The sequence below is a fragment of the Salvelinus alpinus genome, chromosome 7, assembly GCF_045679555.1.
Source record: "Salvelinus alpinus chromosome 7, SLU_Salpinus.1, whole genome shotgun sequence".
Lineage (NCBI taxonomy): Eukaryota > Metazoa > Chordata > Actinopteri > Salmoniformes > Salmonidae > Salvelinus > Salvelinus alpinus.
The window spans coordinates 7,317,748-7,461,926 of record NC_092092.1 but is presented as its reverse complement, the minus strand read 5'-3'; the positions used below and the strand labels follow the sequence as shown (position 1 = coordinate 7,461,926).

Sequence of the window (144,179 nt, the reverse complement as noted above, 5' to 3'; positions counted from 1 at the left end):
TTTAGAAGCAGTATTGTTTTGTGTAATTTATATGTATCTGGTGCTATTTAGAAGCAGTATTGTTTTGTGTAATGTAAATGTATCTGGTGCTATTTAGAAGCAGTATTGTTTTGTGTAATGTAAATGTATCTGGTGCTATTTAGAAGCAGTATTGTTTTGTGTAATGTAAATGTATCTGGTGCTATTTAAAAGCAGTATTGTTTTGTGTAATTTATATGTATCTGGTACTATTTAGAAGCAGTATTGTTTTGTGTAATGTAAATGTATCTGGTGCTATTTAGAAGCAGTATTGTTTTGTGTAATGTAAATGTATCTGGTGCTATTTAGAAGCAGTATTGTTTTGTGTAATGTAAATGTATCTGGTGCTATTTAGAAGCAGTATTGTTTTGTGTAATGTAAATGTATCTGGTGCTATTTAGAAGCAGTATTGTTTTGTGTAATGTAAATGTATCTGGTGCTATTTAGAAGCAGTATTGTTTTGTGTAATGTAAATGTATCTGGTGCTATTTAGAAGCAGTATTGTTTTGTGTAATGTAAATGTATCTGGTGCTATTTAGAAGCAGTATTGTTTTGTGTAATGTAAATGTATCTGGTGCTATTTAGAAGCAGTATTGTTTTGTGTAATGTATATGTATCTGGTGCTATTTAGAAGCAGTATTGTTTTGTGTAATGTATATGGATCTGGTATTATTTAGAAGCAGTATTGTTTTGTGTAATGTATATGTATCTGGTACTATTTAGAAGCAGTATTGTTTTGTGTAATTTATATGTATCTGGTGCTATTTAGAAGCAGTATTGTTTTGTGTAATGTAAATGTATCTGGTGCTATTTAGAAGCAGTATTGTTTTGTGTAATGTAAATGTATCTGGTGCTATTTAGAAGCAGTATTGTTTTGTGTAATGTAAATGTATCTGGTGCTATTTAAAAGCAGTATTGTTTTGTGTAATTTATATGTATCTGGTACTATTTAGAAGCAGTATTGTTTTGTGTAATGTAAATGTATCTGGTGCTATTTAGAAGCAGTATTGTTTTGTGTAATGTAAATGTATCTGGTGCTATTTAGAAGCAGTATTGTTTTGTGTAATGTAAATGTATCTGGTGCTATTTAGAAGCAGTATTGTTTTGTGTAATGTAAATGTATCTGGTGCTATTTAGAAGCAGTATTGTTTTGTGTAATGTAAATGTATCTGGTGCTATTTAGAAGCAGTATTGTTTTGTGTAATGTAAATGTATCTGGTGCTATTTAGAAGCAGTATTGTTTTGTGTAATGTAAATGTATCTGGTGCTATTTAGAAGCAGTATTGTTTTGTGTAATGTAAATGTATCTGGTGCTATTTAGAAGCAGTATTGTTTTGTGTAATGTATATGTATCTGGTGCTATTTAGAAGCAGTATTGTTTTGTGTAATGTATATGGATCTGGTATTATTTAGAAGCAGTATTGTTTTGTGTAATGTATATGTATCTGGTGCTATTTAGAAGCAGTATTGTTTTGTGTAATGTTTATGTATCTGCTCTTTCTCTTACACATCCTCTAACTAAATCCCTGTTATTCCATGTACCCCTTCTCAGCCTTCTCTCTCCCAATTATCCCACTCTTTCCTTCCATCACTCCCTCCCTCCGACAATAAAACTGGTGAGATTGTTGATCTGGACGACATTACAAGCTGAGGGTTCATGTACACTGCATCATGCAGACAGAGATGCAGTCCTTTCTGCAGTATGGCATTACACACAAATACATATGGTGAAGACACAGTATAGGGAAAATATCCCTCTAAAATCCATCCATTCTCACTAATGTTAAAGCGATATACATCTGGAGGGAGTATGTGATAAGAGTCAGAGTCTGCATCCCAAATGGCACCCTTTTCACTACTTAGTGCACTACATTTGTCTATGTCCCCTATATAGGAAATAGAGTGTAATTCGGGACAAAGCCAATGAGACTGACAGCCAGTGAGATACACACGAATGACCAGTCACAAGGTGCCAGTTTCTTCTACTGTATATATGTCATTTGGCAGACACTTTTATCCAAAGCGACTTGTACAGTCACACGCGCATTTCTTTTTGGAACCCACTATCCTGGGGTTTCAAGCGCTATGCTTTAGCAACTGAGGATCTTGTCTGTTTTTTATTTTATTTTTATTTAGCTAAAGTATGAAAACTTATTGAAGGGGAGAAATTACTATGAAAGTAATTTTACCTATAGGACAGTACCAGTGATGACAAGACAAATGAAGAGAGGGAATGAAGAGATGGAATGGAGAGAGAGAGAGAATGGAGAGAAAGAAAATGGAGAGAGAGAGAGAATGGAGAGAGAGAGAATGGAGAGAGAGAGAATGGAGAGAGAGAGAATGGAGAGAGAGAATGGAGAGAAAGAAAATGGAGAGAGAGAGAGAATGGAGAGAGAGAAAATGGAGAGAAAGAAAATGGAGAGAGAAAATGGAGAGAAAATGGAGATAGAGAATGAGAGAGAGAATGGAGAGAGAGAGAATGAGAGAGAAAATGGAGAGAAAGAAAATGGAGAGAGAAAATGGAGAGAAAATTGAGATAGAGAATGAGAGAGAGAATGGAGAGAGAGAAAATGGAGAGAAAATGGAGATAGAGAATGAGAGAGAAAGAATGGAGAAAGAGAAAATGGAGAAAGAGAAAATGGAGAGAGAGAATGGAGAGAGAAAATAGAGAGCGAGAATGGAGAGAATGGAGAGAGAATGGAGAGAGAATGGAGAGAGAGAATGGAGAGAGAATGAGAGACAGAGAATGGAGAGAGAGAGAATGAGAGAGAGAAAATTGAGAGAGAAAATGGAGAGAGAAATGGAGAGAGAGAATGGAGAGAGAATGAGAGAGAGAGAATGAGAGAGAGAGAGAGAGAGAGGAAATGGAGAGAGAGAATGGAGAGAGAATGAGAGAGAGAGAATGAGAGAGAGAGAGAGAGAGAATAGAGAGAGAGAATGGAGAGAGAATGAGAGACAGAGAATGGAGAGAGAGAGAATGAGAGAGATAAAATTGAGAGAGAAAATGGAGAGAGAAATGGAGAGAGAGAATGGAGAGAGAATGAGAGAGAGAATGAGAGAGAGAGAGAGAGAGAGGAAATGGAGAGAGAGAATGGAGAGAGAATGAGAGAGAGAGAATGAGAGAGAGAGAGAGAGAGAGAGAAAACGGAGAGAGAGAATGGAGAGAATGGAGAGAGAATGGAGAGAGAATGGAGAGAGAATGGAGAGAGAAAATGGAGAGAGAATGAGAGAGAGAGAATGGAGAGAGAGAGAATGAGAGGGAGAAAATGGAGAGAAAATGGAGAGAGAAATGGAGAGAGAGAATGGAGAGAGAATGAGAGAGAGAGAGGGAGAGAGAGAGAGAGAGAGAGAGAGAGAGAGAGAGAGAGAGAGAGAGAGAGAGAGAGAGAGAGAGAGAGAGAGAGAGAGAGAAAATGGATAGAGAGAATGGAGAGAAAAAGGAGGTAGAATGAAGCACATGTTCATTCATTAGTCTTCAGGAAGTGCCAGACAGGGAAGGAAGGGAAGGGGCTGAACGACAAGGGAGATTTACGCAATTCAATTAACACACTTTGATTTAGTTATGAATTGAGAGGCAATATGGAGGAGGAGAGGATCAAATAATGTGAAAAACAACTCAACTTATTTTCACTGTGTCATTCAATTCACATCTCCAGAGAGAGATGGCCAATATAGGCCATACTGCACATCTCCTGCTAACATTGCTAAGCACAGCTGAACATCCATGGACCAAATCAATTCACATGCCATCAACACAGCCACAACCACTTGGAATTGTGAGCTCCAAGAGGAAGCAAGGTTTCTTGAGAAGACTCCATTCTTGTTATTGTTGCGTTAGAGTTATTGTGCCCTTGGTCTTGTCATGTCGCAGGTGCCAGGAGGAAGGGGAGGCCTGGTCACCATGGGAACAACTTGAAGGCAATGCTAAAGACAGGAAATGATCTGGGACGAAACTCACTTGAGTTTAACAACAACAGCACTTCCTTCATTGAATAAAACCTTTTCTACTGTAATGCAGGCACCAACAATTCACAAGTCTCTCTCCCGTGACAGTGTTAACATTATAATGTTAAATGGAGTAAATCTAAATCGAGTAGCTGATTTGGTTCTGGGAGGCGAGATAAGGTATTCATTTAAAATATTTGCTTGAACTTCAATACACTTACAGGTGATTTAGTATAAGACGTTTTCATGTAGAATATCACAAATAATCTTAGCTGCTGGTCATTCATTTATTAATTAAATCTCCTGCTTTTACTCTGCCTGATCTGATAACTCTACTACAGACAATACATCCTCCAATAAGCTTCCTCCAGAAAATCCCCTGTAGGCTACCTTCATCTCATACCACTAACCCTTAACCCAGCAGGGTAGGGTTATCTCCTACCTCAGTCTAACCCTTAACCCAGCAGGGTAGGGTTATCTCCTACCTCAGTCTAACCCTTAACCCAGCAGGGTAGGGTTATCTCCTACCTCAGTCTAACCCTTAACCCAGCAGGGTAGGGTTATCTCCTACCTCAGTCTAACCCTTAACCTAGCAGGGTAGGGTTATCTCCTACCTCAGTCTAACCCTTAACCTAGCAGGGTAGGGTTATCTCCTACCTCAGTCTAACCCTTAACCTAGCAGGGTAGGGTTATCTCCTACCTCAGTCTAACCCTTAACCTACCAGGGTAGGGTTATTTCCTACCTCAGTCTACCCATCAACCTAGCAGGGTAGGGTTATATCCTACCTCAGTCTAACCCTTAACCTAGCAGGGTAGGGTTATCTCCTACCTCAGTCTAACCCTTAACCTACCAGGGTAGGGTTATCTCCTACCTCAGTCTAACCCTTAACATACCAGGGTAGGGTTATCTCCTACCTCAGTCTAACCCATCAACCTAGCAGGGTAGGGTTATCTCCTACCTCAGTCTAACCCTTAACCTACCAGGGTAGGGTTACCTCCTACCTCAGTCTAACCCTTAACCTACCAGGGTAGGGTTATCTCCTACCTCAGCCTAACCCTTAACCTACCAGGGTAGAGTTATATCCTACCTCAGTCTAACCCTTAACCTACCAGGGTAGGGTTATCTCCTACCTCAGCCTAACCCTTAACCTACCAGGGTAGGGTTATCCCCTACCTCAGTCTAACCCTTAACCTACCAGGGTAGGGTTATCTCCTACCTCAGTCTAACCCTTAACCAAGCAGGCTAGGGTTATCTCCTACCTCAGTCTTACCCTTAACCTAGCAGGGTAGGGTTATCTCCTACCTCAGTCTAACCCATCAACCTAGCAGGGTAGGGTTATCTCCTACCTCAGTCTAACCCTTAACCTACCAGGGTAGAGTTACCTCCTACCTCAGTCTAACCCTTAACCTACCAGGGTAGGGTTATCTCCTACCTCAGCCTAACCCTTAACCTACCAGGGTAGGGTTATATCCTACCTCAGTCTAACCCTTAACCTACCAGGGTAGGGTTATCTCCTACCTCAGCCTAACCCTTAACCTACCAGGGTAGGGTTATCCCCTACCTCAGTCTAACCCTTAACCTACCAGGGTAGGGTTATCTCCTACCTCAGTCTAACCCTTAACCAAGCAGGCTAGGGTTATCTCCTACCTCAGTCTTACCCTTAACCTAGCAGGGTAGGGTTATCTCCTACCTCAGTCTAACCCTTAACGTAGCAGGGTAGGGTTATCTCCTACCTCAGTCTAACCCTTAACCTAGCAGGGTAGGGTTATCTCCTACCTCAGTCTAACCCTTAACCTAGCAGGGTAGGGTTATCTCCTACCTCAGCCTAACCCTTAACCTAGCAGGGTAGGGTTATCTCCTACCTCAGTCTAACCCTTAACCTAGCAGGCTAGCCACCTAGCTAGCCACACAAGGGTTGACCTGGTTAAATCAAATAGAATTCCCTCAAGATTGCTCTGATGTCCAAAAAGATTTCAAATGAAAATGTATTGATTTTAAGTTGCATGTATTTTTTGTTTAAATCTACATTGGTCAGTCGGTGAATTGTGAAAAGCTATCCAAGGATTGTTCCATAAGAGTTGTGTTTTTAGGGAGTGATGTTGGTTCTTGTAGAATAGGTTTCATTTTTTTCCATGTTGTTATAGTGTTCGTAACTACAAAGTTGTTAATGTTCTTAGCTTTATCCTTTGAAAATAGACACGTGAAAAGACTCTGGGGATGAGCATGCACATCTTCACTATGTTCCCATTGTTCCTCTTTAGTGGATTTAACTAAATCTGGCAAGTAAAAGTCCTGGGTTGATACAATTCCAAGTCCGGAAGGTTAAAACCAACCTCAGACTTAGGAAGAAGTAAAACGTTCCTTTTAAATCTATAAATTTTATTTGCCCACATAAAGTCTGTTATGACCGAGTATACTTAAAATAATGACTACGGTAGGAAATAATATATAAAAACTTTGGCAGCCATGCCATTCTGAAGAGGTTTATTCTACCTGTAAGATTTATGGGAACGAATGTTCCATTTAATTAGATCTGCTTTCATATTGTTGAGTAATGGAATAGAGTTATCTTTATGTATTTGTTGTTTGTTGTCACTTATTAAGCATCCTAAGTACTTCATATTTTGTTGTGGTCCATTTGAAGGATTGTTGTAGATCATGAGTTATTTTCACACCCTGATCAGTTTCACCTGTCCTCGTTATTGTCTCCACCCCCTCCAGATGTCACTTGTTTTCCCCAGTGTATTTATCCCTGTGTTTCCTGTCTCTCTGTGCCAGTGTATTTATCCCTGTGTTTCCTGTCTCTCTGTACCAGTGTATTTATCCCTGTGTTTCCTGTCTCTCTGTGCCAGTGTATTTATCCCTGTGTTTCCTGTCTCTCTGTACCAGTGTATTTATCCCTGTGTTTCCTGTCTCTCTGTACGAGTGTATTTATCCCTGTGTTTCCTGTCTCTCTGTACCAGTGTATTTATCCCTGTGTTCCCTGTTTCTCTGTGCCAGTGTATTTATCCCTGTGTTTCCTGTCTCTCTGTACCAGTGTATTTATCCCTGTGTTCCCTGTTTCTCTGTGCCAGTGTATTTATCCCTGTGTTTCCTGTCTCTCTGTACCAGTGTATTTTTCCCTGTGTTTCCTGTCTCTCTGTGCCAGTTCATCTTGTTTTCCACATCTTAAACTCCAACCATCTGCCTCCTGTGTCTGCATTTGAGTCTCGCCTAGTGCCATGATAGTTATTATATGTATGTTTCTTCCTATAGCCATTATTACGTTTATTATTTTCACGTTATATCCTAAGATTTGAGTATTCTGAAAACATTTTAAGCAAAAGGGGCATTGAGCTTTCAATATTGGTCAGGTATGTCAGGAGAACTTCTGCAAAAGAGAGAAAAAATAATACAACAAATGTTATGGATAAATTCAAATATTCTGATGAATAAAAAAACATTCTTTATTTAAGGAAAAAATGTTTAAAAATTGTATTATATTTGTTAATAATATTATGAATAGAAGAGACAGAATCAACAGATCATTTATTCTGGTATTGCCCCTAGGTACTTTGTTTCTGGTCACAGGTTCAGGAATGGTTAAAAAATCACAACATGCACTTAACATGGACCTTCCAAATAGCAGTGTTGGACGATCTGGAAAAACGTAGGAAAGGTTTTCATCTTTAGCTCACAGTCTGTTTATAATATATGAGTGGAAAGGTTCAAACATTTTGTAAAACATCACAGCACAATTGAAAAATATATGGCACATGGAATCCAAATGAGGGTGGTCTATGGTGACAGGTGGGATGGGCTGAGAGTGGCTGAGGGTTGGGATTAAAGAGTTTATAATTGGTAATGTATTATTGGTAATGTGATTGCTTTATATAAAAGTACCACGTATGTAAAATGTGTATGTAACATGTATGTATATGTAGCAAAAAAGCTGACCCCTCTTCGGAGGACAAGATATTTGTCCTCCGAAGAGGGGTGGTGGTGGAAGGGTTAATAAAAAAATATAAAATAATAAAACATTTTAAAAAGTGAATCAATCAATGTGCATGATGAAACATAAATATTCAAACAAACTATTCTACAAATCAACCAGCAACAAAGCATGCTGTGAAATATGATAATGAGGCCCCTCCCACATCTTTTTCACTCAGATAGTTACCGGTAATGAACTTAAACATAGTTGAGTAACAACAAACGACTGAAAATACTTCTTGAAACAAATGTCCTGTTCAGTTGTGCTGAAATGTAGGTAAGGTGACAGACATTCCTAAGATTGATCTGAATAAAAAGGCATGGAAAGTTACATAGATTTCTAATAACGAAATGCGTTTTAAAACAAGGATGATGGGAAAGTGAACATTTGTGTTTAAAATCTGAACACTTAGGAGATATTCAGTGCCTTCAGAAAGTAATCATACCCCTCGACGTATGTCACATTTTGTTGTGATACAGCCTGAATTCAAAATGGATTAAATTGATGGTTTTTCTCACTCATCTACACACAATACACCATAATGAAAAAGTGAACATCTTTTTTGACATTTTTGCACATTTATGAAAAATGAATATCTAATTTACTTAAGTATTCACACTCCTGAGTCAATACTTTGTAGATGCATGTTTGGCAGCAATTACAGCTGTGAGTCTTTCTGGGTAAGTCTCTAAGAGCGTTCCACACCTGGATTGTGCAACATTTGCCCATTATTATTTTCAAAATTCTTCAAGCTCTGTCAAATTGGTTGTTGATCATTGCTAGACAACCATTTTCAGGTCTTTGCCATAGATTTTGTAAGTAGATTTAAGTTAAAACTGTTACCCAGCCACTCAGGAACATTCAATGTATTCTTGGTAACCAATTCCAGTGTATATTTGGCCTTGCGCTTGAGGTTATTGTCTTGCTGAAAGGTGAATTCATCGCCCAGAATCTGGTGGAAAGCAGACTGAACCAGATTTTCCTCTAGGATTTTGCCTGTGCTTAGCTCCATTCAATTTATTTTTTAACATAAAGAACTCCCCAGTCCTTAACAATTACAAGCATACCCATAACATGATGCAGCAACCACTATGCTTGAAATTATGGAGAGTGGTACTGAGTAATGTGTTGTATTGGATTTGTCCCAAACATAATTCAGGACAAAAAGTTAATTGCTTTGCCACATTTTTTGCAGTATTACTTTAATACAAAACAGCCTGCCTGTTTTGGAGTATTTGTATTCTGTACAGGCGTTCTTCTTTTCACTCTGTCAATTACGTTAGTATTGTGGAGTAACTACAATGTTGTTGATACATCCTTAGTTTTCTCCTATCACTGCCATTAAACTCTGTAACTGTTTTAAAGTCACCATTGGCCTCCTAGTGAAATCCCTGAGAGGTTTCCTTACTCTCCGGCAACTGAGTTAGAAAGGACACCTAAAAGGACATATTTTAAGTGACTGGGTGTATTGATACACCATTCAAAGTGTAATTAATAACTTCACCATGCTCAAAGGGATATTCAATGTCTGCTTTTTATTTTATTTTTACCCATCTACTAATAGGTGCCTTTCTATGCGAGGCAGTGGAAAACCTCCCTGCTCTTTCTGGTAGAATTTGTGTTTCGAATTCACTGCTTAACTGAGGGACCATACAGCTAATTGAATGTGTGGGGTACAGAGATGAGATAGTCATTTAAAAATCATGTTACACACTATTATTGCACACAGAGTGAGTCCATGCAACTTATTATGTGACTTGTTAAGCATCATTTTTTCTTTTGAAATTATTTAGGCAAAGCCATAACAAAGGGGTTGAATACTTATTGACTCAATACATTGTAGCTTTTCATTTTTTTATTCATTTGTAAACATTTTGAAAAACATTATTCCACTTTGATATTATGGGCTATAAGGCACTGCATCTCAGTGCTAGAGGTCTCTCTACAGACCCTGGTTCCATTCTATGCTGTGTCACAACAGGCTGTGATTGGGAGTCCCATAGGGTGGCGCACAATTGGCCCAGCGTTGTCCAGGTCAGGGTTTGGCCGGGGTAGGCCCGTCATTGTAAATAGGAATTTGTTATTAACTGACCTGTCTAGTTAAATAAAAACCTGTGTTTAGGATGGGAACACTTATTGGCAAAACTAAATGCCTAATGTTTAAGTTTTAAACACTGACGTTTAGGTTATAAATATGTTACGTTTCATGGTTTTAGTGTACACACACAAAGAGGATTCCTCAAGGGTTCTTTGGGAAGGGTGAAGGTTCTATGTGGAACCATAGTGACTCAAAGAACCCTTTGAGCTCTTCGATGGTTCACAAACGGGTTCTTTCCTCTTTAAGAGATAATTCAAATGTAGAGTCGTGTGTTTGGACCATGGTAGTTCGTTGGTGATGTGGACAGGAAGAAACTTGAAACTCTCGACCCCGCTCCACTAGAAAACTATTTTCATCTCAAAGTCATCTGTCCGACTGCGCAGCAATGATCTCTGTCCGACCCCCAGGTCCCTCAGGCATCCCGCGGGAATGCAGCCCTCTAGTGCAGTCAGTACACAACACCGTGCTCATCATGTCTTATCAGGATCAGATAGTGACAGGGGTCCCAGCAGGGTCAGACAGCCAGGGAAGACATGTCTACGGAGCTCAGGTGAATTTTGCAGTATGTTAACAATATCTTGAATTGATGGGTAGACCTACAGTATCTACAGGACAGCAGTTTAAAGCTACAGTCTGGGATCTGGGAATAACGGTCATTTCAATTATTGAACTATTGATACTATTCTTGGATAATATAATGTATAAATGTATACCATGGTAATTCTTTGTCATGACTCATTTTAGGAGGATCAGATGGTGACAGGGGTCTCAGCAGGGTCAGGTAGCCAGGGAAGACATCTGTGACGGAGGAGAGTTTTTAAAATGTTTTATTCTCTCTGTGCAGCAAAGACTGAACAAGCCGGATGCTACTTTAAGGCAAGTCTGACAAACCACCAAAGTTGATTTCCAAACTGTATCGAGGGTTGATCGAGGCTTTTTCAAAAACAAATGTGAGGAAGACCTGGTAGAAGCTATTTATGATGATGGATGGATACAGATATGTTTGACTACCCAGTCATGTTCATATCATCTCAGACATAAATGACTGTAGTTCAATACCATCCATGGAATATACTAGATGTCAGTGAAACTGAATTAGATGCACTCTGAAATGTCATTCCTCTGCTTGAGGTGTAAAACACAAAAGGGACATATTGGCATAATTATGGTCGTGAAGTCTGGCTGAATTATGGCAAAATATGTTTGTTTTTCTTATCTCAGCAGGTCTACAGATTCTCCCTTCTTGTTTTTGTTTGCTTGGAGATACTGGAGACTGTTATCTGAAGAAACTGTGTAACCAAGCATTTATAGAGGCTAAGAAATGCATTGCCATTAATTGGAAGGTTGGTTATCCTCCCACAATGTCAAGTTCTGTATTACTAGACTAAGGGTATACTTGGCAACTTTCATACGGTCTGGATGGCTTTTATGGAATTAAGTACGGCTGAGTGGAGTCTGTATTGAAAACATGCCCATGTTAGGTTAGATACCGGGTTTCAGTAATCCCTAGCTGCCGGGCTGCTCAGTCCTGGCCCTGGGGGTCTGCCGTCCTGTGGCTTGTCACTCTGGCCTTGGCCTAACTCACCCCAAACCAATAAGGAATGTTTCACTAAGATCCTAAAGCTGACTGGGGTGTGTTGGGGCGCTGCAGGGTGGTGGACCACTAGGGGCAGGACGAGGTGAGACAGCTATATTGCGTGCAAGTAAAAAAAAGCTCTACAGTACTTTTAGTCTTATAAAATGAACTACGTGAAGGATTTTCTGTTTCTGTGTATTCATGTATATTTGAGGGGGGAGGGTTCATATAGAGGATTTCTTAATTATTATTATTTTTACATTTTACCTTTATTTAACTAGGCAAGTCAGTTAAGAACACATTTTTATTTTCAATGACGGCCTAGGAACATTGGGTTAACTGCCTTGTTCAGGGGCAGAATGACAGATTTTTACCTTGTCAGCTCAGGGATTCGATCTTGCAACTTTTCAGTTACAAGTCCAATGCTCTAACCACTAGGCTCTAACCACTAGGCTCTAACCACTAGGCTCTAACCACTAGGCTCTAACCACTAGGCTCTAACCACTAGGCTCTAACCACTAGGCTCTAACCACTAGGCTCTAACCACTAGGCTACCTGCACCCTCTACACTCTACACTCTATCCACTAGGCTACCTGCCAATCAAATTACTTTGTATCTTTTCAAGACTTGTTCATTTGTTAAGCTATTGGTTAAAATATTTATTATTGAATTACCTTTGATCAAGTTCAGTCTTATTAACCACTTAAACATATGTAATAATGATCTCTTACCTAGCTGGACGACTGTGGGCATTTCAGCTAACATTTTGTTCTAAATAGGGATGGCATAATGGATTGTGTAAAAATGTAGGAAATGCGCTTTAGACCAACAATCTGGGGGAGGACCCCAAAAACCCCAGCCAGGTTATGCCCCCCCACTTCTAAAACCAAAGTGGCGCCCCTGAATGCACTAATCAAGTTCACCCACAGGTGCAAGGAAAGGCTCTCTCCGTCTCTCTCACGCAGGCACACATAAACACTCTGCAACTACACACACAAATGACTGTCAGCTCCTATGTATTTTAGCCTACTAATGCACGCATTGATGGCCCTGGTGAAAATATACATAACGACAAGATTCTCTTTCTGAGCAAGACAAACATTATATACAAAGGCACTTGGTATTCTGATTCCATCACGTGATATTTTCCTTAGCACTTACCTAAATCGAAGTGGGAACTGAGGGCAAACCCGGGGACGAAGAATGATGAAGACATTATGACCATCAGCAGAGCCGCCAACATCTTCCTCGCCATGTGGGGTTAATGATGTTGCAGAGACACTAGCCCACTGCAGCTTCTAATCAAATAAATGGGCCAGTTGTAGAGAGAAACACTGCATTTTTTTTTGCACATTTAAGCCCGGTTTTTGCGTTTCAAAGCGCTCCTTCATCTTTTGACAGGCAAAAAATAACATTCGGATTGAAAGGCAGATGTTGACAGAATGTTAGAGTGTCCTTTTGTTGGCTTGTATTTGATGGTATTATTGCTTGTCGCTTCATAACAACACAACCACCAGAGTCTCACGTGCAATTGACCGTTTCCTATGCAGTCCAATTGTGGAAAATGTGCTGTGATTGTCGCTGCAAAAGTGTCCCTGGTAAGTGCCGTTACCCGTAGCAATCAACCGGATACCACACAGTATTTAAATTTCTGCTATTCTCTTCGATCTCTGCTGCACCAAACGGCGGACAGGTCTGATGTAGGCTATCATACCCCTCACATATTAACTCAGATGAATGCTCAATTCTTTGATGATGATATCACCAACAATAGCCTAATAGCACAATTCACTATCAATAACGTAATCTCACTCTCATTATTGGCAGGTTCTCATAGCTGTTGCGTTAATAGCGCAAGCAAAGAGCGGCAGCTGTCCGCTTGCGGGTGCTGACAGCGAGAGCGCCATCTTGCCTGCTAATGTTCCATTCCCAAAAATAATTTCTGACTGAGCTGAGGTTCAGCTCTGCTCCTGAGACTGCGGGGGAGGGGGTGATGCGCTATAGCTGGCGGATGTAGCCTATTTGAGGTGAGCAGTTAAGCATGACCAGTTTATGCCGATGAACCAGTTGTATGCTTATCTCACAAATCAAAATGTGTTTTTGGTCATAGAGTTAGGGTTTAGAATAGTCTATAACTGTCATCATTCACATTGTTGATGTCAAGTCATGATGTGACTTATTTCGTGTTTCAAATGTCATGTTTCCCTTTCCTGAGATATTATAATTATAAGGATGGACTCTCTCTCTCTCTCCCTGTTCTTATGTGTCAGCCAAGACCCTTCCATCCATCCATCTATCTTTTACCCCCCTTTCCTTTCCTCCAGTCCTCCTTGGCTCCCATTCCCGCTTCCTGACACACACCCTCTCTCTCTCTCCCGCTCTCTCGTTCTCTCCCATGAATTTAATTAAGATTTCCCCCGTCTCCTCGCGTGCCACGGTCCGTATGTCACTATCAACGCGACCCTTCCTTTTAACACAGAGAGACGGATAAACATGTCACAGGGCTGTCAAGGAACGTCTGTTTCTCTTTCCATTGATGGAATTCCCTTTTTGTCACATTCTTCCCTTACAGAAAAACCAGATGAATTTCACATGTAATCACGTGTTTCACATGTGATCTAATGTGATCATGTGATCTTATGTGAAGTTTAATGTGACAACATGAAACTACACATGTGAAAACGTGATCTCATGTGAAATAAATGTGACAACATGGGGATGCAAAATTTCAACATGTGATACCATGAAACGACACGTGACAACATTTGAATGTTTTTCACATGTAAAACTGCTAATTCAATCTTTACATTTGAATGTTTTCCACATGTGAAAATGCGATTCTATATGTGAGAGTTTTATTTTCAATTAGCAAGTTTTTCACATGTGATAGTGCAAATTCAATTTTCACATGTGACTGCAATTCACATGTGAGGTGAAAACATGGTATTCTCCTCTCGTGAAAATGTGGTGGAAATACGTATGATTTCACATGTGAACAACTGACCTCACAAGTATCTCTTTGATTTTCATGTGGGAAAATTGCCACTCAATATGAATTTTCATGTGAAAATACAATTTCACATGTTTTCTGTTGTTGTATTCTCTCTCATCATTGATTTCATTTATTTCAGCAGTTTGAGGGTTTTCTGTTTAGTTGTCTAATGTTGGTGAGGAATATTATTCTGGTTTAATGTTACTCCTCAATCAGTATGATAAATATACACATTTTTATTGAGTGTATTTTTAACAAAGCCGAGATTTACTTTGAAGTCCATAGTGTATGAATACAGGTGAAATCAGTTACTGACAGAGACATGGTGGAGTAGCAGGAAGATCGGAATGCCGTGAACACACTTAACCAACAAGGTATTTTACCAAATAGGGATATCTTCTCTATACCACCCCTACTTTGTCACAACACAACTGGTTGTCTCAAATGCATTAAAAAGGAAAGAAATTCCGCAAATGTAATTTTAACGAGGCACACCTGTTAATTGAAATGCATTCCAGGTGACTACCTCATGAAGCTGGTTGAGAGAATGCCAACAGTGTGCAAAGCTGTCATCAAGCCAAAGGGTGGCCACTTTGAAGAATCTAAAATCTTTGTTTAACACTTTTTTGGTTACTGCATGTTTCCATTTGTGTTATTTCATAGCTTTGATGTCTTCACTATTATTCTACAATGTAAAACATAGTAAAAATAAAGAAAAATCCTGGAATGAGTAGGTGTATCCAAAGAGAATAGGGGGCCATTTTTATTTGTAATAGAAAAGGCATTTGAGCTTTTATAATAAGCGCATGCCTTTACAGGGGTACATATTAGTTGCTAGGACACAATATTTGTAGTTTTATCTGTCTAGTTACTTCATATTCTGATCCCTGAATGATACACTGTGTTGCTTATGTATTGTTTCCCTGGTAACCGCATGGCTGGAGGGGCGATGGAGCGATGATTTCTGAGGTGAAAAGCTAACAGAAGTGGTTCTCTACTCACACGTCTCAACCCTTAACACAGATCATGTTCAAATGTTGTGCATATAGGCTACTGTTTATATATCTGCATCGAGGAGGCTGCTGGGAGGAGCTTTAGGACGACGGGCTCATTGTAATGACTGGAGTGGAATGAATGGAACGGAGCTAGAGTAAACATGCATGTTTGAAACCGTTCCATTTATTCCATTCCAGCCATTACAATGAGCCCGTCGTCCTAAAGCTCCTCCCAGCAGCCGCCTCTGATCTGCATATCAAGTCGTTGGTACTGTATGTTGAAGCATCTACCTTGGTGTTCTCTGACTAACACATTGCAAAGTCAAACACAGACACTTTGTGTTATATTATTTTCCTTTTTCAAATACACAATATCAACACAACGTCCAAAAAGATCCCGTTCAAATACAACGTAGATCGTTCATAGACCCCTCTGCTCTGCTCACAGAGAAAAGCAGTGATGGAAATCAGTGCATTGGTATTAATAAAATAATAACCTCTTCCCTCTTCCTTTCCCCCCTCCTCCTCCTCCTCCTCCTCCTCCTCCTCCTCCCCTTCCCTCTTCCTTTCCCCCCTCCTCCTCCTCCCCTTCCCTCTTCCTTTCCCCCCTCCTCCTCCTCCCCTTCCCTCTTCCTTTCCCCCCTCCTCCTCCTCCTCCCCTTCCCTCTTCCTTTCCCCCTCCTCCTCCTCCCCTTCCCTCTTTCTTTTCCCTGTCACCCTCCTCCTCTAGCCTCTGCCCACCTCCCTCTCTTCACCCTCCTCCTCTTCCATCTTTCTTTTCCCTCTCACCCTCCTCCTCTAGCCTCTGCCCACCTCCCTCTCTTCACCCTCCCCACCGTCCTCCTACCCACTTTCCTCATCCCTCCCTCCCTCCATCCCAGACTCAGATAAGTCCCCTGGGGGTGATGGAGCGAGAGGGCCTGCTGCTGCAGACTTGGAGCCCAGGTTTAACTAGCCCCTCTGGAGCACAGGTCATTCTCCACCTGGGGAGCTGCAGCTGGTTCTGTGGAGCCGATCATTACCACACCCTGGTTTCTCTCCTTCCCTCTCTTTCTCTCTCTCCCTCTCTTTCTCTCCCTCCCTCCCTCTCTTTCTCTCCCTCCCTCTCTTTCTCTCCCTCCCTCTCTTTCTCTCCCCTCTCTCTTTCTCTCCCTCCCTCTCATTCTCCCCCTCCCTCTCTCCATCTTCTCTCCCTCTACCCCTCCCTCTCTTTCTCTCCCTCCCTCTCTTTCTCTCTCTTCCACTCTTTCTCTTTCCCCCTCTCTGTCTGTCTGTCTCTCACTCTCTCTTTCTGTCTGTCTTTCTCTCTCTCCATCGTCTTTCCCCCTCCCTCCCTCCCTCCCTCTCTCATTCTCCCCCTCCCTCTCTCCATCTTCTCTCCATCTACCCCTCCCTCGCTCTCTCCAGTCTCTCCCCCCTCTCACTCTATCCCCTCCCTATCTCTTTTCTCTATATCCCTCTTTCTCTATCTTCTCGAAATCCGTCTTTCTCTCTCTTCTCTATATCCCTCTATCTCTCTTTCTCTATTTCTCTATTTATTTTCTCTCTTTCTTGCTCTTTCTCACCATCTTCTCTCTCGTTCTCTTTTTCTAGCCAGCTGCTCTGGAACAGTCCCAGTGAAGCCGCCACTATGTGGGTGTACAACTTTTCTCAGTAGGAAAACATCTAAAAATATCCCATATATTTAATTAAAGAACACAGACACGAATTCATATCCTCTATGTCTAAAGTTAAACCATTACATCCCAGAAACTGAAATCTGATGCATTGCACCAAATAGCTAAAAAGTGAATGCTCATCTCCAGTCCTTAGGCAGGTGTAGGGCTAATAACATTCTCCATACATACACCAGCTTAGTCATGGGTAGTGGACACGTAGTGGTGTTGTGTACACAGGCAGTAAAGCTGTGCATGTTAACACGTCATTAAGAAGCTGTCATCAGCAGCTCTGTTGTGTTAATCCTCTACTAATGTGCTGTATATAAAAGTATGTCCCAACATTGCACCCTATTCCCTGTGTAGTGTACTACTTTTGATAGGGCTCTCGTCAAAAGTAGTGCACTACATAGGGAAAAGGGTGCCATTTAGGACTCGGACCCTATCTCTCTGTAATGAGATGCTTCACAATGATTTACTAAATGAGTCTTTCACCAAGTGATTTTACCGTAGACCTTCAGGGTAGTAAGAATCAGAAATTCTTACTTTGGAGGAGACATGCAGTGAGTTTAATATAATGGAAATATAAAATGATAATTATTGTAGTTTATTATGAAAAATAATTTGGTTGCACTTCAAATGGGGAATATTAAACCTTGGGTCAATGTTATGTCAAAGGTATTTTGAGTTGAGTGTTGATAGACAGCTCCAGTTAAATGTGTACTCATTTTTGTCAATTTTCTTCCCTCAGTGTATATCTTACCACAGAAGTGACGTCCAAATTGCACCCTAAATACCTTTACGGAGCACTACTTTTTGACCAGGGCCCACAGGGTTCTGGTCAAAAGTAGTGTACTATGTAGGAAATAGGGTTCCATTTGGAACGCAGTCAGAGAGCTCCATCGCCCCTGATCGCTTGAGTTAGAAACCCTTCTTTAAAAAACACACACACAATGGCTAGTGGGCTGCCGTGAGAAACACTCATCGTCACCATTGCATTATATAAAGGCCATTAAACTCCTACTTACACAGTATCGTCTACCACAGCCTGTTTCAATAGGTCTAACAGCATTGAGACCATGATAAACATATACGATTACTTGGTCATGTCGCCTTAATGGACATATTGTGCACTGCAGCTGCTCTTTTCTTGTTTAAGGCACTTAGATCTAATTGCTTAAGTAAATATACAATACCAGCAGTATATGAAATATTTGAAAGGTGCAGTCTGGGATCTAGGAATCTATATCTGTATACCAGAACAAGCAGTAGAGCTGACATTTTGCAACAATAAAAAAAACTCAGATTGTAGCTTTAATAGACATCCTGATAGTTAAACATCCTTCTGGTAAAAGAAAAGACGAGAAAAGGTGAGGTAGTTTCTCTGTGGCTGCACAGATAGATGCAGTGGAGAGAGACCAGAACAGATAGATGCAGTGGAGAGAGACCAGAACAGATAGATGCAGTGGAGAGAGACCAGAACAGATAGATGCAGTTGAGAGAGACCAGCACAGATAGATGCAGTGGAGAGAGACCAGAACAGATAGATGCAGTGGAGAGAGACCAGAACAGATAGATGCAGTGGAGAGAGACCAGAACAGATAGATGCAGTGGAGAGAGACCAGAACAGATAGATGCAGTGGAGAGAGACCAGAACAGATAGATGCAGTGAAGAGAGACCAGAACAGATAGATGCAGTGGAGAGAGACCAGCACAGATAGATGCAGTGGAGAGAGACCAGAACAGATAGATGCAGTGGAGAGAGACCAGAACAGATAGATGCAGTGGAGAGAGACCAGCACAGATAGATGCAGTGGAGAGAGACCAGAACAGATAGATGCAGTGGAGAGAGACCAGAACAGATAGATGCAGTGGAGAGAGACCAGAACAGATAGATGCAGTGGAGAGAGACCAGCACAGATAGATGCAGTGGAGAGAGACCAGCACAGATAGATGCAGTGGAGAGAGACCAGAACAGATAGATGCAGTGGAGAGAGACCAGCACAGATAGATGCAGTGGAGAGAGACCAGAACAGATAGATGCAGTGGAGAGAGACCAGCACAGATAGATGCAGTGGAGAGAGACCAGAACATATAGATGCAGTGGAGAGAGACCAGAACAGATAGATGCAGTGGAGAGAGACCAGAACAGATAGATGCAGTGGAGAGAGACCAGCACAGATAGATGCAGTGGAGAGAGACCAGAACAGATAGATGCAGTGGAGAGAGACCAGAACAGATAGATGCAGTGGAGAGAGACCAGCACAGATAGATGCAGTGGAGAGAGACCAGAACAGATAGATGCAGTGGAGAGAGACCAGAACAGATAGATGCAGTGGAGAGAGACCAGAACAGATAGATGCAGTGGAGAGAGACCAGAACAGATAGATGCAGTGGAGAGAGACCAGAACAGATAGATGCAGTGGAGAGAGACCAGCACAGATAGATGCAGTGGAGAGAGACCAGAACAGATAGATGCAGTGGAGAGAGACCAGAACAGATAGATGCAGTGGAGAGAGACCAGCACAGATAGATGCAGTGGAGAGAGACCAGAACAGATAGATGCAGTGGAGAGAGACCAGAACAGATAGATGCAGTGGAGAGACCAGCACAGATAGATGCAGTGGAGAGAGACCAGAACAGATAGATGCAGTGGAGAGAGACCAGAACAGATAGATGCAGTGGAGAGAGACCAGCACAGATAGATGCAGTGGAGAGAGACCAGAACAGATAGATGCAGTGGAGAGAGACCAGAACATATAGATGCAGTGGAGAGAGACCAGAACAGATAGATGCATTGGAGAGAGACCAGAACAGATAGATGCAGTGGAGAGAGACCAGAACATATAGATGCAGTGGAGAGAGACCAGAACAGATAGATGCATTGGAGAGAGACCAGCACAGATACATGCAGTGGAGAGAGACCAGAACAGATAGATGCAGTGGAGAGAGACCAGAACAGATAGATGCAGTGGAGAGAGACCAGCACAGCTAGATGCAGTGGAGAGAGACCAGAACAGATAGATGCAGTGGAGAGAGACCAGAACAGATAGATGCAGTGGAGAGAGACCAGAACAGATAGATGCAGTGGAGTGAGACCAGAACAGATAGATGCAGTGGAGAGAGACCAGAACAGATAGATGCAGTGGAGAGAGACCAGCACAGATAGATGCAGTGGAGAGAGACCAGCACAGATAGATGCAGTGGAGAGAGACCAGCACAGATAGATGCAGTGGAGAGAGACCAGAACAGATAGATGCAGTGGAGAGAGACCAGAACAGATAGATGCAGTGGAGAGAGACCAGAACAGATAGATGCAGTGGAGAGTGACCAGCATAGATAGATGCAGTGGAGAGAGACCAGAACAGATAGATGCAGTGGAGTGAGACCAGAACAGATAGATGCAGTGGAGAGAGACCAGAACAGATAGATGCAGTGGAGAGAGACCAGAACAGATAGATGCAGTGGAGAGAGACCAGAACAGATAGATGCAGTGGAGAGAGACCAGAACAGATAGATGCAGTGGAGAGAGACCAGAACAGATAGATGCAGTGGAGAGAGACCAGAACAGATAGCTGCAGTGAAGAGAGACCAGAACAGATAGATGCAGTGGAGAGAGACCAGAACAGATAGATGCAGTGGAGAGAGACCAGAACAGATAGATGCAGTGCAGAGAGACCAGAACAGATAGATGCAGTGGAGAGAGACCAGAACAGATAGATGCAGTGGAGAGAGACCAGAACAGATAGATGCAGTGGAGAGAGACCAGCACAGATAGATGCAGTGGAGAGAGACCAGAACAGATAGATGCAGTGGAGAGAGACCAGAACAGATATATGCAGTGGAGAGAGACCAGCACAGATAGATGCAGTGGAGAGAGACCAGAACAGATAGATGCAGTGGAGAGAGACCAGCACAGATAGATGCAGTGGAGAGAGACCAGCACAGATAGATGCAGTGGAGAGAGACCAGAACAGATAGATGCAGTGGAGAGAGACCAGAACAGATAGCTGTAGTGGAGTGAGACCAGAACAGATAGATGCAGTGGAGAGAGACCAGAACAGATAGATGCAGTGGAGAGAGACCAGAACAGATAGATGCAGTGGAGAGAGACCAGAACAGATAGATGCAGTGGAGAGAGACCAGAACAGATAGATGCAGTGGAGAGAGACCAGAACAGATAGCTGCAGTGGAGAGAGACCAGAACAGATAGATGCAGTGGAGAGAGACCAGAACAGATAGATGCAGTGGAGAGAGACCAGAACAGATAGATGCAGTGGAGAGAGACCAGAACAGATAGATGCAGTGGAGAGAGACCAGAACAGATAGATGCAGTGGCGAGAGACCAGAACAGATAGATGCAGTGGAGAGAGACCAGAACAGATAGATGCAGTGGAGAGAGCCCAGAACAGATAGCTGCAGTGGAGAGAGACCAGAACAGATAGATGCAGTGGAGAGAGACCAGAACAGATAGATGCAGTGGAGAGAGACCAGAACAGATAGCTGCAGTGGAGAGAGACCAGAACAGATAGATGCAGTGGAGAGAGACCAGAACAGATAGATGCAGTGGAGAGAGACCAGAACAGATATCTGCAGTGGAGAGAGACCAGAACAGATAGATGCAGTGGAGAGAGACCAGAACAGATAGATGCAGTGGAGAGAGACCAGAACAGATAGATGCAGTGGAGAGAGACCAGAACAAAGGCCACATGGTGTGATCCCTATGGCACCCCCCACCCCCATGGTGCCTGTCTGAGAGGCTGGGGGTGCGTCCCAAACTGCACCCTATTCCCTATATACAGCATTACTTCTGACCTGGGCCCATTTGGAACGCAGCCTGGGGTTGGTCTGTATCTGTGCAGTGGTCCAGATTACACAGCATGCTTTCTGATGGATCTGAGCCTAGTGGGGGGGGGGGGGGGGGGGTCTCTATCTTTGGGATGGGATCTGAGACAGACTGGATCGATACACAGTGGGGAAGAGAACACAGCGATACACGACAGACCTCGACTCTACATGGATACATGAATACATGGATACAAACTGGTATAATCCAATAAGTGTTGGACTCTCTCCCTCTCTCTCTCTGTCTCTCTCTCTCTGTCTCTCTCTCTCTGTCTCTCTCTCTCTCTCTCTCTCTCTCTCTCTCTCTCTCTCTCTCTCTCTCTCTCTCTCTCTCTCTCTCTCTCTCTCTCTCTCTCTCTCTCTCTCTCTCTACAATTTGCATACCTTATCTCACATCTCAAAGTTGTAACATTTGCATAATTACAGCATCTTTGCCCTCTAATTATGCCATGTCCCTAAATACTTTATATTTGGTGCATTTTCTGTCATAACAAGTAGCAATGTATTCGACGATGGACAAACCCATGCAAATTTGTACTTGGTTCTTTGAAAAGCTCTATATAAAATGCAGGTATATTCATGATTATTATATTCATGAATAATGTTATATTCATTACACAGAATAATATCCACAAAATGTAATGTTCTGTAACTGCTTCTGTGCACTTTATTCCCAGCTGAACATGGTTTTCAAAGGCCATTAACAAAGATAGTTCCAAACCTCTCTGCTCGTCTCACAGCATCTTACTGTGTCTGGGCCAGGGAATTTAGACAAGACTGCCCATCTTACAGTGTCTGGACCAGGGAATTTAGACAGGAGTGCCCATCTTACAGTGTCTGGACCAGGGAATTTAGACAGGAGTGCCCATCTTACAGTGTCTGGACCAGGGAATTTAGACAGGAGTGCCCATCTTACAGTGTCTGGGCCAGGGAATTTAGACAGGACTGCCCATCGTACAGTGTCTGGACCAGGGAATTTAGACAGGAGTGCCCATCTTACAGTGTCTGGGCCAGGGAATTTAGACAGGAGTGCCCATCTTACAGTGTCTGGGCCAGGGAACTTAGACAGGAGTGCCCATCTTACAGTGTCAGGGTCAGGGAATTTAGACAGGAGTGCCCATCATACAGTGTCTGGGCCAGGGAATTTAGTCAGGAGTGCCCATCTTACAGTGTCTGGGCCAGGGAATTTAGACAGGAGTGCCCATCGTACAGTGTCTGGGCCAGGGAATTTAGTCAGGAGGTCCCATCTTACAATGTCTAGGCCAGGGAATTTAGTCAGGAGTGCCCATCTTACAATGTCTGGGCCAAGGAATTTAGTCAGGAGTGCCCATCGTACAGTGTCTGGGCCAGGGAATTTAGTCAGGAGTGCCCATCTTACAGTGTCTTGACTGTTTAGGATAGAAAGATCCAAGGCTAATGGTCATTGGGCTCCATGGTGGAGAGAGAGACGGGTACAAGGCCACTGGTGAACACAGCGCTCCATACTACCTTTATATAAGTGATGGAGGAGTCAGAGACAGTGGATGAGACAGAAGGGGTGAGTGTGATGGAGGAGTCAGGGACAGTGGATGAGACAGAAGGGGTGAGTGTGATGGAGGAGTCAGAGACAGTAGATGAGACAGAAGGGGTGAGTGTGATGGAGGAGTCAGAGACAGTAGATGAGACAGAAGGGGTGAGTGTGATGGAGGAGTCAGGGACAGTGGATGAGACAGAAGGGGTGAGTGTGATGGAGGAGTCAGGGACAGTGGATGAGACAGAAGGGGTGAGTGTGATGGAGGAGTCAGGGACAGTGGATGAGACAGAAGGGGTGAGTGTGATGGAGGAGTCAGAGACAGTAGATGAGACAGAAGGGGTGAGTGTGATGGAGGAGTCAGGGACAGTGGATGAGACAGAAGGGGTGAGTGTGATGGAGGAGTCAGGGACATTGGATGAGACAGAAGGGGTGAGTGTGATGGAGGAGTCAGGGACAGTAGATGAGACAGAAGGGGTGAGTGTGGTGGAGGAGTCAGGGACAGTAGATGAGACAGAAGGGGTGAGTGTGATGGAGTAGTCAGGGACAGTGGATGAGACAGTAGATGAGACAGAAGGGGTGAGTGTGATGGAGGAGTCAGGGACAGTGGATGAGACAGAAGGGGTGAGTGTGATGGATGAGTCAGAGACAGTGGATGAGACAGAAGGGGTGAGTGTGATGGAGGAGTCAGGGACAGTGGATGAGACAGAAAGGGTGAGTGTGATGGAGGAGTCAGGGACAGTGGATGAGACAGAAGGGGTGAGTGTGATGGAGGAGTCAGGGACAGTAGATGAGACAGAAGGGGTGAGTGTGATGGAGGAGTCAGGGACAGTGGATGAGACAGAAGGGGTGAGTGTGATGGAGGAGTCAGGGACAGTGGATGAGACAGAAGGGGTGAGTGTGATGGAGGAGTCAGAGACAGTGGATGAGACAGAAGGGGTGAGTGTGATGGAGGAGTCAGAGACAGTGGATGAGACAGAAGGGGTGAGTGTGATGGAGGAGTCAGGGACAGTAGATGAGACAGAAGGGGTGAGTGTGATGGAGGAGTCAGGGACAGTAGATGAGACAGAAGGGGTGAGTGTGATGGAGGAGTCAGAGACAGTGGATAAGACAGAAGGGGTGAGTGTGATGGAGGAGTCAGAGACAGTGGATGAGACAGAAGGGGTGAGTGTGATGGAGGAGTCAGGGACAGTGGATGAGACAGAAAGGGTGAGTGTGATGGAGGAGTCAGGGACAGTGGATGAGACAGAAGGGGTGAGTGTGATGGAGGAGTCAGGGACAGTAGATGAGACAGAAGGGGTGAGTGTGATGGAGGAGTCAGGGACAGTAGATGAGACAGAAGGAGTGAGTGTGATGGAGGAGTCAGGGACAGTAGATGAGACAGAAGGGGTGAGTGTGATGGAGGAGTCAGAGACAGTAGATGAGACAGAAGGGGTGAGTGTGATGGAGGAGTCAGGGACAGTGGATGAGACAGAAGGGGTGAGTGTGATGGAGGAGTCAGGGACAGTAGATGAGACAGAAGGGGTGAGTGTGATGGAGGAGTCAGGGACAGTGGATGAGACAGAAGGAGTGAGTGTGATGGAGGAGTCAGGGACAGTAGATGAGACAGAAGGGGTGAGTGTGATGGAGGAGTCAGGGACAGTGGATGAGACAGAAGGGGTGAGTGTGATGGAGGAGTCAGGGACAGTAGATGAGACAGAAGGGGTGAGTGTGATGGAGGAGTCAGGGACAGTGGATGAGACAGAAGGGGTGAGTGTGATGGAGGAGTCAGGGACATTGGATGAGACAGAAGGGGTGAGTGTGATGGAGGAGTCAGGGACAGTAGATGAGACAGAAGGGGTGAGTGTGGTGGAGGAGTCAGGGACAGTAGATGAGACAGAAGGGGTGAGTGTGATGGAGTAGTCAGGGACAGTGGATGAGACAGTAGATGAGACAGAAGGGGTGAGTGTGATGGAGGAGTCAGGGACAGTGGATGAGACAGAAGGGGTGAGTGTGATGGAGGAGTCAGGGACAGTAGATGAGACAGAAGGGGTGAGTGTGATGGAGGAGTCAGGGACAGTAGATGAGACAGAAGGGGTGAGTGTAATGGAGGAGTCAGGGACAGTAGATGAGACAGAAGGGGTGAGTGTGATGGAGGAGTCAGGGACAATGGATGAGACAGAAGGGGTGATGGTGATGGAGGAGTCAGGGACAGTAGATGAGACAGAAGGGGTGAGTGTGATGGAGGAGTCAGAGACAGTGGATAAGACAGAAGGGGTGAGTGTGATGGAGGAGTCAGAGACAGTGGATGAGACAGAAGGGGTGAGTGTGATGGAGGAGTCAGGGACAGTGGATGAGACAGAAAGGGTGAGTGTGATGGAGGAGTCAGGGACAGTGGATGAGACAGAAGGGGTGAGTGTGATGGAGGAGTCAGGGACAGTGGATGAGACAGAAAGGGTGAGTGTGATGGAGGAGTCAGGGACAGTGGATGAGACAGAAGGGGTGAGTGTGATGGAGGAGTCAGGGACAGTAGATGAGACAGAAGGGGTGAGTGTGATGGAGGAGTCAGGGACAGTAGATGAGACAGAAGGAGTGAGTGTGATGGAGGAGTCAGGGACAGTAGATGAGACAGAAGGGGTGAGTGTGATGGAGGAGTCAGAGACAGTAGATGAGACAGAAGGGGTGAGTGTGATGGAGGAGTCAGGGACAGTGGATGAGACAGAAGGGGTGAGTGTGATGGAGGAGTCAGGGACAGTAGATGAGACAGAAGGGGTGAGTGTGATGGAGGAGTCAGGGACAGTGGATGAGACAGAAGGAGTGAGTGTGATGGAGGAGTCAGGGACAGTAGATGAGACAGAAGGGGTGAGTGTGATGGAGGAGTCAGGGACAGTGGATGAGACAGAAGGGGTGAGTGTGATGGAGGAGTCAGGGACAGTAGATGAGACAGAAGGGGTGAGTGTGATGGAGGAGTCAGGGACAGTGGATGAGACAGAAGGGGTGAGTGTGATGGAGGAGTCAGGGACATTGGATGAGACAGAAGGGGTGAGTGTGATGGAGGAGTCAGGGACAGTAGATGAGACAGAAGGGGTGAGTGTGATGGAGGAGTCAGGGACAGTAGATGAGACAGAAGGGGTGAGTGTGATGGAGTAGTCAGGGACAGTGGATGAGACAGTAGATGAGACAGAAGGGGTGAGTGTGATGGAGGAGTCAGGGACAGTGGATGAGACAGAAGGGGTGAGTGTGATGGAGGAGTCAGGGACAGTAGATGAGACAGAAGGGGTGAGTGTGATGGAGGAGTCAGGGACAGTAGATGAGACAGAAGGGGTGAGTGTGATGGAGGAGTCAGGGACAGTAGATGAGACAGAAGGGGTGAGTGTGATGGAGGAGTCAGGGACAATGGATGAGACAGAAGGGGTGAGTGTGATGGAGGAGTCAGGGACAGTAGATGAGACAGAAGGGGTGAGTGTGATGGAGGAGTCAGGGACAGTAAATGAGACAGAAGGGGTGAGTGTGATGGAGGAGTCAGGGACAGTAGATGAGACAGAAGGGGTGAGTGTGATGGAGGAGTCAGGGACAATGGATGAGACAGAAGGGGTGAGTGTGATGGAGGAGTCAGGGACAGTAGATGAGACAGAAGGTGAGACAGAAGGGGTGAGTGTGATGGAGGAGTCAGGGACAGTAGATGAGACAGAAGGGGTGAGTGTGATGGAGGAGTCAGGGACAGTGGGCAGGGATACTGGTGTTGGAAACATTTGAATGTTTGAGTTGTTTTGTGCTGATAGTACTGAACAGGTCAGTGAATTTGTGTTAGCATGTGAGATGAATGTTGGTTGACTAACTCCAGTGGCACACAATGTCCAAAAGCATGTGGTATGCTCTTCAGAATACATGGAAATCCAATGGGAATGCTCCCTCTCTTTGAAGCCCTGACTGTGTGATAACCCTGGCCTACATACAATATGTTCTGGAGGGAGAAAAACTGCAAAAAAGTGCTTGAAGTGCAAATGATAGAGACTGGGGGAGGAGACGATGAATTTGTGTGAGATGAATGAGGAAACATTCTCTCTCCCTCTCTCTGTGTCTCTGTCCCTGTCTGTCTCTCTGTGTCTCCCTCTTCTGTGTCTCTGTCCCTGTCTGTCTCTCTGTGTCTCCCTCTCTCTGTGTCTCTGTCCCTGCCTCTGTCTGTCTGTCTGTCTGTCTGTCTGTCTGTCTGTCTGTCTGTCTCTGTCTCTCTCTCTCCCGCTCGCTGTGTCTCCCTCTCTCTGTGTCTCTGTGTCTCTGTCTGTCTGTCTGTCTGTCTGTCTGTCTGTCTGTCTGTCTGTCTGTCTGTCTGTCTGTCTCTCTCTCTCTCTCTCTCTCTCTTGGTCCCTATGAGAGAGCAGCTCCTTAAGCAGACCAGACCCAGCTACTAATGTACTGGTCCCTATGGGAGAGCAGCTCCTTAAGCAGACCAGACCCAGCTACTAATGTATTGGTCCCTATGAGAGAGCAGCTCCTTAAGCAGACCAGACCCAGCTACTAATGTATTGGTCCCTGTGGTAGAGCAGCTCCTTAAGCAGACCAGACCCAGCTACTAATGTATTGGTCCCTATGAGGGAGAGCAGCTCCTTAAGCAGACCAGACCCAGCTACTAATGTATTGGTCCCTATGAGAGAGCAGCTCCTTAAGCAGACCAGACCCAGCTACTAATGTATTGGTCTCTATGAGAGAGCAGCTCCTTAAGCAGACCAGACCCAGCTACTAATGTATTGGTCCCTATGAGAGAGCAGCTCCTTAAGCAGACCAGACCCAGCTATTAATGTATTGGTCTCTATGAGAGAGCAGCTCCTTAAGCAGACCAGACCCAGCTACTAATGTATTGGTCCCTGTGGTAGAGCAGCTCCTTAAGCAGACCAGACCCAGCTACTAATGTATTGGTCTCTATGAGAGAGCAGCTCCTTAAGCAGACCAGACCCAGCTACTAATGTGTTGGTCCCTATGGGAGAGCAACTCCTTAAGCAGACCAGACCCAGCTGCTAATGTATTGGTCCCTATGAGAGAGCAGCTCCTTAAGCAGACCAGACCCAGCTACTAATGTATTGGTCTCTATGAGAGAGCAGCTCCTTAAGCAGACCAGACCCAGCTACTAATGTATTGGTCCCTATGAGAGAGCAGCTCCTTAAGCAGACCAGACCCAGCTACTAATGTATTGGTCCATATGAGAGAGCAGCTCCTTAAGCACCAGCTACTAATGTATTGGTCCCTATGAGAGAGCAGCTCCTTAAGCAGACCAGACCCAGCTACTAATGTATTGGTCCCTATGAGGGAGAGCAGCTCCTTAAGCAGACCAGACCCAGCTACTAATGTATTGGTCCCTATGAGAGAGCAGCTCCTTAAGCAGACCAGACCCAGCTACTAATGTATTGGTCCCTATGAGAGAGCAGCTCCTTAAGCACCAGCTACTAATGTATTGGTCCCTATGAGAGAGCAGCTCCTTAAGCAGACCAGAACTGTGACCAATTTCTTTTCGAAGTGGGACACCTTCAATTATACGCTTTGGTGCTACTCTGAGACATCTTTTTTTTTATTCGGGTCCTGGCCTGCCCTGAGATATGGCCACAAGAGGCCAGCAGAGAACAGGTTGTTCACAGGGCCAGTCTGGTACTGTTGCAGTCAACGCAACAAACTAAGCTTTTTACTCATGGACCAACATCTTTAGCAAGTACAGAGGTTACTTCTGGTTTCGTTTTTTGTCACAAAGACATCACTTGATCGCATAGAGACCTTGCATCCCCACAAATGTTGAGCCTGAGATTCAAACAGGGGATTATGGATGTTATGTATTGTAATGAGGAACCACAACATTGGAATGTGAGGAACATTACTGTAGCTGGCTGGTGGGAGTTTAATGATTATTGGATGTTGGCTAGAACATTTATTTATAACTAATATAACCGGATTACTCACGTCGACTCAACAGACCCAGATTGTCTTTCTACCTCCTCCCATCAAACTCCCCCCCCCCCCCAACTCCTACTTCTACCACCTTCTACCAACAACTCCCTCTCATCCTCCTCCTATCATTCTATAACAGGGAGTTTTAGTGGGTTGTTGGGGGGGGGGGGGGAGAGAATCCACGGCATTGACCTTTCCCTAAACTGCATAGACAAGACTGCCTTTACTCATTTGAATACATACTTTTTACAAGTCCGTTCTACTTTGAATACTTCCTGTATTCATTTGAATGGAATGTTCTTTGCTAAATGAATTCCCTTACCACACAGCACGGAGCACTCTCACAGGAACAAGATTACACCGTGGTGTGAAAGGACATGACCTCGCTCACACGACACAACCTCCAACTGCCACACTCAACATTTGGCAGACACTACTGAAGTGGAATACGTGACTCACTGCAAAAGACAGATCCTGTGTTTCAAGTCACCCCTCGTCTACTCTCTCAGACCCAGATGGTCAGTTACAACGTTGTTCTCTCTCCTCCTCCAGAGTTGTCTGACATTGTCATGCTGGAGAAGACATCCAGGAAGTAGAGGTTAGAGAATGGTTAGACGGGTCTTCACCAACGAAGAAGTAGAGGAGGATGTTATGGCAGACTGGAGAGAGAGAAACATTTCTCTGGGTGTGAGCGTTGTTGCTTTGCTGGGGCATTGTTGACTACATGGGTAGTTATTGTCTGGCCTCCAAAAATAATGATGATACTAAGACTTGTGTAATACTTAATTAGGTATGTGATTTTTCCTGTTTGTACTTTGCGTCATGATGTTTGACCTTTTTGCTGTACTTCATGACCTTTTATCTGTACAGAACACCTTTGTTAATGGTGGATTAAAGGGACAGGCTTTTCAAATACACACGTGATCAGGGCGGATATATTCTCACGCGGCAGGTCCCCAAGCCGAAACATAATGTACCACAACCAACCAAGAAGGTGGCCTTCAACTCTAGATTAAATGTTGTGAAAGCCTTAAGGCAAAACTTCTCGATGGTGTTGTTGCCAACCTGCATTTTCTATCCTGTATTGACCTTTCCGCCTACTCAGGAGGCACACAAATTATATTCAACTGACTGACATGAAATCCTGTTCAACTGACTGACATGAAACACCAGACACACAAATGTAATTCTTTATTCATAATAGATGTGTTATTACATCAACGTACATTCAACAACAAAAAGTGAAATGACAAAACGGTAAACATTACGCCCCCTTGTGTTTCAGTACAGTGGATCACTCAGCACAAATTCACATCGGCAGACACTTTGCATGGAGAATAACAATAAGAGTCAGGAAGGTTATCCCATGGGACAAGAGAGCTGTTGAAAATAAAGTACTATATGTTTTCTCACAGTACTCTACTACATTGTGAGTCATCTGTAGAGGAACCATTTAGTGAGTCATCTGTAGAGGAACCATTTAGTGAGTCATCTGTAGAGGAACCATTTAGTGAGTCATCTGTAGAGGAACCATTTAGTGAGTCATCTGTAGAGGAACCATTTAGTGAGTCATCTGTAGAGGAACCATTTAGTGAGTCATCTGTAGAGGAACCATTTAATGTAAAAGTTTAATGATTGGTTTCCTTTCTTTGTCATCTTGCACCACACAGAAGTAGATACAGGCTATATACTGCAATATGTGGACACCCCTTCAAGTTAGTGGATTTGGCTATTTCAGCCACACCTGTTGCTGATCGGTGAATAGAATCGAGCACACAGCCATGCAATTTCCATATACAAACATTGGCAGTAGAATGGCCTTACTGAAGAGTTCAGTGACTTTCAACGTGGCACCATCATAGGATGCTATCTTTCCAACAAGTCAGTTCATCAAATTGCTGTCCTGCTAGAGCTGCCCTGGTCAGCTGTAAGTGCTGTTAATGTGAAGTGGAAACGTCTAGGAAACGGCTCAGCCACAAAGTTGTAGGCCACACAAGCTCACAGAACAGGACCGCCGAGTGCTGAAGCTCGTAGCGCGTAAAAATAGTCTGTCCTCCATTGCAACCCTCACTACCGAGTTCCAAGCTGCCTCTGGAAGCAACGTCAGCACAAGAACTGTTTGTAGGGAGCTTCTTTAAATGGGTTTCCATGGCAGAGCAGCCACATACAAGCCTAAGATCACCATGCGCGATACCAAGGGTTGGCTGGAGTGGTATAAAGCTCGCCGCCATTGGACTCTGGAGCAGTGGGAACGCGTTCTCTGGAGTGATGAATCACGCTACACCATCTAGCAGTCCGACGGACAAATCTGGGTTTGGCGAATGCCAGGAGAACGTTACCTGCTCGACTGCATAGTGCCAACTTTAAAGTTTGGTGGAGGAGGAATAATGGTCCGTGCTAGGCCCCTTAGTTCCAGTGAAGGGAAATCTTAATGCTACATTAAACAATGACATTCTAGACAATTCTGTGCTTCCAACTTTGTGGCAACAGCTTGGGGAACGCCCTTTTATGTTTTAGCATGACACAAAGTGAGGTCCATACAGAAATGGTTTGTCGAGATCAGTGTGGAAGAACTTGACTGGCCTGCACAGAGCCCTGACCTCCACCCATCGAACAACTTTGGGATGAATTGGAATGCCGACTCCGAGCCAGGCCTAATTGCACAACATTAGTGCCCGACCTCACTAATGCTCGTGGCTGAATGGAAGCAAGTCCCCCCAGTAATGTTCCAACATCTAGTGGAATGCCTTCCCAGAAGAGTGGAGGCTGTTATAGCAGCAAAGGGGGGACCAACTCCATATTAATGCACATGATTTTGGAATGAGATGTTCGATGAGAATGTGTCCACATACTTTTGGTCATGTAATACATATACAGTACCAGTCAAAAGTTGACACACCTACTCATTCAAGGGTTTTTCTTAATTTCCTACATTGTAGAATAATAGTGAAAACATCAAATCTATGAAATAACACATATGCAGGTATATTTCACTGGTCATCCCCAAAGCCAACTCCTCTTTTGGCCACCTTTCCTTCCAGTTCTCTGCTGCCAATGACTAACGAATTGCAAAAAAATACAAATAAAAAAATAAAAATCGCTGAAGCTGGAGACATATCTCCCTCTCTAACTTTAAGCATCAGCTGTCAGAGCAGCTTACCGATCATTGCACCTGTACACAGCCCATCTGTAAATAGCCCACCGAACTACCTCATCCCCATATTGTCATTTACTTTTGATCATTTGCACCCCAGTATCTCTACTTGCACATCATCTTCTGCACATCTATCACTCCAGTGTTAATAAATACAATTTAGCATTTTGCCACTACGGCCTATTTATTGCCTTACCTCCCTAATCTTACCTCATCTGCACACACTGTATATATATTTTTCTATTGTGTTATTGACTGTACGTTTGATTATCCTATGTGTAACTGTGTTGTTGTTTGTGTCGCACTGCTTTGCTTTATCTTGGCCAGGTCGCAGGTGTAAATGAGAACTTGTTCTCAACTGGCCTACCTGGTTAAATAAAGGTGAAATAATAATAATAATTTTAAAAACCATCTCAATTGGGTTGAGGTCAGGTGATTGTGGAGGCCAGGTCATCTGATGCAGCACTCACTCTCCTTCTTGGTCAAATAGCCCTTACACAGCCTGGAGTTGTGTTTTGGGTCATTGTCCTGTTGAAAAACAAATGATAGTGGGACTAAGCGCAAACCAGATGGGATGGCGTATCGCTGCAAAATGCTGTGGTAGCCATGCTGGTTAAGTGTGACCTTGAATTCTAAATAAATCACAGACAGTGTCACCAGCAAAGCACCCCCAAACTATCACACCTCCTCCGCCATGCTTCACGGTGGGAACCACACATGCGGAGATCATCCGTTCATCTACTCTGCGTCTCACATGGACACGGCGGTTAGAACCAAAAATCTCAAACTTGGACTCAGACCAAAGGACAGATTTCCACCGGTCTAATGTCCATTGCTCATGTTTCTTGGCCCAAGCAAGTCTCTTCTTATTGGTGTCCTTTAGGGGTGGTTTCTTTGAAGTAATTTGACCATGAAGGCCTGATTCATGCAGTCTTCTCTGAACAGTTGATGTTGAGATGTCTGTTACTTGAACTCTGCTGGTAACTGGTAACTCAAATGAACTTATCCTCTGCAGCAGAGGTAACTCTAGGTCTTCCTTTCCTGTGGCGGTCCTCATGAGAGCCAGTTTCATCATAGTGCTTGATGGTTTTTGCGACTGCATTTGTAGAAACTTTCAAAGTTCTTGACATTTTCCAGATTGACTGACCTTCATGTCTTAAAATAATGATGGACTGTTGTTTCCCTTTGCTGATGAGCTGTTCTTGCCATAATATGGAATTTTACCCAATAGGGCCATCTTCTGTATACCACCCCTACCTTGTAACAACACAACTGATTGGCTCAAACGCATTAAGAAAAAAATCCCACATACTAAATTTGAACAAGGCACACTTGTTAATTGAAATGCATTCCAGGTGACTACCTCATGAAGCTGGTTGAGAGAATGCCAAGATGCAAAGCGGTCATCAAGGCCAAGAGTAGCTACTTTGATTCTCAAAAATTAAATATATTTTTATTTGTTTCACACCGCTTTGGTTACTTCATGATTCCATGTGTGTTATGTCATAGTTATGATGTCTTCACTATTATTCTACATTGTAGAAAATAGTAAAAATAAGGAAAAACACCTGAATGAGTAGGGGTGTCCAAACTTTTTACTGGTACTGTGTGTGTACACACACACAAACACACGTTCAAAAGTTTGGGGTCACTTAGAAATGTCCTTGTTTTTTTTGAAGAAAACGTTAAAAAAAAAATAAAAAAAACTGTCCATTAAAATAGCATCAAATTTATCAGAAATACAGTGTAAACATTGTTAATTTTGTAAATGACTATTGTAGCTGGAAACGGCAGATTTTTATGGAATATCTACATAGGCGTACAGAGGCCCATTATCAGCAATCATCACTCCTGTGTCCCAATGGCACGCTGTGTTAGCTAATCCAAGTTTATCATTTTTAAAAGGCTAATTGATCATTAGAAAACTCTTTTGCAATTATGTTAGCACAGCTGAAAACTGTTGTCCTGATTTAAAGAAGCAATAAACTGGCCTTCTTTAAGACTAGTTGAGTATCTGGAGCATCAGCATTTGTGGGTTCAATTACAGGCTCAAAATGGCCAGAAACAAAGAACTTTCTTCTGAAACTTGTCAGTCTATTCTTGTTCTGCGAAATGAAAGCCATTCTATGTGAGAAACCGCCAAGAAACTGAAGATCTCGTACAACGCTGTGTACTACTCCCTTCACAGAACAGCACAAACTGGCTCTAGCCAGAATAGAAAGAGGAGTGGGAGGCTCCGGTGCACAATTGAGCAAGAGAACAAGTACCTTAGAGTGTCTAATTGGAGAAACAGACGCCTCACAAGTCCTCAACTGGCAGCTTCATTAAATAGTACCCGCAAAACACCAGTCTCAACGTCAACAGTGAAGAGGCGACTCCCGGATGCTGGCCTTCTAGGCAGAGTTGTAAAGATAAGAGCGTCTGCTAAATGACTTAAATGTAAATGTAAATATCTCAGACTGGCCAATAAAAAAAAAAAAGATTAAGATGGGCCAAAGAACACAGATACTGAACAGAGGAAGTCTTCCTAGAAGGCCAAACCTGTCAGGTGGGTGGATTGTCTTCGCAGATGAGAAATGCTCACTAACAGGGATGTAAACAAATTTGTGCACAACATTTGAGAGAAATAAGCTTTTTGTGCATATGGAACATTTCTGGGATGTTTTATTTCAGCTCATAAAACCAATACTTAACATGTTGTGTTTATATTTTTTGTTCAGTAATATATATAAATATACAGTTTATGACTATTTTTTTTATCCTACAGGAGGTGGTCGTTGCCATAGCAACCTTGAGTTAGTTCCTGAGTTCACTGGCGCATGTAGAGAGTGATGAGGCCTGCATGGTGGAGCTGTTGCCACAGTGTCATCTCCATCCTCATGTCATGGTTGATGAAGAAACCCACTGGGTGATATTGGCGGTCGAAGTAGTGGTCAGAGTATTTCACATAGTCTGGAGTCATGAAGCCGTACGCGCTCACCTGTTTTCAAACAGACAGACAGACAGACAGACAGACAGACAGACAGACAGACAGACAGACAGACAGACAGACAGACAGACAGACAGACAGACAGAAACGGGGGGGGGGGTGGCAGAGTTCAGTTGCTGCAGTCACAGCCTTTTGTTGTCAAGTGTTCTATGCCTCAAGAACAATGATTACCATATGGGCCTTTGCTTTAGGCAGTGATCTGAGGAGAATGTAGTATTTCTGTTTTACAAGGCTTTTGAAGACTATCAGGGTCAGAGTAAATGCTGTCCAACTGGAAGGCCAGTGCAGTCGTGTCCAGAGAGTTATTGTTTAATGGCTAGTCCCTGGTGGGTCGTACCGTACCTGGTCACAGGTGTGTATCGCAGCCAGCAGCATCACAGCACCTGTTGATGGACGGTACATGTCCTTGTATTTGGTCTGCATGGCATGGGCCCGGAGGAACCTACGACATAAAATACAAAAGAGCATTTAACAATACAGCTGGTCCACACATTTACTTCAAAACAAAACCATTAAAATGGTGTACAAGAGGATTATCTTCAGGGACAATGAATTTGATCCTTTCCTAAAATGCCCTTGCTGGAGAAAAGGTTGTGGACAGACCAGACCTGGCTGCCACCTTTTCCTTTTTGAGAGGAGAGCTAACCCCACACCACACAGGCCTTATTAGTATGCACCCGAACAGAGTTATGGTATAATAATTACCTTTAAGTGTTAGATGGAGTTCTGGTGACATCACCAGGCGCTAAATGAGTTAATAGACCAATAAGAGAGATCCAAACCTCTCTGCCAATAACAGCTAGTCTTCCGTTTTCCCCCTCCCCACTCAGACCACTCCCAGAGAGTCTTAGCAAAATCCTCGCTTGAGAAATTGTTCTTTGCTAAGAAGCTATTTTTGTTTTCAATGGAGATAAAAATGGGCACTGCCACTCAACCAGGGTTGGGATCAGTTACAATACAATTTTTTTTTTTTATCACAGAACATGTGTCATATATTATTGGAACCTCAACCTCTTCCTCATCAGATGACCTCTAACCATTGTAGGAAGAGTTCTCGATCATAAAGTGGCTCCCAAAACAGTTGGACTTCAAAAAGGGGTTTATTTAATACCTTTGTCCAGGTGTGTGTGTGTGTGTGTGTGTGTGTGTGTGAATATATAAAAATCAGAGCTCAGCTGTGATTCGGATTAGCCACAACAACTCTCCTAAAGACTGTGTTTTGTACTAAGATAACTCACTTCTCCCCCCTTTTTTTTTTACACACCTGTTTCTGATGTAGCGTATGAAATCTGGATGGTACATTTTCAACTTTTCTACAGTCACATTTCCTCCAAAGTATGTGGGAGGTCTAAAAAAAAGAAAAACAGAAAACAGTATAGAACACACATTAGTAAATAAAGAAGGAATACTTGGGGACATTGAGGGTATTCAATTACAATGGAAATCCGCATAGATGCTGTGTGGGGGAATGAAATCAAAACCTCCTCCATGGATATGAAGCCATCCGGTATCTTACGTTTTGCTCCTCTCTGGTCCTCTTTCTACTGGAGTGTGTGTGGCAGCTGCTTTCATCAGAAGATAATCCCTGTCATGGTCTGGCAGGAAGACATAGCGTGTCTCCTACAGGATAAAGACAGAAAACGAGGGGAATACATGATCAGACTATTATTTTTTTTTATTTTTTTTTAAGAGTTTGTCTGTAAATGAATTAAAGAACGGAGGATGAAGTTTATTCCCAGTGAGTAAATGTGATCGTAAACCATCATCATCATCATGGAAGTGTTCACCTCAGAGAGCGGTGGTCCTCTGTAGCCCACTCCGGCATAGCTCCTCATGGAGTTACGGAGTGTGTTGGTGGAGAACGTGTAGAGGGACGTTCTGGAGCCCACATCCTGCTCAAAGCCTTCAATGACAGCTCCGTTGGTCCTGGAGTCACAACAGAAGCATGGAACAGAACTTTGTCAACAACCAATTTTTTAAAATTAAAATTGCTGGTTCGAATATCAGAGCCGACAAGGTGGAGAAAAATAATCTGCCACTGTGCCTTTGAGTAAGGCACTTAACCCAAATTGCTTCAGGGGTGCTGGACAATGGTGACCCTGGCCATGACCTCACATCCTGCGGGTATCTCAGGGGGAGCTGGGATATGGTGACCCTGGCCGTGACCTCACACCCTACTGGTGTCTCAGGGGGAGCTGGGATATGCAAAGAAAATACATTTCTATTACATAGTGCCTTGTGACAGAGCTCTTAAAAGAAAAGGGCGGACAAAAAAAGCGAGAATGGACTCTACCTACGTGTCTTTAGCCTCCTGTTTTACCAAACTACATGTCAATATAAGCACCTCCCAACTGATTATCTTTATACATGAACACTGTCAATGATGAATAATTACAACACAGGACACACAGAAAGGAACACGGTGAACGACAAGCATGAAGGAACATGAACACTGTCAATGACCCCACACTCAGGTAACCACAGAAACCAGATGCATGCTTCATTCAACAGACTCTTGAGGAGCCCTTGAATTGGCTCTCCTGAATGACAAAATGAAACACAGGAGAAAGGCCAACTGTATTAACATAATACACATTCCAAGGAACATCTTCCACTTAAGGAAGGGCCAACCGCCCACGCAGGCTATTGATGAAGTCAAGACTAAACAAGGTCAAAGACGGCGTCTCACCTGAATACGTAGTCATGCTGGTCGATATCCCGGCCTTTCTTTGAATCCTTCAGGATCCCTCCATTGCCCACGACAGCACAGCGGACACACCGTGAGCCGTTGCTACGACGATCCCAGTCATCAAACATGTGCCAGTTGGCTGACGTGTTGAGAACAGATAGGGTCGACACCAGAGCTGCAACAACAAATGCATTCCAATGTAATAAAATAACTTGTGAAGACAGCCAACCAAACAGATGATTTCTGCCAGAAATTTTCCAATGGACGACAGCCACACTCAACTGTCAGTGTCTCGTCTCACTAGCTGGGAGGTGTGGGTAAAGTCCACGGGGTAATAACAGTGGAATGATTCTATCCTTTACTCTTGTAGATGTGAGCTGATAAGAGATTCCCCATGCATCTGTGAAGAAGTGCAGGTGTACTCCATCGACTGACCATAAAGGGTTGTGTGTCACACCTCTGAAGCCATATAACATCTTTACTGAGATGACCATGGATGATAGGGCACTGGAGTTAGACAGTGGCAGTCAATGATGTGGAACTAAATTGTTTGTCGTCGGCACGTGAAGGTGATTTGTCAGCTAATTTCAAACAATATTTGGTATGAAGTAACGCATTGAAACGTTCACGTCAACATGTATTGAAAGTACTTACTGTTAAAGTCGACGTTTGCCCAGCCATGAGTCCCTGGGTACCGTCTGAGGCGCTGGTACTGTTCTGGAGTGGCATGCTTGGCCCACTGGAGCACAGGGATCCTGCCCAGATACCTTACCCCAAAGTCTGTCTGGGGCACCCTGCTACGAATACTGTCTGGACAGTCCTGGATGGAGTAACGTTCAGAAAAGTCAACCTCATTTACTATATTTCAATACAATTTCAGAACTCTAAAATACGATTTGGAGAACAGTGAAAACAAGTAAAAATGACCCCAGCCATTATCACCTTGGCTGCTGTAGCTTCATTCACCTCAGTCCATCTACAAACACATAGCCTATTAGCTATTAGCCGCTACACATTAACTCAGCACTGGGTAGACCATGTGATGACGCTACAACATTCTATGGCGATAACACAAAATAACAGATTCTGGGAAACCTGTGATAGGACTTCATATCCTGTCATCGTAACGGTACATGGGCAAAAAACACCAGCACACCTAATGTCCCTATAGAACAATAAGTGACTCAACATCAGCATTATTAAAACTGAACAAATTGTGTAATTTTACCATGCAGACCTGCAGTTACATAAAGGTCATTGTAAAGTGGGTGATTCAAGCACTGGATGCTGATTGGCTGACAGCCGTATACCACGGGTATGATTTTAAAAAATGTACTGCTCTAATTACATTGGTAACCAGCTTATAATAGCAATAAGTCACCTCGGGGGGTTTGTGGCATATTGCCAATATACAATGGCTAAGGGCTGTGTCCAGGCACTCTGCGTTGCGCCTAAGAACCTCCCTTATCCCTTGGGATTTACTGCTTAAATTATATATAACTGGGCTGATTTCCACACAACATAATATGGACATGGCTTAAGAAGTATTTTATTTTTTATTTAAAAAAGGTTCTGAACCTCGGTGTCTCCTCATAGCTCCGGTCTTGTATCAAACGAGGCCATTTATGTCTTCATCGTCAGGGTAACCACTAACTGTTTCTGAGGAACACTGAATCATAGAAAGTCAACGATGGAGATAAGCAGACAAAGGGTTTGATGGGAGTTGTGCATACCACTCGACTAAACAAAAAAAGGTAGAGATAAAGAGATTGGAGATTGCTTGGAACCGTATGGTATTCCTTTACCACCCACATGTCTGGATCAAATAGGCCTAAACACATATGCTTCACATCTTATCTGTCTTATGAAAGATATCAAGACGAAACAGTCCACATGAGTGAGAAACCACCACATGGAGCAGAGAGTTCTCTGTTGTGGTCGACCGTATTTAGTCTATATTATAGGAGAAATAGGAAGCGGACTTCGTTTAAACTGAAGTGACTGTTTTGCAAATGAACCTCAGCAATTGTTCATATGAAATGTGCAAATGTTCTTTCCTTGTCTTGGTTGACCATGTGATGATGCTAGAACAGTCTTCTATTGTGATGACACAAGGAAGGTAGAACAAGAGAACACAGTCTGGGAAACATGTAATATATTTGCGCCCAAAGAAAACACCAGCCTGTTTTCCCTGGCATTCATTCAACTAGACATCCCACACACACCAGCCAACGTCATTACAAAACATGAAGTCCTTAACATCTGCGTGATTAAAACTGAACTAGTGGTGTAATTTTATCATGCTGACCTGCAGTTAAATAAAAAGGTAATTATAGAACACTGGGCTTATTTACACATAATGTAATATGGAGATTGCTTAAGATGGCCCAGAGCTTATCAAATTGCTGTATGAAATACACTTTGAAGACCTTTTGGGTTGTGTTATCTGGTGGTTAACTAGAGTATCACCCATGTCATCTGACTGAGAGTTAACAGATATCCACTGTCCTTATTTTATAGCAAAGTGGGACATTATTTTAAGTGCTTCCATGCTTCATGTGTCTGAAAGTACAATCAGTCAGCATTGACTGCAAGGAGACCACAGGCCTTCTAAGGTCTCTGAAGTAGACAGCGATCACACAAACAGATCAAGTAGCAGGAACAGCTCAGAAAAAGGAACTTCAACTCACTGTTTGAGGTGGGGCATCTTCACTGTAGTAGCTGTCGCCAATGAAGGGTGGCTCTGTTGGTTTGGCGGACTTAAGGAGAGTAGCTTTAAGATCAGAGCCCTTGGTAGTCCTGGCTCTAGGTTCTGTTGACGGTCTGATTCTGGCAGAGGATGTGGACTGCACCTTTAAACTTAAAGGTGTTGGTGGTGTGATCCTGGTGTGCTGCTCATCACTACTATCTAACAGCGTATTGCCAACAAGAGGGTCATGTAACCTGGCAAGAGACAAAACACACACCTTATAGCTGAAACTGGTGTCACCTTAACTGTCCTGGGTAATGTCAAATGTTGTTGTCTTCAGTTCAGGGTCATAATATCCTGCTTCCCAATTGTGGAAAAACTCACATCTTCCTCTAACACAAACAAAAGTTCCCAAATTGAGCAGAGAAGCTGAACCTAAAATGGCTTTCTAAACATTATCTAGGGTTGAGCCTAGTCATTATAAAGTGTTGTCAGATTTCACCACTATTGAAATTTGTTTTACACAAACCTACAACTTTTCTTCCAGGCTAATTTGTGATCGAGTCTGGATTATGGCTGACTTCAACTGGTCGATAGGCTTTGGTCGACCAATATTTTTGGTTGTTGTCGGGGACAGCCCTAGTCTTGATTTATTCTGAGTAAAACAGTACGGAGAAGTGGTATGCTATTCAATGTGTCAACGGTAAAGCTGCATCGTGTTTGGTAGGTGAAAGACAACAATCGTCTGTCTCATAACCGGACCTGTATCCTCCACATTGATGTTGGCCAAGTGCACTTATATTAAATAAAAAATAAGGCCTGATTGTGTCCGGATGTATTTTCAGTACAACAAAATGCCAAAGATCTCTACAGAGTAATATTGTCCCAATGCATTGAGTCATATCTGGACCTGTATCCTCCAGTCATTTAATGAAAGACAAAGGTCATCAACCCAAAATGGGATTAGGGCGTAACCGATACCTGTGATGATCTGAGATTATAAAAAGTGATTGTCACCACCAGGAAATAGAACTGAAGGACTGATGCATCATGGACTATCCATTCTCTCATAAGAGGCTCTCGAGCAGACAAAAGAAAAACCGATGGATGAGGGCAAAATATTCCCCCCTTTTCCACAGAAATGCTCATGTTTTTGTCATGCAATAGCAGAATTCCCCTTCTCCATAAACTGTTCATTCATCATTCCCCCGGTCTGTCTAAATACAGTGATCTCCATTTGTGTTAATAGATGGTGACTCCAACGCAAAAATGCATTTGGAGAGACAGTTTGGAACAAAAAGGAGTGGCAGAACAGGCCGATTTCGACTAACTGGCATTCAGATAAAAGCACTGCTTAGGTGAAACCCAAGGGCTACGGCAGGCAGGCAGGCAGGCAGGCAGGCAGGCAATCAAAATGACAGACCTGCTGAACCTTGACCCACTCAAACGTATGATTTAGTCTCCAAATTAGACCTCTCGCAGCGAGAGAAAGACAGCCGTTTCCACTACTCTGACATTACTACCAGGCTGACATTTCACATGAACCCCATTCTGTTGTTCTCCATTTGTTTTCATGTTAGCCCAGCTGCTTCCTGTGTGTGGCTACATTGTGGTTTTCACAATGATATGACTTGCAGGAAGACAGTAAGTGTTTGATAAAAAATCCCATGGTTTAAGTCTCCATGATCTCAGGCAGGTGAACCATGTCCCTCTGTACGGCTAGTCATTTGGCAAACTGAGCGTCCAGGAGGATTTTCAATAAATAAAAAAGTAGAAAAAAATAGACGTTGCATACAGTTCATACATTAATTCCACTAGGTCAGCTTTTTAATCAATTAAAATCCCTCCGAATCTTCGCTTTTGAATTACACAATACACTAATCATTTAACATTCCCAGGCAGTAGCTAGGTTTCCATCCAATTGGCGACTGATTTTTATCTAATTATTATTATTTATTTAACTAGGCAGGCCAATTAAGAACAAATTCTTATTTACAATGACAGCCTACTGGGGAACAGTGGGTTAACTGCCTTGTTCAGGGGCAAAACAACAGATTTTTACCTTGTCAGCTCGGGGATTTGATCTAGCAACCTTTCGGTTACTGGCCCAACGCTCTAACCATTAGTCTACCTGCCACCCCATATTCAAGCGAATATTCTATAAAAAAATCTAAAGTTCAATGTGTTTCCATGGCATTTCAACTCTGCCAATAGTTGTCACAAAAACTGTTGGGTTAAATAGCAAATGTGCCTACTCTGGTCTTGACAAGTGTGCTTTGGTCAACAGCTGGCAGGTAGGCTGTGCGAGTAGGCTGTGCGAGTAGGCTGTGTGGGGTATTTGTATTTATTATGGATCCCCATTAGCTGCTGCCAAAGCAGCAGCTACTCTTCTTGGGGTCCAGCAAAAATAAGGCAGTTTATACAATTTTAAAACATTACAATACATTCACAACAAACACACCATGTGCACTCAGGCCTCTAGTCTACATGAGATTATTATGGATAAGTGCGAGACTATTTAAAAATGTGTCAAACGGCAGTCAAGCATTGATCATCATGTCACCAGAAAAAGGCCTTTGATATTAATTGGAAAAGGAGCATCGAGATCGAGTACTTTCACCACCCTGTGAAGCTCATCATAAACTATTGAATCTGTAGCCTACTAAACTGCATGGCTTCCCCAGGTTTACTTCCATATGATGGTTCTTATATTAATATTTGCATATAAAAAGGTGTTTCTGCCGCCATTTCTCACATAATAATTTTTTTTACAGACAAAAAAAAGATCCCACCATGTCAAACGAACAAATGATTTGTCGGCATTTACAAAATTATACCGAAACTTTGCCGTTTCCGTCACAGCTGTCGTGATATTATTTATACGGTTTAACTTTATTCACATAAACTGTGAATGGAAACATTGTTAGAAGTGTTACGTTTTCCACCAGGAGTTTTAGATTGTTGCATCATTGTTTGTTTACCTGTTGGGTTCCTGTGTGTACCAGATGCCAGGGAATTGGGCCAGGTTCAGGTTGTCCATGCGCCAGGTGATCTCAAGGTTCAGACAGATGATGTAGATGACTGGCAGGAAGCTGACACACAGGAAGCACAGCCCTAGCCTCCTCTGGAGCCCCATGCCCATCATCGTGGCCCTGAGCCTGAGCAGCCGGCTGTGTGTGTGCCCTATACCCTCCATGGAGGAGGAATGTGGGGAGTCACCGATGTCCTGAGTTCGGGTTTTCAGGGGAGCAACGAGGAAAGAGACAAGGGCTGAGTTGACTGTAAAATGAGTCCACAGAGGTGCACACTACTCTGGGGACTCTCTTACCACAGTCTGGAGAGAGAGAGAGAGAGAGAGGAGAAACAGGGGAGACGGACAGAGATAAAATGGAGAGAGCAAACTTTACCTCACCATGTCAACAGAGCTGCTCCCAATAATCCCTTTTTAATTAAACCTCTGACCACAAAATACAGGATTTCTGTATTCTTTCAGATCCCTCTATTTTAGGGGCAGATGGGTATTTACTTTGGACTGTTTATTGCCACTGATGGCTCATGGTACAGGAACTCCCTCTGACCAGGTGAAGCCTTCATCCTTCCAGAACAACACAGTGATGGCAGAGTAACTGTCAAATGTACCATCTCTGACAACCCTGCTCACCCCTACGAACCCTGCGCAACCTGTTTAACCCTACTAACCCCGCTCACCCCTGCTCAACCCCGCTCACCCCTGCTCAACCCTACGAACCCTGCTCAACCTGTTTAACCCTGCTCAACCCTACTAACCCCGCTCACCCCTGTTCAACCCTGTTCAACCCTACTAACCCCTCTCACCCCTGTTCAACCCCGCTCACCCCTACTAACCCTGTTCAACCCTACTAACCCCGCTCACCCCTACTAACCCCTCTCACCCCGCTCACCCCTACTAGTGGGTAGTCAAATAAAATGTTATTGGTCACATACAACACATTTACCAGATGTTATTGCAGGTGTAGCGAAATGCTTGTGTTCCTAGCTCCAACAGTACAGTAATATCTAACAGTTCACAAATCTAAAAAGTTAAATAATGGAATATATAAATAATAGGACAAGCAATGTCAGAGTGGCACTGACTAGAATACAGTAGAATACAGTATATACATATGAGATGAGTAAAGCAGTAAGTAAATATTATTAAAGTGACCAGTGTTCTATTATTAAAGTGACCAGTGATTCCATGTCTATGTACATAGGGCAGCAGCCTCTAAGGTGCAGGGTTGAGTAATCGGGTGGTAGCCGGCTGGTGATGGTTATTTAACAGTGATGAACTTTAGATAGAAGCTGTTTTTCAGTGTCACGGTCCCAGCTTTGATGCACCTGTAATGACCTCGCCTTCTGGATGATAACTGGGTGAACAGACCGTGGCTCAGGTGGTTGATGTCCTTGATTATCATTTTAGCCTTCCTATGACATTGGGTGCTGTAGGTGTCCGGGAGGGCAGGCAGTGTGCCCCCGGTGATGAGTTGGGCAGACCGCACCACCCTCGAGAGCCCTGCAGTTGCGGGAGGTACAGTTGCCGTACCAGTCGGTGATAGAGCCGGACAGGATGCTCTCAATTTTACATATTAAAGTTTGTGAGGCTCGTAGGGGCCAGGCCGAATTTCTTCAGCCTCATGTCTGTGTGGGATGACAATTTCAGAATGTCAGTGATGTGTATGCTGAGGAACTTGAAGTTTTCCACCTTCTCCACTGCTGTCCCGTCGATGTGGATAGGGGTGTGCACCATCTGCTGTTTCCTGAAGTCCATGATCAGCACCTTTGTTTTGTTGACGTTGAGGGAGAGGTTATTTTCCTGGCACAAGTAATGGCAACACCAGGAAACCAGAATCACATCACTACTCTGAAGAAATGTCTCTGTCCCAAGTGGCTCTGGTCAAAGGCAGTGGACTATACAGAATAAACATTTTAATTAAAAAAATTAAAAAAAAAGGGCTTTTGGGGTGCAATCAATGTATTCTTCACATGCTCCTCCCCCTGGCTGTGACTATCATTTTAAATGTACTCTACCAGTTCCTCTGGTAGAGTACTCCCATTAGCACCTATATGAGACCACACACTTCTATACCTCATCTGTCACCTCCCTCTGACTACAATGACATGGTAAACACAGTGCTGGGCAGAAGAAAAAAATGGCCTTAGGCACTACATTCTGTTCTGATTGGATTTACATGAGTGAAATGCATACTCTTTAACAACAGATTAAACTTGTCTGTTTACCCTAGCCTTGGATGTGGAGTGGCCAAAGCCACATTCCTGCTTCATGTAGGAGTGCAGCTATTAGCATACCGTAACATTTAGACTAACAAAATAAAGACAGCAATACAAACTATACAGGAGCTTCTCATCTAAAACCATACCGCACATACACACTTGATCAATGCCACGATTCAAAAGGGTGTGGATATTATAAAAGCCTTTACATTTTCAAAAATTGGGCTAACAGAGCAAAAAATAAAATAAATAAAATACTGTCTACTGGTACTAAGGTCATTCTTGCAGGGGCATGTGATGTGGGAGAGCCATTGTCTTTACGCTGTACCACTCAGAGAGGGGTATGTAGGGTACAGTAGATGACTCACACACTACCTCCAGAGTTAGTGTGGCAGCATTGAGAATGATAGAGGACTTTAGTGGTCCAAAGTCTGTATTAGCACGGGCAGCACCATTGAGGGCTTCCCCCATTTTAATGTAGTCAACTGAGTGGGACTTCCAATTCATTGGTGATCCCTCCTGGTGACCCTGTAGGAGTCATGTCCAACCAGGTCACCAGGAGGGATCAGACAATTGTGAAGAAAATTGACTACTTTAAAAATGGAGGTAGCCTCAATGGCACTACCCATTCTGTCACATACCCTAGAATGGCACAGATACAAAAGGTTGAGTCTGTGTTTGGGAGACATCTGTTAAGGTCATTTCTCCATGTTACAGTGCTTGTTTACGGAAATCAGACAGGCGACCACCTCCGGAGGTAGTGTGGGAGACATCTACACCCTGGAGTTAGCCTTCTAGCACGCTCCGGACACCTGTGTACAAGCTTTACTGAGGAAGTGTAGTCTGGTTAGATGGCAGCATCCATGGCTGTATGGCTGTATGGCTGTGTAACTGGTACATTCTCTCTAGCTGATGAAAGATTTTTTTAAAACGGCCATATATTTCCAAGCCCATAATCGCATGCGATGATTATCAACGTTAAAAACACAGCGTCGAGATTGTAGTTCACATGAGCCAGTCGTTGGGCAAGGCTAATGGATGAAAACTGTAGGAAGAAGGAAGAATGCAGAGAGCTATCCTGGACCTAGTTTGTGTTGTCAAAGTAGTGTAGAGTAAATCTTTGAAACATACTAAAAAAGGTAATGAATACATCAGTAAACATTTATCAAAAACTACTGTAAGACAGATGTCATAAAAATGTAACTGATTTACTTTTGCTTCAGTGTTTGTTTGAAGATAGATGACCAGGGGAATGGAAGGAAAACCTAGATCCTCAGATTAGCCCTGTTCAACACATGTGGAAACTTTGACATTTGGTGGAGAATAGAGACAGCAAACATTTTACCTTAAAAGGTCTTAAAATGTATTTTATAATCTTGGCTGTGCCTTTAGTTCCTTTAAGTTTAATAATGATGATGATAATAAAATACTTTCCCTCTTTTGATTTAATTCCTATGTTTTTTTGGTTCTGCTAAAAATCTGAATGAATCCTAAGTAGAAAGCTGTAAACTTTAAGGTATTTGTTAAAGTTTATGTTTTTGCACCGATTACCATGATCACCCTCAGAGAAACAGCAAGTCACTACTCTCAGATCTCTCCTCCCTTCTCACAACACAAAGCTAAACATAGGAAATAAAAAGTTAAAATGTCCCCTTATCCACTTACCTGTGACGAGTCTTCTTTAGTGACAGTAATCTGTCTGCATAGTAGGAGAGTAGCGACAGTAGAAAGTCATCTAAACCAGAAGAACTATTTGACTAATAGACCGGAGCGCCGCACAGCACAGCACGACACGGCATGGGCGGGACTATTGTGAAATGAGCAACAGATGCTGGCAATTGGGAGAGAGGGAACACTTACTACGGGGTGTAATCATTAGTCCAAACAGTTTTGTTTTGCAACGAAAACTAGCGTTTCTATTTGACAAATTCAGCTAGGTCCAGCCCCATTTCGTTCTGTTTAGTTCCTAGTGAATACACCCCAGACTACAATAAAGTCAGACGTGAGACGACAGCGTTAGAGGAATAGCGTTGCTATGGTCACAATGGCTGTGTTCACACAGGCAGACCAATTCTGATATTTTTTCCACAAAAAATAAACTGCCCCCTCAGATTTGTCCATTTAAAAAAAAAATACAAATACAATTTATACCTTTGTTTTTGTTTTTCTGTAGTACTACTAGCCACCGAGTATTTTTGTGGAGTTGGCTTTAGATAGCCCAGATAGGTTCCCATTCTCATAACAAGCTACCAAGAGCCATTTCAGGCTATCAATCAAGTTAGAGTAGCTAGCTTGTCTAAAGCCTTGTTCACATTGACAGTTTGAAGTGACTCAAAGCAATTTGTTTTGCATATCCGATTCATATCTGTTCTCTTTCCTGCAGTCTAACCAGCCAAAATGCACATGGAATCTGATATTTCAAGACAGCTTTGTAGGTTGTTTGACGTCAGATAGAAATGTGATTCCTGGCCATGAGACTTCTCTGAACGGTAAAATCTGATTTATTTGCCCTCAAGTAGTTTTTAGACTGTTATTTGGCATAACTTGTTGCTTGCTAGCTACTCTGTTAACAGTTTGACAAGAACAAGTGGTAGCTAACTAGCGTGTTAATTGTGTTTAAGATGGCGCCGGAGAACATGGCTGACGTTTGACATTCTCCCAAACAATTGTGCTATTTTGTTATTTTTTTGCATTTTGTGTAACTTGTTTTTTAACATATTGTTTACATAATGTTGCTGCTACCGTCTCTTATGACCAAAAATAACTTCTGGACATCAGGACAGCGATTACTCACCGCGGACTGGAAGAAACTTTTTCCTTTAAAGAGTTTGACGAGAAGGATATCCTGCTTTCACTGAAACAGGCCCAGATCCACGCCATTTGCGTGAAGAAAAGACACCGGAAAAGGGGCCGCAGATCGGGCAGCCTTCTGACAATCCAGAGGCTAGCGAGTAAAATCCCACTGCCATCCGTTCTTCTTGCTAACGTGCAATCATTGGAAAATAAAATGGATGACCTACGATTAAGATTATCATACCAACGGGACATTAAAAACTGTAACATCTTATGTTTCACCGAGATGTGGCTGAACGACGAAATGGACAATATAAACCTAGCGGGAAGGCAGCTAAGCAAGGAAGAAGCCACTACTACAAAACCGCCATAAAAAGCCAGAGTACGGTTTGCAACTGTACATGGGGACAAAGATCATACTTTTTGGAGAAATGTCCTCTGGTCTGATGAAACAAAAACAGAACTGTGTGGCCATAATGACCGTTGTTATGTTTGGAGGAAAAAGGGGGATGCTTGCAAGCCGAAGAGCACCATCCCAACCGTGAAGCACGGGGGTGGCAGCATCATGTTGTGGGGGTGCTTTGCTGCAAGAGGGACTGGTGCACTTCACAAAATAGATGGCTTCATGAGGGAGGAAAATTATGTGGATATATTGAAGCAACATCTCAAGACATCAGTCAGGAAGTTAAAGCTTGGTCGCAAATGGGTCTTCCAAATGGACAATGACCCCAAGCATACTTCCAAAGTTGTGGCAAAATGGCTTAAGGATGACAAAGTCAAGGTATTGGAGAGGCCATCACAAAGCCCTGACCTCAATCCTTTTGACAATTTGTGGGCAGAACTGAAAAAGTGTGTGCGAGCAAGGAGGCCTACAAACCTGACTCAGTTACACTAGCTCTGTCGGGAGGATTGGGCCAAAATTCACCCAACCTATTGTGGGAAGCTTGTGGAAGGCTACCCTAAACGTTTAACCCAAGTTAAACAATTTAAAGGCAATGCTACCAAATTCTAATTGGGTGTATGTAAACATCTGACCCACTGGGAATGTGATGAAAGAAATAAAGCTGAAATAAATAATTCTCTCTACTATTATTCTGACATTTCACACACTTAAAATAAAGTGGTGATCCTAACTGCCTTAAGACAGGGAATTTTTACTAAGATTAAATGTCAGGAATTGTGAAAAACTGAGTTTAAATGTATTTGACTAAGGTGTATGTAAACTTCCAACTTCAACTGTACATATCCCAACCAGAAGCCATGGATTACAAGCAAAATCCGCATTGAGCTAAAGGCTAGTGCTGCCGCTTTCAAGGGGTGGGAGACTAATCCGGATGCTTATAAGAAATCCCGCTATGCCCTCAGATGAACCATCAAACAAGCAAAGCGTCAATACAGGATTAAGATTGAATCCTACTACACCGGCTTTGACACTCGGATGTGGCAAGGCTTGAAAACTATTACGGACTACAAAGGGAAACCCAGACACGAGCTGCCCAGTGACGCGAGCATACCAGACGAGCTAAATGCCTTTTATGCTTGCTTCGAGGCAAGCAACACTGAAGCATGCACGAGAGCACCAGCTGTTCTGGATGACTGTGTGATAACACTCTCGGTAGCCGATGTGAACAAAACCTTTAAACAGGTCAACATTCACAAAGCCGCTGGGCCAGACGGATTACCAGGACGTGTACTCAAAGCATGCGCAGGCCAACTGTCAAGTGTCTTCACTGACATTTTCAACCTCACTCTGACCTAGTCTGTAATACCTACATGTTTTAAGCAGACCATCATAGTCCCTGTGCCCAAGGAAGCGAAGGTAACCTGCCTAAATGATTACCGCCCCGTGGCACTCACGTCAGTAGCCATGAAGTGCTTTGAAAGGCTGGTCATGGCTCACATAAACACCATTATCCCAGAAACCCTAGACCCACTCCAATTCACATACCGCCCCAACTGATCCACAGATGACGCAATCTCAATCACACTCCACACTGCCCTTTCTCACCTGGACAAAAGGAACACTTATGTGAGAATGCTGTTCATTGACTACAGCTCAGCATTTAACACCAACACCGTGCTCATGACACTCACCTGGACTCCATCACCTCCTTGATTATCTTCCCTATATCTGTCACTCCCCTTCGTTCTTTCCTCAGCTTTTATTGACTCTGTTTTCATGTCGGTGTGTCTTTTGTGTTTATTGGTTTGTTTGTTTATTTATTAAAACACTCACTCCCTGTACTTGCTTTCCGACTCTCAGTTCACTCGCTACAGCATCCATGTCAGCAAATCACTGCTGCCTAAACACGCAAAATCCGATTTGGTCACTTGTAACTTTCTGTTTATTCATGGATGCCAAGGGAAGCCAGGCTTCCCCAAAAAATATAAGAAATAATATAATTTATCTTTCGTCTCTCTGTTTCTGTCACGACTTCTGCCGAAGTCGATGCCTCTCCTTGTTTGGGCGGTGCTCGGCGATCGACGTCACCGGTCTTCTAGCCATCATTGATCTATGTTTCATTTTCCATTGGTTTTGTCTGGTCTTCTTACACACCTGGTTCCAATCCCATTCATTAATTGTTCTGTATTTAACCCTCTGTTTCCCCTCATGTCCTTGTCAGAGATTGTTTATTGTTAAGTTCATGTTTTATGGATTAGTGTGCGACGGGTTCTTGTATGTCGCCCGGACCTAAATCCGCTACTGATTTGTATTAGTCTACAAATAAATCTCTTTGCCAAAATTCGTCATCTCTCCCATGTCTTATTCGACTAGCATTTTTGAAAGTGTAAGGATAATAATTCAGCCATAGCTGTTCTGAAATGTTTATTGGTTGCCAACATTTTACTCCCTCCTCTATGTTTAATTATAACACACATACATTAATCATTAATTTCGGTTGCTTATCCTGACGTGAAGTTTGTTCTATAGAAAGTACTGGACTCTGATGTGTGCCACAGAAAGTATTTGACTCTAGCCACAAAATGACGGACATTAGAAGGGAATTCTGGCAGAGGGGAGATTTTCGGCACAACACCGGAAATTCAGAATGAGAGGCTCAATTAAAGATGTTGCTGAACCGCTGTTTTCGATGTACTCCTCCCTTCTGCGCAGTTTCCCTGATGTTGCTACGGCAATCAAGCTGTTTTTACCATCCCTGTAATTGCCTGCGGAGAGATCGTTTTCTAAACTAAAACGCATAAAGAACTACCTAAGAAACATTAGGCTGTCGGTCTGATAGGAGCTTTTGAACACCTGAGGAAGCTCCACTCATTACACCGGCGCCGTCGTAGCCTTGACAACTCATTTGTTCACCGACATCCCTTTACTTTCAATTAGTATATACATGTTTTGTTGACATAGTGGAAAAGCAATGCCTTAATGTTGGTTGTCAACGAACATACCATAGAGTAAATCATGATTTTACCATTTTCGGCACCTAATAGCGAAAAAGTATTTACCCCCTTTCTGATTCTCTATGTTTGCACATTTTTTATACTTAACGTTATCATATCTTCAACCAAAACCTAATATTAGATAAAGGGAACCTAAGTTTACAAATAACAGATTTTATTTAACAAAATTATGCAACACCCAATTCCCCTGTGTGAAAAAGTATTAGCTTGGTGCATTCTTTAGCTGCAATGACTGAAACCAAACACTTCCTGTAGTTGTTGATCAGTCTTTCACGTCACTGTGGAGGAATTTTGGCCCACTCTTTCATGCAGAACAGCTGTAACTCAGCCATGTTTGCTTCAAGTCCTGCCACATTTCAATTTGAATTAGGTCTGGACTTTGACTAGGTCAGTCCAAAACTTCACATTTGTTGCTTTTGAGACATTTTCATGTAGTCTTGTGTGTTTTAGATCATTGTCTTGCTGCATGACCCAGCAGCTCTTCGGCTCACAGACGGGTGGCCTGACATTCTCCTGTAGAATTCTCTGATACAGAGCAGAATTCATGGTTCCTTCTATGAAGGCAAGTCGTCCAGGTCCTGAGGCAGCAAAGCATCCCCAAACCATCATACTACCACCACCATGCTGACCCCTAACCATCATACTACCACCACCATGCTGGACCGTTGGTATGAGGTTCTTACTGTAGAATGCACTGTTTGCTTTTTGCCAGGCATGTCATCCAAAAAGTTGACTCAGGTTTACCAAAAGGCACCTGGAAGATCCTGGAAGATCATCAATAATCTTGAAAGCATGTTCTATTGGCAGATGGGTCAGAAGTACAGCCTTTTGGACTACATTATATATATTTTGTTCTTTGTAAACGCAGGTTCCCTTTATCTAAATATTAGGTTTTGGTTGAGGATTTGATAACATTCAGTATCAAAAATATGCAAAAATAGAGAAATTCAGAAAAGAGGGCAAATACTTTTTCATGGATTCATTCACCACAAAATGAATCAAATTCTGAGTAACTAAAAGTCAGCACAATTCCAAAGGTCATTACATAGCATTTGGTGGGTTGGGGAAATGCTTTCTCAATGAGTTATAATCTCGGAGACGGAGAAAGGGGAAGACAAGAGATCAGTAAAGATGAAAGACACTGGGACTATAAAGAGGAGAGATGCTGTGACTCTTCCACTGTGACTATAAAGAGGAGAGATGCTGGGACTCTTCCACTGGGACTATAAAGAGGAGAGATGCTGGGACTCTTCCACTGTGACTATAAAGAGGAGAGATGCTGTGACTCTTCCACTGTGACTATAAAGAGGAGAGATGCTGGGACTCTTCCACTGGGACTATAAAGAGGAGAGATGCTGGGACTCTTCCACTGTGACTATAAAGAGGAGAGATGCTGGGACTCTTCCACTGTGACTATAAAGAGGAGAGATGCTGGGACTCTTCCACTGGGACTATAAAGAGGAGAGATGCTGGGACTCTTCCACTGGGACTATAAAGAGGAGAGACGCTGGGACTCTTCCACTGGGACTATAAAGAGGAGAGATGCTGGGACTCTTCCACTGGGACTATAAAGAGGAGAGATGCTGGGACTCTTCCACTGGGACTATAAAGAGGAGAGATGCTGGGACTCTTCCACTGGGACTATAAAGAGGAGAGATGCTGGGACTCTTCCACTGGGACTATAAAGAGGAGAGATGCTGGGACTCTTCCACTGTGACTATAAAGAGGAGAGACGCTGGGACTCTTCCACTGTGACTATAAAGAGGAGAGATGCTGGGACTCTTCCACTGGGACTATAAAGAGGAGAGATGCTGGGACCATAAAGAGGAGAGATGCTGGGACTCTTCCACTGGGACTATAAAGAGGAGAGATGCTGGGACTCTTCCACTGGGACTATAAAGAGGAGAGATGCTGGGACTCTTCCACTGGGACTATAAAGAGGAGAGACGCTGGGACTCTTCCACTGTGACTATAAAGAGGAGAGATGCTGGGACTCTTCCACTGGGACTATAAAGAGGAGAGATGCTGGGACTCTTCCACTGTGACTATAAAGAGGAGAGATGCTGGGACTCTTCCACTGTGACTATAAAGAGGAGGGATGCTGGGACTATAAAGAAGAGAGACACTGGGACTCTTCCACTGTGACTATAAAGAGGAGAGATGCTGGGACTCTTCCACTGTGACTATAAAGAGGAGAGATGCTGGGACTCTTCCACTGTGACTATAAAGAGGAGAGCTGCTGGGACTCTTCCACTGTGACTATAAAGAGGAGAGCTGCTGGGACTCTTCCACTGTGACTATAAAGAGGAGAGCTGCTGGGACTCTTCCACTGTGACTATAAAGAGGAGAGCTGCTGGGACTCTTCCACTGTGACTATAAAGAGGAGAGATGCTGGGACCATAAAGAGGAGAGCTGCTGGGACTCTTCCACTGTGACTATAAAGAGGAGAGATGCTGGGATTCTTCTACTGTGACTATAAAGAGGAGAGACGCTGGGACTCTTCTACTGTGACTATAAAGAGGAGAGATGCTGTGACTCTTCCACTGGGACTATAAAGAGGAGAGACACTGGGACTCTTCCACTGTGACTATAAAGAGGAGAGATGCTGGGACCATAAAGAGGAGAGATGCTGGGACTCTTCCCCTGTGACTATGAAGAGGAGAGATGCTGGGACTCTTCCACTGTGACTATAAAGAAGAGAGACACTGGGACTCTTCCACTGTGACTATAAAGAGGAGAGATGCTGTGACTCTTCCACTGTGACTATAAAGAGGAGAGACACTGGGACTCTTCCACTGTGACTATAAAGAGGAGAGATGCTGGGACTCTTCCACTGTGACTATAAAGAGGAGAGACACTGGGACTTTTCCACTGTGACTATAAAGAGGAGAGACACTGGGACTCTTCTACTGTGACTATAAAGAGGAGAGACGCTGGGACTATAAAGAAGAGAGACACTGGGACTCTTCCACTGTGACTATAAAGAGGGGAGATGCTGGGACTCTTCCACTGTGACTATAAAGAGGGGAGATGCTGGGACTCTTCCACTGTGACTATAAAGAAGAGAGACACTGGGACTCTTCCACTGTGACTATAAAGAGGAGAGATGCTGGGACTCTTCCACTGGGACCATAAAGACGAGAGATGCTGGGACTCTTCCACTGTGACTATAAAGAGGGGAGACACTGGGACTCTTCCACTGTGACTATAAAGAGGAGAGATGCTGGGACTCTTCCACTGGGACTATAAAGAGGAGAGACACTGGGACTCTTTCACTGTGACTATAAAGAGGAGAGGTGCTGTGACTCTTCCACTGGGACTATAAAGAGGAGAGATGCTGTGACTCTTCCACTGGTTCCACTGGTTACAGTTTCCCACTGAAGCACATTGGGGGTATCCCAAATGGCACGCTATATAGTGCACTACTTTTGACCAGGGCCCAAAGGGCTGTAGCGCCCTACTTTTGACCAGGGCCCATATGGACTTTTGAGGGCCAAAACAAATATATATACATACCAGGTAAAAGAGAGAGACAGTACGGAACATGTACGTTTAAAAATATATATAATAATTGTGATATCCAATTGGTAGTTACAGTCTTGTCCCATCGCTGAAGGGGCCCAGTGTGAGACTAGAGACTAGTTTACTACTTCTGAGTGAAGGGGCCCAGTGTGAGACTAGACTAGTTTACTACTGCTGAGTGAAGGGGCCCAGTGTGAGACTAGAGACTAGTTTACTACTGCTGAGTGAAGGGGCCCAGTGTGAGACTAGAGACTAGTTTACTACTGCTGAGTGAAGGGGCCCAGTGTGAGACCCTTTCAGTGGAATGTACAGTGGGGCAAAAAAGTATTTAGTAAGCCACCAATTGTGCAAGTTCTCCCACTTAAAAAGATGAGAGAGGCCTGTAATTTTCATCATAGGTACACTTCAACTATGACAGACAAAATGAGAAAAAAAAATCCAGAAAATCACATTGTAGGATTTTTAATGAATTTATTTGCAAATTATGGTGGAAAATAAGTATTTGGTCAATAACAAAAGTTTATCTCAATACTTTGTTATATACCCTTTGTTGGCAATGACAGAGGTCAAACGTTTTCTTTAAGTCTTCACAAGGTTTTCACACACTGTTGCTGGTATTTTGGCCCATTCCTCCATGCAGATCTCCTCTAGAGCAGTGATGTTTTGGAGCTGTTGCTCGGCAACACGGACTTTCAACTCCCTCCAAAGATTTTCTATGGGGTTGAGATCTGGAGACTGGCTAGGCCACTCCAGGACCTTGAAATGCTTCTTACGAAGCCACTCCTTCGTTGCCCGGGAGGTGTGTTTGGGATCATTGTCATGCTGAAAGACCCAGCCACGTTTCATCTTCAATGCCCTTGCTGATGGAAGGAGGTTTTCACTCAATCTCACGATACATGGCCCCATTCATTCTTTCCTTTACACGGATCATTCGTCCTGGTCCCTTTGCAGAAAAACAACCCCAAAGCATGATGTTTCCACCCCCGTGCTTCACAGTAAGTATGGTGTTCTTTGGATGCAACTCAGCATTCTTTGTCCTCCAAACACGACGAGTTGTGTTTTTACCAAAAAGTTCTATTTTGGTTTCATCTGACCATATGACATTCTCCCAATCTTCTTCTGGATCATCCAAATGCTCTCTAGCAAACTTCAGACGGGCCTGGACATGTACTGGCTTAAGCAGGGGGACACGTCTGGCACTGCAGGATTTGAGTCCCTGGCGGCATAGTGTGTTACTGATGGTAGACTTTGTTACTTTGGTCCCAGCTCTCTGCAGGTCATTCACTAGGTGTGGTTCTGGGATTTTTGCTCACCGTTCTTGTGATCATTTTGACCCCACGGGGTGAGATCTTGCGTGGAGCCCCAGATCGAGGGAGATTATCAGTGGTCTTGTATGTCTTCCATTTCCTAATAATTGCTCCCACAGTTGATTTCTTCAAACCAAGCTGCTTACCTATTGCAGATTCAGTCTTCCCAGCCTGGTGCAGGTCTACAATTTTGTTTCTGGTGTCCTTTGGAGTGTGACTGTTTGAGGTTGTGGACAGGTGTCTTTTATACTGATAACAAGTTCAAACAGGTGCCATTAATACAGGTAACAAGTGGAGGACAGAGGAGACTCTTAAAGAAGAAGTTACAGGTCTGTGAGAGCCAGAAATCTTGCTTGTTTGTAGGTGACCAAATACTTATTTTCCACCATAATTTGCAAATAAATTCATTAAAAATCAGGCCTCTCTCATCTTTTTAAGTGGGAGAACTTGCACAATTGGTGGCTGACTAAATACTTTTTTTGCCCCACTGTAGATGTATTTCTGTCACGGTATAGCCCTCAGACTACCATCCTTTAAGACCCTTCAGGCTCGTGGTGCTTTGAGCTTTGGGTCTCTGGTCACATGAAACCACTAGGCTGCCTTGTGTTGTGTTGTCGCTCCACATTGTTAGATGTGACTTTGGTAAGACTCTCATAACAAACCTGCCTGTCAGAGCAAAAGTGGGCTTGTGACTGCCAGGGGGGCAGAGGGGGTGTGTAGGAGGGGGTGGGGAGCGGACCAATCCAAGACAGCAGATCCTGTAATTAGCACTAGCCCAGAGGGGCACCAGGACAAAAGACATCTGTAACTCACACACAAAGGACACCGCCGAGCTGAGCCCTGACTAACCCTAACCCCAACCCAGCCTCCAGCCCCAGCTTGGTTCAGCAGCACTACTGACGTCTGTCTGAACCATTGACTGCAGGACCTCCACAGGGGAAGAGGGCAGGGTCCAACATGTATCTTTTGTTCCACCAGACACTGTGGCAGGTAGATGAAAAAAAAAATCTGATTTACCAGCCCAAACATTTTTGGACATAATTACATTTAAAAAAAACTGATGACCGTGATGTGTAACGTTTCTAAAACAAGAAATGTAATAGTAAGAAGTAATGTGGTATGTTGCTCAATTTCATTTCATTTTTTGTGACCCGAGTCTTTTAACCAAAATATCAGATGAGACAAACTGTTCAGCTGCCCCTTTAACTGCGGGAGGGGTTACCGTGGTGATGGGGCCACTACAGTCGATGCAGCAGACTCAAGCTAACATTGAAAAACAACCAGGCTTGTGAACAAAACAATATAACTAGGCAAGAAACACAAAGATAAAGTCTCACTTAGCAGACTTGAGTAAATTCGACAGCCTGCTATGCCTCTGCCAGCGCCTCCAAAAATGACTCTATCCGCGCTTCACTCACAGTGAGCAAAGCTGTTGCTGCGCGAGGTGGGATCTAGCAGCTATGAAACAAAACAGCAGAAATACTTTGAAAACAGCTACTTAAGCATTTTTTCTGCTAGAAATCGCAACTTGCACATATGTTCATTCTTGACTTTTGACTATATTTATTCACAAATGAGAAAGTAATGCTCACACAGTAGAGTCCTGCACATTGACAACCAGCAAACATATAGATATTCTTACCCGCCAATACCTAAATCTACCCGCATTTGGTGGGTGTTCATTTTATGCCCTGGAAGAGGGTGGTGGTGGGGGTGTGGTGGTGGTTTCCGTCTACTCAAAACGACCACCTAGCCACCCCCCCCCCCACCTCCTCTCTCGGCCTACTCTGAAAACATCACACCGTCACAGAACAGGCCTGGGCCTCTCTCTGCTCTGTGGGGAACAGGAGACTCTCTCTGCTCTGTGGGGAACAGGAGCCTCTCTCTGCTCTGTGGGGAACAGGAGCCTCTCTCTGCTCTGTGGGGAACAGGAGCCTCTCTCTTCTCTGTGGGGAACAGGAGCCTCTCTCTGCTCTGTGGGGAACAGGAGCCTCTCTCTGCTCTGTGGGGAACAGGAGCCTCTCTGCTCTGTGGGGAACAGGAGCCTCTCTCTGCTCTGTGGGGAACAGCAGCCTTTCTCTGCTCTGTGGGGAACAGGAGACTCTCTCTGCTCTGTGGGGAACAGGAGACTCTCTGCTCTGTGGGGAACAGGAGACTCTCTCTGCTCTGTGGGGAACAGGAGACTCTCTGCTCTGTGGGGAACAGGAGCCTCTCTCTGCTCTGTGGGGAACAGGAGCCTCTCTCTGCTCTGTGGGGAACAGGAGCCTCTCTCTGCTCTGTGGGGAACAGGAGACTCTCTCTGCTCTGTGGGGAACAGGAGACTCTCTGCTCTGTGGGGAACAGGAGCCTCTCTCTGCTCTGTGGGGAACAGGAGCCTCTCTCTGCTCTGTGGGGAACAGGAGCCTCTCTCTGCTCTGTGGGGAACAGGAGACTCTCTCTGCTCTGTGGGGAACAGGAGACTCTCTGCTCTGTGGGGAACAGGAGACTCTCTGCTCTGTGGGGAACAGGAGCCTCTCTCTGCTCTGTGGGGAACAGGAGCCTCTCTCTGCTCTGTGGGGAACAGGAGCCTCTCTCTGCTCTGTGGGGAACAGGAGACTGTCTCTGCTCTGTGGGGAACAGGAGACTCTCTGCTCTGTGGGGAACAGGAGACTGTCTGCTCTGTGGGGAACAGCAGCCTCTCTCTGCTCTGTGGGGAACAGGAGCCTCTCTCTGCTCTGTGGGGAACAGGAGACTCTCTCTGCTCTGTGGGGAACAGGAGCCTCTCTCTGCTCTGTGGGGAACAGGAGCCTCTCTCTGCTCTGTGGGGAACAGGAGACTCTCTCTGATCTGTGGGGAACAGGAGACTGTCTCTGCTCTGTGGGGAACAGGAGCCTCTCTCTGCTCTGTGGGGAACAGGAGACTCTCTCTGCTCTGTGGGGAACAGGAGACTCGTTAGCCAGGAACTTGTTAGCCAGGGTTTGTGAAGATAACCAAGAATTTACAACTTTCAGATGAGACTGAAATAAGGTGACGATTAATATTGACTGCTATTGATGTCAAATATTACTAGGTCTTTAAGAGTTTATTCGGAAGATAACAGCTCTATAAACACTCTTTCGTGGTGCCGCGACTTTCTAGTTAATTAAATTTACATGATTAGCTTAATCGGGTAATATTAATTACAGAGAAAGGATTTTATAGAATAGCATGTCATATCACTTAATCCGGCATAGCCAAAGACACGGGACTGTGAAAGTGTTTCTGAAAAGCACAGTCGTGAGCAGTTCCTTAAAGGAGTAATTAATTACATTAGGGTTGGGCGTCATCCAGATTTTCATACCATTTCTGTACCATACCAGGATATACGGTATTACCGGAAGTACACACAAGGCGCGCTATTTTCACGTGCAAAACAATTTAGGCAACAGGGATCTTAATCCAATGATAGGGGTCTCTGCTGTAACCAAGGAGATTGATCTTGACATCTAGCCACTTAGCTAGAAAGTTAGCAAACCAAATGCATAGCTGGAGTCCTGAGCTGGAGACTTAGCTAGCACGTTAGCGAACCGAATACATAGCTGTAGTCCTGAGCTGGATCTCATTTATTTGACACATCTTAGATTTCTTATAGTTATACCTAACCGAGAGTGTAAGCAGTGATGTAGCATGCACCCTCACTTACCCCGTGAAGCAGGGGTGCCCCGCCCCCCAAAAAACGGTATTGACCCCAATGAGTTTCCCTTATCTCCCCTATGGAATGTCCACGGTCCTCTCTTTGTTTAGCTAGATGTCAGAATCACACTCCGTCCATCTTCGTTGTCCTGGGCCTGACCCTCCTCTCTGACCCTAGGCAATTTCCTCTTATCTGATTAGGTCCAACCTTTCCAAATTAGCATACACACAGTTTCATTGCCTACACTCCATTAATACTCTGTTCACTAAACAGGATATAAACAAAATACAGTTTAACTTGAAATATGTTACATTTCAACAGAATCCATCAGACAAGGTCAAATCTAGGCTGTGTGGTAATCAGTCTAACTGTAAACAACCCTGGTAGACGCTAGTGTCCACAGTGACTGAAGTGGTAGGTCTAGACACATAGAGATGATGAAATGTTCTTCCTTGTCCTCTTCTGCTGCTGTAGAGACATGTCCTCGTCCCCTAGCTGATTTTCAAACCTGACCAGGAACACACACACACACACATTTGTTTTACTATCCTTGTGGGGACCAAACAATTGATTCCCAATTAAAATCCTATTTTCCCTAACTCCTAACCCTAACCTAAATCCCAAACCCTAACTCCAAACCCCAACCCTAATTGTAACCCAAACTCTAACCCCTAAACCTAAAATATCCTTTTTCCTTTTGGGGACCGGCAAAATGTCCCCACTTTTCTTTGTTTTACTATCCTTGTGAGGACATCTAGTCAAGGATCAACTTCAAAACACTCTCCTGCAACCCGCCTCACCAATTTAAAAAAAGAAGTATTATTCACCTCAAATCTGAAATCCACAACAAAAGCTATCCAGAAGCTAGCCAGAAGCTAACCAGTTCACTGGCTAATGTTAGTATTCAGCTAACCACGGTTGGCGGTCATCAGCTATCCTTTAGCTCGAAACGCTATCGCCAGTTTTGTACAACGCGACTCAGACCAGAGCATACCGGACCTATTTTCTCTCCATATCCCCGGATTTCTACCACAAGCTCTGGACATTTACACCTGGATCTTGCAGCTAGTTAGCTGCTATCCGAGTGACTATTGGCTTACGTCGATCCCGGAGCTAACATCAATTATTCCGGAGCTAGCCAGCTGAAGAGTTCCATCAGCCACTCCTGGGCTGCAATCACCTATCTGGACCCGTTTTACTGCCAGTGCGGAGCCCCACCGGGCTTTCACGACTGGACTACCGACGCTATCTGCCCGAGGGAGTTATCCAACTGGCCCCTCCGTTGCGACGTAACCTGAACGCCCATCTGCGGCCCGCTAATCGTTAGCTGTCTTATCGGCTGCTATCTGACTAGGTCTATTGGACAATTTTCTTGGGCCACTATAACTATAACTATTTTGCCAATTGGATTGGTCCCCTCTACCACACGGAACCCCACTAATCTACCGACGGAAACGCACGAGGTGGCTAAAAACAGACCTCCATCCTACGCTAGCTTGCTACCGATGGCTCGGCTAGCTGTCTGAATCGCCGTGACCCCAACCAACCTCACTACTCACTGGACCCTTATGATCACTCGGCTAAGCATGGCTCTCCTTAATGTCAATATGCCTTGTCCATTACTGTTCTGGTTAATGTTTATTGGCTTATTTCACTGTAGAGCCTCTAGCCCTGCTCATTATACCGTATCCAACCTTTCAGTTCCACCACGCACACATGCGATGACATCACCTGGTTTCAATGGTGTTTCTAGAGACAATATCTCTCTCATCATCACTCAATGCCTAGGTTTACCTCCACTGTATTCACATCCTACCATACCTTTGTCTGTACATTATACCTTGAAGCTGTTTTATCGCCCCCAGAAACCTGCTCCTTTTACTCTCTGTTCCAGACATCCTAGACGACCAATTCTCATAGCTTTTAGCCGTACCCTTATCCTACTCCTCCTCTGTTCCTCTGGTGATGTAGAGGTGAATCCAGGCCCTGCAGTGCCTAGCTCCACTCCTATTCTCCAGGTGCTCTCTTTTGATGACTTCTGTAACTGTAATAGCCTTGGTTTCATGCATTAGAAGCCTCCTCCCTAAGTTTGTTTTATTCACTGCTTTAGCACACTCTGCCAACCCGGATGTCCTAGCCATGTCTGAATCCTGGCTTAGGAAGACCACCAAAAACTCTGAAATCTCCATCCCTAACTACAACATTTTCAGACAAGATAGAACGGTCAAAGGGGGCGGTGTTGCAATCTACTGCAGAGATAGCCTGCAGAGTTCTGTCCTACTATCCAGGTCTGTACCCAAACAATTTGAACTTCTACTTTAAAAACAAGTCTCTAACCGTTGCCGCCTGCTATAGACCACCCTCTGCCCCCAGCTGTGCTCTGGACACCATATGTGAACTGATTGCCCCCCATCTATCTTCAGAGCTCGTGCTGCTAGGTGACCTAAACTGGGACATGCTTAACACCCCAGCATCCTACAATCTAAGCTTGATGCCCTCAATCTCACATAAATTATCAATGAACCTACCAGGTACCACCCCAAAGCCGTAAACACGGGCACCCTCATAGATATCATCCTAACCAACTTGCCCTCTAAATACACCTCTGCTGTTTTCAACCAAGATCTCAGCGATCACTGCCTCATTGCCTGCATCCGTAATGGGTCAGCGGTCAAACGACCTCCACTCATCACTGTCAAACGCTCCCTGAAATACTTCAGCGAGCAGGCCTTTCTAATCGACCTGGTCCGAGTATCCTGGAAGGATATTGACCTCATCCCGTCAGTAGAGGATGCCTGGTTATTTTTTTAAATGCCTTCCTCACCATCTTAAATAAGCATGCCCCATTCAAGAAATTTAGAACCAGGAACAGATATAGCCCCTGGTTCTCACCAGACCTGACTGCCCTTAACCAACACAAAAACATCCTATGGCGTTCTGCATTAGCATCGAACAGCCCCCGTGATATGCAACTTTTCAGGGAAGTTAGAAATCAATATACACAGGCAGTTAGAAAAGCCAAGGCTAGCTTTTTCAAGCAGAAATTTGCTTCCTGCAACACAAACTCAAAAAAGTTCTGGGACACTGTAAAGTCCATGGAGAATAAGGACACCTCCTCCCAGCTGCCCACTGCACTGAGGATAGGAAACTCTGTCACCACCGATAAATCCACTATAATTGAGAATTTCAATAAGTATTTTTCTACGGCTGGCCATGCTTTCCACCTGGCTACCCCTACCCCGGTCAACAGCACTGCACCCCCCACAGCAACTCGCCCAAGCCTTCCCCATTTCTCCTTCTCTCAAATCCAGTCAGCTGATGTTCTCAAAGAGCTGCAAAATCCGGACCCCTACAAATCAGCCGAGCTAGACAATCTGGACCCTTTCTTTCTAAAATTATCTGTCGAAATTGTTGTAACCTCTATTACTAGCCTGTTCAACCTTTCTTTCGTGTCGTCTGAGATTCCCAAAGATTGGAAAGCAGCTGCGGTCGTCCCCCTCTTCAAAGGGGGGGGACACTCTTGACCCAAACTGCTACAGACCTATATCTATCCTACCCTGCCTTTCTAAGGTCTTCGAAAGCCAAGTCAACAAACAGATTACCGACCATTTCGAATCACACCGCACCTTCTCCGCTATGCAATCTGGTTTCAGAGCTGGTCATGGGTGCACCTTAGCCACGCTCAAGGTCCTAAACGATATCTTAACCGCCATTGATAAGAAACAATACTGTGCAGCCGTATTCATTGACCTGGCCAAGGCTTTCGACTCTGTCAATCACCACGTCCTCATCGGCAGACTCGATAGCCTTGGTTTCTCAAATGATTGCCTCGCCTAGTTCACCAACTACTTCTCTGATAGAGTTCAGTGTGTCAAATCGGAGGGCCTGTTGTCCGGGCCTCGGGCATTCTCTATGGGGGTGCCACAGGGTTCAATTGTTGGGCCGACTCTCTTCTCTGTATATATCAATGATGTCGCTCTTGCTGCTGGTGATCCACCTCTATGCAGACGACACCATTCTGTATACTTCTGGCCCTTCTTTGGACACTGTGTTAACAACCCTCCAGACGAGCTTCAATGCCATACAACTCTCCTTCCGTGGCCTCCAACTGCTCTTAAATACAAGTAAAACTAAATGTATGCTATTCAACCGATCGCTGCCTGCACCTGCTCGCCCGTCCAGCATCACTACTCTGGACGATTCTGACTTAGAATATGTGGACAACTACAAATACCTAGGTGTCTGGTTAGATTGTAAACTCTCCTTCCAGACTCACATCAAACATCTCCAATCCAAAGTTAAATCTAGAATTGGCTTCCTATTTCGCAACAAAGCATCCTTCACTCATGCTGCCAAACATACCCTCGTAAAACTGACCATCTTACCGATCCTCGACTTCGGCGATGTCATTTACAAAATAGCCTCCAATACCCTACTCAATAAATTGGATGCAGTCTATCACAGTGCCATCCGTTTTGTCACCAAAGCCCCATATACTACCCACCACTGCGACATGTACGCTCTCGTTGGCTGGCCCTCGCTTCATACTCGTCACCAAACCCACTGGCTCCAGGTCATCTACAAGACCCTGCTAGGTAAAGTCCCCCCTTATCTCAGCTCGCTGGTCACCATAGCAGCACCCACCTGTAGCACGCGCTCCAGCAGGTATATCTCTCTGTTCACCCCCAAAGCCAATTCCTCCTTTGGCCGCCTCTCCTTCCAGTTCTCTGCTGCCAATGACTGGAACGAACTACAAAAATATCTGAAACTGGAAACACTTATCCCCCTCACTAGCTTTAAGCACCAGCTGTCAGAGCTGCTCACAGATTACTGCACCTGTACATAGCCCATCTAAAATTTAGCCCAAACAACTACCTCTTCCCCTACTGTATTTATTTATTTATTTTGCTCCTTTGCACACCATTATTTCTATTTCTACTTTGCACATTCTTCCACTGCAAATCTACCATTACAGTGTTTTACTTGTTATATTGTATTTACTTCGCCACCATGGCCTTTTTTTGCCTTTACGTCCCTTATCTCACCTCATTTGCTCACATTGTATATAGACTTATTTTTCTACTGTATTATTGACTGTATGTTTGTTTTACTCCATGTGTAACTCTGTGTTGTTGTATGTGTCAAACTGCTTTGCTTTATTTTGGCCAGGTCGCAATTGTAAATGAGAACTTGTTCTCAACTTGCCTACCTGGTTAAATAAAGGTGAAATAAAACATTTATAAAAAATTAAATAGTAAAACCAAAATCACACACAGACAGTTAGGCATCTCTAATCCCAACCCTGCTGCTCTTTCAGTGAAACAGATTCACACACACACGCACGCACGCACGCGTGCACACACAAACACACACACACACACACACACACACACACACACACATCTTTAATCCCAACCCTGCTGCTCTTTCAGTGAAACAGGTTCACACACACATCTCTAATCCCAACCCTGCTGCTCTTTCAGTGAAACAGATTCACACACACACGCACGCACGCACGCGTGCACACACAAACACACACACACACACACACACACACACACACACACACACACACATCTTTAATCCCAACCCTGCTGCTCTTTCAGTGAAACAGGTTCACACACACATCTCTAATCCCAACCCTGCTGCTCTTTCAGTGAAAAGGGTTCCCTATCAGATATTAATAAAACGGTCACATCAGGCTTTGAGAACAGAGATGTGTTGTTCAGTTAGCACGAAACAGGAGATTCATTGTTCTATGTCAAAACAGATCCATGTTTCCTGATTCACTTAAAACCTCTTATAACTACGCCCCCCCCCCCCCCCCTTCTTTCAATTTCCGCCTGAAGACATACCCAAATCTAACTGCCTCTAGCTCAGGCCCAGGAGCAAGGATATGCATATTCTTGGTACCATTTGAAAGAAAACACTCTGAAGTTTGTGTAAATGTGAATTAAATGTAGGAGAATATAACACAATAGATCTGGTTTAGATAATACAATGAAAAAACCATGTGTTTTTTCTTTTTAATTGTTGTATATTTAATTGTTTATATATTTTTTAATGATTTAAAAAAAAAAAATTCTTTTTAATTGTTTATATATCTTTAAAATGAACAAGATAAAAAAAACATTCAGATATGAATATGGGGACAATTTCAGTGGAAAACATAAGAGGGCAACAGTACTTGTGCAAAGTTTCAGAATGATAACTTCCAAAATGAGTGTGCTACATGACATTTATCATGAAGTCACCCTGGCCAAATTGGTGAAGGTATACATTTTGAAACAAATAACTATATACAAAATACCAAAATGGTATTCTAACACACCCCCCCAAAAAATGGGGAAAAAATATAAAGAAAAAATATATATACATTTACAAAATAACATGCGTAACTATATACACACTTTCAATATTTGGAAGACCCTCAGTCCTCTATCAAATCAAATCAATTTATATAGCCCTCAAGAGTAAATATGAACAGTTTACCTCTAGATGGCCCGGGAGGTGTGGCGCCAGAGACAGCAGAGGTCCAGCTGGATGAACCAGCTTCAGAGGGGGATGGACACACGTTGGGGATGGACACGTTGGCGGCAGACACACGCATCTCGACCATGCTCCCTCTAATCCATAATATGTAGACTGAGTTGAGGAAGCATGCGCTGGAGGAAGTATAGCCAATGTGTACTTTACACATTTCATTACATTTTTATATATTGCAAATAAAATGTAAAAACAATCACAAATAATATTTTATATTATTAATTTCAAACAACGGCATTAGCATGAGAAGAACTTACCAGTCCAAAACAATGTCCTCTCTGTTCAAAAAATATGCTTCCATTTGAGTCATGGTCGCTAACTGAGTCGTCTTCCAAAAGCATATGTTTCACTTTCACGATCAATTTCCTCTATAATTTTGTCTACATTCGTATATCTAGTCTTAGATTTAGCTTTCCCTGACTTATTCGCCATGATTTTCGATATATAAACATCTGAAGATGCTTGTTACCGAAACATTTCTGTGCGTAATGAGTTTGGCTACTTCCAGTATGGAACTTCTTGACGATCTTTACGCCGGAGTTTACAACATGGGTTGGTCTTCCAAAACACAAACATTAGATATTGTCGTTTACCTCTGCTCATTGGCTATCTACCCAGCTAGATTTCAAGACGATCAGTGGTCATTGGGTTAAAATACAGTCAATCAACGAAACAGCGGTCATATAATTGGTGCACAATGAGGTCGTTACTTGTTGTCTTCCAATCGTTTTTTTGGGGTCAATACGTCCCGCGAAATGACCCATCAAGTTTGATTGTGTTACAAACAAACAGTTGATTGCAAGGAAACCATACATGACTGGATAAAGTCAGGTTTAGTCTGTGTATTTCCATCGAATGTTTCGTTGAAAATTGAATGACACGAAATTCAACGAGATAAGCGTTCACAAAATGTTTCGTGTTAGGCTATAAAAATGGATTTAACCGAATAAAAGACCATTCATTGTGTAACAATGAGTCTTGGGATTGCAAACAGAGCAAGATCTTCAAAGGTAAACGATTTATTTCATTGCTATCTGTGATTTTGTTACACCTGTGCTGGTTGAAAAAGTAGTTTGGTATGGGGCTCTGTGCTCAGATAATCGCATCGTATTCTTTCGCAGTAAATCCTTTTTTAAATCTGACAACGCAGTTGGATTAGCAAGATTCTAGGCTTTTGAAGCATGTGAGACACTTGTATTTTCAGGAATGTTTAATATGACTATTTGTGGCGATCACCGTATGTTGTCGAATTCAAACCCGTATCCGGGATCCGTAGATCAGAGAAGTTAACCCTTGTTGTCTTAAGGGTCAAAAATGATGTCAGGACAAGATTCAGCCCCCTGAACAGCTTTCATAAGCGCTCATGATCACTGATCTCAGCCGTTTTACTGTCCTTTCCGGCAGTATATGCCCAGCAAGCCAGCAAAGTATGGCATCAAGATAAGGGTGGCCTGTGATGCACAATCCAGCTACGCTTGGAAGATGCAAGTCTACACAGGGAAGCCGACCAGTGGAGGCCCGGAGAAGAACCAGGGGATGCTGGTTTAGCTTGATGTGACAGATGGACTGATGGGGCACAATGTCACGTGTGACAATTTCTTCACCACTTATGACCTCAGCCAGCAGCTCTTGAAGAGGAAGATCGCCATGGTTGGCACAGTTAGAAAGAACAAACCTGAGCTCCCCCCTGCACTCCTCGCAACAAGGGGGAGAGAGGCCTTCTCGTCAAAGTTTGCCTTCACCCCCACCACCACTTTAGTTTCTTACCTCCCAAGAATGTGGGAGGTAAGAATGTGGTCCTCCTGAGCACACTGCACAAAACAGCTGAGATCAGTGATCGTGAGGACAGGAAGCCAGCCATCATCCTGGACTACAACCACAACAAAGGAGGCATGGACAACCTGGACAAGGTGATTGGAACTTACAGCTGCAGGAGGATGACTGCCCACTGGCCCCTGGTCATCTTCCATAACATCATTGATGTGTCCTCATACAATGTCTTCATGATATGGAACAAGATCAACCCTACCTGGATGCCTGATAAGCAGAACAAGAGGAGGGTGTTCCTGGAGCAGCTGGGAAAGGCACTTGTATCCCCACACATTCAAAGAAGGGAGCTTCTCCTCCACACAGCAGCCACTGCAGAGCTTGTGAAAGCTGTTCAGGGGGCTAAATCTTGTCCTGATCCACCTGAGGCTGCAGCTGGGGCAGGCAAGAGGAGGAGATGCCAATCCCCCCCCCCCCCCCCCCCAAAGTACTGTAAAACAAATACTATGTGCTGCACATGTGAGAAATACATCTGCAAAGTCCATGCACACACTTGCTTACTGTTGTCATGACATTGACCTGTGGGTAAGGTGTATGACCCCCCCCCCCCATAAATACCTTTCTCCCCTCTCTCTCTTGACTCTACTGAAGGACTCTTGAATAGCCTTTGTTAAACATAGAGAGTCTGGGAACATAAAACAAGTGGGGGAAAGGAACCATATTTCGGTAATAGAACCAGTTGAAAATATGCGTTGATACTTAATGAATATGATGTCAGTTTGGTTGTCATCTGAGACATTATGACTGATGACAAGACGACATAAACTGTATCTGGGAAAGTCTACACATTCTAGTTATCAGATTCACATGGAATTGTTGCGCATTTTAAATGATTGAATATGAAACTATTTGTAAAAAGATGAAATGTAATTTTAGCTTCTAAATGAGAGAATTGGGTTTTCATAAGGTTAGAGCTCTGCTCAATCAGTGGCCCGCCCATGTGAAGAGACATTGGTTATAAACTATGAAACACACCCTTCTCTCCCTCCACTATATAAGCCCTTGACGAAAATGTAACCTTCTGTTCCGAGGACGATAGGACGACGGTCCATACGTTAAAAAGGACTAACATGTCAACTACAGAACTAAGCCAACCTCAGCGTGAGCTTTAGTTGTGAATGGTATGAACTTTGAACTCTCATTCACTAAAGAAGTGAGACATCCTAGCCGTTTAGTTAGCAACCACAGCTGTAAACGTGGGCTAGGAAAGGACGGACAAATGATCCAGTCTAACCCACTGAAGAACTTACAACGTATCCAATTTACCACCAGAGACATTCTTCCGAGGACAGGAAGATCACTGTTGGCCATCACGGCCAGCATCTACGGCCAGCATCTACGACCAACCTACCGAAGCGCAGCTCAGAGTAAATATTTATTGCATTTTCTTTTTCCAAATGGGCTTTAATTTAGAATGCATAGACACTGTATTTACAATAGCACAGCTTCTCCCTTTGTTCTTCAGTCTTCCCGCTCTTTCACTCAAACCCAACCCCCTTTCCTTTGTGTAACCAGCCGTCATGCCGGCTCCGTCCACCAGGGACGTTTTCTGTATGACATAATTTGCATTCTGTGTATATGTAATTCTGTGTGATTAGTTAGGTATTTAATAAATAAATAATTAAACCCAATTTTGTATTGCTGATTCAACTTGTTAGCCAGGGTTCGTGAAGATAACCAAGAATTTACAACTTTCAGATGAGACTGAAATAAGGTGACGATTAATATTGACTGCTATTGATGTAAAATATTACTAGGTCTTTCAGAGTTTATTCGGAAGATAACAGCTCTATAAACACTCTTTCGCGGTGCCCTGACTTTCTAGTTAATTACATTTACATGATTAGCTCAATCAGGTAATATTAATTACAGAGAAAGGATTTTATAGAATAGCATGTCATATCACTTAATCCGGCATAGCCAAAGACACGGCACTGTTCTACATGTGCTAATTAGAGTTGATTGGTTTATGCTCTTCATGTTTTTGTTTTGTATCTATTATCTTATTTTATTATTGTTTTTTGTTGTTGATTATACACCTTGTGGGTGGGGGCAATGGTTCAACAAATGGGAGAAGACTAGTATTTTGTAATTGAATTCCTCATTGTACAGTATATAAGAATATATCATTATGTTGCCAAAAAAGTTTGACTGTTATTGTTTCCCTTCAATAAAACTAATTCAAAACTACTTTCTGCACATTTCTGCTACTTTCTTAGGCTATACAAGTGCTATCTCTTGCTAAACAATTTATGTTTACACCTATGAAGTACCTTTAGCAAATATAATAATAAACCTCTACTTTAGTGAAGTGTCACGTCCTGACCATAGAAAGCCTGTATTTTCTATGGTAGAGTAGGTCAGGGCATGACTAGGGGTTTTAGTCTAGTTTATTATTTCTATGTGGTGTTCTAGGTTTAATTTTCTATGTTGGGGTTTGTGTATAATTCCCAATTAAAGGCAGCTGGTAATCGTTGTCTCTAATTGGGGATCATACTTAAGTTGCATTTTTCCACCTGTGGGTTATGGAATATTGTTTTGAGTAAGTGTATGCAGCACCTCTGTTATCCCGGTTTGTTGTTTCGTTTGTTTGTTTATTGTTTGTTTTGCTAAGTTTCACTATTAAATATTATGTGGAACTCAGCCTTGGTCCGTCTATACAAACAATCGTGACATGAAAAAAACAAGTATGACAAGTGTGTTGTAATAAAAAACGAGTGGTGTCCACTGATTAAATGCTTTCTGCATTGTGAAGAGGGAAAACCCAGTTATTCACAAAGTTTGTGATGAATGACAGGTTGTTTCTTCATGCAAAATAGACTTGTGGTTTAGAATTAAATGAAGCGGGTTAATTTGAAGGGTTTATTGAAGACCGTTGGGACAAGGGGAGTATACAGAATGTTAAGACTACACCAGGGTTAAAGATGTTGAGAACAGGTTTCCTATCAGATAGTACACGTGAAGAGGATGTAGCTCAATGCCAGAGGCTATACTTTACCCATTAGTCACTGGGCTGCGTCCTAAACAGCACCCTATACCCTACACAGGGTATTACTTCTGATCAGAACCCATAGAGCCCTGGTCAAAAGTAGTGCACTATATAGGGAATAGTGTGCCATTTGGGACGCAGCCACAGCCTGGTTTTCCTGGTTCCTTTGTTCTTATCCTGAGGCTATGTGTCTTATCACTACAGATCAGACAGTATGATAGACACCAGGCCATGTGTAGGATAGAACGGACGAGTGGAAACAAGGCCATCTCTACACCACACGCACACAACGCGAAGGTCATCTCTACACCACTCACACTAATGCACTCGCCTTGTAAGGTTAAAGTGAGTTACAGTATAGGGATGGTTTGGTGACTAACAAGACATGTCTCTGAAGCTAGTTTCTGTCCATTCTGTTGGGTTTCCTGTCTTGCCTATTTACTGTCACAGTGTTACCGTAATGTGTGTGTGTGTGTGTGTGTGTGCATCTGTGTGTATACACCTCTGCTTGGCCAACTCCCTCTTTCTCTGACACTGCTCGTCCCGGTCTCTCTCCAGCTGTTGTCAGAGTTCTTCACTCTGGCGTATGTAGCATTGGGCTGCTCTCTCGTCTGCTTGCAGACCCCTCCTGTCTCAGCGTCCAGTATTTATGCTGCAGTAGTTTATGTGTCGGGGGGCTATGGTCAGTCTGTTATATCTGGATTATTTCTCCCATCTTATCCGGTGTCCTGTGTGAATTTAAGTAAGCTCTCTCTTTCTTTCTCTCTTTCTCTCTTTCTTTCTTTCTTTCTCTCTCTCGGAGGACCTGAGCCCTAGAACCATGCCTCAGGACTACCTGGCCTGATGACTCCTTGCTGTCCCCAGTCCACCCGGCCGTGCTGCTGCTCCAGTTTCAACTGTTCTGCCTGCGGCTATGGAACCCTGACCTGTTTACCGGACGTACTACCTGTCCCAGACCTGCGGTTCTCAACTCTCTAGAGACAGCAGGAGCTGTAGAGATACTCTCAATGATCAGCTATGAAAAGCCAACTGACATTTACTCCTGAGGTGCTGACCTGTTGCACACTCGACAACCACTGTGGTTATTATTATTTGACCCTGCTGGTCATCTATGAACATTTGAACATCTTGGCCATGTACTGTTATAATCTCCACCCGGCACAGACAGAAGAGGACTGGCCACCCCTCATAGCCTGGTTCCTCTCTAGGTTTCTTCCTAGGTTCTGACCTTTCTAGGGAGTTTTTCCTAGCCACTGTGCCTCTACACCTGCATTGCTTGCTGTTTGGGGTTTCAGCTTATGTAAGAAGGGCTTTATAAATACATTTGATTGATTGATTACAGCAGCTCAGCCTCGTGAAGGACATGCAGCTTTTTCAGCTTCCGCTTGTATTTACAGATCAGCTTTTGGACCTCTGGCTCCAGACCTGATTTTCATGAAATGTGTTATAAAATTGCTAAACTTGTCTCTGCCTCATGGCATAATGTTTAGAATTGCAGAAACCTTCAAAACTGCAACATGTTCTCTACTCCCCATGAAAAGATGTCTGGAATTTTATGAATTTACTTTAAAACTATTTATTTCCACCGTTAAGAGTGGGGGCCACTCAAATATTTAGCCTGCGAGGTGGAGGCGGGGCTATACTAAGATCTTGCTTCACGCCCCAAAAGGCTAGGGCCTTTCCTGATTGGTAGAAAGATATTTGTATTCTGATTTCTGGTTTAGTAAAGCAGAGAAATAGACTAAGTGGTGAAAATGTCAGAGAAAACATAATTGATGATGTTACTAAAACATCTGTATCGCTTGATTGGTAGAATATATTTCTGTTCTGATTTCAGATTTGAACAGCAGAAAAGTAGACAAAGGCCTCAGACACACCCATAGTGTTTGCTGGCTGAGAGTACTTAGCACCTACGAAGGTAATTTGCGAACTAATTTAGCATGTAGAATCGTGTAAAAAATGATGGCAGTCAGCATCTGGGAGATGTCCAACATTCTTTTCACAGTAAACAGCCTAACTTTAAAATCTTAAGGCTCGCCACACATCGCATTGAATGTGGATCTAGCATTCATCTGCCGATCATCCAGCAAGCTGTGTTTTAGGGACCATCCGCTGTAGACGCTGACTGCCATCATTTTTTACACGATTCTACATGCTAAATTAGTTCGCAAATTACCTTCGTAGGTGCTACGAATGGGACCTTTATAAAGTTGAAGAAATCCAATGAAAGTGGATGAGTTTTTTGGGGTGGAGGAGGACAGGTTTAAGGTTTAATAGTATAAATATTATCAAAACAATTCTGCACCAACAATAAAGTTCTAAAGAATAATCATTTTTTAATTTCATTTTTTACATTATTTCATTTAGGACTTTTGTTGTTCCAAGTCCCACTAAATAAGGCCCGCTAAATGGTAAAAGTCCCACTAAATAAGGCCCACAAAATGATAAAAGTCCCAATAAATAAGACCCACTAAATGATAAAAGTCCCACTAAATAAGTCTCACTAAATGATAAAAGTCCCACTAAATAAGGCCCACTAAATGATAAAAGTCCCACTAAATAAGGCCCACTAAATGATAAAAGTCCCACTAAATAAGGCCCACAAAATGATAAAAGTCCCACTAAATAAGGCCCGCAAAATGATAAAAGTCCCACTAAATAAGGCCCGCAAAATGATAAAAGTCCCACTAAATAAGGCCCACAAAATGATAAAAGTCCCACTAAATAAGTCCCACAAAATGATAAAAGTCCCACTAAATAAGTACCACTAAATAATAAAAGTCCCACTAAATAAGTACCACTAAATAATAAAAGTCCCACTAAATAAGTACCATTAAATAATAAAAGTCCCACTAAATAAGACCCACTAAATAATAAAAGTACCACTAAATAAGACCCACTAAAAAATAAAAGTCCCACTAAATAAGTACCACTAAATAATAAAAGTACCACTAAATAAGTCCCACTAAATAATAAAAGTACCACTAAATGATAAAAAGTCTGAAATAAGTTGTAAATTAAAGTGTGACTGCTTTCGCAAGTTACACTAATTAAGTTGACCCTGAACACTGAACTTGGGTCCGTTTCAGATATTTTCCTCCCTAGTAGGATTTAGTGGAGATTAGTGTAGGGTAAGTAGTTGCTAGAACCTGCCTTAGGGGCAACTTCAACTGAATCCCCCCTCTCTCACCTTTCACAGTGATCTCTGATCTTCTTGGTCTTCCCATGGATCCACTTCTCCCTGCGGACCTTTTCCGTGGCGTTAACTCTTTCAGCTTCTTAATCTCCTGGTAGCGACACCATCTCTGTGACATCTTCCACCATCTCTGTGACATCGTCCACCATCTCTGTGACATCTTCCACCATCTCTGTGACATCTTCCACCATCTCTGTGACATCATCCACCATCTCTGTGACATCGTCCACCATCTCTGTGACATCTTCCACCATCTCTGTGACATCGTCCATGACAAAGGTGCCTCAAGGAAACATCAAGAGTACTTTCAGTTGGCCACAGATTAGTCCTCTGTAGCTCAGTTGGAAGAACATGGCTCTCGCAATACCAGGTTAGTGGATTAAATTCCCGGGACCACCCGCATGTACACGGGACCACCCGTATGTACACGGGACCACCCGTATGTACACGGGACCACCCGTATGTACACTGGACCACCCGTATGTACACTGGACCACCCGTATGTACACGGGACCACCCGTATGTACACTGGACCACCCGTATGTACACTGGGACCACCCGTATGTACACTGGACCACCCGTATGTACACTGGACCACCCGTATGTACACTGGACCACCCGTATGTACACTGGACCACCCGTGTGTACACGGGACCACCCGTATGTACACTGGACCACCCGTATGTACACGGGACCACCCGTATGTACACTGGACCACCCGTATGTACACGGGACCACCCGTATGTACACGGGACCACCCGTATGGACCACCCGTATGTACACGGGACCACCCGTATGTACACGGGACCACCCGTATGTACACTGGACCACCCGTATGTACACGGGACCACCCGTATGTACACGGGACCACCCGTATGTACACGGGACCACCCGTATGTACACTGGACCACCCGTATGTACACGGGACCACCCGTATGTACACGGGACCACCCGTATGTACACTGGACCACCCGTATGTACACGGGACCACCCGTATGTACACGGGACCACCCGTATGTACACTGGACCACCCGTATGTACACGGGACCACCCGTATGTACATTGTTTTATTAAATGTATACACGCAGGTATGTCGCTTTGGATACAAGCGTCTGCTACATGGCATAATATTATTAGGCTACATCTCATGTTACCAATAATAGATGGAGTGTGCAGTAATCAGACATACATATATTCATAGTGATATGCAAACGTGAAAGGTTTGTGAGGCTACATTGCACAAGAGGGAAAAGGTTATGAAAGAATAGTGGTTATGTGTTTTAATGGGGGTAAGACTGAACCGCAGACAGACAAGGGCTGAGAGAACAGTGTAGAGTTAGTCAGCTGACAGGGGACAGGGGTTTAATAAACTGTCATAAAAGTCCACTGACAGACAGACCATACCAGGATAGACTCATGCGTAGACAAAACAGGGACGCAACGTTTTGTTACGTTCAGATAGAAATATGTTATGTAGAATAATGAATCACGTCATTTCTATTCATAGCATTTCTATCTGCAACAATTAAAAAAATGTTTGGTACTGAACATGGTCCTTATCTCATCTGACTCCTTTACAGCTCTTGTTGTGGATGGCTCAAGCCTGCCACCTAGTGGCCTTGACAGAGGATGGCAGTTCTGTAAGCTATGTGTGTGTGTGTGTGTGTGTGTGTGTGTGTGTGTATGTGTGTGTGTGTGTGCGTGCGTGCGTGCGTGCGTCACCCCTTACCAGATCATGCTGCTCCTGAATCTGGCAATGTTCATGGTGTATTTCTGATCCACTAGTTTGAGCTCTCCCACCATTCCCTCACAACGCTCACTCAGAGCCTTCTTATCATCAATCAGCAACACAAACCCAGAGAGAGAAAATAAGGTGAGACGAGAGATAGGGGCAATAAAGACATTTCAGTTTTAAAAAGAGAGTGACGGCATTGCCTTGACCAATCCACATTGATTTTAGATAAGAGTTTGAGGCAGTCCTATCAGTGTGTGCTGTGTGTGTGTGTGTGTGTGTGTGTGTGTGTGTGTGTGTGTGTGTGTGTGTGTGTGTGTGTGTGTGTGTGTGTGTGTGTGTGTGTGTGTGTGTGTGTGTGTGTGTGTGTGTGTGTGTGTGTGTGTGTGTGTGTGTGTGTGTGTGCGTGTGTGTGTGCGCGTGTGTGTGTGTGTCTACCTGCTCTATAAAGGTGAAGTGTCTCTGGATAGTGACCTCGTACTTCTCCTTCTACAGTGAAGTTCCTACTCAGCTCCTTCTCTGTCTCCTTAACATGTCTCACTGTTAGCGCCCTCTGCTGAGAGGAGAGGGAGGAAGGGGAGAGGGAGAGAGGGAGAAGGAAAGAAGAATGAAAAGAGAGGACAGCTTGGGCAGCGGCCTGATTTAATTTGGCCCCCCAAAGTTGTAAAAAATTGTTATTTCAATTTGGAACAGGTTGAGATGAGGTAAAGATCTGATAAGGGTTTAAAAGGTCCAATGCAGCCATTTTAATCTCAATACCAATTCCTTTCTCGGTAACAATTAAAAGTGCAATATGTAGAAATTGCTCCGCCATTTCCTGGTTGCTAAAATTCTAGTAGCCTAATTTCAGTTTGTGACAAAACAAGCAAGTCTATTGTAGGGAATCATTGTACCATCTAAACCGCTGTGAAAAATCTTTTACATGACCAAAAATATTGTATTTTCAGCTGTTTGAAGCTGGTGTACAAAACTGAAAATAAAGCATGGGAAGCATAGAAATAGAGCACATAGAAGAGATCTAACGGTTCTTAGACTTTTAATGAGAATGACATAGACCCACCCACTTTGGAGCCAGGCCCATCCACTTTGTAGCCAGACCCACCCACTTTGGAGCCAGACCCACCCACTTTGGAGCCAGACCCACCCACTTTGGAGCCAGAACCACCCATTTTGGAGCCAGACCCACCCACTTTGGAGCCAGGCCCATCCACTTTGGAGCCAGGCCCGCCCACCCACTTTGGAGTCAGGCCCACCCACTTTGGAGCCAGGCCCACCCACTTTGGAGCCAGACCCACCCACTTTGGAGCCAGACCCACCCACTTTGGAGCCAGGCCCACCCACTGGTTTTTCCCCACAAAAGGGCATCATTACAGACATAAATACTCCTCAGATCATGCTTTTAAATCAGCTTCTTGATATGCCACACCTGTCAGGTGACTGGATTATCTTGTCAAAAGAAAAATGCTCACTAACAGGGATGTAAACAAATTTGAGCACAACATTTCAAGCTTTTTGTGTGTATGGAACATTTCAGGTATATTTTATTTCAGCTCATGAAACATGGGACCAACACTTTACATGTTGTGTTATATTTTTGTTCAGTATAGAAACCCCTCATTGTCAGTATTGGTTGTTGGTCTAGTTCAGAAATGAGGGGGGGCCCGTGTACTATTTTAATAGCAGTATTCTCAAGTTAATATCTGGATAAGGACATTGAGTGAGTTTCCCCCCACCCCTTTGTGTGAACCTGAGGTGACTTCTCCATCTCATCCAGGAAGCTCATGATGTTCTGTAGCTTGGTATCTCAATGCTACCGCACGGCAAGCGGTACCGGAGCGCCATGTCTAGGACCAAAAAGCTTCTTAACAGCTTCTACCCCCAAGCCATAAGACTGCTGAACAATTAATCAAATGCCCCCCCTCCCTCCATTTGTTTTGTACACTGCTGCTAGTCTGTTTATTATCTATGCATAGTCACTTCACTCCTATCTACATGTGCAAATGACCTCAGCTAACCTGTACCCCCGCACATTGACTCGGGAACGGTATCCCCTGTATATAGCCTCGTTATTGTTATATTGTCTTACTTTTTATTTTATTTAGTAAATATTTTCTTAACTCTTCTTGAATTGCGCTGTTGGTTAAGGGCTTGTAAGTAAGCATTTCACGGTAAAGTCTACACTTGTTGTATTCGGCGCATGTGACAAATAAAGTTTGATTTGAATGTAGAGCGCCCCCATCTGGCAGCACAGGTGTATGGATCAGCTGGCCATGGCGCTCCAGGTTATCAGTGGTCAGAGAGTTGGAGTGTCAGTGCTGAAGGAAGAAAACACACATATATATATATATATATTTGACCAAAGGGGGTTTGAACTTGAATCTCCTGGCGTAACAAGACTTTGTTAGCTCATTGCGCTAAAGGCTGAAGTTAGAGTACACATCAGGTAGTTCAACTCTATTGGATTACAAGGCATTAACAAGAGGTGAATACAGTTGTGAAACAGGACTGGATAGATGAAAATAATACGGTGAGAAACGTGAGAGAAAAATTGCTTACAATTCCAAGTAGCTTTAGATCTGCTACGGACAGAGAGAAGGGTACAACTTACTGCGGGGATTATCAACTGGATTCGGCCGCGGGCCGAGCGGATGGGCAGGGAGCAGGAACATAATTACAAATCACTTCACACAGATATAATATTTTATGCAAAAAATGATCATTTCAAACCTTGTTTCCATTTTGATTCCGATCTTTCTATTATGTGTGGGAATACTTGGAAACAGAAGAGTACTTCTCCCTGCGGTAGCTCTTGGGTTCAGACAGCCTCTCTGGTTCTTCTAGCAGGTTCAGCATGTCTATTATACAGGGGGTGGGCAATTCCAGTCCTCAGGGGCCTGATTGATGTCCCAGTTTTGCCTCAGCTCCAGCTAACATACCTGACTCAAATAATCACCTAATCATGATCTTCAGTTTAGAATGCAATTAGTTTAAGTTCTTACGGATCATTGGTACGCTAGTGTCCCACCTCGACAACATCCGGTGAAATTGCAGAGTGCGAAATTCAAAAATACAAACATTTGTAATATTAAACATTCATGAAAATACAAGTGTTATACATCGGTTAACAGATTCACTTCTTGTTAATCCAACCGCTTTGTCAGATTTCAAAAAGGCTTTACGGCGAAAACATACCATGTGATTATCTGAGGAGAGCGCCCCGCGTATGTCACGCCCTGACCTTAGAGATCCTTTTTATGTCTCTATTTTGGTTTGGTCAGGGCGTGAGTTGCGGTGGGCATTCTATGTTTTGTGTTTCTATGATTTTCTATTTATATGTTTTGGCCGGGTATGGTTCTCAATCAGGGACAGCTGTCTATCGTTGTCTCTGATTGAGAACCATACTTAGGTAGCCCTTTTTTCCCACCTGTCTTTGTGGGAAGTTGACTATGTTTAGGGCACATAGCCTTTGAGCTTCACGGTTTGTTTTGTAGTGTTTATTGTTTTGTCAGCATCATTTTTGTTAACCTCTACCACTTCTCTCTCCCGGATCCGGGATCCTCCTCATCAAAAAAGCTGACTAGCATAGCCTAGCCTAACGGGACAAGGATATCATATAATATAATTTTCATGAAATCACAAGTCCAATACAGCAAATGAAAGATAAACATCTTGTGAATCCAGCCAATATTTCCGATTTTTTAAGTGTTTTACAGCGAAAACACAATATAGAATTATATTAGCTTACCACAATAGCCAAACACACAAATGCATTTATTCACCGCAAAAGGTAGCGATCGCAAAAACCAGCAAAAGATATAAAATTAATCACTAACCTTGACCAACTTCATCAGATGACAGTCTTATAACATCAGGTTATACAATACACGTATGTTTTGTTCGAAAATGTGCATATTTAGAGCTGCAAACTGTAACGGCGTTCCTCCTCCTCTTCATACGAAGAGGAGGAGCAGGGATCGAACCAAAATGCAGACTTGTGATTTGACATGATATTTATTAAAGTAAAGACGACAACACGAACTTCACTTAAAACTAAACAAAACAACAAACGATGTAGACAGACCTGGACGTAAGAACTTACATGTAACACGAAGAACGCACAAACAGGGAAATGACTACATAAAAACCGAACGAACAAAATGAACAAACAAACCGAAACAGTCCCGTATGGTGCAACATAGACAGACACTGACACAGGAGACAACCACCCACAAACAAACACTGTGAAACTACCTACCTTAATATGATTCTCAATCAGAGGAGATGAAAACCACCTGCCTCTAATTGAGAACCATATCAGGTACCCATTAACCAACATAGAAACAGAAAACATAGACTGCCCACCCAAACTCACGTCCTGACCAACTAACACATACAAAACTAACAGAAAACAGGTCAGGAACGTGACACAAACCATGGTTATACATTGTGAATATGTAGCATCGATTCACCAGAATGTCCGGAGCTATTTTGGACACTCACCTAATCTGACCAAAGAACTCATCATAAACTTTACATAAAAATACTTGTTGTATGGCAAATGAAAGATACACTGGTTCTTAATGCAACCGCCGTGTTAGATTTTAAAAAATAACTTTACCATAACAAACAGCTTGCGTTATTGCGAGACAGCGCTCGCCAAAACGGCAGAGAATAGGAATCAACATTTTCCACAGAAATACGAAATAACATCATAAATTGTTCTTACTTTTGCTGAGCTTCCATCAGAATCTTGTACAAGGAGTCCTTGGTCCAGAATAAATCGTTGTTTGGTTTTAGAATGTCCATTTCTTCTGTCGAATTAGCAACCTTAGCTAGCCATGTGGCGCGAACATGCCCATCTTCTCCTGACGCAAAGAACGGAAAATTCCAAAAGTCCCAATAAACGTTGAATAAACTGATAAAACTCGGTTGAAAAAAACTACTTTATGATGTTATTATCACATGTATCAATTAAAATCAGAGCCGGAGATATCCGCCGTGTATACCGAACGCTCAGAAGACAATGTCGACGTACTTCGCGCGCCAGAGAAGACAAAGAAATTTCCAGACCTGTCACTCCAAAAGCTCTTGTTCGGCCTCAGATCAAGCTAGACACCCCATTCTACCGTATGAAGTGCATGCATATCGATAAATATAAGGCAATTGAATAGGCAGGCCCTGGAACAGAGCATAGTTTTCAGATTGTTCACTTCCTGTATGGAAGTTTGCTGCAAAATGAGTTCTGTTTTACTCACAGATATAATTCAAACAGTTTTAGAAACTTGAGAGTGTTTTCTATCCAATAGTAATAATAATATGCATATTGTATGATCTAGAATAGAGTACGAGGCAGTTTAATTTGGAAAACAGCGCCCCCCCTATTGACAAGAAGTTAACTTCTTATGGCTGCAGTCTCGGTAACGGGATGATATGACAACAGCCAGTGAAAGTGCAGGGCGCCAAATTCAAAACAACAGAAATCTCATAATTAAAATTCCTCAGACATACATGTTTCTTATACCATTTTAAAGGTAATTGTAACGACCTGGGTGTCGGGGAGGTGCGAAGTCAGACGCAGGAACAGCGGAGCTTCAATATGTTGAGTCTTTAATACCCAACTGGCAAACAAAATGTCCAACACGGACGTACTGGGTGTCACACAACGGTCCAACGACACGATAAACCAACCCAGTCCACAATAATAATCTCCACTCCCGAAATCCAAAAAGCTACAATATAACATAAAAATAGGTCAGGAACGTGACAGTAATCTTGTTGTTAATCCCACCAAAGTGTCCGATTTCAAATATGCTTTTCAGCGAAAGCACTACAAACGATTATGTTAGGTCACACCAAATCATGTCTTCTCCGTTTCACCAAGTTTTCCACCGGGTCTACGTCACACCAAACGACTGGCTTCACAGACACGAGGAATCCTCAATTTCAGCTGATCCTCCTCAACACTTAAAGCCACCCCCGTTATCACTCCTTTCAACGGCGCCCTACTTCCGGACAGAAAAGCAGTCATAGTTCTTGTTCCTAGTCGCGTGGTCTGGAGCGCCAGCTCCCTCTGGACTGAAGAAACACAATAAATCTGTCTGACTATATATGTTTCTCAGTTCACGGGACCACTTCAAGTTACTTTCACCGATTCAACAGTCCCCAATCTCTTCTCCAACGAACCTTACGCCACATATTTATCGGCCAGAATACAAGGATCCATTCTGTCCACAAGTCTCACTCCCACTGGGCCAGAATCATCCTTATCATCATAAGGACGAGACACAAACCCGGCAGTCCTCACTGTAGGTACTTCATCCACTAGTCAGGTTCCATCTCTGAACCACTGTTGGACATATCCCTCTTTTTGCTCCTGATGCCAACCTTCTTCACAGCACAGCTTCCCTCTACACTCAGCTCCTTCCTCACAGCACAGCTTCCCTATACACTCAGCTCCTTCTTCACAGCACAGCTTCCCTCTACACTCAGCTCCTTCCTCACAGCACAGCTTCCCTCTACACTCAGCTCCTTCTTCACAGCACAGCTTCCCTCTACACTCAGCTCCTTCCTCACAGCACAGCTTCCCTCTACACTCAGCTCCTTCCTCACAGCACAGCTTCCCTCTACACTCAGCTCCTTCCTCACAGCACAGCTTCCCTCTACACTCAGCTCCTTCCTCACAGCACAGCTTCCCTCTACACTCAGCTCCGTCCTCACAGCACAGCTTCCCTCTACACTCAGCTCCGTCCTCACAACACAGCTTCCCTCTACACTCAGCTCCTTCCTCACAGCACAGCTTCCCTCTACACTCAGCTCCTTCTTCACAGCACAGCTTCCCTCTACACTCAGCTCCTTCTTCACAGTACAGCTTCCCTCTACACTCAGCTCCTTCTTCACAGCACAGCTTCCCTCTACACTCAGCTCCTTCTTCACAGCACAGCTTCCCTCTACACTCAGCTCCTTCTTCACAGCACAGCTTCCCTCTACACTCAGCTCCTTCTTCACAGCACAGCTTCCCTCTACACTCAGCTCCGTCCTCACAACACAGCTTCCCTCTACACTCAGCTCCTTCTTCACAGCACAGCTTCCCTCTACACTCAGCTCCTTCTTCACAGCACAGCTTCCCTCTAAACTCAGCTCCTTCTTCACAGCACAGCTTCCCTCTACACTCAGCTCCTTCTTCACAGCACAGCTTCCCTCTACACTCAGCTCCTTCTTCACAGCACAGCTTCCCTCTACACTCAGCTCCTTCTTCACAGCACAGCTTCCCTCTACACTCAGCTCCTTCCTCACAACACAGCTTCCCTCTACACTCAGCTCCGTCCTCACAACACAGCTTCCCTCTACACTCAGCTCCTTCTTCACAGCACAGCTTCCCTCTACACTCAGCTCCTTCTTCACAGCACAGCTTCCCTCTACACTCAGCTCCTTCTTCACAGCACAGCTTCCCTCTACACTCAGCTCCTTCTTCACAGCACAGCTTCCCTCTACACTCAGCTCCTTCTTCACAGCACAGCTTCCCTCTACACTCAGCTCCTTCTTCACAGCACAGCTTCCCTCTACACTCAGCTCCTTCCTCACAACACAGCTTCCCTCTACACTCAGCTCCTTCTTCACAGCACAGCTTCCCTCTACACTCAGCTCCTTCCTCACAGCACAGCTTCCCTCTACACTCATGTCCTTCTTCACAGCACAGCTTCCCTCTACACGCAGCTCCTTCTTCACAGCACAGCTTCCCTCTACACTCAGCTCCTTCTTGACGGATATCACTGCACCTGTCACTCTCATCACATTCAATTTCCTTCTGTACCTCTTTCAAAAGGTCTGTGAATTCCTCCATTCCAAATTCCTCCATAACATGTTCCCCTTTTCTCATGTTTTTCTTGTCCATCATCTTGTCCTTCATCTGATCTTCCAGAAGGCTTGTGCAATCCCCCACTCCATTGTTGCAAATGCAACAAGCATGTCTCTGTCACCAACAAATACAGTCATGGGTGCTGCTATCTCTACAATTCACTTGAAAGGCAAAGCACTCTGGGAAATAAGGCTTTACACACCAAGCAGTGTGTCAATTGAACACTGTTCCGATGTCTATACAGGTCCACACTTTCAGATTTAATTTAACACTCTCAGTGTTCAATGTAACACTGAAGAATTTGCTGTGTAAGTAACCTCAATGACCAAACTGTCTCTATGAAACTGGTGTAAAAAGTGTTCACTCACTCCCATATCAACTGCATATCTCATTCTCATGGCCCTGTAGCTGCCCTGTTTCCCCAACTCTAACTCATTCTCAAATCCTTTCAAATAAAGCAAGGTTCATAATGAATTAAAATAGCACTACTAAGTCCTAAAATATAGGCAACAAACATGAGGTGGTATATTTGTCAGCAAAACATTAAAATTCCCAGAGAAACCAATTGCTATGATCCCGTGGAAAATCTGGCAGTATATACACAGTTGAAGTCGGAAGTTTACATACACTTAGGTTGGGGTCATTAAAACTGATTTTTCATCCACTCCACAAATGTCTTGTTAACAAACTATAGTTTTGGCAAATCGGTTAGGACATCTACTTTGTGCATGACACAAGTCATTTTTCCAACAATTGTTTACAGACAGATTATTTCACTTATAATTCACTGTATCACAATTCCAGTGGGTCAGAAGTTTACATACACTAAATTGACTGTGCCTTTAAACAGCTTGGAAAATTCCAGAAAATGATGTCATGGCTTTAGAAGCTTCTGATAGACCAATTGACATAATTTGAGTCAATTGGAAGTGTACCTATGGATGTATTTCAAGGCCTACCTTCAAACTCAAGTGCCTCTTTGCTTGACATCATGGGAAAATCTAAAGAAATCAGCCAAGACCTTAGAATTTTTTTTTTTGACCTCCACAAGTCTGTTTCATCCTTGAGATCAATTTCCAAATCCCTGAAGGTACCATGTTCATCTGTACAAACAATAGTACGCAAGTATAAACACCATGGGACCACATAGCTGTCATACCGCTCAGGAACGAGACGCGTTCTGTCTCCTAGACATGAATGTACTTTGGTACGAAAAGTGCAAATCAATCCCAGAACAGCAGCAAAGGACCTTGTGAAGATGCTGGAGAAAACGGGTATAAAAGTATCTATATCCACAGTAAAACGAGTCCTATATCGACATAACCTGAAAGGCTGCTCAGCAAGGAAGAAGCAACTGCTCCAAAACCGCCATAAAAAAAGCCAGACTAGAATTTGCAACTGCACATGGGGACAAAGATGGTACTTTTTGGAGAAATGTCCTCTGGTCTGATGAAACAAAAATAGAACTGTTTGGCCATCATTATGTTTGGAGGAAAAAAGGGGGATGCTTGCAAGCCGAAGAACACCATCCCAACTGTGAAACACGGGGGTGGCAGCATCATGTTGTGTGGGTGCTTTGCTGCAGGAGGGACTGGTGCACTTCACAAAATAGACGGCATCATGAGGGAGGAAAATTATGTGGATAAATTGAAGAAACATCAAGACATCAGTCAGGAAGTTAAAGCTTGGTCGCAAATGGGTCTTCCAAATGGACAATGACCCCAAGCATACTTCCAAAGTTGTGGCAAAATGGCTTATGGACAGCAAAGTCAAGGTATTGGAGTGGCCAACACAAAGCCCTGATCTCAATCCTATAGAAAATTAGTGGGCAGAACTGAAAAAGCGTGTGCGAGCAAGGAGGCCTACAAAACCTGTCTCAGTTACACCAGCTCTGTCAGGAGGAATGGGCTAAAATTCACCCAAATTATTGTGGGAAGCTTGTGGAAGGCAACCCGAAACGTTTGACTCAAGTCAAACAATTTAAAGGGCAATGCTACCAAATACTACTGGGAATGTGATGATCCTAACTGACCTAAGACAGGGAATTTCTACTATGATCAAATGTCAGGAATTGTTAAAAACTGAGTTTTGGCTAAGGTGTATGTAAACTTCCGACTTCAACTGTACATACAGTTTAGCCACTCCAGTCTCCCTGCACATTGTAGCTATGGTACAGGCACTGACCCTGTACTACATGGATATGATAATATATAAAAGCTGAAATCAATATTATCAATATTCTCCGGATAATATTGATTTACTGCCTAATAATAATTAGAATTATGTTATTGAGGACTGGCCAGTAACACATGACTTATTTATTAATAATTGAACCCTTAATTAAGGTAGAATATATTGATATACGACATAATAAAGGCCTTATTTACTACTTATATATATATATATATATATATACACACACTTATAAACTACTTAATAGTGGCTAATATGTGAATAAAGTCGCACACTCTATATGTGTTCACAACATTTTAATGAGTAAACCTCCACCAAAGTTTCACAATGCAGTGCCTTCTTTAGGAAAGGTTCATATGTGTATTTAAAGCATAGTGTTACCCATTGATAGGAAAGATAGAAGAAGAGACAAGAAAGACAGGAGACGTTTTACATGTTAGTCATTTAGCAGACGCTCTTATCCAGTCGGCTGTGGCACTAACCACTAGACCACTGCAGGCCGCTCCATAAAGAACATTTTATTTTTTATTTTTATTATACAGCTTTCATAGCAAAAGGATTTGTCATTTCTCAAATATTAAAATGGCAATCTGGGAACGGTACAACCATTATTTTACTTTTAAATTAGACACACTCCAGCTTAAAAAAAAAACTTTCTTGTTGAAACAATATCTATCCCAATTAATGTACACCCACTTAAGGGTATAACATATATGTTTTGTGCAAATTAGTGGTTAGAGGACCAATAGAGAACAGAAGAGGAAAGGCCTCTCCCACTTGTGACATGTCATGACTTTTGTTAAATAAATCATGTGATAAATGAGATGAAAATGAGACTAAAGTGCATCTTTAATGATATATAGCCATTAATTCTTGAAGAATGTAACTTAAAATGTCTCATGAGCTTAGTGCTGTCCTACTTCAACACAAGCCAAAATATAAGCTTGTTTTACTGTGTTTTTTGTAAACAATGTAATTGTAAAAAATTGTAAAGCTTACAAAACATTGTTAATGCTATCAGACAGTCATTGTACCCAAACCTCTGTCTATGAATTTAAGAGATACATTTCTTCAGCTCTATCCCTAAGCGTTTTACAAAAAAAGTGTCATGGTCTCTGTTTGTTTGTATCCCATATTGCCCCTTTAATAAATAAGTAAATATATTTCAGGTTATCCATCTTCACAAATAAATCAAGACAACAGTAAGGCCCATTGAAAACAACACTCACTCAGCCGGATGTGCCCAGGGAAAAGTGAACACACAATATACTAGATAGGATATGCAGCCATAGGATACCTCCTTCCCAACTCTCGTTCTTCCAGAGCACGCCAGCCATTACTTTAAAAGATACATCTCCCCAACGAATAGCACTTGCACTCAGACTGCCAATAAAACCTTGCCCTTGACTGCATCACGGAAAGAATTTAAATGGTAAGAAACATCAGAATGAACAAGGTGCTCAGCAAATAAAGGGAGCTGAACAAACTGTGCCCATGATCAAAAATGGATTCGTAAGGGTAAGGGTATTGGTAAGGGTCGGGGTGTTGGTAGGGGTAAGGGTAGGGGTAAGGGTAGGGGTAAGGGTAGGGGTAATAGTAGGTGGAGGGGTAGGGGTTGTGGTCGACAGTAGTTGTTGGGCCATGAGAACAGATGTAATCGCTGTCAGCATCTACCCCACTGGAGGTAAATTGGACAAAGCCTGGCTTGTCGGTCCTGATATGGGAGTCGATCCAGTACTGGTAACTGGACACTCTGGTGTAGTTCCCAGGGAGATTGGGCCGAGCGCAGCCCTGACCCCAACTAACAACCCCAGACTGGACCCAGACAGAGTTCTGTTGAATCACCAGTGGACCTCCTGAGTCACCCTGAGAAGATGGAGCAAGGTCATTAAAAGAAGGCTCTAGGAAATGAAATGGAACAGGGCCCAGTTTTTCCAAACTTATCTGATCAGATTTCGGCAATCGGATTAAAAGCATATAAATATAATGAGTAGAACAGGCGTATCATTGACCTGAATGGGGACGCCCGTTCTATTCATTCTATTTCTATGCGTTTAATCCTGTCCGCTTGCCGAAATCCGAATCGATAACTTTTGAAAAACTGGGCCCTGTAGTAGAACAAGATGGGTTAGCGTGAACTTTACCTGACACGAGTCCTTGCCCCCTGCCAGATCACCAGCACAGAGCATGTTGTCTGTGATTGAGCCGGCCCCATTGAGGCATTCACACTGTCTGTTCCCCACTACTGTAACCTCCACTTCTTGCAGATCCTGGGGGGATGAGAGGGGAACTGAAGGAAATAAAGTGATGTGTGATGGGAGATTAAAAATGGGAGGTAACAACTTCAGGACAGTTTTCATCAGGTTGTCAATTTCCATCAGAATAAGAAACTATTTTTTTCCGTGTGCACCTGCATTGTGACCACTGGGGATACTGTTTCACATAAAACATAATCTCATCAACATCTCCTACAATGGATCATGAATGTGTCCTCACCTCCTTCATTGATGTTACCCCAGCCGGTCACCCAGCTATCAGTACCATTGTTGAAAACACTATCATTTGCTGCCAGACAGACGGGGCGGATGTAGTTTGTGAAGTTGACCGGCGAGGAGAGTTTGAGCAGAGCAATGTCGTTGTCCTTTGTGAACTCGTTGTAATCTGGATGTATAATGATCTCAGCCACAGTTCTGGACACTTCGTTGGGGTTAATTCCCTCCAGGGTCTGACGACCAAGGCTAATGTTCCAACCATTTGGGTCTGAGCTTTTTGTTGGAATGAAAAATGTAACTAAATTAAGATGGATCAAAGTGATGAAATATAAGATTAACATGGAATTAATGGACAGTTACATTTTGGAAAACTTATTTCAAGAGTTGCGCTCAGCTGCATCACAAATAACTGACATAATTATCTATTTGTATTACAACTTTTATGTCCCCTGTATCTCAAATCAAATCAAGTTTATTTTATATAGCCCTTCGTACATCAGCTAATATCTCGAAGTGCTGTACAGAAACCCAGCCTAAAACCCCAAACAGAAAGCAATGCAGGTGTAGAAGCACCTGTTATCTAACGCTAACTCACCTGGTGAAGCAGTGGGCTGCAGACATCACCCACACCTTGTTGACGAGGGACCCACCGCAAACATGTCCGTCAGAAGTTTGGAGACTTGCCTGCCAGGGCCAACTTCCTGCAGGGGCATTTTCACCTCCCACTATTTTGTTGTTGAGTGGAGAGATGCCACACACTAACATAAAAATAGAGATTATTGGAATTAAATACTCCACATTTGCCATTGGTATTATATCAACAATTTATATTGGAAACCTATCGTGTGATATCTGCACCGGGATCTCAGCCAAACTGATTTTAGATGAAAATACAATGTCAGAAACTCATGTTTAGCACTTGGAAGGTTCCTCAAGGGTTCTGTAGGAAGGGTGATGGTTCTATGTAGAACCATACTGATCCAAAGAACCCTTTGAGACCTTCAAAGGTTCTTTGCACTTTGTCATTTTGGAAGTATGTCAACAGTGGGCGGCTCGGTACTGAGTTTCCCGAATTCCCACACACAGATGGAATTCTTGTCCGGGGTTCAGGTGAGTCAGAAAGTAGGGCGCAATATGCAAAACGACTGCGAAATATATACTTTCTCATTTGAGTCAAGTAAAGGAGAGAAAAATGCATGTTACGCGACAGATTTTTACCTTGTCAGCTCAGGGATTCAATCCAGCAACCTTTGGGTTACTAGCCCAAAGCTCTAACCACTAGGCTACCTGCTTACTTACAAGGCCTTGACCAACAATGCCATTCAATAAATAGAGTTAAGAAAATATTTCTAAATAAACTAAAGTTTAAAAAATTAAAAAATAACATCATAAATTAACAATAACTAGACTATATACAGGGGGTACCGGTACCGAGTCAATGTGCTGGGTACAGGTTAGCTGAGGTAATTTGTACATGTAGGTAGGGATAAAGTGACTATGCATAGATAATAAACAGCGAGTAGCAGCAGTGTAAAATGTAAATAGTCCAGGTGGCCATTTCATTAATTGTTCAGGAGTCTTTTGTCTTGGGGGTAGAAGCTGTTAAGGAGCCTTTTGGACCTGGACTTGGCGCTCAGGTACCGCTTGCCATGCGGTAGTAGAGAGAACAGTCTATGACTTGGGTGGCTGGAGTCTTTGCCAATGTTTTAAGGCCTTCCTCGGACACGCCTAGTATTTAGGTCCTGGATGGCAGGAAGCTTGGCCCCAGTGATGTGCTGGGCCGTATGCACTACCCTCTGTAGGGCCTTACGGTCAGATGTCGAACATTAGCCATACCAGGCGGTGATGCAACCGGTCAATATGCTCTCAATGGTGCAGCTGTAGAACTTTTTGAGGATCTGGGGGGACCCATGCCAAATATTTTCAGTCTCCTGGGGAGGAAAAGTTGTTGTCGTGCCCTCTTCATGACTGTCTTGGTGTGTCTGGACCATGTTAAATCCTTAGTGATGGGGACACCGAGGAACTTGAAGTTCTTGACCCGCTCCACTAAAGCCCAGGGGGCATGCTCGGCCCTTCATTTCCTGTAGACCACGATCAGCTCCTTTGTCTGGCTGACATTGAGGGAGAGGATGTTGTCATGGCACCACAGTGCCCGGTCACTGACCTCCTCCCTATAGGCTGTCTCATCATTGTCAGTGATCAGACCTAGCACCGTCGTGTCATCAGCAAACTTAATGATGGTGTTGGAGTCGGGCGAGGCTATGCACTGAACTGGGAGTACATGAGGGGACTAAGCATGCACCCCTGAGGGGCCCCTGTGTTGACGGTCAGCATGGCAGATGTGTTGTTACCTACCCTTGCCACCTAGGGGTGACCCGTCAGGATGTCGAAGATCCAGTTGCAGAGGGACGCAAATTCTCACATGGAATAGCCTTCATTTCTCAGAACAAAAATAGACTGATGAGTTTCAGAAGAAAGTTCTTTGTTTCTGGCCATTTTGAGCCTGTAATCGAACCCACAAATGCTGATGCTCCAGATACTCAAATAGTCTAAATAAGGACAGTTGTATTGCTTCTTTAACCAGAACATCGGTTTTCAGCTGTGCTAACATAATAGCAAAAGTGCTTTCTAATGATCAGTTAGCCTTTTAAAATGATAAACTTGGATTAGCTAACACAACGTGCCATTGGAACACAGAAGTGATGGTTGCTGATAATGGGCCCCTGTACGCCTATGTAACGGATGTGAAATGGCTAGCTAGTTAGCGGGTACGCTCTACTAGCGTTTCAATCAGTTACGTCACTTGCTCTGAAACCTAGAAGTAGTGTTGCACCTTGCTCTGCAAGGGCCGCGGCTTTTGTGGAGCGATGGGTAACGACGCTTCGTGGGTGTCAGTTGTTGATGTGTGCAGAGAGTCCCTGGTTCGCGCCCGTGTCGGGGCGAGGGGACGGTTTAAAGTTATACTGTTACACCTATGTAGATATCCATTAAAAAATCTGCCGTTTCCAGCTAGAATAGTCATTTACAACATTAACAATGTCAACACTGTATCTCTGATCAATTTAATGTTATTTTAATGGACAAAAAAATTGCTTTTCTTTCAAAAACAAGGACATTTCTAATTGACCCCAAAGTTTTGAACGGTTGTATATATAACATACTATATGATTAAGATGAGAGATGGTTACAATTCAGTCAGTCAGAGAGGATTGAGAAGTGGGTTGAAAATCACTTATTGGACTTAATGTAAACTCACCAGTGGCTGATGAATGGCCAACCGTTGAAGTGATGGCTGCATCAGCAGTAGTTGCTGGAGGGAATAGACAAAGAGGTTGAAAACCAAGCACGAGCACTTCCTGTATAAAGCCCTGTAACCCCAAAATATGAGATTTCCTTTTTTATTTAAGCGCTTGTTTGTTACGTTGTATCATGCGGCAACCACCAGTTGATTTTTAAACTTATTTTGTGACATTTTAAGAGCAATGTGTTGTGTTGTACCATGCTGCAACCACTGGTTGATGTATATTATTTTGGGACATTTTGATAGTAATTATAAACCAGACAGAAACTATAACTGCTACATAATAACAAAACAGGGTTTCAGCATTTAGACTTTTGCTAGTTGTTTGAATGAGAAAGTGCTAAGCACCCCCAAAACCATTCTGCTCGTGATCCACTCGAAATTCATCATCTAGCCAGGAGGTTAAATAAACAAATTAGACACATTTGGGCAGTCTTGATACAGCATTTTTTATACATAAATGCAATGGCTAATTGGATCAGTCTAAAACTTTGCACATACACTGCTGCCATCTAGTGGCCAAAATCTAAATTGAACCCGGGCTGGAATAATATATTATGGCCTTTCTCTTGCATTTCAAAGATGATGGTACAAAAAAATACAAAAGAACTGTTGGTTTTTTCATTGTATTAGCTTTTACCAGATCTAAAGTGTTATATTCTCCTACATTCCTTTCACATCTCCACAAACTTCAAAGTGTTTCCAAGAAAATGCATATCCTTGCTTCAGGGTCTGAGCTACAGGCAGTTAGATTTGGGTTTGTCATTTTAGGCGAAAATTGATAAAAAGGCGCAGATCCTTAAGAGGTTTTAATATAATATCACAAAATTATTCGTGATACTTTTGATACTTAAGTATATTTTAGCAATTACATTTACTTTTGATACTTAAGTATATTTAAAACCAAATACTGTTAGACTTTTACTCAAGAAGTATTTTACTGGGTGACTTGCACTTTTACTTGAGTCATTTTCTATTAAGGTATCTTTACTTTTACTCAAGTATGATGATTTGGGTACTTTTTCCACCACTGTTTATAAGTCATCTGACTAAGGCTAGGTAATGTTAGCAATCATGGCTACTTAGGCCATATATATTGTATTTACTGAAGATAATACTTCTAGAGCGATTCAAACACTTTTGACATCATCTAATGTGCATCATGTGGTTTTAACCAACAAAGTAGATAAAGATTAGCTAATTCTCTAAATTAAACAATGTATGGAATGTGTGTATAGAATCTACACTAAAACACTATGAAAACAGTTATGTTCCAAAAATCTTTAATTCTAAATCACAGATCATCTCGAGTGATATTGTGGCAATATTAATTAAATTTAAGTGTGCAAGTTAACTTGCATTCCCATGCATTCTTTCTGTTGAATAAGGAAGTAAATTGATTTATCTGTGCTAGTTCATTCACTACAAAGTGATCTGATCTCTGCTTGTTTCCTGTTATCTATAAGTATCAACATGATGGTTTCAGTCTTCTATAATTCAGTCAGAGTTGAAAAGTGGAATTGGACACAATGTAAACTCACCAGGAACCGCAGTGGTCACCATACCTTGTGAAACAACAGGGTGGAATCAAGGTCAGCCAAATGACATTCACATTTAAAATAGTAGCACAATCAGCATCAAACAAAATGGATGAAGTACTTACCCATCATCAACAGAAGCAACACGGAAAGCGTCCTTTGACTCCTCATTGTCAGAAGCTCCTTATAACATGATTATCATAACATGATTATCATGTTTATCATTATGTTTATCATCATGATTATCATTATCGTCATACCCACGAATATCATTATCCCCTTCTTCAAAACTGGCTTCATTCACAAATATGTTAGACGAGCTCACCTGTATCTGTGCATTCAACCTTTCTTCTGTGTAGCTCTGTTGGGTTGGCCCTATACATGTACGACTCTTATTTACTGTAGACAATGGGGCTGGTCAATGACAACAACGAATGATCTCTATGACATGTACTGTCGTTGTGACAAGTGCACCCACACTATTATATGTTGTATCTAAGAATAGCTATCCTGTTTCTCTGGTTCTTTCTTTTATCCGGATAGTTGGAACTAGGCATACAGTATGTCTCTGAATGTTCTGGTAGAAAATACCTACCTAACCAGTTGGAATACACCTCCCACCGTTGATGGGCCATCAGCAGGGCAATTAGGTACACTCTTAGAAAAAAGGGTTCCAAAATGGTTCTTCGAGTGTCCCCATAGGAGAACACTTTTTGGGGTCTAGGTACAACCGTTTTTTGTTCCAGGTAGAACCATTTTTGGGTTACATGTAGAGTTCTCTGCGGGAAAGGGTTCTACATGGAACCCAAAAGGGTTCTACCTGGAACCAAAAAGGGTTCTTCAAAGGGTTCTCCTATGGGGACAGCCGAAGAACACGTTTAGATTCTAGATACATTCTCCAGGAAAAAAAGGTGCTATGCTAAGTTAAGGGTCTGTGACAGGGTTTTGTTCATGCAGTAATGTATGCATTTTATAAAATGCAGAATAGTGTAGATTAACTGTAAGAATAAACCAATATCTTGATATGCTCAAATACACTACCAGTCAAACGTTTGGACACACCTACTCACTCAAAGGTTTGTCTTTATTTTTACTATTTTCTACATTGTAGAATAATATTGAAGGCATCAAAAATATGAAATATCACATATGGAATCATGTAGTAACCCAAAAAGGTGTTAAACAAATCAAAAAGTATTTTAGATTTTAGATTCTTCAAAGTAGCTACCCTTTGCCTTGGTGACAGCTTTGTACACTCTTGGCATTCTCTCAACCAGCTTCACCTGGAATGCTTTTCCAACAGTCTTGAAGGAGTTCCCACAAATTGCTGAGCACTTGTTGACTGCTTTTCCTTCACTCTGTGGTCCAACTCATCCCAAACCATCTCAATTGGGTCGAGGTTGGGTGATTGTGGAGGTCAGGTCATCTGATGCAGTACTCCATCACGCTCCTTCTTGGTCAAATAGCCCTTACACAGCCTGGAGCTGTGTTGGGTCATTGTCCTGTTGAAAAACAAATGATTGTCCCCACTAAGTGCAAACCAGAGAGGATGGCGTATCGCTTCAGAATGCTGTGGTAGACATGCTGGTTAAGTGTGCCTTGAATTCTAAATAAATCACAGACGGTGTCACCAGCAAGGCACCCCCACACCATCACCCCTCCTCCTCCATGCTTCACGGTGGGAACCACACATGCAGAGATCATCTGTTCACCTACTCTGCATCTCACACAGACACGGTAGTTGGAACCAAAAATCTCAAATTTGGACTCACCAGACCAAAGAACAGATTTCCACCGGTCTAATGTCCTTTGCTCATGTTTCCTGGCCCAAGTAAGTCTCTTCTTATTATTGTTGTCCTTTAGTAGTGGTTTCTTTGCTGCAATTCGACCATGAAGGACTGATTCACACAGTCTCCTCTGAACAGTTGATGTTGAGATGTGTCTGTAACTTGAACTCTGTGAAGCATTTATTTGGGCTGCAATTTCTGAGGCTGGTAACTCTAATGAACTTGTCTTCTGCAGCAGAGGAAGCTCTGGGTCTTCCTTTCCTGTGGCGGTCCTCATGAGAGACAGTTTCATTATAGCCCCTGATGGTTTTTGCAACGGCACTTGAAGAAACTTTCAAAGTTCTTGAAATTTTCCGAATTGACTGATCTTCATGTCTTAAAGTACTGATTGACTGTCATTTCTCTTTGCTTATTTGAGCTGTTCTTTCCATAATATGGACTTGGTCTTTTACCAAATAGGGCTATCTTCTGTATACCACCCCTACCTTGTCACAACACAACTGATTGGCTCGAACGCATTAGGAAGGAAAGAAATTCCACAAATTAACTTTGAACAACGCACACCTGTTTATTGAAATGTACAGTGATCCCTCGCCACTTCGCGGTTCACTTATCGCGGATTCGCTATTTCGCGGATTTTCATAATGCATTTTTTATTTTTTTTTGGTGCATTGTGCTCTGCATTCTGATTCGCTAAAAACTCACTCCCGCTTCTTGTATCAAAACATGCTACGAATTGTGCTATCATTTTGTCGTCTCGTGCAGTTATGTGTACGTACATAAAACAGCTTGGCAAATTTACATTAAGTTGGCCAGGAAGGAAGGAAGGACTAACGCTTGGTCGCTTAGCAACCATGGTGCGAATGGCCACTGAACTTAAGCGAGTAGCTGAGGAATGGGACCCTTTGACGAGCCGTTCATTACAGTTCTCCAACGTAATCGATGGTGGCATGTCGGTGTACAAGGATCTTTTTGCAAAGAAGAAAAAAGAGCGACAACAGCTGCCTATCACTATGCTCTTCTCCCGAACAAACACACCTGCACCGCGGGCTTCAGAAGAAGAGAACACTGCAGAGCGCAGTCAGGATGCAGCGGCCCAGTCTGAAGAGCAGTGAAACGGCCTACACGTGAGTCACTGTATTTGTATACATGTAATAGTTGCTAATTGTAAAAAAAAAAGAAGTTTTCTATTTCGCGGATTTCACTTATCGCGGGTCATTTTCGGAACGTAACCCCCGCGATAAACGAGGGATTACTGTATTCCAGGTGACTACCTCACGAAGCTGGTTGAGAGAATGCCAAGAGTGTGCAAAGCTGTCATCAAGGCAAAGGGTGGCTTTCAATATCATAAGAATATCAATATTGGTGCCCACCTCTACAAAATACCCTAAAATAAAAGCTTACATTCTCTACGGTCGCTTCATATAAAACATTTGCTCTTAAATCGAGAAAAAAAAATGCTGGAGTATAGAGGCAAATTAAACATCTTAGCTTCACTATAAAAATACATATGGTGTTGAGTGTATATCAAATCAAAGTTTATTGGTCAGGTGCACAAGGCAGAGTGAAATTCTTGCTTGCAGAACTGTCTTCAACAATGCAGTGCAATCCATCATTTTGTTGTTGTTGTCATAGCTGTCATTCATGAATGTCAAGATTCTTAACATGAACAAACAATGTATTCTTAGTCATCGTAGCTACTTTTACAACTTATTTACTTGGCTGTAGTACATATATTTGTTTTTGTACTATATTGGTCTTAGTCATATACAGTATGTGTATACTGTATTCTAGTCATTGAACACTGGTCACTTAAAAATGTTTACATAATGTTTTACCCACATTACATGTATAATATACTGAATACATTGTTTGTTCATGTTAAGAATCTTGACATTCTTGGATGGCAGCTTTGGAAAAAAAGAAGAAGAACGATGGATTAGACGGTACGTGATGCGTGACAGTGGATCTCGTAGAGCATGTTGGAGATTATTCTTCTGAACCAGAATACAAACTGAAACACAGCTGTTGCATAACAAGAGGTAAATTAGAGGTGTGGGAGTACAAAGGATCAGCATGTTCGCTTGTAACCGCAGCGCCAAGTCTATGTTCAAAAGACTTCTAAACAGCTTCCTCCCCCCAGGCCAAGACTGCAGAAGAGCTGATCAGATGGTTACCCGGACTATTTGCATTGACCCCCCCCCCCCCCCCTTTTTTACGCTGCTGCTACTCGCTGTTTTTTTATCTATGCATAGTCACTTTACCCCTACCTATATGTACAGTATTACCTCAATTACCTCGACTAACCTGTACCCCCGCACATTGAATCGGTACCCCTGTATAGCCTCCTTATTGTTATTTTATTGTTGCTCTTGTATTGTAAGGTCTACCTTCAAACTCAGTGCCTCTTTGCTTGACATCATCAGAAAATCATAAAGAAATCAGTCAAGACCTTAGAAAAACAATTGTAGACCTCCACAAGTCTGTTTCATCCTTGAGATCAATTTCCAAATGCCTGAAGGTACCATGTTCATCTGTACAAACAATAGTATGCAAGTATAAACACCATGGGACCACATAGCTGTCATACCGCTCAGGAACGAGATGCGTTCTGTCTCCTAGAGATGAATGTACTTTGGTACGAAAAGTGCAAATCAATCCCAGAACAGCAGCAAAGGACCTTGTGAAGATGCTGGAGGAAACAGGTATAAAAGTATCTATATCCACAGTAAAACGAGTCCTAAATCGACATAACCTGAAAGGCTGCTCAGCAAGGAAGAATCAACTGCTCCAAAACCGCCATAAAAAAAGCCAGACTACAATTTGCAACTGCACATGGGGACAAAGATCATACTTTTTGGAGAAATGTCCTCTGGTCTGATGAAACAAAAATAGAACTGTTTGGCCATCATTATGTTTGAAGGAAAAAGGGGGAGGCTTGCAAGCCGAAGAACACCATCCCAACCATGAAGCACAAGGGTGGCAGCATCATGTTGTGGGGTGCTTTGCTGCAGGAGGGACTGGTGCACTTCACAAAATAGATGGCATCATGAGGAAAGAAAATGATGTGGATAAATTGAAGAAACATCAAGACATCAGTCAGGAAGTTAAAGCTTGGTCGCAAATGGGTATTCCAAATGGACAATGACCCCAAGCATACTTCCAAAGTTGTGGCAAAATGGCTTATGGACAACAAAGTCAAGGTATTGGAGTGGCCATCACAAAGCCCTGATCTGAATTAGTGGGCAGAACTGAAAAAGCGTGTGCTAGCAAGGAGGCCTACAAACCTGACTCAGTTACACCAGCTCTGTCAGGAGGAATGGGTCACAATTCACCCAACTTATTGTGGGAAGCTTGTGGAAGGCAACCTGAAATGTTTGACCCAAGTTAAACAATTTAAAGGGCAATGCTACCAAATACTAATTGTGTGTATGTAAACTTCTGACCCACTGGGAATGTGATGAAAGAAGTAAAAGCTGAAATAAATCATTCTCTCTACTATTATTCTGAAATTTCACATTCTTAAAATAAAGTGGTGATCCTAACTGACCTAAGACAGGGAATTTTTACTAGGATCAAATGTCAGGAATTGTTAAAAACTGAGTTTAAATGTATTTGGCTAAGGTGTATGTAAACTTCCGACTTCAACTGTACATACAGTTTAGCCACTCCAGTCTCCCTGCACATTGTAGCTATGGTACTGGCACTGACCCTGTACTACATGGATATGATAATATATAAAAGCTGAAATCAATAATCTCAATATTCTCCGGATGATATTGATTTACTGCCTAATAATAATTAGAATTATGTTATTGAGGACTGGCCAGTAACACATGACTTATTTATTAATAATTGAACCCTTAATTAAGGTAGAATATATTGATATACGACATAATAAAGGCCTTATTTACTACTTATATATATATATATATATATATACACACACTTATAAACTACTTAATAGTGGCTAATATGTGAATAAAGTGGCACACTCTATATGTGTTCACAACAATTTAATGAGTAAACCTCCACCAAAGTTTCACAATGCAGTGCCTTCTTTAGGAAAGGTTCATATGTGTATTTAAAGCATAGTGTTACCCATTGATAGGAAAGATAGAAGAAGAGACAAGAAAGACAGGAGACGTTTTACATGTTAGTCATTTAGCAGACGCTCTTATCCAGTCGGCTGTGGCACTAACCACTAGACCACTGCAGGCCGCTCCATAAAGACATTTGATTATTTTTTTATTATACAGCTTTCATAGCAAAAGGATTTGTCATTTCTCAAATATTAAAATGGCAATCTGGGAACGGTACACCCATTATTTTACTTTTAAATTAGACACACTCCAGCTTAAAAAAAAAAACTTTCTTGTTGAAACAATATCTATCCCAATTAATGTACACCCACTTAAGGGTATAACATATATGTTTTGTGCAAATTAGTGGTTAGAGGACCAATAGAGAACAGAAGAGGAAAGGCCCCTCCCACTTGTGACATGTCATGACTTTTGTTAAATAAATCATGTGATAAATGAGATGAAAATGAGACTAAAGTGCATCTTTAATGATATATAGCCATTAATTCTTGAAGAATGTAACTTAAAATGTCTCATGAGCTTAGTGCTGTCCTACTTCACCACAAGCCAAAATATAAGCTTGTTTTACTGTGTTTTTTGTAAACAATGTAATTGTAAAAAATTGTAAAGCTTACAAAACATTGTTAATGCTATCAGACAGTCATTGTACCCAAACCTCTGTCTATGAATTTAAGAGATACATTTCTTCAGCTCTATCCCTAAGAGTTTTACAAAAAAAGTGTCATGGTCTCTGTTTGTTTGAATCCCATATTGCCCCTTTAATAAATAAGTAAATTTATTTCAGGTTATCCATCTTCACAAATAAATCAAGACAACAGTAAGGCCCATTGAAAACAACACTCACTCAGCCGGATGTGCCCAGGGAAAAGTGAACACACAATATACTAGATAGGATATGCAGCCATAGGATACCTCCTTCCCAACTCTCGTTCTTCCAGAGCACGCCAGCCATTACTTTAAAAGATACATCTCCCCAACGAATAGCACTTGCACTCAGACTGCCAATAAAACCTTGCCCTTGACTGCATCATGGAAATAATTTAAATGGTAAGAAACATCAGAATGAACAAGGTGCTCAGCAAATAAAGGGAGCTGAACAAACTGTGCCCATGATCAAAAATGGATTCGTAAGGGTAAGGGTATTGGTAAGGGTCGGGGTGTTGGTAGGGGTAAGGGTAGGGGTAAGGGTAGGGGTAAGGGTAATAGTAGGTGGAGGGGTAGGGGTTGGGGTCGACAGTAGTTGTTGGGACATCAGAACAGATGTAATCGCTGTCAGCATCTACCCCACTGGAGGTAAATTGGACAAAGCCTGGCTTGTCGGTCCTGATATGGGAGTCGATCCAGTACTGGTAACTGGACACTCTGGTGTAGATCCCAGGGAGATTAGGCCGAGCGCAGCCCTGACCCCAACTAACAACCCCAGACTGGACCCAGACAGAGTTCTGTTGAATCACCAGTGGACCTCCTGAGTCACCCTGAGAAGATGGAGCAAGGTCATTAAAAGAAGGCTCTAGGAAATGAAATGGAACAGGGCCCAGTTTTTCAAAACTTATCTGATCAGATTTCTGCAATCGGATTAAAAGCATATGAATATATTGAGTAGAACAGGCGTATCATTGACCTGAATGGGGACGCCCGTTCTATTCATTCTATTTCTATGCGTTTAATCCTGTCCGCTTGCCGAAATCCGAATCGATAACTTTTGAAAAACTGGGCCCTGTAGTAGAACAAGATGGGTTAGCGTGAACTTTACCTGACACGAGTCCTTGCCCCCTGCCAGATCACCAGCACAGAGCATGTTGTCTGTGATTGAGCTGGCCCGATAGAGGCATTCACACTGTCTGTTCCCCACAACTGTAACCTCCACTTCTTGCAGATCCTGGGGGGATGGGAGGGGAACTGAAGGAAATAAAGTGATGTGTGATGGGAGATTAAAAATGGGAGGTAACAACTTCAGGACAGTTTTCATCAGGTTGTCAATTTCCATCAGAATAAGAAACTATTTTTTTCCGTGTGCACCTGCATTGTGACCACTGGGGATACTGTTTCACATAAAACATAATCTCATCAACATCTCCTACAATGGATCATGAATGTGTCCTCACCTCCTTCATTGATGTTACCCCAGCCGGTCACCCAGCTATCAGTACCATTGTTGAAAACACTATCATTTGCTGCCAGACAGACGGGGCGGATGTAGTTTGTGAAGCTGACCGGCGAGGAGAGTTTGAGCAGAGCGATGTCGTTGTCCTTTGTGAACTCGTTGTAATCTGGATGTATAATGATCTCAGCCACAGTTCTGGACACTTCGTTGGGGTTAATTCCCTCCAGGGTCTGACGACCAAGGCTAATGTTCCAACCATTTGGGTCTGAGCTTTTTGTTGGAATGAAAAATGTAACTAAATTAAGATGGATCAAAGTGATGAAATATAAGATTAACATGGAATTAATGGACAGTTACATTTTGGAAAACTTATTTCAAGAGTTGCGCTCAGCTGCATCACAAATAACTGACATAATTATCTATTTGTATTACAACTTTTATGTCCCCTGTATCTCAAATCAAATCAAGTTTATTTTATATAGCCCTTCGTACATCAGCTAATATCTCGAAGTGCTGTACAGAAACCCAGCCTAAAACCCCAAACAGAAAGCAATGCAGGTGTAGAAGCACCTGTTATCTAACGCTAACTCACCTGGTGAAGCAGTGGGCTGCAGACATCACCCACACCTTGTTGACGAGGGACCCACCGCAAACATGTCCGTCAGAAGTTTGGAGACTTGCCTGCCAGGGCCAACTTCCTGCAGGGGCATTTTCACCTCCCACTATTTTGTTGTTGAGTGGAGAGATGCCACACACTAACATAAAAATAGAGATTATTGGAATTAAATACTCCACATTTGCCATTGGTATTATATCAACAATTTATATTGGAAACCTATCGTGTGATATCTGCACCGGGATCTCAGCCAAACTGATTTTAGATGAAAATACAATGTCAGAAACTCATGTTTAGCACTTGGAAGGTTCCTCAAGGGTTCTGTAGGAAGGGTGATGGTTCTATGTAGAACCATACTGATCCAAAGAACCCTTTGAGACCTTCAAAGGTTCTTTGCACTTTGTCATTTTGGAAGTATGTCAACAGTGGGCGGCTCGGTACTGAGTTTCCCGAATTCCCACACACAGATGGAATTCTTGTCCGGGGTTCAGGTGAGTCAGAAAGTAGGGCGCAATATGCAAAACGACTGCGAAATATATACTTTCTCATTTGAGTCAAGTAAAGGAGAGAAAAATGCATGTTACGCGACAGATTTTTACCTTGTCAGCTCAGGGATTCAATCCAGCAACCTTTGGGTTACTAGCCCAAAGCTCTAACCACTAGGCTACCTGCTTACTTACAAGGCCTTGACCAACAATGCCATTCAATAAATAGAGTTAAGAAAATATTTCTAAATAAACTAAAGTTTAAAAAATTAAAAAATAACATCATAAATTAACAATAACTAGACTATATACAGGGGGTACCGGTACCGAGTCAATGTGCTGGGTACAGGTTAGCTGAGGTAATTTGTACATGTAGGTAGGGATAAAGTGACTATGCATAGATAATAAACAGCGAGTAGCAGCAGTGTAAAATGTAAATAGTCCAGGTGGCCATTTCATTAATTGTTCAGGAGTCTTTTGTCTTGGGGGTAGAAGCTGTTAAGGAGCCTTTTGGACCTGGACTTGGCGCTCAGGTACCGCTTGCCATGCGGTAGTAGAGAGAACAGTCTATGACTTGGGTGGCTGGAGTCTTTGCCAATGTTTTAAGGCCTTCCTCGGACACGCCTAGTATTTAGGTCCTGGATGGCAGGAAGCTTGGCCCCAGTGATGTGCTGGGCCGTATGCACTACCCTCTGTAGGGCCTTACGGTCAGATGTCGAACATTAGCCATACCAGGCGGTGATGCAACCGGTCAATATGCTCTCAATGGTGCAGCTGTAGAACTTTTTGAGGATCTGGGGGGACCCATGCCAAATATTTTCAGTCTCCTGGGGAGGAAAAGTTGTTGTCGTGCCCTCTTCATGACTGTCTTGGTGTGTCTGGACCATGTTAAATCCTTAGTGATGGGGACACCGAGGAACTTGAAGTTCTTGACCCGCTCCACTAAAGCCCAGGGGGCATGCTCGGCCCTTCATTTCCTGTAGACCACGATCAGCTCCTTTGTCTGGCTGACATTGAGGGAGAGGATGTTGTCATGGCACCACAGTGCCCGGTCACTGACCTCCTCCCTATAGGCTGTCTCATCATTGTCAGTGATCAGACCTAGCACCGTCGTGTCATCAGCAAACTTAATGATGGTGTTGGAGTCGGGCGAGGCTATGCACTGAACTGGGAGTACATGAGGGGACTAAGCATGCACCCCTGAGGGGCCCCTGTGTTGACGGTCAGCATGGCAGATGTGTTGTTACCTACCCTTGCCACCTAGGGGTGACCCGTCAGGATGTCGAAGATCCAGTTGCAGAGGGACGCAAATTCTCACATGGAATAGCCTTCATTTCTCAGAACAAAAATAGACTGATGAGTTTCAGAAGAAAGTTCTTTGTTTCTGGCCATTTTGAGCCTGTAATCGAACCCACAAATGCTGATGCTCCAGATACTCAAATAGTCTAAATAAGGACAGTTGTATTGCTTCTTTAACCAGAACATCGGTTTTCAGCTGTGCTAACATAATAGCAAAAGTGCTTTCTAATGATCAGTTAGCCTTTTAAAATGATAAACTTGGATTAGCTAACACAACGTGCCATTGGAACACAGAAGTGATGGTTGCTGATAATGGGCCCCTGTACGCCTATGTAACGGATGTGAAATGGCTAGCTAGTTAGCGGGTACGCTCTACTAGCGTTTCAATCAGTTACGTCACTTGCTCTGAAACCTAGAAGTAGTGTTGCACCTTGCTCTGCAAGGGCCGCGGCTTTTGTGGAGCGATGGGTAACGACGCTTCGTGGGTGTCAGTTGTTGATGTGTGCAGAGAGTCCCTGGTTCGCGCCCGTGTCGGGGCGAGGGGACGGTTTAAAGTTATACTGTTACACCTATGTAGATATCCATTAAAAAATCTGCCGTTTCCAGCTAGAATAGTCATTTACAACATTAACAATGTCAACACTGTATCTCTGATCAATTTAATGTTATTTTAATGGACAAAAAAATTGCTTTTCTTTCAAAAACAAGGACATTTCTAATTGACCCCAAAGTTTTGAACGGTTGTATATATAACATACTATATGATTAAGATGAGAGATGGTTACAATTCAGTCAGTCAGAGAGGATTGAGAAGTGGGTTGAAAATCACTTATTGGACTTAATGTAAACTCACCAGTGGCTGATGAATGGCCAACCGTTGAAGTGATGGCTGCATCAGCAGTAGTTGCTGGAGGGAATAGACAAAGAGGTTGAAAACCAAGCACGAGCACTTCCTGTATAAAGCCCTGTAACCCCAAAATATGAGATTTCCTTTTTTATTTAAGCGCTTGTTTGTTACGTTGTATCATGCGGCAACCACCAGTTGATTTTTAAACTTATTTTGTGACATTTTAAGAGCAATGTGTTGTGTTGTACCATGCTGCAACCACTGGTTGATGTATATTATTTTGGGACATTTTGATAGTAATTATAAACCAGACAGAAACTATAACTGCTACATAATAACAAAACAGGGTTTCAGCATTTAGACTTTTGCTAGTTGTTTGAATGAGAAAGTGCTAAGCACCCCCAAAACCATTCTGCTCGTGATCCACTCGAAATTCATCATCTAGCCAGGAGGTTAAATAAACAAATTAGACACATTTGGGCAGTCTTGATACAGCATTTTTTATACATAAATGCAATGGCTAATTGGATCAGTCTAAAACTTTGCACATACACTGCTGCCATCTAGTGGCCAAAATCTAAATTGAACCCGGGCTGGAATAATATATTATGGCCTTTCTCTTGCATTTCAAAGATGATGGTACAAAAAAATACAAAAGAACTGTTGGTTTTTTCATTGTATTAGCTTTTACCAGATCTAAAGTGTTATATTCTCCTACATTCCTTTCACATCTCCACAAACTTCAAAGTGTTTCCAAGAAAATGCATATCCTTGCTTCAGGGTCTGAGCTACAGGCAGTTAGATTTGGGTTTGTCATTTTAGGCGAAAATTGATAAAAAGGCGCAGATCCTTAAGAGGTTTTAATATAATATCACAAAATTATTCGTGATACTTTTGATACTTAAGTATATTTTAGCAATTACATTTACTTTTGATACTTAAGTATATTTAAAACCAAATACTGTTAGACTTTTACTCAAGAAGTATTTTACTGGGTGACTTGCACTTTTACTTGAGTCATTTTCTATTAAGGTATCTTTACTTTTACTCAAGTATGATGATTTGGGTACTTTTTCCACCACTGTTTATAAGTCATCTGACTAAGGCTAGGTAATGTTAGCAATCATGGCTACTTAGGCCATATATATTGTATTTACTGAAGATAATACTTCTAGAGCGATTCAAACACTTTTGACATCATCTAATGTGCATCATGTGGTTTTAACCAACAAAGTAGATAAAGATTAGCTAATTCTCTAAATTAAACAATGTATGGAATGTGTGTATAGAATCTACACTAAAACACTATGAAAACAGTTATGTTCCAAAAATCTTTAATTCTAAATCACAGATCATCTCGAGTGATATTGTGGCAATATTAATTAAATTTAAGTGTGCAAGTTAACTTGCATTCCCATGCATTCTTTCTGTTGAATAAGGAAGTAAATTGATTTATCTGTGCTAGTTCATTCACTACAAAGTGATCTGATCTCTGCTTGTTTCCTGTTATCTATAAGTATCAACATGATGGTTTCAGTCTTCTATAATTCAGTCAGAGTTGAAAAGTGGAATTGGACACAATGTAAACTCACCAGGAACCGCAGTGGTCACCATACCTTGTGAAACAACAGGGTGGAATCAAGGTCAGCCAAATGACATTCACATTTAAAATAGTAGCACAATCAGCATCAAACAAAATGGATGAAGTACTTACCCATCATCAACAGAAGCAACACGGAAAGCGTCCTTTGACTCCTCATTGTCAGAAGCTCCTTATAACATGATTATCATAACATGATTATCATGTTTATCATTATGTTTATCATCATGATTATCATTATCGTCATACCCACGAATATCATTATCCCCTTCTTCAAAACTGGCTTCATTCACAAATATGTTAGACGAGCTCACCTGTATCTGTGCATTCAACCTTTCTTCTGTGTAGCTCTGTTGGGTTGGCCCTATACATGTACGACTCTTATTTACTGTAGACAATGGGGCTGGTCAATGACAACAACGAATGATCTCTATGACATGTACTGTCGTTGTGACAAGTGCACCCACACTATTATATGTTGTATCTAAGAATAGCTATCCTGTTTCTCTGGTTCTTTCTTTTATCCGGATAGTTGGAACTAGGCATACAGTATGTCTCTGAATGTTCTGGTAGAAAATACCTACCTAACCAGTTGGAATACACCTCCCACCGTTGATGGGCCATCAGCAGGGCAATTAGGTACACTCTTAGAAAAAAGGGTTCCAAAATGGTTCTTCGAGTGTCCCCATAGGAGAACACTTTTTGGGGTCTAGGTACAACCGTTTTTTGTTCCAGGTAGAACCATTTTTGGGTTACATGTAGAGTTCTCTGCGGGAAAGGGTTCTACATGGAACCCAAAAGGGTTCTACCTGGAACCAAAAAGGGTTCTTCAAAGGGTTCTCCTATGGGGACAGCCGAAGAACACGTTTAGATTCTAGATACATTCTCCAGGAAAAAAAGGTGCTATGCTAAGTTAAGGGTCTGTGACAGGGTTTTGTTCATGCAGTAATGTATGCATTTTATAAAATGCAGAATAGTGTAGATTAACTGTAAGAATAAACCAATATCTTGATATGCTCAAATACACTACCAGTCAAACGTTTGGACACACCTACTCACTCAAAGGTTTGTCTTTATTTTTACTATTTTCTACATTGTAGAATAATATTGAAGGCATCAAAAATATGAAATATCACATATGGAATCATGTAGTAACCCAAAAAGGTGTTAAACAAATCAAAAAGTATTTTAGATTTTAGATTCTTCAAAGTAGCTACCCTTTGCCTTGGTGACAGCTTTGTACACTCTTGGCATTCTCTCAACCAGCTTCACCTGGAATGCTTTTCCAACAGTCTTGAAGGAGTTCCCACAAATTGCTGAGCACTTGTTGACTGCTTTTCCTTCACTCTGTGGTCCAACTCATCCCAAACCATCTCAATTGGGTCGAGGTTGGGTGATTGTGGAGGTCAGGTCATCTGATGCAGTACTCCATCACGCTCCTTCTTGGTCAAATAGCCCTTACACAGCCTGGAGCTGTGTTGGGTCATTGTCCTGTTGAAAAACAAATGATTGTCCCCACTAAGTGCAAACCAGAGAGGATGGCGTATCGCTTCAGAATGCTGTGGTAGACATGCTGGTTAAGTGTGCCTTGAATTCTAAATAAATCACAGACGGTGTCACCAGCAAGGCACCCCCACACCATCACCCCTCCTCCTCCATGCTTCACGGTGGGAACCACACATGCAGAGATCATCTGTTCACCTACTCTGCATCTCACACAGACACGGTAGTTGGAACCAAAAATCTCAAATTTGGACTCACCAGACCAAAGAACAGATTTCCACCGGTCTAATGTCCTTTGCTCATGTTTCCTGGCCCAAGTAAGTCTCTTCTTATTATTGTTGTCCTTTAGTAGTGGTTTCTTTGCTGCAATTCGACCATGAAGGACTGATTCACACAGTCTCCTCTGAACAGTTGATGTTGAGATGTGTCTGTAACTTGAACTCTGTGAAGCATTTATTTGGGCTGCAATTTCTGAGGCTGGTAACTCTAATGAACTTGTCTTCTGCAGCAGAGGAAGCTCTGGGTCTTCCTTTCCTGTGGCGGTCCTCATGAGAGACAGTTTCATTATAGCCCCTGATGGTTTTTGCAACGGCACTTGAAGAAACTTTCAAAGTTCTTGAAATTTTCCGAATTGACTGATCTTCATGTCTTAAAGTACTGATTGACTGTCATTTCTCTTTGCTTATTTGAGCTGTTCTTTCCATAATATGGACTTGGTCTTTTACCAAATAGGGCTATCTTCTGTATACCACCCCTACCTTGTCACAACACAACTGATTGGCTCGAACGCATTAGGAAGGAAAGAAATTCCACAAATTAACTTTGAACAACGCACACCTGTTTATTGAAATGTATTCCAGGTGACTACCTCACGAAGCTGGTTGAGAGAATGCCAAGAGTGTGCAAAGCTGTCATCAAGGCAAAGGGTGGCTTTCAATATCATAAGAATATCAATATTGGTGCCCACCTCTACAAAATACCCTAAAATAAAAGCTTACATTCTCTACGGTCGCTTCATATAAAACATTTGCTCTTAAATCGAGAAAAAAAAATGCTGGAGTATAGAGGCAAATTAAACATCTTAGCTTCACTATAAAAATACATATGGTGTTGAGTGTATATCAAATCAAAGTTTATTGGTCAGGTGCACAAGGCAGAGTGAAATTCTTGCTTGCAGAACTGTCTTCAACAATGCAGTGCAATCCATCATTTTGTTGTTGTTGTCATAGCTGTCATTCATGAATGTCAAGATTCTTAACATGAACAAACAATGTATTCTTAGTCATCGTAGCTACTTTTACAACTTATTTACTTGGCTGTAGTACATATATTTGTTTTTGTACTATATTGGTCTTAGTCATATACAGTATGTGTATACTGTATTCTAGTCATTGAACACTGGTCACTTAAAAATGTTTACATAATGTTTTACCCACATTACATGTATAATATACTGAATACATTGTTTGTTCATGTTAAGAATCTTGACATTCTTGGATGGCAGCTTTGGAAAAAAAGAAGAAGAACGATGGATTAGACGGTACGTGATGCGTGACAGTGGATCTCGTAGAGCATGTTGGAGATTATTCTTCTGAACCAGAATACAAACTGAAACACAGCTGTTGCATAACAAGAGGTAAATTAGAGGTGTGGGAGTACAAAGGATCAGCATGTTCGCTTGTAACCGCAGCGCCAAGTCTATGTTCAAAAGACTTCTAAACAGCTTCCTCCCCCCAGGCCAAGACTGCAGAAGAGCTGATCAGATGGTTACCCGGACTATTTGCATTGACCCCCCCCCCCCCCCCCTTTTTTACGCTGCTGCTACTCGCTGTTTTTTTATCTATGCATAGTCACTTTACCCCTACCTATATGTACAGTATTACCTCAATTACCTCGACTAACCTGTACCCCCGCACATTGAATCGGTACCCCTGTATAGCCTCCTTATTGTTATTTTATTGTTGCTCTTGTATTGTAAGGTCTACCTTCAAACTCAGTGCCTCTTTGCTTGACATCATCAGAAAATCATAAAGAAATCAGTCAAGACCTTAGAAAAACAATTGTAGACCTCCACAAGTCTGTTTCATCCTTGAGATCAATTTCCAAATGCCTGAAGGTACCATGTTCATCTGTACAAACAATAGTATGCAAGTATAAACACCATGGGACCACATAGCTGTCATACCGCTCAGGAACGAGATGCGTTCTGTCTCCTAGAGATGAATGTACTTTGGTACGAAAAGTGCAAATCAATCCCAGAACAGCAGCAAAGGACCTTGTGAAGATGCTGGAGGAAACAGGTATAAAAGTATCTATATCCACAGTAAAACGAGTCCTAAATCGACATAACCTGAAAGGCTGCTCAGCAAGGAAGAATCAACTGCTCCAAAACCGCCATAAAAAAAGCCAGACTACAATTTGCAACTGCACATGGGGACAAAGATCATACTTTTTGGAGAAATGTCCTCTGGTCTGATGAAACAAAAATAGAACTGTTTGGCCATCATTATGTTTGAAGGAAAAAGGGGGAGGCTTGCAAGCCGAAGAACACCATCCCAACCATGAAGCACAAGGGTGGCAGCATCATGTTGTGGGGTGCTTTGCTGCAGGAGGGACTGGTGCACTTCACAAAATAGATGGCATCATGAGGAAAGAAAATGATGTGGATAAATTGAAGAAACATCAAGACATCAGTCAGGAAGTTAAAGCTTGGTCGCAAATGGGTATTCCAAATGGACAATGACCCCAAGCATACTTCCAAAGTTGTGGCAAAATGGCTTATGGACAACAAAGTCAAGGTATTGGAGTGGCCATCACAAAGCCCTGATCTGAATTAGTGGGCAGAACTGAAAAAGCGTGTGCTAGCAAGGAGGCCTACAAACCTGACTCAGTTACACCAGCTCTGTCAGGAGGAATGGGTCACAATTCACCCAACTTATTGTGGGAAGCTTGTGGAAGGCAACCTGAAATGTTTGACCCAAGTTAAACAATTTAAAGGGCAATGCTACCAAATACTAATTGTGTGTATGTAAACTTCTGACCCACTGGGAATGTGATGAAAGAAGTAAAAGCTGAAATAAATCATTCTCTCTACTATTATTCTGAAATTTCACATTCTTAAAATAAAGTGGTGATCCTAACTGACCTAAGACAGGGAATTTTTACTAGGATCAAATGTCAGGAATTGTTAAAAACTGAGTTTAAATGTATTTGGCTAAGGTGTATGTAAACTTCCGACTTCAACTGTACATACAGTTTAGCCACTCCAGTCTCCCTGCACATTGTAGCTATGGTACTGGCACTGACCCTGTACTACATGGATATGATAATATATAAAAGCTGAAATCAATAATCTCAATATTCTCCGGATGATATTGATTTACTGCCTAATAATAATTAGAATTATGTTATTGAGGACTGGCCAGTAACACATGACTTATTTATTAATAATTGAACCCTTAATTAAGGTAGAATATATTGATATACGACATAATAAAGGCCTTATTTACTACTTATATATATATATATATATATATACACACACTTATAAACTACTTAATAGTGGCTAATATGTGAATAAAGTGGCACACTCTATATGTGTTCACAACAATTTAATGAGTAAACCTCCACCAAAGTTTCACAATGCAGTGCCTTCTTTAGGAAAGGTTCATATGTGTATTTAAAGCATAGTGTTACCCATTGATAGGAAAGATAGAAGAAGAGACAAGAAAGACAGGAGACGTTTTACATGTTAGTCATTTAGCAGACGCTCTTATCCAGTCGGCTGTGGCACTAACCACTAGACCACTGCAGGCCGCTCCATAAAGACATTTGATTATTTTTTTATTATACAGCTTTCATAGCAAAAGGATTTGTCATTTCTCAAATATTAAAATGGCAATCTGGGAACGGTACACCCATTATTTTACTTTTAAATTAGACACACTCCAGCTTAAAAAAAAAAAACTTTCTTGTTGAAACAATATCTATCCCAATTAATGTACACCCACTTAAGGGTATAACATATATGTTTTGTGCAAATTAGTGGTTAGAGGACCAATAGAGAACAGAAGAGGAAAGGCCCCTCCCACTTGTGACATGTCATGACTTTTGTTAAATAAATCATGTGATAAATGAGATGAAAATGAGACTAAAGTGCATCTTTAATGATATATAGCCATTAATTCTTGAAGAATGTAACTTAAAATGTCTCATGAGCTTAGTGCTGTCCTACTTCACCACAAGCCAAAATATAAGCTTGTTTTACTGTGTTTTTTGTAAACAATGTAATTGTAAAAAATTGTAAAGCTTACAAAACATTGTTAATGCTATCAGACAGTCATTGTACCCAAACCTCTGTCTATGAATTTAAGAGATACATTTCTTCAGCTCTATCCCTAAGAGTTTTACAAAAAAAGTGTCATGGTCTCTGTTTGTTTGAATCCCATATTGCCCCTTTAATAAATAAGTAAATTTATTTCAGGTTATCCATCTTCACAAATAAATCAAGACAACAGTAAGGCCCATTGAAAACAACACTCACTCAGCCGGATGTGCCCAGGGAAAAGTGAACACACAATATACTAGATAGGATATGCAGCCATAGGATACCTCCTTCCCAACTCTCGTTCTTCCAGAGCACGCCAGCCATTACTTTAAAAGATACATCTCCCCAACGAATAGCACTTGCACTCAGACTGCCAATAAAACCTTGCCCTTGACTGCATCATGGAAATAATTTAAATGGTAAGAAACATCAGAATGAACAAGGTGCTCAGCAAATAAAGGGAGCTGAACAAACTGTGCCCATGATCAAAAATGGATTCGTAAGGGTAAGGGTATTGGTAAGGGTCGGGGTGTTGGTAGGGGTAAGGGTAGGGGTAAGGGTAGGGGTAAGGGTAATAGTAGGTGGAGGGGTAGGGGTTGGGGTCGACAGTAGTTGTTGGGACATCAGAACAGATGTAATCGCTGTCAGCATCTACCCCACTGGAGGTAAATTGGACAAAGCCTGGCTTGTCGGTCCTGATATGGGAGTCGATCCAGTACTGGTAACTGGACACTCTGGTGTAGATCCCAGGGAGATTAGGCCGAGCGCAGCCCTGACCCCAACTAACAACCCCAGACTGGACCCAGACAGAGTTCTGTTGAATCACCAGTGGACCTCCTGAGTCACCCTGAGAAGATGGAGCAAGGTCATTAAAAGAAGGCTCTAGGAAATGAAATGGAACAGGGCCCAGTTTTTCAAAACTTATCTGATCAGATTTCTGCAATCGGATTAAAAGCATATGAATATATTGAGTAGAACAGGCGTATCATTGACCTGAATGGGGACGCCCGTTCTATTCATTCTATTTCTATGCGTTTAATCCTGTCCGCTTGCCGAAATCCGAATCGATAACTTTTGAAAAACTGGGCCCTGTAGTAGAACAAGATGGGTTAGCGTGAACTTTACCTGACACGAGTCCTTGCCCCCTGCCAGATCACCAGCACAGAGCATGTTGTCTGTGATTGAGCTGGCCCGATAGAGGCATTCACACTGTCTGTTCCCCACAACTGTAACCTCCACTTCTTGCAGATCCTGGGGGGATGGGAGGGGAACTGAAGGAAATAAAGTGATGTGTGATGGGAGATTAAAAATGGGAGGTAACAACTTCAGGACAGTTTTCATCAGGTTGTCAATTTCCATCAGAATAAGAAACTATTTTTTTCCGTGTGCACCTGCATTGTGACCACTGGGGATACTGTTTCACATAAAACATAATCTCATCAACATCTCCTACAATGGATCATGAATGTGTCCTCACCTCCTTCATTGATGTTACCCCAGCCGGTCACCCAGCTATCAGTACCATTGTTGAAAACACTATCATTTGCTGCCAGACAGACGGGGCGGATGTAGTTTGTGAAGCTGACCGGCGAGGAGAGTTTGAGCAGAGCGATGTCGTTGTCCTTTGTGAACTCGTTGTAATCTGGATGTATAATGATCTCAGCCACAGTTCTGGACACTTCGTTGGGGTTAATTCCCTCCAGGGTCTGACGACCAAGGCTAATGTTCCAACCATTTGGGTCTGAGCTTTTTGTTGGAATGAAAAATGTTTAATTAAATTAAGATGGATCAAAGTGATGAAATATAAGATTAACATGGAATTAATGGACAGTTACATTTTGGAAAACTTATTTCAAGAGTTGCGCTCAGCTGCATCACAAATAACTGACATAATTATCTATTTGTATTACAACTTTTATGTCCCCTGTATCTCAAATCAAATCAAGTTTATTTTATATAGCCCTTCGTACATCAGCTAATATCTCGAAGTGCTGTACAGAAACCCAGCCTATAACCCCAAACAGAAAGCAATGCAGGTGTAGAAGCACCTGTTATCTAACGCTAACTCACCTGGTGAAGCAGTGGGCTGCAGACATCACCCACACCTTGTTGACGAGGGACCCACCGCAAACATGTCCGTCAGAAGTTTGGAGACTTGCCTGCCAGGGCCAACTTCCTGCAGGGGCATTTTCACCTCCCACTATTTTGTTGTTGAGTGGAGAGATGCCACACACTAACATAAAAATAGAGATTATTGGAATTAAATACTCCACATTTGCCATTGGTATTAGATCAACAATTTATATTGGAAACCTATAGTGTGATATCTGCACCGGGATCTCAGCCAAACTGATTTTAGATGAAGATACAATGTCAGAAACTCATGTTTAGCACTTGGAGGGTTCCTCAAGGGATTTGTGGGAAGGGGGATGGTTCTATGTAGAACCATACTGATCCAAAGAACCCTTTGAGCCCTTCAAAGGTTCTTCGCACTTTGCAGAAAATTATTATTTCCTCTTTTGAAGGGGCGGTGGCTCATTAGAATATTTTGGGGAGTGGTTTGCTCACAGCTGTTTTTGGTGAATGTGTGAGTGAGTGTGTCATGCCAGTTTATCTAATCTGTTGTGTTATGCAATTACATGTTATAGATGTGACCTAAGGCCGGAAAACCACAGGAAGAGGCGACCTGGCAAGCAGGCCGGGCTTGTCATTTTGGAAGCATGTCAACAGTGGGCGGCTCGGTACTGAGTTTCCCGAATTCCCACACACAGATGGAATTCTTGTCCGGGGCTCAGGTGAGTCAGAAAGTAGGGCGCAATATGCAAAACGACTGCGAAATATATACTTTCTCATTTGAGTCAAGTAAAGGAGAGAAATGCATGTTACGAGCCTGAAAACCCGGAGCAGATGAGGGATAGTGAATTTGAAATTTGATCCTGACAAAAGTGAGTATGATTGGTGGAGAAAGTGGATCCCTGCCTTTTGGCCGATCCATTTGTGGTGAAGAAGTAGCTCTGTTCTGTCAATTCCATCAGAGTATCCAGAGGTGAACTTTTTGTGCTGCTCATACGGCGTTTCAAGACTCGGGGACCAAAGCGGTGTCCTGCTTTTGTTCCGAACCCACTATGGTGTTTGGGGATAGCGGTATATACAGTATGTAGGTATATAGAGTATGTAGGGTTAGAGTATGTAGGTATATAGAGTATGTAGGTATATAGAGTATGTAGGTATATACAGTATGTAGGTATATAGAGTATGTAGGTATATAGAGTATATAGGTAGATAGAGTATGTAGGTATATAGAGTATGTAGGTATATAGAGTATGTAGGTATATAGAGTATGTAGGTATATAGAGTATATAGGTAGATAGAGTATGTAGGTATATAGAGTATGTAGGTATATAGAGTATGTAGGTATATAGAGTATGTAGGTATATAGAGTATGTAGGTAGATAGAGTATGTAGGTATATAGAGTATGTAGGTATATAGAGTATGTAGGTATATAGAGTATGTAGGTATATAGAGTATGTAGGTATATAGAGTATGTAGGTATATAGAGTATGTAGGTATATAGAGTATGTAGGTATATGGAGTATGTATATGTAGGTATATAGAGTATGTAGGTATATAGAGTATGTAGGTATATAGAGAATGTAGGTATATAGAGTATGTAGGTATATAGAGTAGGTAGGTATATAGAGTATGTAGGTATATAGAGTATGTATATGTAGGTATATAGAGTATGTAGGTATATAGAGTATGTAGGTATATAGAGTATGTAGGTATATAGAGTATGTAGGTATATAGAGTATGTAGGTATATAGTGTATGTAGGTATATAGAGTATGTAGGTATATAGAGTATGTAGGTATATAGAGTATGTAGGTATATAGAGTATGTAGGTATATAGAGTATGTAGGTATATAGAGTATGTAGGTATATAGAGTATGTAGGTATATAGAGTATGTAGGTATATAGAGTATGTAGGTATATAGAGTATGTATATGTAGGTATATAGAGTATGTAGGTATATAGAGTATGTAGGTATATAGAGTATGTAGGTATATAGAGTATGTAGGTATATAGAGTATGTAGGTATATAGAGTATATAGGTATATAGAGTATGTAGGTATATAGAGTATGTAGGTATATAGAGTATATAGGTAGATAGAGTATGTAAGTATATAGAGTATGTAGGTATATAGAGTATGTAGGTATATAGAGTATGTAGGTATATAGAGTATGTAGGTATATAGAGTATGTAGGTATATAGAGTATGTAGGTATATAGAGTATGTATATGTAGGTATATAGAGTATGTAGGTATATAGAGTATGTAGGTATATAGAGTATGTAGGTATATAGAGTATGTAGGTATATAGAGTATGTAGGTATATAGTGTATGTAGGTATATAGAGTATGTAGGTATATAGAGTATGTAGGTATATAGAGTATGTAGGTATATAGAGTATGTAGGTATATAGAGTACGTAGGTATATAGAGTATGTAGGTATATAGTGTCTGTAGGTATATAGAGTATGTAGGTATATAGAGTATGTAGGTATATAGAGTATGTAGGTATATAGAGTATGTAGGTATATAGAGTATGTAGGTATATAGAGTATGTAGGTATATAGAGTATGTAGGTATATAGAGTATGTATATGTAGGTATATAGAGTATGTAGGTATATAGAGTATGTAGGTATATAGTGTATGTAGGTATATAGAGTATGTAGCTATATAGAGTATGTAGGTATATAGAGTATGTAGGGTTAGAGTATGTAGGTATATAGAGTATGTAGGGTTAGAGTATGTAGGTATATAGAGTATGTAGGTATATAGAGTATGTAGGGTTAGAGTATGTAGGTATATAGAGTATGTAGGTAAATAGAGTATGTAGGGTTAGAGTATGTAGGTATATATAGTATGTAGGGTTAGAGTATGTAGGTATATAGAGTATGTAGGTATATAGAGTATGTAGGTATATAGAGTATGTAGGTATATACAGTATGTAGGTATATAGAGTATGTAGGGTTAGAGTATGTAGGTATATAGAGTATGTAGGGTTAGAGTATGTAGGTATATAGAGTATGTAGGTATATAGAGTATGTAGGGTTAGAGTATGTAGGTATATAGAGTATGTAGGTATATAGAGTATGTAGGGTTAGAGTATGTAGGTATATAGAGTATGTAGGGTTAGAGTATGTAGGTATATAGAGTATGTAGGTATATAGAGTATGTAGGTATATAGAGTATGTAGGTATATAGAGTATGTAGGTATATAGAGTATGTAGGGTTAGAGTATGTAGGTATATAGAGTATGTAGGTATATAGAGTATGTAGGGTTAGAGTATGTAGGTATATAGAGTATGTAGGTAAATAGAGTATGTAGGGTTAGAGTATGTAGGTATATAGAGTATGTAGGGTTAGAGTATGTAGGTATATAGAGTATGTAGGTATATAGAGTATGTAGGTATATAGAGTATGTAGGTATATAGAGTATGTAGGTATATAGAGTATGTAGGTATATAGAGTATGTAGGTATATAGTGTATGTAGGTATATAGAGTATGTAGGTATATAGAGTATGTAGGTATATAGAGTATGTAGGTATATAGAGTATGTAGGTATATAGAGTATGTATATGTAGGTATATAGAGTTTGTAGGTATATAGAGTATGTATATGTTGGTATATAGAGTATGTAGGTATATAGAGTATGTAGGTATATAGAGTATGTATATGTAGGTATATAGAGTATGTATGTATATAGAGTATGTAGGTATATAGAGTATGTAGGTATATAGAGTATGTAGGTATATAGAGTATGTAGGAATATAGAGTATGGATATGTAGGTATATAGAGTATGTAGGTATATAGAGTATGTAGGTATATAGAGTATGTATATGTAGGTATATAGAGTATGTATATGTAGGTATATAGAGTATGTATATGTAGGTATATAGAGTATGTATATGTAGGTATATAGAGTATGTATATGTAGGTATATAGAGTATGTAGGTATATAGAGTATGTAGGTATATAGAGTATGTAGGTATATAGAGTATGTAGGTATATAGAGTATGTATATGTAGGTATATAGAGTATGTATATGTAGGTATATAGAGTATGTATATGTAGGTATATAGAGTATGTAGGGTTAGAGGGCGGTGCTATTTCCTTTTTTTGTGAACAAACAATTTCCCCAATTCCCCAAAGTTTGAAATGTGCAATGCACTTTTCAAACTTTGAAAGGATACAATAAGTAACAAAGCGTCTTCTCTGCCGGAAAGCCAGACGAAGATTACATGTTATATACACTGAGTGTACAAAACATTAGGAACACCTGCTTTTTCCATGATATAGACTGACCAGGTGAATCCATGTGAAAGCTATCATTCCTTATTGATGTCACTTGTTAAATCCACTTCAATCAGTGTAGATGAAGGGGAGGAGACAGGTTAAAGAAGGATTTTTAAGCCTTGAGGCAATTCAAATCTAATCTAATTTATTGTCACATCAACCGAATACAACGGTTCACCTTACCGTGAATTTTCTTTTTAATTTTTAATTTATTTTAACCAGCAAGTCAGTTAAGAACAAATTCTTATTTACAATGACGGCCTACCAGGGAACAGTGGGTTAACTGTCTTGTTCAGGGGCAGAACGACATATTTTTACCTTGTCAGCTCAGGGATTCAATCCAGCAACCTTTCGGTTACTGGCCCAAAGCTCTAACCACTAGGCTACCTGCTTACTTACAAGGCCTTAACCAACAATGCCATTCAATAAATAGAGTTAAGAAAATATTTCTAAATAAACTAAAGTTTAAAAAATTAAAAAATAACACAATAAATTAACAATAACGAGACTATATACAGGGGGTACCGGTACCGAGTCAATGTGCTGGGTACAGGTTAGCCGAGGTAATTTGTACATGTAGGTAGGGATAAAGTGACTATGCATAGATAATAAACAGCGAGTAGCAGCAGTGTAAAATGTAAATAGTCCGGGTGGCCATTTCATTAATTGTTCAGGAGTCTTTTGTCTTGAGGGTAGAAGCTGTTAAGGAGCCTTTTGGACCTGGACTTGGCGCTCAGGTACCGCTTGCCATGCGGTAGTAGAAAGAACAGTCTATGACTTGGGTGGCTGGAGTCTTTGCCAATGTTTTAAGGCCTTCCTCAGAAACGCCTAGTATTTAGGTCCTGGATGGCAGGAAGCTTGGCCCCAGTGATGTGCTGGGCCGTATGCACTACCCTCTGTAGGGCCTTACAGTCAGATGTCGAACATTAGCCATACCAGGCGGTGATGCAACTGGTCAATATGCTCTCAATGGTGCAGCTGTAGAACTTTTTGAAGATCTGGGGGGACCCATGCCAAATCTTTTCAGTCTCCTGGGGAGGAAAAGTTGTTGTCGTGCCCTCTTCATGACTGTCTTGGTGTGTCTGGACCATGTTAAATCCTTAGTGACGGGGACACCGAGGAACTTGAAGTTCTTGACCCGCTCCACTAAAGCCCAGGGGGCATGCTCGGCCCTTTATTTCCTGTAAACCACGATCAGCTCCTTTGTCTGGCTGACATTGAGGGAGAGGATGTTGTCATGGCACCACAGTGCCCGGTCACTGACCTCCTCCCTATAGGCTGTCTCATCATTGTCAGTGATCAGGCCTAGCACCGTCGTGTCATCAGCAAACTTAATGATGGTGTTGGAGTCGGGCGAGGCTATGCACTGAACTGGGAGTACATGAGGGGACTAAGCATGCACCCCTGAGGGGCCCCCGTGTTGACGGTCAGCGTGGCAGATGTGTTGTTACCTACCCTTACCACCTAGGGGTGACCCGTCAGGATGTCGAAGATCCAGTTTCAGAGGGACGCAAATTCTCACATGGAATAGCCTTCATTTCTCAGAACAAAAATAGACTGATGAGTTTCAGAAGAAAGTTCTTTGTTTCTGGCCATTTTGAGCCTGTAATCGAACCCACAAATGCTGATGCTCCAGATACTCAAATAGTCTAAATAAGGACAGTTGTATTGCTTCTTTAACCAGAACATCGGATTTCAGTTGTGCTAACATAATAGCAAAAGTGCTTTCTAATGATCAGTTAGCCTTTTAAAATGATAAACTTGGATTAGCTAACATAACGTGCCATTGGAACACAGGAGTGATGGTTGCTGACAATGGGCCTCTGTACGCCTATGTAGATATCCATAAAAAAATCTGCCGTTTCCAGCTACAATAGTAATTTACAACATTAACAATGTCAACACTGTATCTCTGATCAATTTATTGTTATTTTAATGGACAAAAAATTTGCTTTTCTTTCAAAAACAAGGACATTTCTAATTGATCCCAAAGTTTTGAACGGTAGTGTATATAACATACTATATGATTAAGATGAGAGATGGTTACAATTCAGTCAGTCAGAGAGGATTGAGAAGTGGGTTGAAAATCACTTATTGGACTTAATGTAAACTCACCAGTGGCTGATGAATGGCCAACCGTTGAAGTGATGTCTGCATAGGCAGTAGTTGCTGGAGGGAATAGACAAAGAGGTTGAAAACCAAGCACGAGCACTTCCTGTAAAGCCCTGTAGCCCCAAAATATGAGGTTTCCTTTTTTATTTAAGCGCTTGTTTGTTACGTTGTATCATGCGGCAACCACCAGTTGATTTTTAAACTTATTTTGTGACAATTTAAGAGTAATGTGTTGTGTTGTACCATGCTGCAGCCACTGGTTGATGTATATTATTTTGGGACATTTTGATAGTAATTATAAACCAGACAGAAACTATAACTGCCACATAATAACAAAACAGGGTTTCAGAATTTAGACTTTTGCTAGTTGTTTGAATGAGAAAGTGCTAAGCACCCCCAAAACCATTCTGCTCGTGATCCACTCGAAATTAATCATCTAGCCAGGAGGTTAAATAAACAAATTAGGCACATTTGGGCAGTCTTGATACAATATTTTGTATACATAAATGCAACGGCTAATTGGATCAGTCTAAAACTTTGCACATACACTAAATTGCACCCGGGCTGGAATTATACATTATGGCCTTTCTCTTGCATTTCAAAGATGATGGTACAAAAAAATACAAAAGAACTGTTGTTTTTTTCTTTGTATTATCTTTTACCAGATCTAATGTGTTATATTATCCTACATTCCTTTCACATCTCCACAAACTTCAAAGTGTTTCCTTTCAAATGGTACCAAGAAAATGCATATCCTTGCTTCAGGGTCTGAGCTACAGGCAGTTAGATTTGGGTTTGTCATTTTAGGCGAAAATTGATAAAAAGGCGCAGATCCTTAAGAGGTTTTAATATAATATCACAAAATTATTCGTGATACTTTTGATACTTAAGTATATTTTAGCAATTACATTTACTTTTGATACTTAAGTATATTTTAAACCAAATACTGTTAGACTTTTACTCAAGAAGTATTTTACTGGGTGACTTGCACTTTTACTTGAGTCATTTTCTATTAAGGTATCTTTACTTTTACTCAAGTATGACGATTGGGTACTTTTTCCACCACTGTTTATAAGTTATCAGACTAAGGCTAGCTAATGTTAGGAATCATGGCTACTTAGGCCATATATATTGTATTATATTGTATTTACTGAAGATAATACTTCTAGAGCGATTCAAACACTTTTGACATCATCTAAGGTGCATCATGGGGTTTTAACCAACAAAGTAGATAAAGATTAGCTAATTCTCTAAATTAAACAATGTATGGAATGTGTGTATAGAATCTACACTAAAACACTATGAAAACAGTTATGTTCCAAAAATCTTTAATTCTAAATCACAGATCATCTCGAGTGATATTGTGGCAATATTAATTAAATTTAAGTGTGCAAGTTAACTTGCATTCCCATGCATTCTTTCTGTTGAATAAGGAAGTAAATTGATTTATCTGTGCTAGTTCATTCACTACAAAGTGATCTGATCTCTGCTTGTTTCCTGTTATCTATAAGTATCAACATGATGGTTTCAGTCTTCTATAATTCAGTCAGAGTTGAAAAGTGGAATTGGACACAATGTAAACTCACCAGGAACCGCAGTGGTCACCATACCTTGTGAAACAACAGGGTGGAATCAAGGTCAGCCAAATGACATTCACATTTAAAATAGTAGCACAATCAGCATCAAACAAAATGGATGAAGTACTTACCCATCATCAACAGAAGCAACACGGAAAGCGTCCTTTGACTCCTCATTGTCAGAAGCTCCTTATAACATGATTATCATAACATGATTATCATGTTTATCATTATGTTTATCATCATGATTATCATTATCGTCATACCCACGAATATCATTATCCCCTTCTTCAAAACTGGCTTCATTCACAAATATGTTAGACGAGCTCACCTGTATCTGTGCATTCAACCTTTCTTCTGTGTAGCTCTGTTGGGTTGGCCCTATACATGTACGACTCTTATTTACTGTAGACAATGGGGCTGGTCAATGACAACAACGAATGATCTCTATGACATGTACTGTCGTTGTGACAAGTGCACCCACACTATTATATGTTGTATCTAAGAATAGCTATCCTGTTTCTCTGGTTCTTTCTTTTATCCGGATAGTTGGAACTAGGCATACAGTATGTCTCTGAATGTTCTGGTAGAAAATACCTACCTAACCAGTTGGAATACACCTCCCACCGTTGATGGGCCATCAGCAGGGCAATTAGGTACACTCTTAGAAAAAAGGGTTCCAAAATGGTTCTTCGAGTGTCCCCATAGGAGAACACTTTTTGGGGTCTAGGTACAACCGTTTTTTGTTCCAGGTAGAACCATTTTTGGGTTACATGTAGAGTTCTCTGCGGGAAAGGGTTCTACATGGAACCCAAAAGGGTTCTACCTGGAACCAAAAAGGGTTCTTCAAAGGGTTCTCCTATGGGGACAGCCGAAGAACACGTTTAGATTCTAGATACATTCTCCAGGAAAAAAAGGTGCTATGCTAAGTTAAGGGTCTGTGACAGGGTTTTGTTCATGCAGTAATGTATGCATTTTATAAAATGCAGAATAGTGTAGATTAACTGTAAGAATAAACCAATATCTTGATATGCTCAAATACACTACCAGTCAAACGTTTGGACACACCTACTCACTCAAAGGTTTGTCTTTATTTTTACTATTTTCTACATTGTAGAATAATATTGAAGGCATCAAAAATATGAAATATCACATATGGAATCATGTAGTAACCCAAAAAGGTGTTAAACAAATCAAAAAGTATTTTATATTTTAGATTCTTCAAAGTAGCTACCCTTTGCCTTGGTGACAGCTTTGTACACTCTTGGCATTCTCTCAACCAGCTTCACCTGGAATGCTTTTCCAACAGTCTTGAAGGAGTTCCCACAAATTGCTGAGCACTTGTTGACTGCTTTTCCTTCACTCTGTGGTCCAACTCATCCCAAACCATCTCAATTGGGTCGAGGTTGGGTGATTGTGGAGGTCAGGTCATCTGATGCAGTACTCCATCACTCTCCTTCTTGGTCAAATAGCCCTTACACAGCCTGGAGCTGTGTTGGGTCATTGTCCTGTTGAAAAACAAATGATTGTCCCCACTAAGTGCAAACCAGAGAGGATGGCGTATCGCTTCAGAATGCTGTGGTAGACATGCTGGTTAAGTGTGCCTTGAATTCTAAATAAATCACAGACGGTGTCACCAGCAAAGCACCCCCACACCATCACCCCTCCTCCTCCATGCTTCACGGTGGGAACCACACATGCAGAGATCATCTGTTCACCTACTCTGCATCTCACACAGACACGGTAGTTGGAACCAAAAATCTCAAATTTGGACTCACCAGACCAAAGAACAGATTTCCACCGGTCTAATGTCCTTTGCTCATGTTTCCTGGCCCAAGTAAGTCTCTTCTTATTATTGTTGTCCTTTAGTAGTGGTTTCTTTGCTGCAATTCGACCATGAAGGACTGATTCACACAGTCTCCTCTGAACAGTTGATGTTGAGATGTGTCTGTAACTTGAACTCTGTGAAGCATTTATTTGGGCTGCAATTTCTGAGGCTGGTAACTCTAATGAACTTGTCTTCTGCAGCAAAAGAAGCTCTGGGTCTTCCTTTCCTGTGGCGGTCGTCATGAGAGACAGTTTCATTATAGCCCCTGATGGTTTTTGCAACGGCACTTGAAGAAACTTTCAAAGTTCTTGAAATTTTCCGAATTGACTGATCTTCATGTCTTAAAGTACTGATTGACTGTCATTTCTCTTTGCTTATTTGAGCTGTTCTTTCCATAATATGGACTTGGTCTTTTACCAAATAGGGCTATCTTCTGTATACCACCCCTACCTTGTCACAACACAACTGATTGGCTCAAACGCATTAGGAAGGAAAGAAATTCCACAAATTAACTTTGAACAACGCACACCTGTTTATTGAAATGTATTCCAGGTGACTACCTCACGAAGCTGGTTGAGAGAATGCCAAGAGTGTGCAAAGCTGTCATCAAGGCAAAGGGTGGCTTTCAATATCATAAGAATATCAATATTGGTGCCCACCTCTACAAAATACCCTAAAATAAAAGCTTACGGTCGCTTCATATAAAACATTTGCTCTTAAATCGAGAAAAGAAAATGCTGGAGTATAGAGGCAAATTAAACATCTTAGCTTCACTATAAAAATACATATGGTGTTGAGTGTATATCAAATCAAAGTTTATTGGTCAGGTGCACAAGGCAGAGTGAAATTCTTGCTTGCAGAACTGTCTTCAACAATGCAGTGCAATCCATCATTTTGTTGTTGTTGTCATAGCTGTCATTCATGAATGTCAAGATTCTTAACATGAACAAACAATGTATTCTTAGTCATCGTAGCTACTTTTACAACTTATTTACTTGGCTGTAGTACATATATTTGTTTTTGTACTATATTGGTCTTAGTCATATACAGTATGTGTATACTGTATTCTAGTCATTGAACACTGGTCACTTAAAAATGTTTACATAATGTTTTACCCACTTTACATGTATAATATACTGAATACATTGTTTGTTCATGTTAAGAATCTTGACATTCTTGGATGGCAGCTTTGGAAAAAAAGAAGAAGAACGATGGATTAGACGGTACGTGATGCGTGACAGTGGATCTCGTAGAGCATGTTGGAGATTATTCTTCTGAACCAGAATACAAACTGAAACACAGCTGTTGCATAACAAGAGGTAAATTAGAGGTGTGGGAGTACAAAGGATCAGCATGTTCGCTTGTAACCGCAGCGCCAAGTCTATGTTCAAAAGACTTCTAAACAGCTTCCTCCCCCCAGGCCAAGACTGAAGAAGAGCTGATCAGATGGTTACCCGGACTATTTGCATTGACCCCCCCCCCCCCCCCCCTTTTTTTACGCTGCTGCTACTCGCTGTTTTTTTATCTATGCATAGTCACTTTACCCCTACCTATATGTACAGTATTACCTCAATTACCTCGACTAACCTGTACCCCCGCACATTGAATCGGTACCCCTGTATAGCCTCCTTATTGTTATTTTATTGTTGCTCTTGTATTGTAAGGTCTACCTTCAAACTCAGTGCCTCTTTGCTTGACATCATCAGAAAATCATAAAGAAATCAGTCAAGACCTTAGAAAAACAATTGTAGACCTCCACAAGTCTGTTTCATCCTTGAGATCAATTTCCAAATGCCTGAAGGTACCATGTTCATCTGTACAAACAATAGTATGCAAGTATAAACACCATGGGACCACATAGCTGTCATACCGCTCAGGAACGAGATGCGTTCTGTCTCCTAGAGATGAATGTACTTTGGTACGAAAAGTGCAAATCAATCCCAGAACAGCAGCAAAGGACCTTGTGAAGATGCTGGAGGAAACAGGTATAAAAGTATCTATATCCACAGTAAAACGAGTCCTAAATCGACATAACCTGAAAGGCTGCTCAGCAAGGAAGAATCAACTGCTCCAAAACCGCCATAAAAAAAGCCAGACTACAATTTGCAACTGCACATGGGGACAAAGATCATACTTTTTGGAGAAATGTCCTCTGGTCTGATGAAACAAAAATAGAACTGTTTGGCCATCATTATGTTTGAAGGAAAAAGGGGGAGGCTTGCAAGCCGAAGAACACCATCCCAACCATGAAGCACAAGGGTGGCAGCATCATGTTGTGGGGTGCTTTGCTGCAGGAGGGACTGGTGCACTTCACAAAATAGATGGCATCATGAGGAAAGAAAATTATGTGGATAAATTGAAGAAACATCAAGACATCAGTCAGGAAGTTAAAGCTTGGTCGCAAATGGGTATTCCAAATGGACAATGACCCCAAGCATACTTCCAAAGTTGTGGCAAAATGGCTTATGGACAACAAAGTCAAGGTATTGGAGTGGCCATCACAAAGCCCTGATCTGAATTAGTGGGCAGAACTGAAAAAGCGTGTGCGAGCAAGGAGGCCTACAAACCTGACTCAGTTACACCAGCTCTGTCAGGAGGAATGGGTCACAATTCACCCAACTTATTGTGGGAAGCTTGTGGAAGGCAACCTGAAATGTTTGACCCAAGTTAAACAATTTAAAGGGCAATGCTACCAAATACTAATTGTGTGTATGTAAACTTCTGACCCACTGGGAATGTGATGAAAGAAGTAAAAGCTGAAATAAATCATTCTCTCTACTATTATTCTGAAATTTCACATTCTTAAAATAAAGTGGTGATCCTAACTGACCTAAGACAGGGAATTTTTACTAGGATCAAATGTCAGGAATTGTTAAAAACTGAGTTTAAATGTATTTGGCTAAGGTGTATGTAAACTTCCGACTTCAACTGTACATACAGTTTAGCCACTCCAGTCTCCCTGCACATTGTAGCTATGGTACTGGCACTGACCCTGTACTACATGGATATGATAATATATAAAAGCTGAAATCAATAATCTCAATATTCTCCGGATGATATTGATTTACTGCCTAATAATAATTAGAATTATGTTATTGAGGACTGGCCAGTAACACATGACTTATTTATTAATAATTGAACCCTTAATTAAGGTAGAATATATTGATATACGACATAATAAAGGCCTTATTTACTACTTATATATATATATATATATATATATATACACACACTTATAAACTACTTAATAGTGGCTAATATGTGAATAAAGTCGCACACTCTATATGTGTTCACAACATTTTAATGAGTAAACCTCCACCAAAGTTTCACAATGCAGTGCCTTCTTTAGGAAAGGTTCATATGTGTATTTAAAGCATAGTGTTACCCATTGATAGGAAAGATAGAAGAAGAGACAAGAAAGACAGGAGACGTTTTACATGTTAGTCATTTAGCAGACGCTCTTATCCAGTCGGCTGTGGCACTAACCACTAGACCACTGCAGGCCGCTCCATAAAGAACATTTTATTTTTTATTTTTATTATACAGCTTTCATAGCAAAAGGATTTGTCATTTCTCAAATATTAAAATGGCAATCTGGGAACGGTACAACCATTATTTTACTTTTAAATTAGACACACTCCAGCTTTAAAAAAAAACGTTCTTGTTGAAACAATATCTATCCCAATTAATGTACACCCACTTAAGGGTATAACATATATGTTTTGTGCAAATTAGTGGTTAGAGGACCAATAGAGAACAGAAGAGGAAAGGCCTCTCCCACTTGTGACATGTCATGACTTTTGTTAAATAAATCATGTGATAAATGAGATGAAAATGAGACTAAAGTGCATCTTTAATGATATATAGCCATTAATTCTTGAAGAATGTAACTTAAAATGTCTCATGAGCTTAGTGCTGTCCTACTTCAACACAAGCCAAAATATAAGCTTGTTTTACTATGTTTTTTGTAAACAATGTAATTGTAAAAAATTGTAAAGCTTACAAAACATTGTTAATGCTATCAGACAGTCATTGTACCCAAACCTCTGTCTATGAATTTAAGAGATACATTTCTTCAGCTCTATCCCTAAGCGTTTTACAAAAAAAGTGTCATGGTCTCTGTTGGTTTGAATCCCATATTGCCCCTTTAATAAATAAGTAAATATATTTCAGGTTATCCATCTTCACAAATAAATCAAGACAACAGTAAGGCCCATTGAAAACAACACTCACTCAGCCGGATGTGCCCAGGGAAAAGTGAACACACAATATACTAGATAGGATATGCAGCCATAGGATACCTCCTTCCCAACTCTCGTTCTTCCAGAGCACGCCAGCCATTACTTTAAAAGATACATCTCCCCAACGAATAGCACTTGCACTCAGACTGCCAATAAAACCTTGCCCTTGACTGCATCACGGAAAGAATTTAAATGGTAAGAAACATCAGAATGAACAAGGTGCTCAGCAAATAAAGGGAGCTGAACAAACTGTGCCCATGATCAAAAATGGATTCGTAAGGGTAAGGGTATAAGGGTAGGGGTAAGGGTCGGGGTGTTGGTAGGGGTAAGGGTAGGGGTAAGGGTAGGGGTAAGGGTAATAGTAGGTGGAGGGGTAGGGGTTGGGGTCGACAGTAGTTGTTGGGACATCAGAACAGATGTAATCGCTGTCAGCATCTACCCCACTGGAGGTAAATTGGACAAAGCCTGGCTTGTCGGTCCTGATATGGGAGTCGATCCAGTACTGGTAACTGGACACTCTGGTGTAGATCCCAGGGAGATTAGGCCGAGCGCAGCCCTGACCCCAACTAACAACCCCAGACTGGACCCAGACAGAGTTCTGTTGAATCACCAGTGGACCTCCTGAGTCACCCTGAGAAGATGGAGCAAGGTCATTAAAAGAAGGCTCTAGGAAATGAAATGGAACAGGGCCCAGTTTTTCAAAACTTATCTGATCAGATTTCTGCAATCGGATTAAAAGCATATGAATATATTGAGTAGAACAGGCGTATCATTGACCTGAATGGGGACGCCCGTTCTATTCATTCTATTTCTATGCGTTTAATCCTGTCCGCTTGCCGAAATCCGAATCGATAACTTTTGAAAAACTGGGCCCTGTAGTAGAACAAGATGGGTTAGCGTGAACTTTACCTGACACGAGTCCTTGCCCCCTGCCAGATCACCAGCACAGAGCATGTTGTCTGTGATTGAACCGGCCCAATAGAGGCAGTCACACTGTCTGTTCCCCACAACTGTAACCTCCACTTCTTGCAGATCCTGGGGGGATGGGAGGGGAACTGAAGGAAATAAAGTGATGTGTGATGGGAGATTAAAAATGGGAGGTAACAACTTCAGGACAGTTTTCATCAGGTTGTCAATTTCCATCAGAATAAGAAACTATTTTTTTCCGTGTGCACCTGCATTGTGACCACTGGGGATACTGTTTCACATAAAACATAATCTCATCAACATCTCCTACAATGGATCATGAATGTGTCCTCACCTCCTTCATTGATGTTACCCCAGCCGGTCACCCAGCTATCAGTACCATTGTTGAAAACACTATCATTTGCTGCCAGACAGACGGGGCGGATGTAGTTTGTGAAGCTGACCGGCGAGGAGAGTTTGAGCAGAGCGATGTCGTTGTCCTTTGTGAACTCGTTGTAATCTGGATGTATAATGATCTCAGCCACAGTTCTGGACACTTCGTTGGGGTTAATTCCCTCCAGGGTCTGACGACCAAGGCTAATGTTCCAACCATTTGGGTCTGAGCTTTTTGTTGGAATGAAAAATGTAACTAAATTAAGATGGATCAAAGTGATGAAATATAAGATTAACATGGAATTAATGGACAGTTACATTTTGGAAAACTTATTTCAAGAGTTGCGCTCAGCTGCATCACAAATAACTGACATAATTATCTATTTGTATTACAACTTTTATGTCCCCTGTATCTCAAATCAAATCAAGTTTATTTTATATAGCCCTTCGTACATCAGCTAATATCTCGAAGTGCTGTACAGAAACCCAGCCTAAAACCCCAAACAGAAAGCAATGCAGGTGTAGAAGCACCTGTTATCTAACGCTAACTCACCTGGTGAAGCAGTGGGCTGCAGACATCACCCACACCTTGTTGACGAGGGACCCACCGCAAACATGTCCGTCAGAAGTTTGGAGACTTGCCTGCCAGGGCCAACTTCCTGCAGGGGCATTTTCACCTCCCACTATTTTGTTGTTGAGTGGAGAGATGCCACACACTAACATAAAAATAGAGATTATTGGAATTAAATACTCCACATTTGCCATTGGTATTATATCAACAATTTATATTGGAAACCTATCGTGTGATATCTGCACCGGGATCTCAGCCAAACTGATTTTAGATGAAAATACAATGTCAGAAACTCATGTTTAGCACTTGGAAGGTTCCTCAAGGGTTCTGTAGGAAGGGTGATGGTTCTATGTAGAACCATACTGATCCAAAGAACCCTTTGAGACCTTCAAAGGTTCTTTGCACTTTGTCATTTTGGAAGTATGTCAACAGTGGGCGGCTCGGTACTGAGTTTCCCGAATTCCCACACACAGATGGAATTCTTGTCCGGGGTTCAGGTGAGTCAGAAAGTAGGGCGCAATATGCAAAACGACTGCGAAATATATACTTTCTCATTTGAGTCAAGTAAAGGAGAGAAAAATGCATGTTACGCGACAGATTTTTACCTTGTCAGCTCAGGGATTCAATCCAGCAACCTTTGGGTTACTAGCCCAAAGCTCTAACCACTAGGCTACCTGCTTACTTACAAGGCCTTGACCAACAATGCCATTCAATAAATAGAGTTAAGAAAATATTTCTAAATAAACTAAAGTTTAAAAAATTAAAAAATAACATCATAAATTAACAATAACTAGACTATATACAGGGGGTACCGGTACCGAGTCAATGTGCTGGGTACAGGTTAGCTGAGGTAATTTGTACATGTAGGTAGGGATAAAGTGACTATGCATAGATAATAAACAGCGAGTAGCAGCAGTGTAAAATGTAAATAGTCCAGGTGGCCATTTCATTAATTGTTCAGGAGTCTTTTGTCTTGGGGGTAGAAGCTGTTAAGGAGCCTTTTGGACCTGGACTTGGCGCTCAGGTACCGCTTGCCATGCGGTAGTAGAGAGAACAGTCTATGACTTGGGTGGCTGGAGTCTTTGCCAATGTTTTAAGGCCTTCCTCGGACACGCCTAGTATTTAGGTCCTGGATGGCAGGAAGCTTGGCCCCAGTGATGTGCTGGGCCGTATGCACTACCCTCTGTAGGGCCTTACGGTCAGATGTCGAACATTAGCCATACCAGGCGGTGATGCAACCGGTCAATATGCTCTCAATGGTGCAGCTGTAGAACTTTTTGAGGATCTGGGGGGACCCATGCCAAATATTTTCAGTCTCCTGGGGAGGAAAAGTTGTTGTCGTGCCCTCTTCATGACTGTCTTGGTGTGTCTGGACCATGTTAAATCCTTAGTGATGGGGACACCGAGGAACTTGAAGTTCTTGACCCGCTCCACTAAAGCCCAGGGGGCATGCTCGGCCCTTCATTTCCTGTAGACCACGATCAGCTCCTTTGTCTGGCTGACATTGAGGGAGAGGATGTTGTCATGGCACCACAGTGCCCGGTCACTGACCTCCTCCCTATAGGCTGTCTCATCATTGTCAGTGATCAGGCCTAGCACCGTCGTGTCATCAGCAAACTTAATGATGGTGTTGGAGTCGGGCGAGGCTATGCACTGAACTGGGAGTACATGAGGGGACTAAGCATGCACCCCTGAGGGGCCCCTGTGTTGACGGTCAGCATGGCAGATGTGTTGTTACCTACCCTTGCCACCTAGGGGTGACCCGTCAGGATGTCGAAGATCCAGTTGCAGAGGGACGCAAATTCTCACATGGAATAGCCTTCATTTCTCAGAACAAAAATAGACTGATGAGTTTCAGAAGAAAGTTCTTTGTTTCTGGCCATTTTGAGCCTGTAATCGAACCCACAAATGCTGATGCTCCAGATACTCAAATAGTCTAAATAAGGACAGTTGTATTGCTTCTTTAACCAGAACATCGGTTTTCAGCTGTGCTAACATAATAGCAAAAGTGCTTTCTAATGATCAGTTAGCCTTTTAAAATGATAAACTTGGATTAGCTAACACAACGTGCCATTGGAACACAGAAGTGATGGTTGCTGATAATGGGCCCCTGTACGCCTATGTAACGGATGTGAAATGGCTAGCTAGTTAGCGGGTACGCTCTACTAGCGTTTCAATCAGTTACGTCACTTGCTCTGAAACCTAGAAGTAGTGTTGCACCTTGCTCTGCAAGGGCCGCGGCTTTTGTGGAGCGATGGGTAACGACGCTTCGTGGGTGTCAGTTGTTGATGTGTGCAGAGAGTCCCTGGTTCGCGCCCGTGTCGGGGCGAGGGGACGGTTTAAAGTTATACTGTTACACCTATGTAGATATCCATTAAAAAATCTGCCGTTTCCAGCTAGAATAGTCATTTACAACATTAACAATGTCAACACTGTATCTCTGATCAATTTAATGTTATTTTAATGGACAAAAAAATTGCTTTTCTTTCAAAAACAAGGACATTTCTAATTGACCCCAAAGTTTTGAACGGTTGTATATATAACATACTATATGATTAAGATGAGAGATGGTTACAATTCAGTCAGTCAGAGAGGATTGAGAAGTGGGTTGAAAATCACTTATTGGACTTAATGTAAACTCACCAGTGGCTGATGAATGGCCAACCGTTGAAGTGATGGCTGCATCAGCAGTAGTTGCTGGAGGGAATAGACAAAGAGGTTGAAAACCAAGCACGAGCACTTCCTGTATAAAGCCCTGTAACCCCAAAATATGAGATTTCCTTTTTTATTTAAGCGCTTGTTTGTTACGTTGTATCATGCGGCAACCACCAGTTGATTTTTAAACTTATTTTGTGACATTTTAAGAGCAATGTGTTGTGTTGTACCATGCTGCAACCACTGGTTGATGTATATTATTTTGGGACATTTTGATAGTAATTATAAACCAGACAGAAACTATAACTGCTACATAATAACAAAACAGGGTTTCAGCATTTAGACTTTTGCTAGTTGTTTGAATGAGAAAGTGCTAAGCACCCCCAAAACCATTCTGCTCGTGATCCACTCGAAATTCATCATCTAGCCAGGAGGTTAAATAAACAAATTAGACACATTTGGGCAGTCTTGATACAGCATTTTTTATACATAAATGCAATGGCTAATTGGATCAGTCTAAAACTTTGCACATACACTGCTGCCATCTAGTGGCCAAAATCTAAATTGCACCCGGGCTGGAATAATATATTATGGCCTTTCTCTTGCATTTCAAAGATGATGGTACAAAAAAATACAAAAGAACTGTTGGTTTTTTCATTGTATTAGCTTTTACCAGATCTAAAGTGTTATATTCTCCTACATTCCTTTCACATCTCCACAAACTTCAAAGTGTTTCCAAGAAAATGCATATCCTTGCTTCAGGGTCTGAGCTACAGGCAGTTAGATTTGGGTTTGTCATTTTAGGCGAAAATTGATAAAAAGGCGCAGATCCTTAAGAGGTTTTAATATAATATCACAAAATTATTCGTGATACTTTTGATACTTAAGTATATTTTAGCAATTACATTTACTTTTGATACTTAAGTATATTTAAAACCAAATACTGTTAGACTTTTACTCAAGATGTATTTTACTGGGTGACTTGCACTTTTACTTGAGTCATTTTCTATTAAGGTATCTTTACTTTTACTCAAGTATGATGATTTGGGTACTTTTTCCACCACTGTTTATAAGTCATCTGACTAAGGCTAGGTAATGTTAGCAATCATGGCTACTTAGGCCATATATATTGTATTTACTGAAGATAATACTTCTAGAGCGATTCAAACACTTTTGACATCATCTAATGTGCATCATGTGGTTTTAACCAACAAAGTAGATAAAGATTAGCTAATTCTCTAAATTAAACAATGCATGGAATGTGTGTATAGAAACTACACTAAAACACTATGAAAACAGTTATGTTCCAAAAATCTTTAATTCTAAATCACAGATCATCTCGAGTGATATTGTGGCAATATTAATTTAAGTGTGCAAGTTAACTTGCATTCCCATGCATTCTTTCTGTAGAATAAGGAAGTAAATTGATTTATCTGTGCTAGTTCATTCACTACGAAGTGATCTGATCTCTGCTTGTTTCCTGTTATCTATAAGTATCAACATGATGTTTTCAGTCTTCTATAATTCAGTCAGAGTTGAAAAGTGGAATTGGACACAATGTAAACTCACCAGGAACCGCAGTGGTCACCATACCTTGTGAAACAACAGGGTGGGATCAAGGTCAGCCAAATGACATTCACATTTAAAATAGTAGCACAATCAGCATCAAACAAAATGGATGAAGTACTTACCCATCATCAACAGAAGCAACACGGAAAGTGTCCTTTGACTCCTCATTGTCAGAATCTCCTTATAACATGATTATCATAACATGATTATCATGTTTATCATTATGTTTATCATCATGATTATCATTATCGTCATACCCACGAATATCATTATCCCCTTCTTCAAAACTGGCTTCATTCACAAATATGTTAGACGAGCTCACCTGTATCTGTGCATTCAACCTTTCTTCTGTGTAGCTCTGTTGGGTTGGCCCTATACATGTACGACTCTTATATACTGTAGACAATGGGGGCTGGTCAATGACAACAACGAATGATCTCTATGACATGTACTGTCATTGTGACAAGTGCACCCACACAATTATATGTTGTATCTAAGAATAGCTATCCTGTTTCTCTGGTTCTTTCTTTTATCCGGATAGTTGGAACTAGGCATACAGTATGTCTCTGAATGTTCTGGTAGAAAATACCTACCTAACCAGTTTGAATACACCTCCCACCGTTGATGGGCCATCAGCAGGGCAATTAGGTACACTCTTAGAAAAAAGGGTTCCAAAATGGTTCTTCGACTGTCCCCATAGGAGAACACTTTTTGGGGTCTAGGTACAAACCTTTTTTGTTCCAGGTAGAACCATTTTTGGGTTACATGTAGAGTTCTCTGCGGGAAAGGGTTCTACATGGAACCCAAAAGGGTTCTACCTGGAACCAAAAAGGGTTCTTCAAAGGGTTCTCCTATGGGGACAGCCGAAGAACACGTTTAGATTCTAGATACACTCTTCAGGACAAAAAGGTGCTATGCTAAGTTAAGGGTCTGTGACAGGTTTTTGTTCATGCAGTAATGTATGCATTTAAAAAAAAGCAGAATAGTGTAGATTAACTGTAAGAATAAACCAATATCTTGATATGCTCAAATACACTACCAGTCAAACGTTTGGACACACCTACTGACTCAAAGGTTTGTCTTAATTTTTACTATTTTCTACATTGTAGAATAATAGTGAATGCATCAAAAATATGAAATAACACATATGGAATCATGTAGTAACCCAAAAAGGTGTTAAACAAATCAAAAAGTATTTTAGATTTTAGATTCTTCAAAGTAGCTACCCTTTGCCTTGGTGACAGCTTTGTACACTCTTGGCATTCTCTCAACCAGCTTCACCTGGAATGCTTTTCCAACAGTCTTGAAGGAGTTCCCACAAATTGCTGAGCACTTGTTGGCTGCTTTAGCTTCACTCTGCGGTCCAACTCATCCCAAACCATCTCAATTGGGTCGAGGTTGGGTGATTGCTGAGGTCAGGTCATCTGATGCAGTACTCCATCACTCTCCTTCTTGGTCAAATAGCCCTTACACAGCCTGGAGCTGTGTTGGGTCATTGTCCTGTTGAAAAACAAATGATTGTCCCCACTAAGTGCAAACCAAATAGGATGGCGTATCGCTGCAGAATGCTGTGGTAGACATGCTGGTTAAGTGTGCCTTGAATTCTAAATAAATCACAGACGGTGTCACCAGCAAAGCACCCCCTCATCATCACCCCTCCTCCTCCATGCTTCACGGTGGGAACCACACATGCAGAGATCATCTGTTCACCTACTCTGCATCTCACACAGACACGGTAGTTGGAACCAAAAATCTCAAATTTGGACTCACCAGACCAAAGAACAGATTTCCACCGGTCTAATGTCCTTTGCTCATGTTTCCTGGCCCAAGTAAGTCTCTTCTTATTATTCTTGTCCTTTAGTAGTGGTTTCTTTGCAGCAATTCGACCATGAAGGCCTGATTCACACAGTCTCCTCTGAACAGTTGATGTTGAGTTGTGTCTGTAACTTGAACTCTGTGAAGCATTTATTTGGGCTGCAATTTCTGATGCTGGTAACTCTAATGAACTTATCCTCTGCAGCAGAGGAAGCTCTGGGTCTTCCTTTCCTGTGGCGGTCCTCATGAGAGACAGTTTCATTATAGCCCCTGATGGTTTTTGCAACGGCACTTGAAGAAACTTTCAAAGTTCTTGAAATTTTCCGAATTGACTGATCTTCATGTCTTAAAGTACTGATTGACTGTCATTTCTCTTTGCTTATTTGAGCTGTTCTTTCCATAATATGGACTTGGTCTTTTACCAAATAGGGCTATCTTCTGTATACCACCCCTACCTTGTCACAACACAACTGATTGGCTCAAACGCATTAGGAAGGAAAGAAATTCCACAAATTAACTTTGAACAAGGCACACCTGTTAATTGAAATGCATTCCAGGTGACTACCTCACGAAGCTGATTGAGAGAATGCCAAGAGTGTGCAAAGCTGTCATCAAGGCAAAGGGTGGCTTTCAATATCATATCAACTTCCCCCAAGGTTGCTTAGCAGTTCAGACGTCTTTTTCTGTTCCGTATTGTTTGTGTCCTGTATATATATTTACACCTCTCTTCACTTATCTTTTATTTATTTTATTATCCAAGAACTCAACTACAAAAGCTTTCCTGCAAAAGCTTTCCTGCAACCCGCTTCACCAATTACTAAAAAGTAATATTTACCTCAAACTGAAAATCCATCGTGGAAGCCAGCCAGGGGCTAATTCAGAAGCTAGCCTGAAAGCTAACCAGTAGCTACTCCGATAGCTAGCCAGAAGCTAATCTGTAGCTGCCCCGAAATTAGCCGGTTTGCTGGCTAGCGTTGGTTTTCAGCTGCCCTCGTGTTGTGGTCATCAGCTATTCCTCTAGCTCGATAATCTACCGGCACTTTTGTGCAACGCGACTCGGACCGGAGCATTCCGGGACTTTTCTTCTCTCTCAGTTTCCCCGGATTCCAGCCGCAGGCTCTGGTCACTTGCACCTTGACTTCGCAGCTAGCTAGCTGCAAACCGTGTGACGATTGGCTTACGTCGACCCCGGAGCATACTCAAATCATCCTGGAGCTAGCCAGCTGAGGAGTTCCATCACCATCCGGACACGTTTCTTTTGTTGCTGCTGCAGATACGGAACCCCACCGGGCCTTCACGTCTGACTGCCGACGTTATCTGCCCGAGGGATTTATCCAACTGGCACCTCCGTCCCGACGTTACCTGAACGCTCACCTGAGGCCCGCTAATCGTTAGCTGTCTTATCGGCTGCTACCTGAATAAGCATACCGGACAACTATTATTTATTTTTATTTTTATTTATTTTTTATTTTTTTTCTCCTTGGGTCACTATATCTATTCTGCCAATTTGGATTGATCCCCTCTTCCACACGGAACCCCACTACACGGAACCCCACTAACTTACCGACGGAAACGCACGAGGTATCTACAAACAGACCTCCATCCCATGCTGCTACCGAGAGCCACATACCCGGCCAGCTGTCTGGATCGCCACGACCCCAACCAACCTCTACTCACTGGACCCTTATTGATCACCCGATTAAGCATGCCTCTCCTTAATGTAAATATGCCTTGTTCATTGCTGTTCTGGTTAATGTTTATTGGCTTATTTCACTGTAGAGATTCTAGCCCTGTTCACTATACCATATCCAACCTCTCAGTTCCACCACCCACATATGCGATGACATCACCTGGTTTCAATGATGTTTCTAGAGACAATATCTCTCTCATCATCACTCAATACCTAGGTCTACCTCCACTGTATTCACATCCTACCATACCTTTGTCTGTACATTATTCCTTTAAACTATTTTATCGCCCCCAGAAACCTCCTCTTACTCTCTGCTCCAGTAGCTCTAGGCGACCAATTCTCATAGCTTTTAGCCGTACCCTTATCCTACTCCTCCTCTGTTCCTCTGGTGATGTAGAGGTGAATCCAGGCCCTGCAGTACCTGGCTCCACTCCTATTCCCCAGGCGCTCTCTTTTGATGACTTCTGTAACCGTAATAGCCTTGGCTTCATGCATGTTAACATTAGAAGCCTCCTCCCTAAGTTTGTTTTGTTCACTGCTTTAGCACACTCTGCCAACCCGGATGTTTTAGCCGTGTCTGAATCCTGGCTTAGAAAGACCACCAAAAACTCAGATATTTTCATCCCCAATTACAAGATTTTCAGACAAGATAGAACGGCCAAAGGGGGCGGTGTTGCAATCTACTGCAAAGACTGCCTGCAGAGTTCTGTCTTAATATCCAGGTCTGTTCCCAAACAATTTGAACTTCTACTTTTAAAAATCCACCTCTCTAAAAACAAGTCTCTCACCGTTGCCGCCTGCTATAGACCACCCTCTGCCCCCAGCTGTGCTCTGGACACTATATGTGAACTGATTGCCCCCCATCTATCTTCAGAGTTCGTGCTGCTAGGCGACCTAAATTTGAACATGCTCAAAACCCCAGCCACCCTACAATCTAAGCTTGATGCCCTCAATCTCACACAAATTATCAATGAACCTACCAGGTACCACCCCAATTCCGTAAACTCGGGTACCCTCATAGATATCATCCTAACAAACTTGCCCTCCAAATACACCTCTGCTGTTTTCAACCAAGATCTCAGCGATCACTGCCTCATTGCCTGTATCCGTAATGGGTCAGCGGTCAAACGACCTCCACTCATCACTGTCAAACGCTCCCTGAAACACTTCAGCGAGCAGGCCTTTCTAATCGACCTGGCCGGGGTATCCTGGAAGGATATCGATCTCATCCCGTCAGTAGAGGATGCCTGGTCATTTTTTTAAAATGCCTTCCTCACCATCTTGAATAAGCATGCCCCATTCAAGAAATTTAGAACCAGGAACAGATATAGCCCTTGGTTCTCTCCTGACCTGACTGCCCTTAACCAACAGAAAAACATCCTATGGCGTTCTGCATTAGCATCGAACAGCCCCCGTGATATGCAACTTTTCAGGGAAGCCAGAAACCAATATACACAGGCAGTTAGAACAGCCAAGGCTAGCTTTTTCAAGCAGAAATTTGCTTCCTGCAACACAAATTCAAAAAAGTTCTGGGACACCGTAAAGTCCATGGAGAATAAGAACACCTCCTCCCAGCTTCCAACCGCTCTGAAGATAGGAAACACTGTCACCACCGACAAATCCACTATAATTGAGAATTTCAATAAGCATTTTTCCACGGCTGGCCATGCTTTCCATCTGGCTGCCCCTACCCCGGACAACAGCACTGCCCTCCCCTCTGCTACTCGCCCAAGCTTCCCCCATTTCTCTTTCTCCCAAATACAGTCAGCTGATGTCCTAAATGAGCTGCAAAATCTGGACCCTTACAAATCAGCCGGGCTAGATAATCTGGACCCTTTCTTTCTAAAACTATCTGCTGAAATTGTTGCCACCCCTATTACTAGCCTCTTCAACCTCTCTTTCGTGTCGTCCGAGATCCCCAAAGATTGGAAAGCAGCTGCGGTTATCCCCCTCTTCAAAGGGGGGGACACCCTTGACCCTAACTGCTACAGACCTATATCTATCCTACCCTGCCTTTCTAAGGTCTTCGAAAGCCAAGTCAACAAACAGATTACCGACCATTTCGAATCCCACCACACCTTCTCCGCTATGCAATCTGGTTTCAGAGCTGGTCATGGGTGCACCTCAGCCACGCTCAAGGTCATAAACGACATCGTAACCGCCATCGATAGGAAACAATACTGTGCAGCCGTATTCATTGACCTGGCCAAGGCTTTTGACTCTGTCAATCACCACATCCTCATTGGCAGACTCGACAGCCTTGGTTTCTCTAATGATTGCCTCGCCTGGTTCACCAACTACTTCTCTGATCGAGTTCAGTGTGTCAAATCGGAGGGTCTGTTGTCCGGGCCTCTGGCAGTCTCTATGGGGGTGCCACAGGGTTCAATTCTTGGACCGACTCTCTTCTCTGTATACATCAATGATGTCGCTCTTGCTGCTGGTGATTCTCTGATCCACCTCTACGCAGACGACACTATTCTGTATACTTCTGGCCCTTCTTTTGACACTGTGTTAACAACTCTCCAGGCGAGCTTCAATGCCATACAACTCTCCTTCCGTGGCCTCCAACTGCTCTTAAATACAAGTAAAACCAAATGCATGCTCTTCAACCGATCGCTGCCTGCCCCTGCCCGCCTGTCCAACATCACTACTTTGGACGGTTCTGACTTAGAATATGTGGACAACTACAAATACCTAGGTGTCTGGTTAGACTGTAAACTCTCCTTCCAGACTCACATCAAACATCTCCAATCCAAAGTCAAATCTAGAATTGGCTTCCTATTCCGCAACAAAGCATCCTTTACTCATGCTGCCAAACATACCCTTGTAAAACTGACCATCCTACCAATCCTCGACTTCGGTGATGTCATTTACAAAATAGCCTCCAAAACCCTACTCAATAAATTGGATGCAGTCTATCACAGTGCCATCCGTTTTGTCACCAAAGCCCCATATACTACCCACCACTGCGACCTGTACACTCTCGTTGGCTGGCCCTCGCTTCATACTCGTCGCCAAACCCACTGGTTCCAGGTCATCTACAAGACCCTGCTAGGTAAAGTCCCCCCTTATCTCTGCTCGCTGGTCACCATAGCAGCACCTATCTGTAGCACGCGCTCCAGCAGGTATATCTCTCTAGTCACCCCCAAAACCAATTCTTCCTTTGGACGCCTCTCCTTCCAGTTCTCTGCTGCCAATGACTGGAACGAACTACAAAAATCTCTGAAATTGGAAACACCTATCTCCCTCACTAGCTTTAAGCACCAGCTGTCAGAGCAGCTCATAGATTACTGCACCTGTACATAACCCATCTACAATTTAGCCCAAACAACTACCTCTTTACCTACTGTATTTATTTTATTAATTTATTTTGCTCCTTTGCACCCCATTATTTTCTGTCTCTACTTTGCACTTTCTTCCGCTGCAAACCAACCATTCCAGGGTTTTTTTTTTTAGTTTTATTTTACTTGCTGTGTTGTGTTTGGTTCACCTCCATGGCCTTTTATATTTTTATTTATTTATTTTATTTATTTATACATATATTTGTTTGCCTTCACCTCCCTTATCTCACCTCACTTGCTCACATTGTATATAGACTTATTTTTTTTTCACTGTATTATTGACTATATGTTTGTTTTACTCCATGTGTAACTATGTGTTGTTGTATGTGTCGAACTGCTTTGCTTTATCTTGGCCAGGTCGCAATTGTAAATGAGAACGTGTTCTCAATTTGCCTACCTGGTTAAATAAAGGTTAAATAAAAAAATAAAAAAATAAGAATATCAATATTGGTGCCCACCTCTACAAAATACCCTAAAATAAAAGCTTACATTCTCTACGGTCGCTTCATATAAAACATTTGCTCTTAAATCGAAAAAGAAAATGCTGGAGTATAGAGGCAAATTAAACATCTTAGCTTCACTATACAAATACATATGGTTTTGAGTGTATATCAAATCAAAGTTTATTGGTCAGGTGCACAAGGCAGAGTGAAATGTTTGCTTGCATAACTGTCTTCAACAATGCAGTGCAATCCATCATTTTGTTGTTGTTGTCATAGCTGTCATTCATGAATGTAAAGATTCTTAACATGAACAACCAATGTATTCTTAGTCATCGTAGCTACTTTTACAACTTATTTACTTGGCTGTAGTACATATATATATTTTTTGTACTATATTGTTCTATGTGTATACTGTATTCTAGTCATTGAACACTGGTCACTTAAAAAATGTTTACATAATGTTTTACCCACTTTACATGTATAATATACTGAATACATTGTTTGTTCATGTTAAGAATCTTGACATTCTTGGATGGCAGCTTTGGAAAAAAAGAAGAAGAACGATGGATTAGACGGTACGTGATGCGTGACAGTGGATCTCGGAGATTATACCCGGAGATTATTCTTCTGAACCAGAATACAAACTGAAACACAGCTGTTGCATAACAAGAGGTAAATTAGAGGTGTGGGAGTACAAAGGATCAGCATGTTCGCTTGTAACCGCAGCGCCAAGTCTACGTTCAAAAGACTTCTAAACAGCTTCCTCCCCCCAGGCCAAGACTGCAGAAGAGCTGATCAGATGGTTACCCGGACTATTTCCATTACTTTACCCCTACCTACAGTGGGGAGAACAAGTATTTGATACACTGATGATTTTGCAGGTTTTCCTACTTACAAAGCATGTAGAGGTGTGTAATTTTTATCATAGGTACACTTCAACTGTGAGAGACGGAATCTAAAACAAAAATCCAGAAAATCACATTGTATGATTTTTAAGTAATTAATTTGCATTTTATTGCATGACATAAGTATTTGATCACCTACCAACCAGTAAGAATTCCGGCTCTCACAGACCTGTTAGTTTTTCTTTAAGAAGCCCTCCTGTTCTCCACTCATTACCTGTATTAACTGCACCTGTTTGAACTCGTTACCTGTATAAAAGACACCTGTCCACACACTCAATCAAACAGACTCCAACCTCTCCACAATGGCCAAGACCAGAGAGCTGTGTAAGGACATCAGGGATAAAATTGTAGACCTGCACAAGGCTGGGATGGGCTACAGGACAATAGGCAAGCAGCTTGGTGAGAAGGCAACAACTGTTGGCGCAATTATTAGAAGATGGAAGAAGT

General features: G+C 42.3%; 5 protein-coding genes and 1 pseudogene across 6 annotated transcripts in view; 2 read left to right on the top strand and 4 right to left on the bottom strand.

The window, feature by feature from the left end:
- The window catches only part of LOC139580381 (serine/threonine-protein kinase LMTK1-like), a 153,720-nt gene extending 140,178 nt beyond the window's left edge, over nt 1-13,542 (bottom strand). The window contains exon 1 of the mRNA XM_071409000.1: nt 12,774-13,542. Coding sequence (XP_071265101.1) covers nt 12,774-12,867 — 94 coding nt within the window. The 5' untranslated portion in view covers nt 12,868-13,542. The remainder of the gene's footprint in view (nt 1-12,773) is intronic.
- Nucleotides 13,543-24,197: 10,655 nt separating this feature from the next.
- Nucleotides 24,198-25,511, top strand: LOC139580279 (uro-adherence factor A-like). Its single transcript, XM_071408826.1, has one exon. It carries the CDS (start codon nt 24,198-24,200, stop codon nt 25,509-25,511), a length of 1,314 nt encoding a protein of 437 aa, XP_071264927.1.
- A 48-nt stretch (nt 25,512-25,559) lies between these two features.
- On the top strand, nt 25,560-26,738 carry LOC139580278 (uro-adherence factor A-like). The gene has a single exon (XM_071408825.1). It carries the CDS (start codon nt 25,560-25,562, stop codon nt 26,736-26,738), a length of 1,179 nt encoding a protein of 392 aa, XP_071264926.1.
- Nucleotides 26,739-35,308: 8,570 nt separating this feature from the next.
- LOC139580380 (alpha-N-acetylgalactosaminide alpha-2,6-sialyltransferase 2-like) lies at nt 35,309-48,097 on the bottom strand. 2 transcript variants are annotated; one of them, XM_071408998.1, is made up of 10 exons: nt 47,959-48,097; nt 44,025-44,377; nt 41,045-41,297; nt 39,009-39,174; nt 38,355-38,529; nt 37,453-37,591; nt 37,182-37,285; nt 36,930-37,013; nt 36,008-36,107; nt 35,309-35,656 (listed from the first exon to the last, which is right to left on the bottom strand). In XM_071408998.1, the coding sequence occupies exons 2-10, from the start codon at nt 44,237-44,239 to the stop codon at nt 35,486-35,488; spliced, it is 1,407 nt and encodes a 468-aa protein (XP_071265099.1). In that variant the 5' UTR covers nt 44,240-44,377; nt 47,959-48,097; the 3' UTR covers nt 35,309-35,485. The 2 variants fall into 2 exon arrangements, with proteins under 2 accessions (XP_071265099.1, XP_071265100.1); XM_071408999.1 differs by having other exon boundaries at nt 44,025-44,269; nt 47,959-48,069.
- Nucleotides 48,098-87,603: 39,506 nt separating this feature from the next.
- On the bottom strand, nt 87,604-107,938 carry LOC139580277 (transmembrane protease serine 9-like). The gene is made up of 17 exons (XM_071408823.1): nt 107,809-107,938; nt 107,609-107,666; nt 107,487-107,510; nt 105,901-105,954; nt 103,240-103,402; nt 102,649-102,917; nt 102,297-102,442; nt 101,586-102,018; nt 98,391-98,465; nt 94,979-95,067; nt 94,779-94,836; nt 94,657-94,680; nt 93,071-93,124; nt 90,410-90,572; nt 89,819-90,087; nt 89,467-89,612; nt 87,604-89,188 (listed from the first exon to the last, which is right to left on the bottom strand). The coding sequence occupies exons 2-17, from the start codon at nt 107,652-107,654 to the stop codon at nt 88,748-88,750; spliced, it is 2,454 nt and encodes an 817-aa protein (XP_071264924.1). The 5' UTR covers nt 107,655-107,666; nt 107,809-107,938; the 3' UTR covers nt 87,604-88,747.
- Nucleotides 107,939-112,596: 4,658 nt separating this feature from the next.
- LOC139580276 (transmembrane protease serine 9-like) lies at nt 112,597-135,953 on the bottom strand (annotated as a pseudogene).
- Between the last annotated feature and the right edge of the window lie 8,226 nt (nt 135,954-144,179).

Bases quoted from the DNA above. Each gene is read 5' to 3' on its own strand.
- LOC139580277 (XM_071408823.1), bottom strand. From the start codon at position 107,654: ATGAGGAGTCAAAGGACGCTTTCCGTGTTGCTTCTGTTGATGATGG. The intron at 105,955-107,486 runs GTGAGTTTACAT...TATTCCCTCCAG, and splicing joins GGTGACCACTGCGGTTCCTG to CAACTACTGCTGATGCAGCC. The intron at 102,918-103,239 runs GTGAGTTAGCGT...TCCAACAAAAAG, and splicing joins GCAGCCCACTGCTTCACCAG to CTCAGACCCAAATGGTTGGA.
- LOC139580279 (XM_071408826.1), top strand. From the start codon at position 24,198: ATGGAGGAGTCAGGGACAGTGGATGAGACAGAAGGGGTGAGTGTGATG.
- LOC139580278 (XM_071408825.1), top strand. From the start codon at position 25,560: ATGGAGGAGTCAGGGACAGTGGATGAGACAGAAGGGGTGAGTGTGATG.
- LOC139580380 (XM_071408998.1), bottom strand. From the start codon at position 44,239: ATGGAGGGTATAGGGCACACACACAGCCGGCTGCTCAGGCTCAGGGCC. The intron at 39,175-41,044 runs GTGAGTTGAAGT...TACTCCATCCAG, and splicing joins AAGATGCCCCACCTCAAACA to GACTGTCCAGACAGTATTCG. The intron at 37,286-37,452 runs GTGAACACTTCC...TTTATCCTGTAG, and splicing joins GAGGACCACCGCTCTCTGAG to GAGACACGCTATGTCTTCCT.